This window comes from Oryza sativa, chromosome 5, assembly GCF_034140825.1.
Source record: "Oryza sativa Japonica Group chromosome 5, ASM3414082v1".
Lineage (NCBI taxonomy): Eukaryota > Viridiplantae > Streptophyta > Magnoliopsida > Poales > Poaceae > Oryza > Oryza sativa.
Window position 1 is genome coordinate 23,725,565 of NC_089039.1, and position 104,436 is coordinate 23,830,000.

The window sequence follows — 104,436 nt, forward strand, 5'->3', positions numbered from 1 at the left end:
GATCTTGCAATTAGCTGCAGAGGATGGTAGAGAGTGGAGAGGAAGAGGACCTATATGTTCGTAATAAAGGCACGGTATATCGAACTGTGCAGTCAGCTGCAGAGGATGGTGGAGAGTGGAGAGGGAAAGGAGGAGGCAAAGGCGCAAAGCAACCGTATCGCGCGAGGAAGATGACGACGCTAGGATAGGCTTGGGCTGGGTTGCTGACGCTGACGTGCGGGCCCGGGAATAGGTAGGAGGAGGAACACGCCTACCTGGACTGGAACTGAAAGGAAAAGTCTGATGAATCTTCCCCCGGTGTCATACGCATCTTGTGTGTGTGTGTGTGATGCTCGTGGTGGTTGTACTTGAGCCTGGAGATCATTGATTTTCTTAATGAGTACTCCCTCCGTTAAAAAAAAAAAGACAAACCCGGTTTCCATGTCCAACGTTTGACCGTCCGTCTTATATTTGAAAAAATTATGAAAAAAATTAAAAATACAAGTCATGCATAAAATATTAATAATGTTTTATCATCTAACAACAATAAAAATACGAATTATAAAAAAATTTCATATAAGACGAAAAGCTAAAGTTAGACACGGAAACCCAGGGTTTGCTTTTTTTTTTGACTGAGGGAGTACGTAACAGTAGTACAGTACACATAAGAAATGCAAGGAGTGCTGGAGTGGTATTATTTTGAGGGCTTAATGACGTTGTTACTGTTTAGGCTATGTTTGGTACAATGAGGCTATGTACAATGAGGCTATGTTTAGTTCCACAAAAGTTGGAAGTTTATGTGTGTAGAAAAGTTTTGATGTGATGGAAAAGTTAAAAATTTGAAGAAAAAATTGGGAACTAAACTCGGCCAAGTTGGGAGCTAATATCTAGCGCACGCAAAAAAAATTAACACATACTCCCTCCATTTCAAAATATAAGGCACAACCACCCTTAGCTTAAAGACCAATAAATAATTAATATCACATCATTGTCATGAATTATCCCAACTAGTACAGTACATGCAACCAATAGAATTAAAGATCCTGTGAGTGTATGATTTAAAATAATACTCCCTCCATCCCATAATATAAGAGATTTTGAGTTTTTGCTTGCACTGTTTGACCACTCGTCTTATTTAAAAAATTTGTGCAAATATAAAAAACGAAAAGTTGTGCTTAAAGTATTTTGGATAATAAAGTAAGTCACGAAAAAAATAAATAATAATTTCAAAATGTTTTGAATAAGACGAGTGGTCAAACAGTGCAAGAAAAAACTCAAAATCTCTTATATCATGGGACGGAGGGAGTAATAATTTAGGAGAGAGAATGTATTAATTAATTGCATGCATGCATGCACATCTTATATTATGAAACAACTTTTTAAAAGTAGTTGTGCCTTGTATTTTGGAATGGAATGAGTACTCCCTCTGGTTCTATATTAATTGACGTTTTGGACAAGGTTGAGGTTAAACTTTTATAACTTTGACCATCAATAACTTTAAAAATATTTAGTTTCAAGAAACTAGAAAAACATATATAGATTTGTCTTTCAAAACACTATAATAAAAGTAAACATGCATTAATTTATTGTATATATTATAATAGAAAAATAAGGTTAAAGGTATATCTTGTAGAGTATGTCATTGTCCAAAGCGTCAATTAAAATAAAACCGGAGGGAGTAACTAATTAAATATAAGCTTTTTTAAAAAATATAGATTAATATTATTTTCAAAAATAATGTTTCTTAGACTTTTTTTTAAAAAAAATACTATTTAATAGTTTGGGAAGCGTGTACCTAAAAAACGAATAAAAACGAAAGTGTAGGGCCGGGGTTAAAAAAGCTGAGAGAAGAACACAGCTATGATCGTTTTGAAGTTCTTGTTATGATCGGCGGTGAGGGTTGTCGCAACCGTTGAGGCTGCAGTAATTCAAGATAGACATTTTTGTTGCAGCTCCAGCCGTTGTTGCAGCAATAGCTTGCGAACACGTTCGCTGAATGTGAATGACGATGGAAGACGGATGAAAGTGAGTTTATTATTAAACTTTTTTCTAAGAAAGAGTTTATGATAAGTATTACTCCCTCCATTTTAAATTGATCTATATATTTCATAGGTATACCAAGACCAAAAAAAAGCTAATAACTTTCTCATACTATATTTACTCTAACAACAAACTCAATGCATGCATCATTCCCACTATTTCCTAGCCAATAGCAAATTAAGATATTGCATGTAGATTATAAATATTTGTATGCATGGATGCATCAATGTCCATTTACTCCAATACACAAAATAACAAATAGAATTAATAAATAAACACAAATATGTAGATTATTTAGAAATAACCTAAAAAAATTATATATATATATATATATATATATATATATATATATATATATATAAATTTGGAATGGAGGGAGTATTAGATGGATAAGTTGATTTGAAAAAAGTTCTCTAAGGAGTACTCTACTAGTGATGAAGAAAGTTCTTGAATAACCACATTATAAAGCGGGTGCGTGATAATTAGGTAGCCATAATGAAAAAGTACGGGCCCTTTAAATGGGCGCATTTAGTACTCATCACTCTATCAACCTACTCCCTCCGTCTCAAAATAAGTGCAGCTATGGTTTTCAGCGCTCAACTTTAATCATTCGTCTTATTTGAAAAATTTTTTAAAAAAATTAAAAACATAAGTCACGAGTAAAGTACTATTCATGTTTTATCATCTTATAACAACAAAATTGCTAATTATAAAAAAAATTCAAATAAGACGGACGATCAAAGTTGGACGTGGAAACTCATGGCTGCACTTATTTTGGCGCGGAGGTAGTACTAATCTCTGGAAGGTACAGCAGAATCTACTTAAGCTGTACAACATGTGTAGTTTCATTCGATGTCTGTTCTTTTGTTTTGCTAGTTTGCTCTTCGCTAGTCAGATTAGAACTTGAATTTTAAGAAAAAAAAATAAAACTTAATGTAGAATTGATTTTGAAGTTTTTTTATTGTAGTTTATTTTTTTCATTTGCTTTTAAATCACTAAAAAGTATAAAAGTCTTATCCATAAATAAGGGTAGCTATATTTATGATGTCATATTTTCTTAAAATAATAGTTAAATCGTTTATACATGGTATATACTTACACTATAATTACACGGTAAATTATAAATCTTACTCTATAATTATATTGTAAGATCCAATATTTATACTGTAGTTTTTCAACATAATATGTAAGAAAATTAGCGCGGTGTTTAGTTTCGAAATATTTCTTCAAACTTCCAATTTTTCCATCACATCAAAACTTTCATATACACATAAACTTCCAACTTTTCCGTCACATCGTTCCAATTTCAACCAAACTTCCAATTTTGGCGTGAACTAAACATAGCCAGGATTAAAAGTAGTTTATTATTTACTTGGAAGAGGAGATATGAGAAATAAAAGCATATTTACATAGAGAAGAGAAAGAAATCACATAGAAAATAATAACTAAAATAAAGTGGAAAACGTAACACTGAATCTGTTCTTAAATTGTTAATAAGCTCTTTCACTTATAATAAGATTGTGTTCGGAAGGAGGGGTTGGGAAGCCCTCTACTCTGACGCACATAATGAATGCATGATTAATTAAGTACTCTAGTATAATATTAGCTAAAAATATTTAAAAATAGATTAATGTGAATTTTTAAAGCAATTTTCGTATAGAATTTTTAGTAAGAAGAAACGTATCGTTTAGCAGTTTGTAAATCGTGCGTATAAAAAACGACAAATGTAGAGTTGAGAAAGTAGACAAATGTAGAGTTCAGTTCAGTGAAACATCCCTTGGTCTGAACTCTGCAGACTGCACTCTTGCAGTGGCTGTGGCTCTGAACTTTTCGACAGATAAGCAGTTAGTACGAGTACATTGTTTAAATGGAGTGCCTGTCGACTTAGACTTTATTAAACCACATCTTGAGTTCGAGAGATCAATCATCAATGTGTGCACTGGGCACTGCTCCTGCTAATCGCTGCTACATTAGTTGCTCAATTACTATACATCGTCCTCGTTAGGACAGGCGAATTGGTATGCTGCTGTGCGCGTAGTACGTATCCAGCTCCGATCCACAGAGAAAAGGTCCACGAAACATGCACTAATTATGAGGTTAGTAGGCACCCAGTACGACGAGGGAGAGAGAGATCGCGTGCAATCGCATCCAGCTCTGTGCAAGCAACGGGATCTACACCCAGACCTCGTGGTCACTGGTCGATCAGCACATGGACAACCTCACACCAGATTCTCTTTTTTTTTTCTCCTTCCAAGTGCCCAATTAAGCTGGGCTTTGTTACGCCCTGTTTAGATTCTCCAAAACAGTAAAAGTTTTACTATTTTGGACCTAAACACTAGTAGTAAAAGTTAGCAATTTGCCATTTGCTATTTGCTAGTTCATAATAGTAAATTGTGCTAAAAAGTGTTTTGGGATCTCTCTCTCTATACTAAAAAGTGCTAGAATGGTAAAAGTTTAGGATGCATCTAAACACCAACTAGTACTTTTGCAATGACAAAACTTTTGCCATTTACCATTTACCATTCCGAATGGATCTAAACATGCTCTTACTCTCCGTCTTTTGTGTGGGTACCCAATAATGTAATACTCAAACACTCACTCTACTTTTATACGACGTTATTGATTTCTAGACATGTATTTGATCATTCGTCGAAGACACTCACGAATACGTCCCTTCAATCGACAAACAGATAATATCATCAAGAATGACGAAGATCATTGGATACGGCGAAGAAAACGTTGAAGATGACGAAGACCATAAGAGATGGCGAAGACCGTAGGATGTGATAAAAGCCCATCATCAGATCGTCCGAGTGGGCGACCGGAGGTGATAGAAATCCTCAAAAACCATGCTTCCAGCATTGCCTTTTATGGTTTACAGAGGTTGGTATATTAGGGCCTGTTTAATTAGTTGGATATATACCACGATTCATTATTGCTTTACCAAACATTTTGCAGCGTGTTGTCATGAATTATGTGGCACAAAATTTAGTTGTTGTAAAGAGTGTGGTACTTTTATAGATACACTTGATATGTAGTTTTAATCATATGATTCCATATTCAATCTTTAACATGCTTGTAATTTTTTTAAGAAAAATACTTTTTTGGGGGGTATGTTGTACGTTTAGCTAGTGTTGTGATATGGTATCAAATCAAACTAAGGTCCCGTTCTTTTATCCAACAAGAGTGGATGAAGATTAAGATTTTCGTAGCACATTTTTCAAATTGCTAAACAATACGTTTTGTGCGAAAACTTTCTATATGAAAGTTGCTCTAAAATATCATATTAAGCTATTTTTTAAATTTATAATAATTAAAACTCAATCAATAATATGTTAATACCAACTCGTTTTACATAAAAAAAATTAATCTTCATCACCATCTTCGTCTTCGGGTGTGTTTAGTTCACGCTAAAATTGGAAGTTTGGTTGAAATTGGAATGATGTGACGGAAAAGTTAAAAGTTTGTGTGTAGGAAAGTTTTGATGTGATAGAAAAGTTGGAATTTCGAAGAAATAGTTTGGAATTAAACTCGGCCGAATCATGTTAAGAAGAAAAGAACGTCACCTAAACTTAGCCCTTGTTTAGTTCCCAATTTTTTCTTTAAAATTTTAACTTTTTCATCACATCAAAATTTTCCTACACACGTAAACTTCCGTCACATCGTTCCAATTTCAACCAAATTAGCAATTCTTATGATGGATCCGACGAGTGGCTGCGGGAAAAGGTTGAAGGCTCTGATCGTTGTCTGAATGCTGCGTCGCTGATCAAAAGGCTCTGTCAGTGACAACAGTGAAATGGACGAGACGCATGTAGTTGTACTGATGCCGCTGACGCCTGCTTTGTCAAGGACTCAAGGTCAAAGCGGTAGTTTGAGGAATCCCAAGCACAGCACAATCATATCACATCACATCTCACTTTTTTTTTGGGGCTTCCTGGATTTAGGCCCGATTTTATAGACTATTAGTGTATCAATAATTAAGTTTTAATTATTTTAAACTTAAAAAATATATTTATCTGATATTTTAAAATATTTTTTATAGAAAAATTTCGTGTAATATAAATCTTTCAGCAGTTTTTTAATCAATTTTTAGCAGTTCAAAAAACGTGTTAACGAAATTAGATAAAATCTGTACTGTCATCACCGAAATGCTAATGATGCAATCGCCGGTTTGGAGTAGGTCGCGTGTACTGATCGCGTCAGCCTGACGTGTGATACTGATGTACTAGCCATTAGTATTAGGGACAATTGCACATTTGATCTTATTTTGAAGTCTAACTACCAATTTAACTCTGTTTTTGTCACTTTGCTTATTTGACTCTCTTTTTTAAAACCGAAGCTACACTTTGACCCTCTTCTGTTAAGAACAGAATATTTCACGGTGTTAACAAAAAGCCCAAAATACCACTTCTACCCTTGCTTATTTGACATTATTCTCCCAAAATTCGTTTGTCACGGGGCAAGCTTCACGCGTGCTGGCGCCGGCAGTCGTCGTAGCCGAGCCACCGCCACCGCCGGCCGTCGTCCTCGTCGACGAGCGAACGTCGCCCCTCCGCAGCTACCGCCAAGCCGCCACCGGTGGTCCTCCTCGTCACCGAGCCAACGCCGCCCGTCGTCGCCAGCGGCAGCCCTCCTCGTCGTCGAGCAGCTGCCCCTCCACCGCCGCTCCTCCGCATCCACCGCCAGCGGCGACCCTCCGCGTCGCGCCGCCAAGCCGCCGCTCCTCCGCAGCCGCAGCTACCGCCGGCCCTCCTCGTCGCCGAGTCGCCGCCTCTCCTCCGCATCCGCCGCCAGCGGCGGCCTTCCTCGTCGCCGAGCGCCGCTCCTCCTCATTCGCCGCCAGCGGCGGCCCTCCGCGTCGCGCCGCCGAGCCGCCCCTCTGCCGCTACAGCTGCCGCCGAGCCGCCGCTGATAGAGGATAAGAATGATAGATGATAGAGAGAGAGAGGATAGGAATGAGTGATAGAGGATAGATTGACGTATTAAGGGGCATTTTCGTCATTTAGGATTGTAAATTCTTGTTTTCTATTTTTTCTAAGTGAAATACTCACAGTGTAGTGAAAGTAGGGTCAGACGGCAACTTCAAATTGAAAAAACATGGTCAAATAAACTTAGAAAAGTTTAGTCAAATTGGTAGTTAGACCTGAAAATAGGGTCAAATGAGCAATTGTCCCTTAGTATTATGTTGTTAAGTTGTTGTAGCTTAATTTAGAACCGTTCATATGTAGTAGCTCACTCATGGAAAATGTGTTGGTAGAACCGTGATAAACCATAAGGGGCCTTTGTGGTTCGTGGCCAAGACGTCTGGTTGGTGATCAGTTGCTCTTGGTTCATAAATACCTTGGGTGTCAACATGCAGCAAGAGGACAAGGAAGAAAACAAGGCTAGCGACCTAGCATTGCATGGGAAGGTTTGTCTTCACCCCTAATTAGGAAGCTAGCAGCTTCTTTTAATCTTAAGCTTTTCAAATAATTTAGAGTTTTATTTTGTACTCCTTTAAAACGCAAGATTGCGACACATGAAAAAAATGTCATGCTCATTGAAGTCCTGTGGAATTTCGAAACACATGAAAGTTTTAGAACCGTGGTTTGATTCGGACACATGAATTTAAGACATGGGAAAATATGGAGTGAGAACTCATGCTTATTTTCCTTTAAAATTGCTTTAGAGAATGGCTTATTTCATAGGAATTTTAAAGGAATTGGTAAAAAAACAATCCAATTTCTCATAGGATATATATAAGTCCTTTATAATTCATATATTTTTCTTTTGTTTCAAAGGGGATCTCAAATCATGACAAGATTAAATTTCATAAAACTACATATATTTTGATCAACCTATCACAAAACACGAGTCTAAGGTGATGTATCGCAAAACAGTAGATTTAGCACTAAATTTATCATAAAACTACATATTTAAGGTCAACTATCACAAAACTACAGATTTAATATTGAAGTTACCACAAAACTACATATTCTAAGTTTAGATCCCTTAGCACTATCATTATGTTAGAGCTATAAACATTGTAGTTTTATGATTAAACAGGTACTAAATCCATAGTTTTATGATAAATTTACTACTTAATCTTTATTTCTTTGGCACTCTATCTTGAATTTGTAGTTTATAATAAATTTCACGTTAAATCTATTTTGTGATACAACACCTTAAATATGTAGTTATACAATAGTTTGATTGAAGAACCTGTAGTTTTGTGAAATTTACTTTTTGGAAAACATATAGTTGTAGAATTTAAAGAACAAACCCTTTTTTTTTCTAGATTCCCACATTATCTGAAGCTTCTCTAAGGTCATTTCCAGTGGAGAGTTTCAACTCACCGTTACCAAGAGTGCCATGTCATCTAAAAAGGTCTATACAAATGAAATAAGATCTCCAATGTACAGTTTCATTTTGCGGTTTCACGGGTTTGTCATAGCATTTAATAGTGATACATGTGAATATGTGATTACATTTGGATGAGATGAAACACTCTAGCCTCCAATGCTAGTTTCAACCAGTTTCATAGTCTTTGAAACATGATACACTCAGATGAAACTCTTTCCCTCTCTCTTCATAATTATTTCTCCATGTCATCAAATTATTTATGTGATATCTCATTTATTAAGAATAAAACTCCAATGAAACTATTGATGAGATTAGCCTAACCAGGAGTCCAAGACGTGTATGTTAATGCGTCAGCCCAGGGGCGGACGCATTAAAAAAATTGACTGGGGACATACATAACTCATATTACAAGTTAAGTAGAAAGCTAAGTGAAACTCACGGGCATACATAACTCATATAACAAGTTAGAAAGCTAAGTGGAGCTCACCTCATACAAACTTATAAAAACTTTGAGATATTACATTATAAAAATTGTCCATTAACTCCCTTATCAGATCATGACAAGGATGATTAGATAGAGCATTGAAGGGAAACCTACTGCCCTAGAGAGTCATCCTCATCAATTATTGACTGCATGAGAGGGAGATATCAGTACGCACCGAGTGATACAGAGATCAGCAGGCCCAACGTGCCACAACTTCTTCATGGATGGAGTGCGCCGTGCAGAACAACGTCGACGGTGAGTGATCAAGGAAGCGGCGAAGGTGAAGTGCGGTCTACGGAAGCAAAATAGATGGGGCGAGATGATGATGGGCTCGCTTGTCTCTTCCCATTTCCTAATCCCTAGTTTATGGATTTGCCAGTTGGGGGATTGAGAGAAGGGGAACGGACATTCGAAGCCTAAACATGCACGCATTTGCGTGATGGAAGGAGCAGAAAAAAGGAGTGGGGTTCTTCTTCCCAATTAGAGTGGGGGCCCATAGGTCATACAATTAGGGACATATCTAATGAGTGTAATTTTTGACTACGGTCCAAGGCCCCCATTGATTATACGTTAAATCTGCCCCGGTCAGCCAATGAAGAAAAGAGAGCCCAAGGAGAAGGCAGCAGCAGTTTCAGCCGTTGATGGTTCAACCGTGGATGAGATTAGCCTAACCGGCGGGACGGCGGCTGGGTGCGGCAGTGGTGGTGTCGGTGCCAGCTTGGTGGTCGGGCAGAAGTGCCGCACGGCGACTGGGGCCTTCCCCAGCCAGCAGACGGCGGTGGCGGCATGAGAACTCCTCCCCGGCCCGTGAGGCGGAGGTGAGCAACTTCCAGAGTTGCGGATAGTGGAGGCTACGGGGCCCCTTCCGGCGGCGACGATGGGGCTCCTCCCGGTGGCAAGCAGCCTTTGCGTCAGTCCCTAACAGCGAAGCTCTTTGCCAGCCTACAGGCGGCGTTGGCAACGGGTACATGTGGGCCTCTGCCACAGGTCTTCCGCCCGGTTGGTCGGCGAGAGGTATCCAGGCGCTCGCTGGCTCGGTTGTTGATGGCAACTCCTTTTTCGTGGAGGGACTTGGCGGCTGTGGTGCTGGAAAGTAGGCCACCTCGGCGTGCGGCAATGGGCTAGGACGATTGCTTCCACACCAGCAGACGTGCATGTAATTGTCGACGCTGGGACTGCTCTAGCACTGATAGCTTGGTGGTGACCAAGGCGAAAGCCCGGACGATGACGCCTACGGTGTCGTTCCCTCCTTGGAGGTGTCTTGGGTATCTCCCCATCCTATCGTGTTTCGATTATCCGGGTGTAAACCTAGTTCATTCTTGAGTCGGCGATGGCAGTTGAGTTTGGCGTCGTGTCCTTCTTGAAGGCATCGTCGAGTAAATCCTTGGTAGTCCTTAGCTTTACCTTGCATTGATACCTAAGAATGGTTTTTGGGAAGTCGGAGCTGCAGCGTCGAGACGTTTGATGAGCTTGGCAACGACAACTCGAAGCTATGCTTGGTTTCAGTTGCGGTTTGGCTGTTGTCCTTTGGGAAGTCGGAGCTGCTGCAGGATTGCAAGCTCGACAACGATGACTTAAGTTGGACCGCGTGAATTGCTTTTTGTTTCAGTGTAGGGTAGCGAGTTTTTGGGTTTGCAAGGCTTGTCAGTCTGTCCTGGGTGTGCACAATTGACTGGTGGTCATGAAGTCAGAGTTGCGGCATCAGCGGGGCGTAACGTGTGACAACAATGACATGAGCTCTTTTGAGTTGTGCTTTGGCTTGGGTCGGGTTGGGTCGGTGCCCTGACCTGGTGTTTCTTGGCGAAGTCGGAGTCGCCCGATCACATGGATAATGATGTGATGACAATAACACGTCGTGCCTTACTAGGGTGGGGAGTTCTGTTTCCTTCTTGCTTGCTGCTTGGCTTTACCGTTCTTGTGTTGAGCAGCGTTGTTGAGTGTTGTGCTTGGCTAATGTTTTGTCGCCGTGGTAGTTTAGGTTTCTTGGAGTGTTTATTGTAGTTGTGGTTTTTACCCAGTTTTCTTTAATTAACTGTGCACCGTAAAGTTTGGTCTTATTTTCTCCTTAAAATAAGACACCTTATTATATATAAAACGCCGGCAACAATCGGCCGTTCCAAAAAGAAAAAAAAAAGCCGTGGATCGGCATGGGAAGGGAAGATAGCCCAAGACGCGGCCTCTCGCCGGTGGGCTCTTCAGTTCCCACCTACGCTGAGCGCGACGCGTGCCGTGCCGTGCACGGGCCGGGGCCGGGGAGATGGCCGGGCCAGCCTCGACTTCAATGCGTTCTCAACTTCTCATGCTGTCCCGTCCCAGCACGACGCACCGTCTCGTGTTTTATCACACGGGTCACTAGCATGGGTGATGGAAGCAGCTGCGAGCTTGACACAGGGTTCCAAAATGTGACTGGTCACCGGATACTGCTTAATACACGATGACCGCTCGTTCACTGACGACAACGACAAACGATGAAATTCAGATAAATTTTAACAAATTAAATTGACTTTTTTTAAAACATAGCTGGCCTACCGAGTGGATAAGAGTATATAAGACCAATAAACCGGACCACAAATTATATTACTACAGACTATTTTGGGAGCCTGAAACCGTAGTTGCTAAAGGCTTCCCTAGACAGGGTCTCCATCGCATTTGGCAACCCTGGTTGGTTTGACAAGATATAACATCCATGAGAAACCAATGGCATTACAATAACTTACAAATCTTTACTGTTTTTATCAATTCCTATACTCTTGTGGATTCTCAGTACAACAGTACGTGGAAACCAATCCCTACTCCAGGGATAAATTAAATGAGCCACACCCCACAATCTCTCCGTCTTATATCGGTAAAGTAAAATATTACCAGCAGAGTATTGTACCCAAGGGAAGAGCGTGTAGAACCTGAAACAGAACCAAACAGAAAACATATGGAATGGCATACACATCTTGCAAAGCAGACCATGGAACAGCAGATTTACAGGCAGCGGCAACCGTGCATTCGTCATAGCGGGCTGAAGGGCTCTGGGAGCGGCTCGAACCGGTGGTCGAACAGTGGGCTCTGGTCGGGCTTGCTGTCGTCGAAGCCGTGCAGCCAGCTCGTGTTCCTCACGTCCTCCCTCAGCAGCATCGCCTCGTAGCGCGAGCTGCCGTACATGTCCAGCTCGCTCAGCGTCTCCTTGCCTCCGATGCTTCCCCGGTCGGGTGAGTCGGTCGAGCTGCCACCGTTGCGCGAGAGAGCCCCATTGGAGTCCCCGGAGAAGTGCCCGTTGGTGCTGCCATTGTCGGCGTAGTGCCGGTGGTCTCCGTTTGAGATGGTGTGCCCAGGATCTGACATTCGAGCTGGCCTGCCCTTGCCGGCGGTTGAGCGGATGCTATGCGGGAAGAGGGATGCGCCACGGATTCCACCCAAGTTCTGCCGAATGTCCTGTCACAAGTTCAAGGAGTAATGTTAGCTTCTTTGAACTTGTGATTTGCGTATGGCAAGAAAAGGCACTGCAACACAGTCATGGTTCATGCAATGTCGAATCAAATGTACATGACAAATTCTGGCTAAATGCAAACAGAATCCTAACTGGTTCAAAGCAGGGTTTTACTAATCTGATGGAAACACAGGAAGAAACGTACCATGTGCCTGATTGCCATGTCAAGTGACTTCTTTGACATCGTCATCCCAAATCCATTATCTGTCCCTGTGGCAGGCCTGGAGACTTTACTAGGTTGACTATCCACAGTAGACCTCTCACTCTGTCTGTTTTGGCGTCCATTTGTGAGAGTAGGTGTCCTGGATGGTGCATCAGAAAATTTACTTCGACTCATAGCAGGCACAGACACCTTCTTTACAGGAGCTGAGGCAGCTGATGGTTCAGTATTTGAGGTTGATCTTACTCCTAAAGCCATGCCTGGCCGTGATCTACCAGCAGATAGTGGCCGTTCAGGCAGTTTTGTCCTAAGATTTGGTGGTGTTTCATTTGGAAAATCAGGGATATCAAGTGGACGAACTGGAGCTCGAGGTCGTGGACCAGGGGAACTTGGACGAGATGACGGAGCCGATGAAGGTGCTGAGTTCCGGCCACCATTTGCTGCAGGTCGATTGATAGATGATGTCAAGCTACTGATGCTAGAACTCCGCCCAACAGAAGGCGAGCGACCAACAGCAGGGGCCGATGAGCGCATTGCAGGCTGGCGTGTAGGTGTGGATGAACGTGAGCTGGAGCGGCTCATTGAAGGAACTGTACTTGAAGACAATGAGGTGGCACGGCTTATCCCAGGTACATTACTTGAGGATGAGCCAGGACGGCTTGTTGCAGATATTGTAGATGCATTTGAGCGACTTGTTGCAGAAATTGTAGATGCACCTGGGCGGCTCATTGCAGGAATTGCACCAGAAGATGAATTGGGCATAGCACGTGATCTAGAGGTTGGCGTTGATGGCCTTGAATTTTGAGCGGATGTGGTCCTGGCAGCAGCTGAGTCGCTTGTAGAATTGGCTGTTTGACGAGTTCTCACAGGAGTAGATGGGCGAGTTTTGGTTGGTGTAGATGGACGAGTTTTAACAGGAGTGGAGGACCTTGCTGGAACAGGGCGTGAAGCTGCAATTGATTGCTTTGGTGCAACAACAGTGCTGCTTCGCCTACTTGGGGTTGTAGGTCTTGAGCTGACGGAGGAAATGCTTGTATTGAGAACTGCTGTCCTGTTGGAGCTAGACATGAGAGTGGACTGAATAGAAGGGCGAGTGACAGAGTTACTTCTAGCTGGTCTAGTGGGAGCTGTAGAATGACCATTCTCTGTTTGAGATACTGAAAGCTGCAAAACAACGTAGTTTGACATAAAAATGCTAATTATAACCAAGATTAATCAAGGAGGAGAAAAAAAAGCCCCGAGAGTAATTATGCAACTACTGCCTAGGTAGTTCGAGTAGGTAGAGAAGCAAGAAACGTGTTATCACCAGACTCCCTGGTTTGGGTGGTCTTCAATTCCAATATGCAATTCATTAAATAAAGTTGTTTTTGTATCTAGTTGTGGCATATATTGGGAAATACTTCAATGCATTGTTCATTATTGAAATCTAATGTGAAACCTTCAATTGCTAACAATGAGTAAATTTTTCCCTCGAAGAAATAAAATGACAATAACATTGAAAGCTTTTCAGATCAAAACACTTATTTGAATATCAGCTGCATCCCATTTTTCTACACTGGTTAAGACTTAAGACTATGTGTCATTAATGAAAACTTAACAGGAAAACAGGTTGTAGGAGCTCAAAATGTTTCATACTACCAAAGATCATGCAGCCAAAGAAAAAGGATGCATAGCCCAGACAGCAACTATTCATCAGAGATATATATCTGGAGGTATTGATCCCTAAACTGAGTGTTGTTACAATGCAACATGGATAAAATTGTTCCTTATTTCTTTAGAAAATTGGGTACAGGTTGTCACTGAAACTACGAAATTAGAAGTATATCTGCAGAAAAAGAGCCTTAAACTAGATTGCAAAAGCAAATCTCCAAAATTTAGCACGTCCATTCTAATACAAATAATACATAGTACATACCCTCGACGCTCTGGTGGTTGACGATGATCTAGTGGCAGTGCGCTTAGGTAATATATTTGGGGATGGTGTTTTCTCAGCAACCTCCAGTACAGGACAACGGGGTGTCCCAGGGGGAGTAAGAAGCCTGAGAAGAGCATCACAATTTATGTTTCATTATAGTAGAAACAAATGCTAAACATGTATGGACTAGAGGAACAGACAACCAATCAAGCAAGAAACCATATAGTTACTACAAGCTTTTAAAATACTATAGAAAACAACCAAAACAGATTGATTATGTTTTCACAGCAAAAAGTCATAAGCGATTACAATTATATATTGTGGGAACAACATATTAATGGCACATTTGGCCCAAAAATAAATCTTTCTTTTCGTGGCATGCTCCTGCTAATATCCCCAAATTAGTATCAGCATATCTCCCCTAGTTTAACATCAAATTGGCCTTCCAAGGGAAGAGGAGCCCGTCCCCACAGGTTGCCTAACTGCCTATCCATCCAATTGCATATTTCATATATTTCACGTTTGCTCAGCACAGCGATTCAATTCCAACCAACTGCAATCACCAAGGCCATCCTTAACGAGAAACGATCACAACCATCACAACTACAACCGGAAGAGTGACGTTTCTGGGGGCAATGCAGCATATCCTCTTTTACGAAACAAACAAAAACATGTCACTCCAAGATCAAGCCTACTCAAACCACCCAAAACAAGCGTTCAGTACAAATCCAGCCCAAAACACGTCAATTCAAGTCAACCCAGCAGATTTAAAAAAAAATACAGCTACAACTTCACATAAACTTGTGCTGTACCAAATACACTACGAAGATCACCACACCGACAACAAAAGGAGATTAATCAAAATCAGCGAAGGTGAAACAAACAAAAAAAAAAGAAAGAAACTGAAGAAAACGAAATCGATGATCACCAGTCATAGTCGTTCTTGCCGACCTCCGCGCCCAGCAGGTCCTCCATCTCAGGAAAACCAAACCTCAGAGTTGCTCCCCCCGCTCAAACTGCAGCAACAAATCCACCCAACCAAAAGCATCAATAAAACCCCCACCTCCAAACTCCAAACCGAAGCAAAGCATTAGACCAAAAGCCGATACCACCAGCGCGCCGCTACCTCCAGCCACGAGCGAGCAACCCACCGAGCCGGATCCGCGCCCGGAACCTTCCAGAAGCTTCGATCCGATCCCTCACCCTCACCCCCAGACACACACACCCAACTTCCTCCAAGCTCCAACCAATGCCGCTCTCCCCTCCCCTCCCCTCCCCAGCCGCTGCCCCCTCGGCCTTTGCTTCCTCGCCGCCGACGAGATCCCCTACGGCGAGATCGCGGGGAGGGAGGAGGGCGGTGCGCGTGCGCGTCGTCGTCGCCTCTGCGTGAGCTGAGCTCCCCTCCTCCTCCTCCTCACGCTGCCTTGTGAAAGCTTTTGTTTTTGTTTCTCGCCGTAAAGGCTTTCGCGAATCGTGATCGCCCCCCGCGCGTGGGACCCGCTACGGTGACAATGGCGGGCGGGACCCACGAGGAGTTGGGCCCCACCTGTCGGTGAGGGTTGGGGGTGGCTTTGAAGGGTGGGCGCGGTGGCAAAGGGGGAGGGGTGGTGGTGGTGGAGTAAAGTATGCGGTAAGTCAGAGAGGCGAGAAGTCGGCGCGGGCGAGGTGTGGGAGTAGTGGGACCAGGGTGTGGTGGGGCCCACGTGTCAGTCGGTTTATGGTCTTGTGCAGTGAAAACTGAAAAGAAAAGAACAAATGTTTTCTTTTATCTCTGGAAAAGAAGGTACAGAGATGTTTGGTTGGGTTAGAGTAATCAGGTGGGTGGTCACTGCTCAGTGGATGATTTTGCTGCGATGATGATTATTACACCTTCCGTATCAAAATATAGTAACTTTTAACATTTAAAATTTATCTCAGAATATTACAACTTCTTCACATATCTTCTCTTTTCAACCAATCACAATCTTTCACCATTCAAATTCTCCACTAACTTTTTTTTCTCAATCAATCATAATTTTCTTCCATTTAATTCTACCTATTTTCTTCACACCCGTATTTAAGCCTAAAACTCTTTATACTACCTCCGTTTTGGAACGGAGATAGTACTACTAGATGTAACGTGATGTAATATAAACTTCTAAGTTCTAATATTGTATTCGCAAGGTTGGCACACTGGGCAATGGCTAATGGTGGTCAAATGAGGCCAACGTGCAGCAGCTTAACCCCGGAGCTAGATCCTAGAAGGTGCACGTGCACTCGGATCTCCTCCCCACGCCGTCCGATCGGAAACGAGCGTCTCAGATGATGCTTCCACTTCACATCATTACGGAGTACATCGCTAGCACTTACTCTCTTTCATGTTGGGGTTGGATCTAGCCTGGATCAAAGAACAAGGAGATCTCATCTCATCTGATCCGATCCGAGCCGTGGGCTAATTTCTGCCACATTTTTTCTAGGTTGTCAATTGTACTTCACTAATTGTATTCGTAGTGTTCCACCCCACCTGATACATCTTTTTTTGCCGTACGATTGGACGGTTTTAAAGTTTAAGAACCCGTGCAAAAGTGGTAAAGCAGCTTTGTGTTAGGGAGTAATCAGGGAAATTAAGGAGGCACAGTGTACAAAAACACGAACAGTGTACCGAACATGAGGTCCAGAACTCCAGATCTTCAGATCTTGGCAAATTGCAGAGTACTTGCGAGGATGGTCATGTACACTGAACAGTACAGCACTACCAACAATAATGTACATGTGGCCCCAACCCGAGTTGAAACCATCTGCATATGGTGGACAGTGCTGGTGTATTATGCACTGGATTACACTGACAAAAGGAATTTCCTTCCCAAGCTCATGCTCTGACAAAATTACAATGCCAAAAAATTACAAATGGAGGAGTCCCATAGATGTTCCTCCATTACAAAACCATGACTCAATTTACACCCATATTTTATTGATGTTCCATTTTGACGTTAATATATTTTATCGACCAGTTCACCCAAAAGTTTAAGCTCGCATATTCTTAACATGTCAAATGAAAACGAACTATCACTCATTTATAAAACCATGACTCAATTTACATCCATATTTTATTGATGTTCCATTTCGACGTTAATCTATATCATCGACCGGTTCACCCAAAAAGCTTAAGCTAAGCATCTTCTTAACATGTCAAACGAAAACGAACTACCACTCATTTCTGGGTGTGCAAATGTGAAAATTATGGAAGGGGAGGGCCATCCAGACCCATCATGGCAAGATGTGGTCACTTTCGGGCGCACACCGTAGGTTGGTGGCTGCATATCTCGGCCGGGGGCGGGAGGGCACCGGCGAGACGTTCGGTTGGGCGATGGCGACCCCGGTAGTTGCTGCATCATCGCCCAGGAGCCGGGCATATGGTGTGGGGGGGGCACTGCCTGCCCAGCACTGTGCCGGGATCTGGCTCCTCCTGCACGGCTGCAGTTCACGCGCAGAGCAGTGCCTGCCGCCGCTGCATCGCCAAGCTTCATCTGCTCATCACCTCGCCAGGAAATCCGGGAGGGGTGTGTGGTGCTCTCCAGTCCACAGTTCATCATCTCGGTCGTTAGGTGCTGTGGTCCTCTTCAGATGAGGGCAGAGCGAATGGAAGGGAGAAACGTTCATAATTGTTGATTGACCCAGATGCAGTGCTCTCCATGGCTCCATCTGTGCAGCTCACAGTTCGGTTCATCTGCTGCAACATTGAAAAGGATCTTGATTAATTTATCGCGATTTTCTAACGCATTAAGCAGTAATTTTGGAACAGTAATAGGAACAGAGGAAATAACTGGAGCAGATTTGTATCACATGAGTCTGTTCTTCTTTTTCTTTTTTTGTGAATGATGCATTAGCTGTCAAAGTTTCGAACCGGGTATTATAAAATGGAGAGGATGTTATAGTCAGTCAATTGTATAGCGCATCTAATCTATCCAGTTTCACAACTAATTATGCAGTAATCTACGTATTAAACAAAACAAATACCTGCTGATGCAGATGACTGGGAATCTTCGTTCATCAGTTATCAGTGGAAGAACTGCTGGCTCCTCATGTCAAACTTCTGGGGAGGATACATGTAACATGCAGTCAAGCCCGTCTGCACATGCCATGCGTTCCCTGATCACCGTCCTCCCATCGATAATGCATGGTCCTGCACTTGCAAAACTGTCTGTATTGGACGACAATGCAATCAGCCGTATCATTTTTGTCCTCTCAACTACAGGGGTAGAAAATAATACAAGTGCAGGCAGCAGTGCTAGCGCTGTGGATGTCATGGACCTGCATTGTTTCCATCTGATTACTGGAACCGAAAAACTGTCAGCTACAGGAGGAGAGGATAAGGTCCTAATTTGTCAGGGGGCCTTCATATTTTGTGCTCAATAGCCAACCAAAAGACAGTGAACTTATGTATTCTTCTAACACATAACATGGTGAAAACTATCATAAAACCCTAAAATAATGACATCATATGGTTAGTGCTGTACTTGTAAACGTGTCTTATTATAACAGCATTCCTGTAGTGCTTGCTTCTATCTGTTTCCAGATGTTAAATTGATTAACAAATGATGGATCCTGGATTGTACTTGGGAAGCCTTAGAAATTTGCAGTACTGCAAAACTACAGCCTCAATCATTGAGAACAAAGGAAGTACTTCACCAAACTTAAATATGTCAAAGGCAGGAAGACTTAGACCATATTTTTTCACCGGAAAGGAAAAAGCAAAAGCGACATCTTAGCTGTTGTTTGATGGATGATCTAGCTGAAAAATGATGGCACCTTCAAGTACCAGTTTCCTTGAAATGAGACATTAATCATTTGTGCTTGTGTGCCATTTCACTTTCCCAACTTTAGAATTTTTAGCAAGGCACCAACCCACCTAAATTATATATTTCACTCAGCGATCCAAAAGGTTGGCATTCAATAACAGAATGAAAAGAAGGAAAGGGGATATGTTACACCAACGTAACACTGGTTCAAGAAGAAGCTTATGTGAGGCATGAGAAATCCAGAGTTTCAGATGGTCATGCATGGCAATGTTGTCCAAAGCCATGTAATTGTGACAGTTTTCCAACCATCAACCACTATATCTACGTTGCTCTTGCCTCTCAAGCTGCAATAAACCACACAACCAGCTCACTACTGGCAGTTCGCCAACCCTGTGGACTGTGGAGTTTTTATTGACTATGAGGGATTCAAGAAAAAAAGTTACCCAATCCAGTTCCAGTCCAAAAAAGTAAACAGGACCAACTTAATCAATTTTTACCTTACATTCAAATGCAAACTCAGAAGATCAACAATGCTGAAGTACATGTTGACAGCCACTAGGAAAAAAAAGACTTCAATGACAAACCATAGAAGCAGAGTCTCAACGTCAATGGGGACTGGTTGTAAGCAAAAATACCCGAGACATCCACTACAGTCTACACAACACCACCAAACACAGCCCTGCAGTCTGCAGATGGACCGAGAAGCACACCATACTGACTTTGAGAATATAAATAAGTTTCAATTGGCAAAAGCATCGAGAATATTGCAAACTTTACCAGTCTAAAAGAAATATTGCAAACTTTACAACAAAGGCAGCAAGTAGCAACAATAAACTTGACCAAACACAGCATATCAAGGATTTTCTCTTCCTTTTCTAAACCGCAGGACCAAACAATGATGCAACTTTCCTTGGAGGGACACTGAACCATTACTTGCTGCATTATCATGGGTTTCCACAGTGCCGTGTGACTGCATGAGTGAGCACTGAGCAAAAGCCCACAAAAAAGAGCGGTCGAGTGATCTCCCTGTCTCCCAGTCCGAGATGACCACCAGATCAGTTTCAATGTCATGCCAGGTCAGTCGGCATCCATGAAGACTGCACTGCACTGTGAGGCCAGAAGATCACCGTGCAATCACTGAGAAATCAGCTTACCACTGAGTAATCACCGCCGCAGAGATGCATTGTAAAACGTAGGCCTGATCGGAATTTCCCCGAACACCTAGCATGCACGCGTGGGGTTGCCGGCACCAATGCTCAGATAGCGCAAATCCTACACCGAGTTCCAGACTACAAAAACCCTAGAAGAATCCCCTACCACAGCAAACTCCCTATCGCGACGAGCCGACGACCGGCATCACCCACCACGGGATATGGGAAGATCAAGCGGACGATGCGTTCGGTGAGCTCAGAGAGGACAAATTAAGACGATGGCGCAGGGGAGGAAAGCGCGTACGTACCAGCGCCTCCGGGGACCCCTCGTGCTTGCCCGAGCTCTGCCTTCACGCCGGAAAATATAAAAAAGGATCCGCCGCCGCCGCCGACGACGACGACGACGACGACGACGCAACCCCGCGGCGCGCGCCGGCAACCGTCGTCGTGGCCGTCGTTGCGCGCGTAATGGGCTATTTGGGTTGGGCCCATCTCTTGATACAAATAGTGGGCCGGCCGGCTTGATGAAACTGGGCCGTCCATCACCGAACGAACAGCCCACAGAAACCCCAAAAACCGAAAATCCAGAGTCGATCGAGAGCCCAAATCGAAGTCCAGATTTGGCGGGAAGGGCAACGACCGGTTCCCGCGCTCCTCTCCTCCTCACCTCTCCTTTGATCCTTTCCGAACTCTACGTAGGCCTTTCCTCCTCTGCCTCTCGTCCATCCAAGAGGGGGAAGAACAGTTTCATCGTCTCCCGAAGCTAGCAGAGGCACATATTTTCAGAAACCAAGAACACACACTTCGCGGAGAGTAGTTTGGATCGGATCGGGATCGGGATCGGTGTGTCGAAGATGAACGATGCCGACGTCGGGAAGCAGATCCAGCAGATGGTCAGGTTCATCCTGCAGGAGGCCGAGGAGAAAGCCAGCGAGATCTCGGTGGCCGCGGAGGAGGTAAAATAAATAATTTGATCTCCTTCGTCTTCTGTTCTTCAGAAATGGTGTCAACTGAAAAACGATCTTGATGGGGGTGATGCAGGAGTTCAACATAGAGAAGCTGCAGCTGGTGGAGTCGGAGAAGCGGAGGATCAGGCAGGACTACGAGCGCAAGGCGAAGCAGGTGGACGTTGGAAGGAAGATGTGAGCATCACACAGAAAAGATCTCGATCGATAGCAACTGCATATTTGCGAAAAAATGTTCAACTGTGGTGATCGAATCAGTGTCGTTCCTGATTATTAACTCTGTGTTTGGATTTGATCTTTCGCATGGTTGCAGCGAGTACTCGACGCAGCTGAACGCGGCGCGGATCAAGGTGCTGCGGGCGCAGGACGGCGTGGTGGGCGAGATGAAGGAGGATGCCGGCAAGAGCCTCCTCCGCGTCACCAAGGACGCCACCGCCTACAGGAAGGTCCTCAAGGGCCTCATCGTGCAGGTGATCACCACCAAATCCCCTCACACCCTCTACATAGGACTTTCTAGCATTATCCACATTTATATAGATGCTAATGAATCTATATATATAATAATGTCTAGATTTATTAGCATATATATGAATGTGGACAATGCTAGAAAGTCCTACATTGTGAAACGGAGGGAGTATCTAGCTATCCATGCACATTTTGGTTCAGAGAAAAGATTCAGAGATCATTGATCAAATTCAGAGCCTGCTCCGGCTGAGGGAGCCGTCGGTGGTGCTGCGGTGCCGGGAGGCGGATCGCGGGCACGTCGAGTCGGTGCTGGAGGCGGCGAAGAAGGAGTACGCCGAGAAGGCTAAGGTGAACCTCCCCAAGATCCTCATCGACGGCAAGGTCTACCTCCCGCCGCCCAAGACCGCCCGTGACGCCCATGGCCCCTTCTGGTACACACAATCTTGTTGCTTCCTAGTACCTGATACACCAGTAATATGCTCGTGCTAACGCTTACTTCATCGGAAGCTGATTTGTGTCCCTAATTTTGCAGCTCTGGAGGTGTGGTGATTGCATCGCAGGACGGCAAGATCGTCTGCGACAACACGCTGGATGCGAGGGTGGAAATCTCTTTCAAGCAAAAGCTTCCTGAGGTATATATGTCTTACCTCATCCATCAATGCATGGTAATTCAGTGGATTTGATACGAGTGTTTCATTTTCTTCTCTCCTGCAGATCAGGAAGAAGCTCTTCAGCCAGAAAGTGTCACAATAAGCAATTTTTTCGGGTTCTTGATATCCAGGAATAAAACAAAGACGTGGTTCACAATATGTATATTTTTGTTGTATTTTGGAGTACTATTCCCTTCTGTCAGTTAAAGTGCACAGGCCGTGTATGCAACTAGTAAGGCCAAAAGTTCATTTCAGTGAAAGCAAATGTCTCGTTGTGTAAAACACTATATATATCTCTTTGTGTAAAACACCATGAGAAGTTGAGAACCCTTTGAGTTCATCACAAAACATTGATTGCAATTGCACCAAGAGATCGACACTGTTAGTTATATTTGACAGACACATACAGTTTTGATGCCTCTGCATTGCAAATCTTAGCATAATTGACAGAAATAAGAAGTTAAGAAACTTTTACAAGAAAAGGAGAAAACTACAGCCCACCAGAAAAAAGGGCTCCTAGGCGACGCAACGCAACAGGGGTGGATGGATTCAAGCAAAGCTCACCATGAGGCCCTTTCCTCGTTCATAGTTATCCCCCTCTGGCTTCTCTTCAATCAATCTCTGCCAGAAAATCCAACACAAAGGATCACAGCATCAACAAAGGCACAATGCTGCTCCAGTATAAGTTGATAATTGATTCCTTTTGCAAAACCAAAATCAAATAGTGCTAATAATCACCTCCGATAAAATAGTGCTGGTAGAGACAGAAACAAGCTCAAATAAAATCTGTAATGGACCAGGTAGATGTCAAACATGATCAATTGCAAAAGCAAACTACACCGAATTAAAAGCCACTGACCAAGGAAAAAAAAAGGCTCTGATCTGCAAACATGATACTACATTCCAAAATTCAGAAGATTTCAACAAATAGACTAGTAAAAAAATGAGAGGGACTCCTTAACAAGAGTCTTGAGCAATTTCATTTTTGACCAAGTTGGAATTGATACATGATACTATGAGAACTTCTATAACTGGACGACGACAACAACAATAACAACAACAAACAATCATGCTAATAATCGAATCCTCAGATCAGAGTGTAGTTACTCAGAGTGCAACAAGTAACTACACGAAACAGCCAGATGAACGATTTAATTCTGCTATTCTGTGGCCGAAGGCTGAAGCTTGGAAGATGCGAGTGCCACTACGGCTCTGCATTCTATGCTTACCAAAGTTCTGAACAAAGAGCAATTCAGTGTTGTTTGTTTCGGGAGGCTGTGCCCTAAGTTAAGTTGGTACCTTGTAGATAGTTGGTAGACCATAGTTTCAGTTTGGTGTTGATGAATGTGTCTGAATTTCGCTTCCTCTGATATCTTGGAGAGGAGTTGTTTACACCCAAATCAGAAGAGAAACTTGCATTTCGTTCCATCAGAAAGGGACCAGCTGCTGAAACCGCTTTCCCCCACGAATCTGCTGTCCAGAGCAAAATTGAAGTGATAACAGATAAATCCCACTGTTGATAGCTGAAAGCTACTCCAACCAAAAAATATTAAAGAAACTGACGATGTGAAGCCGTGACCCAAACCCTAGAAATGAAATCCAGCTCCTCCCATCCGCCCCCCCAAAACCCTAGAAATGAAATCGGTGCTCATCACCATCCACCTCCAGCGGCCTCCGCACATCACAGGCCGAGTCGCCGAATAGCCTCTACCAACCATCCCCAATCATACACCAAAAATCAAACATTCAATCGCGCAAAAGAGCCACAAACACAGGGGGAAACAGAATCAAACGACAAAACTGCGAGACCTTGAAGCGATTCCGCCTCCAGCGGAGGCATCTCCCGAGCGATTCATCTTCCCCCTGCCCAGATCGACTCGCTCTCCGCCTCATCTCCCTCTCGTCAATCTCTCTCTCTCTCTCTCTCTCTCTCTCGCCGCCTCAAACTTTGATTGGAAATCGAAACGGGAAGAAGTGGAAGAAGAAATCAAGAAATAGACCAAAACAAAAAAAAGAACATATTAATGGGCCGGGTAAAAGCTCCAAGAAAAGGCCCATTAATCGAATCAGCATCCGCTCGCCTCTTCTCCTATTTAAACCCTCGCCTTCCCGCTCGCGATGGCTCTCCCCCATCCAAGAACTCCACGAACAACAAAGACCCAAGAAAGAAAGAGACATCAGAGAGGAGAGCAACATCGCGAGGGAATCAAGAACATCCGAGAGAATCAATCAGCGGGTGTAGAGAAGCGATCGCAAGAAACCTCAGCAACCAAGAGAGCAGGGAGAAGAAGAGAGAGAGAGGGGGGGGGGGGAATCGATCGGTATCGGAGCAGCAAGCAAATCAAGAACGCAAGAACAGGGGTAGCGGACGCCAAGAAGCAGAGGAGATAGCAAGCTGCGGGGCTCCGACGATGGAGCAACCCCTCTACCTCCACAGGTTGGTCCAGGCGAACTGGACGAGGATGTGCCGTCGAGGCAGATTCTGCTTCCACTGCCGGTCCCCCTTCTGCCACCATTGCTGCCCCGAGCATTGGGATCGTCACCATCCGGCAGGAGGTCGCGGCCGAGTCGCTACGGTCGGTTCGAAAGATTTCTTCCTTCTTCTTTGTTCTTGACTTCTTGCGCTCCGATCGAGTTGAGAGCTGAGCTGAGCCTCTCGTGCGTGTTGCCCCCCATGCCTCCTTTTCTTCTTGTTGCAGATTGGGTTGCTCGGAAGTGGAGACCCCGCGGCGTTCGCCAAGTACCCCGTGGGTCGCTGGGGGTACAATTGGAACTATATACAGAGAGTGAAAGACTGGAATCGGGATTGGATCCTGTTGAACCCCAGGATGACACCATTACAAGGGCGTGGTCGAACCTGCGTTAACTGCAATCAGAAAATCGGGGAGTCTTCGGCGAGGTACTGCTGTTTAATGTGCAAGGTAAGTCCTTGTTCATACTTCAAAATTTGTGCTTGGGACCGTGCGTGGCTACAACTAATTCTTGTTTAGAGTCTTGGCCATCTTGATTTGTGGATGCGCATCATGCGTTCTTGTCTTTCTTGATCGTGCGCAAGTTCTACTTCTTGGACGGAAGCTTGTGCAAAACCAATATAGAAATCTTGGTTACTCCAATGGAATAGGTTCCTAGTTTAGCCATCTAGTAAAAGAAGAGAATCCATTATCGTTTTCAGATGACTGAAAATAAAATATATCTTGAGATGCTTAGTCAATGTGGTAGTGTGGTACTAATGTGCTCTCAAAAAGATCATGTTGACCTTCAAAAAAGAAAATTAATGATGTTCATTTTATCTGTGCAAGAAAATGCTGTTCATTTCATATCTTCTTCGATCGATGGACAGATAGAGGAAACCTCTTTGCTTCGTTGTTAACTGCTCATATGAAAGTGACCTCACTAATTGTAATCCAAAATTTCCATTGGACAGCATAACCATGTCCACCAGGGCAAAGGGAGGGACATGATTCAGGCACTTGCAGCAGGAAATTACTTCCAGATTCATCGCCCTGATCGTTTCTGCACCATATGCATGTCGTCCTTCTGTTCAGCTTGCTGCGCTGAGCACATTGAGCGACACCATCCAGAAAAGGCTAACGCTCATGGCGACCAGATCATTGAGGTTGTTCACGTAGATGCTTGGGCAGCGGTTGCGCCGTCTGTGCTAGTCCCCGAGGATGTCCTTCATGGTGTTCAGGTATATATATCTCAGTCTCCATTTCTTCAGAGACACTACAGAATTGAGCTTGATTTAATCCATTACAGAATTGAGCTGCCTCATGTGTCCTAACTTGAGTGGTTGCTGCTTGGTTTCTGAACTTAGGTCGTGCATGCTGGTGGTGGAGCTCTGGTTTACCCTGTCATGAGGTTAGAAGCTCCTCCTGCAGTTCAGCATGTGGGCGACGTCCCTTGGCAGCATAACTGCGGCGCACCCGGTTGCCATGAGATGATTCTGGTGCAAGCACAGTTCTGTTGTTTGCGTTGCAAGGCTGCAGTTCATTGGGCAGCTTAGATCTTAGTTCTCTCCGTGCTTGGCAGTTACAGATCAGGCTTAGCTGTTGGCCCTTTGTTACTGTAGCAAATGTGGGATAGTGCACTTGACTGTCTCAGTGTGTCTGATCTTTTTCCCTGCTGCCTCTTGTCTGCACAAGATGCAGTCATTCATCTGAAGCTCCTGTGAATTCTGTGGTGCATAAATAGATGCAAAGAACCATCAGAGATCCCTAGATTTTGCTGTTGAGATGTTGGATGCTTTTCACTGTTATATTTGGAGTACTATTCCCTTTTGTCAGTTAAGCGCATAGGCCGTGCATGCAACTAGTAAGGCCAAAATTTCATTTCAGTGAAAGCAAATACTCCCTTTTGGAGTATCTCTTTGTTTGTGTAAAACGCTAAACATCATACTGGGCTCAGGTTAATACCAAACCATACGAGTTCATCACTAAACATTGATTACAATTGCACCAAGAGATCCACACTATTAGCTATACTTGACTGACACATACATGATGCCTCTGCATTACAAACCATAGCATAATTGACAGAAATAAGAAGTTAAAAACTTTTACAAGAAAAAGAGAAAACTACAGCCCGTGAGGCCCTTTCCTCATTCATAGATATCCCCAATGGTTCTCTTCAATCAATCTCTGCCAGAAAATCCAACACAAAGGCCTGGGATACGCAGAAGTAGCATCATTCACAGCATCAACAAAGACACAATGCTGCTCCAGTATAAGTTGACAATGATTCCTTTTGCATCATCTCCGATAGAACAGCACTGGTAGAGCCTGAAACAAAGCTCAAGTAAAACCTGGCAGAAGTCTTAACAGATGAGGTAAAACATGATCATCCGCAAAACCAAACTACACTGAATTAAAAGCCACTGAATTCAGGAAAAAAAAAGGCACTGAGTTGCAAACAATACACAACATTCCAAAATTCACAAGATTTCAATAAAATAGAATAATAACAAAAATGAGAGAGGGGGGGAGGGGTCCTTAACAAAAGACTTGAACACTTCTTTTTCGGAAGGCCAACCAAGCTGGCTGGCATTACATTGGTAGGAGATGATTTTAACACAGGCAGATCAAGGCTGAAAGAAAAGGAATAACTGAAAACTGTACAGAGTGCTGGCAACACTGTTGTTCGTCAACAATCCTGAACAACTAAGAGAATAATCTCACAATATTCTTTCCTGCCTCCCATGCTCCAACAACTCATTTGAACGGTTATTCGATTGATTAGTTTGATGGACTGTTGATTCCCCGCTACGAAAAAAATCGTGTGTTTCTTTCCAAGCAAAGCTCGCAATGAGAACATCTATATCTAGACAACATCAACATAATCATGTGTTAATCATCAGTCCCGATTAGAATGCAACAAGTAGCTATACGAAACGGTCAGACGAGTGGTTTGGTTCTGCTATTCTGTGTTTCTGTGGCTGAAGCCTGAAAGATGTTTGTCCCTACACTACGGCTCTGTATTCTGTGCTTACTCCAGTTCTCAAAAAAAAAAGACCCTATAAAAAAGTGTCTGAATTTTGCCTAACCTACTCTCTGGAGAGGAAATGAGCAGGATTTACACCTTAATCAAGCAAGGAGACTACCATTTCATTACATCAAAACTGGCATATATTATCGGGATAAGCAGAAAGGGGACAATTGCTGAAACCGCTCCCACATGAATCTGCCATTCAGAGCAAAACAGAAAAATTAACCCACGACAGCAAAAGCCCACACCTGATAGCTGAAACTTAACCAAAAACATATAAGAAACTGACAATAGAAATGAAATTGGGGGTTCATCACCATCTACCTCCGGTGGGCGGGCTCCGCACATCACAATTCACAAGACGAATCTCTATTTTTCCTCGATTAACTATCCCAATCACACCAAAATTCAAACATTCAATCGCGCAAAAGAGCCACAAACACAGGGAGGAAACAGAAGTACAGAACCAAACGACAAAACTGCGAGGCCTTGAAGCGATTCCACCTCCAGCGGAGGCATCCCCCGAGCGATTCCTCTTCCCCCCGCCCAGATCGACTCGCTCTCCACCTCCTCTCCCTCTCGTCAGCCTCTCTCCCCTCTCGCGCGCGCGCAGCCTCAAACAAAATCGAAACGGGAAGAAGTGGAAGAAGAAATAGACAAAAAAGAGAAATATATTAATGGGCCGGGTAAAAGCTCCAAGAAGAGGCCCATTAATCGAATCAGCATCCGCTCGCCTCCGCTCCTATTTAAACACTCGCCTTCCCGCTCGCTATGCCTATGGCTCTTCTCCATCAAGAACTCCACGAACAAGAAGACCCAAGAAAGAAAGAGACATCAGAGAGCAGAGCAACATTGCGACGGCATCAAGAACATCCGAGAGAATCAATCAACAGGTGTAGATAAGCGATCGCAAGAAGCCTTCGCGATCAGAGAGCAGGGCGAAGAAGAATCGATCGCAAGCAGGAGAAGAAGAGAAAGGGGGAAGAATCGATCGGTAGCGGAGCAGCGAGCAGCCGCAAGAACGCAAGAACAGGGGTAGCGGACGCCAAGAAGCAGAGGAGCTAGCAAGCGGGAGGGGATAAGCTGCAGGCTCCAAGGCAGCCTCCAATGGAGCAGCCCCTCTACCTCCAGAGGTTGGTCCAGGAGGATTGGAGAATGACATGCAGGCGAAACAGGTTCTGCTTCTACTGCTGGCTCTCCTTCTGCGACCACTGCTGCAAAGAACATTGGGATCATCACCACCCGGAAGAGGGCCTTCCCCGTGTCGCTACGGTCGGTTCGAAAGAAGACTTCTTCTTCTTCTTCTTCTTCTTCTTCTTCTTCTTCTTCTTCTTCTTCTTCTTCTTCTTCTTCTTCTTCTTCTTCGATCGAGCCTCTTGTGTCTCATCTTATTCTCGCTCGCAGGTTGAGTTGCTCGCTGAAAACCCCGCTGTGCTCGCCAGGTACCCAGTGGGCACCGAGTACGATTGGGAAGGTATACAAAGATTGAGAGGCGACGAACAGACGAACTGGATCCTGTTGAGACCATGGGTGCCACCAATGTACGGGCGGAAGAAGGATTTCTCGAGCTGCGTGGACTGCCACCAACGAATCAAGAAGCCAACAAACGCGCTCTACTGCTGTACAATGTGCAAGGTAAGTTCTTGTCCATACTTCGAGTTGTGCTTGGAACCACGCGTGCCTACAATTTCCTCTGGTGTAGGGTTTCTTGGCCATCTTGATTTGTGGATGTGTTCTTGTTGCCTTGATCGTGCACAGGTTTCTTGGACAAAAGCATGTGCAAAACCAGGATAAAAAAAGAAGTTTGTATTTTGGTCATCTAGCAATAAAAGAGGCTCCATTTTCGTTTCAGATAACTGAAAATAGAATATATCCTGCTACATATGCTATGTAAATTTGTTGCTACTTACTAATGCTGTTAATTTATCTTGTATATTAGTATTTGGGTATTTGCTCGTGCACAAATTAATAGTGGAAACCTCTGTGCTTCGTTGTTAACTGCTCATGCCAAACTGAATTCATTAACAATGGTGATCCGAAATTTCCAGCTTAACCAAGTCCAAGAAGAGGACCAAGGGAGGGACATGGTCGAGGCACTTGCAACAGGAGATTACAGTACCCAGGCTCTACTCCATGATAATTTCTGCGTCCTATGCACGTCGTCATTCTCTTCAGACTGCTGCACTTATCACATGGAGCTACACCATCCAGATGTTGAGGATATTGGTGTATGGCTGGTACTGATAGAGGTGGTTTACGTCGACGGCTGGGCAGCGGTTGCGCCGTCTGAGCTAGTCTCTGAAAATGTCCTTGCCGGTGTTCAGGTATCTCGGATTCATTCCCGGTCTCCAATTCTTCAGAAACATTACAGAATAAATTTGAGTTGCCTTCCTACTATTGTCCTAGTTCACTTGGCCGATTGATTGTTGCTGCTTGGTTTCTTAACTAGGTCCTGCAAGTGCAAGCTGATGATGAAACTGTACTTTACCCGCTCAGGAGGACAGTAGCTGCTGCGGTTGATCGTTTGGGCCATGTCCCTGGGTGGCATGGCTGCGGCGCTCCTGGTTGCCATGAGATGATTCCGGCGCAAGCACTGTTCTGTTGTTTGCGCTGCAAGGCTGCAGTTCATTGGGCAGCTTAGATCTTAGTTCTTTCTGTGCTGTGCAGTTACAGATCCAGGCTAGCTGTTTGTCCTTTGTTTATAGTGCACTTGACTGTCTCTGATCTTTTTTCTTCTGCCTCTTGTCTGCACAAGATGCAGTCGTCTGAAGCTCTTTGTGAATCCTGTGGTGCATAAGTGGATGCAAAGAGCCATCAGCAGACAGCAATATAATCCCCAGATTTTGCTGTTGAGAGGTTGGATGCTTTTCCTTTCTGTATCTCTCTGTTGATCCGGATCCTATTTGCAATCTGGATTCTGGCATGGCACCATAGCTACAGGGATTGCTAAGTAGATATGTCAGTGTATGTAGCCTGTAGATAAAGGCATAAAGCTTTGCTCTAATCTCCCTCTCACCCTCTCTCTTCTTCTTCCTAAAAAACTATGGTTTTGCTAAAAAACTTGGCACCACATTTTTGGCTTGATTAGTTGATTTCAATAACCTTTTTCCACCATGTGATTGCTAACTATCCTTTTCCTTTGTATATAGTGAGTAGTAAGGAAAAAAACTACAGTGTAATATTTAAAAATTACACTGTAAATATATGAAGTTTATAGTACTATAAAGTATGAAATTTGCAATGTAAAAGTGTATTGAAAAATGAGTATCTGTTTTCTTAACGAAAAAATGTAGCTCGATATAGCTAGTCCCAACAATTGAACTAGGCCGCGTTCGGTAGCAACGGATAGATAGGAAAACTTACTCCTGCTGCGCATGCACACTTCCTAAACTATTAAGCGATACGTTATTTTAAAAAAAGTTCTATAAAAAAGTTGTTTTAAAAAATCATATTAATTATTTCCTTTAAATTCGAGATAATTAATACTCATAACTTAATAATACATTTATAGCTCATCTTGTTTTGTTTATCTTCTCAATTTTTACAGGGAAATAAGAGTTTAGATTAAATTAGAGGCCCATAACCGAGCGGCCCAATCATGCCAAACTCCTGTGGTGATGGGCCGACCGCCTGGGCCTCGGCTTCTTCTCGGTCTCGGCGAGGAGGAATCGGCTACCACTGACCACTCCATCAGTCCACCACCCACCTTCCCCGACCTTATCTGCGACGAGACGACGGCAGCGAGCTCCACCACCACCACCACCACCACCTCCTCCTCCTCCCGGCGGCGACCGCCTCGGCTGCGCCCACTCCGGCGGCGCGCGGCGACGAATCACCGGGCCGCACTATCCGGCAAGGATGGCGCCCGCCGCCTCCGCCTCCGCCTCCGCCGTCGTCACACCGTCCTCTTTCAGATGCGTCCCCACGGCGTCGTGCGGTTTGGGGGCCCGGGGTAAAGCCCCCGCGCCGCGCCGGCTTCTCCACGACCACGCGCAAGGTACGGTGCGGTGCGGTGCGGTGCTCCCTTCCGCGTTGCAGCGGATAATCACAGTATAGTAGTCGTTTGGTGCGAATAGGAATTACAGACATCCAAATGTTTAGGCTAACAATGGCCGGCCAGGGTAGGTAGATGCCAATCTAGTGTCTTGTTGGATGGGATTAGGAATTAGTGTTCCAGAGTCTGCAAATAACTTGCAACGAACTGATGTACTGCTTAATCGAGGAATTACAGCGTCAGTAAACAAGTAAAGCTTTGCTCTGGCTCCTTTGTCCCATCTTTCCAAACATTTGGTAAGCAGCACCATTCTGCAGATCCTGCATTTCGTGCTACTGCAACTCGCTAAATTACTCTGGCATTTATCCGTATGGGTCTTGGTGAGAATGGTGGTTCAGATTATTTCTTAGGTTTGCATATAGAAATACGCCATGTTTGATGGTTTACCGGCTACTAGCTACCAGCTAGATAATCATAGACTGCACAGTTGTCCAAGCTCCACGGCAAAATAAACTTGTGGACCTTCTCTTTGTTGTTTTGTCATCTGCCTAACTTCTCTTTGGTTGATTTTTTTTTTGTTCATGACATGTTCATGAAGTTTAGCTGTTATTTGCTGAACTAGTACGTACACTCTTATCGTGTTTACGCTGCAGGTAAAAAACGGGCTGCGGCAACTTGGTCCTTGAAGGCTGGTCTGTGGGACTCCCTTAGATCCGGGTAAAATACATTGTGTCCCTTGCTTAAACCCTATGTTTATATTTTCACATAAATCTACATACTATAGCATGTAGTATGTGTTAATATGAAAATGGTCTCGTTAGAAATTCCTACCTCTATGAGAAGTGAAAGCTACTAATTTCTCACATTACCTGCGACAAAGGGGGAACTGAAAAACTAAAAAATATAAAGATGTAGTAGGACCGGAACATCCTGGGTGTTTACAGACTAGGCCCTTACGTTTTTTTGTTTGGAAGTTGCAACTTCCCCATTTTCCGGTAGCACGCTTCCCGACCCAAACTGCTAAACGGTGCTTTTTTTTGCAAAAGCTTTTTATATAGAAGTTCCTAAAAAAAATCAAATCAACCCATTTTCAAGTCTGTAATAATTAATACTCAATTATTCATGCGCTAATGGCTTGCCTCCACAGCCAACAGCCGAAAAGAACTCAGCCTTACAGTTCAGGTCTTGTAGAGAAACTAGATTGATAAAATTTCTATATCTTTTTCTTCAATTAACAAGGGAGTATGTAGACTAACTATGTGCTGTGTACATTTGAAGCAACATGCTTATATCATGCTCCTTAGATCTGTCATGTATGGTAAAGAGAATCTAATGCTTTTGCTTTGCAGATTTTTGAAGAGTAATAACAGTACAGAGACAGTAGAGCCACCATCAGCACCAATTGAAGAGGAAGAACCTTTGCCCGAGGAACTAGTACTCCTAGAAAGGACACTTGCTGATGGCAGCACAGAGCAGATCATATTTTCTTCAGCTGGAGATGTTAATGTGTATGATCTCCAAGCTTTATGCGACAAGGTGATCTTTCTCCAAAATCATTTGATAGTTCTTGCAGTCAAGGTTCTAAATAAGTAACCATTATTCGTTCACTAACACACCTAGTAACTATTGTATGGCCTAACTGGGACCACTTATGCAGTGTAAACTGGCTATTATAGCTGAGTACACTCGAAAATACCAAATAGAGCTAAATGAAATATTATTAAAATATTTGTCACCTTGTAGTAACACATCCTGTTTTCATAAAGGAATATATATCACAATTTTCTCCAAGTTCATGTTGTTCCTCGGTAGTTTCTTCTTTAACAGATGTTTGTGTTTATGATGTTCATCTCATAGGTGGGATGGCCACGCAGACCCCTAACCAAAATAGCAGCATCCTTAAGAAACAGTTACCTGGTTGCTACACTACATTCAGTTACTATGCCTTCAAAAGCAGGTGCTTACCTCGTTGTTTCATTATTAGCGGCTCGTTTATGATCCTAAGCGTTAGTCAAACCACATCTTCTAATCTGAAGATTATTTGCAGAAATTCATTTTTCTAGATGATGAACATCTTAGTGTACTTGTAGAAGTTATTTGACAGAGGGAGAAGAGAGGAAGCAACTAATTGGTATGGCGCGAGCAACTTCAGACCATGCCTTTAATGCTACCATTTGGGATGTTCTCGTTGACCCTTCATATCAGGTGAATTGATGAACTTGAATTCACTGTTTTGGCATGTAAGGTTACTTATAATGGTTTATACCTGTTTTAACATTTTCAGGGTCAAGGTCTTGGTAAAGCGTTAATGGAGAAAGTAATCCGAACTTTGCTCCAGAGAGACATCAGCAATATTACGCTGTTTGCAGATAACAAAGGTAGAAAACCACAACCACCACCACAGTACCACACACACCTCCCTTTTTTCACAAAAGCCATGTCTAAGTAGCACTGCTAGCTCGAATTTACCTTTGGTTTGCTGTTAAGTCATCTTTGTAGTGAGTAGAAAACAAGCAAATATTTTGATCCTTTGAGTACTGCAACAACTAGACTGGCTACCAAAGGTACCACATGATTTACTCTTGTGGATGAAAACGTAATTGAAAACCATAAAAGATGAATTTGTAGAAATTTTATGCTATTGAAAAGGCTGTTGTCTTCGTTTCAACCTATTCCTATAAGGCCATTACATCATTATCCAAATCTGAGTGATTGAATGGATATATGCCTTTGGTAAGTGCACCTGCCTGGCTGCCTCAAATTTTACTGGTGGGTGAACTGGTGGCTTACTTTCCTTGAAGTCATTAACTCAACTGTGCCATTTATCTCGATAGCACCTTTCTAAACCAAAATGTTGAATATTCATTACTACCTCCGTCCAGAATATAAGCATATTTAGAGGTGGACACGGTTATTAAGAAAATAGGTAGAAGTGAATGATGGAGAGTTGTGATTGGTTGAGTAGTGGAGGTAGGTGGGAAAAGTGAATGGTGGAGGATTGTGATTGGTTGGGAAGAGAATGTTGGTGGAGAAGTTGTTATATTTTGGGACAAATCTTGAGAGATAAAAGTTGTTATATTTTGGGACGGAGGGAGTAACATAATTTTCTTGCTGTGGCGAGTTATTGCTGCGACTTGCAGCAGGGAAATGGAAATGGTCGTTCTGTTCATGATATCCAGAATGTGCAGCTTATCAATGTTGCTTCAATGCACTAAAAAGGTCGTCTTTCTGATAATTCGTTCTTATTAACTGCAGTTGTAGATTTCTACAAGAACTTGGGATTCGAAGCTGACCCTCAAGGCATCAAGGGCATGTTCTGGTACCCCAGATTTTAGTGCCAGCGGCCTGACACCTTCCTGTTCATCAGTAATGCCTGGTTCTCACCGCCCAGGGACCATAGTTTTGTCCAGTTGAGTCGAGCTCAGCTGTGTAACAGCAACTCTAACTGAATGGTGGTGATATCTGCAATATCTTGTTGTCTGCACCACGAGCCATACAAATTCAGCTGAATTTTCGAGTCAACCTTGTACTGAACCAAACAAAACACTTCTTATTGTCACTAGCAAAACTGCAAAGATCCCTGAAAAATTCACCTACAGCAACGGTCGCGCCATGGTGCACATTGAACACATACACAGCGGAGAGATAATGTCCACAACTTTTATAAGGTTTTTCTACTGTAACGCACACTGCTGCGTTCTTCTGTAGAATTTCCACTGCAAAAGATGTGTGCTGCGCGCGTCTTCTGTTTCAGTAAACGCGACATCGTCCGTGGCAGCGTGCATGACCGTGGGACAAAGCACGTCGCCGTTGCAGTTTTGTTTTTGTTTGTTTGTTTTTGTTTTTGTTTATTTTTTTTTGTCTTTGAAGATGAATTCGTGCGTGGCGAAATGGTCGCGGCAACGGTGGCATCGGCATCAGCCGACACACACGGCTAGCGACTGCGACGACGACGACGACGACGATGAGCATCGATGTATATCCAACACGGGATAGAAGCTTCGCGTCAACGATTCAGTAAAACGTGCACGTCGATCGGGTTGTAATTTGGGTCTATTTTTCTTCGTTTGAGGCTGCCGTGGCTCATGGCGTGGAGATATTTCTGCCACGCCATTGAATGCTGCTGTTGTATACTCCATCGATCCATCGCTCGCTCCAATATATAGTATTAGCGTCAACGGCAAGCTCAGCAACTGCAGCTGCTGATGAGTGATAGCTACGACCAACGCGTGCGTCCTCCATAAATTTCTCAAGCAGTGGACGAGCAAGTCCTCTCTGTATTAAAATATAACTACTTTTAAGATATTTTTTAAATGAAACTAGCTACTCCATCCGTTCTAAAATATAACAACTTCTAGCCCTTAAGATTTGTCCCAAAATATAATAATTTCTTCACCAATATTTTCTTCTCAATTAATCACAGCCCTTCACCATTCAATTTTCTCACTTAGCTCCGCTTCTCAACCAATAACAACTTTCACCTATTTAATTCTACCGACTTTCTTAATACTTGTGTTCAACCCTAAAACTACTTATATTTTGGGACGAAGGGAGTACCTCTTTGTCGACCTCAATCTGAACCAATTATAATTTTGCCCATTTAATTTCTTCATCTATTTTCCCACATCAAACATTCACAAGCATCTATGTCATAACTTTAATTTATTTTTTAGAAAATATAAATAATTTTAATTTTAAGATGAAGGTCGAAGGAAGTAGCTAGCAACTTGTGCGCCGCACCTATGGAAGCCCTGATTCATTTGGGGTTGACGACGATTTCGTCCTTGCTTGTACATACAATGCAATAGTTAGAAAAGCTTTTCACCGCGTGTCACCATGCACATCTTTCGGAACTTACTTTGGAATTAAGGGAGTTGTACGAGACATGGTACATACTCGCAAGAGTTTTGACAAAGAAGGTATATACTATGTACCAATACCAAGTGGCATTCTAGCATGTCTCAACGTTTACTTTGAAATAAACTAGCAAAGTGGTCCGCGCAGATTCTATGAAATAAACTAGCATCTCTATAAAATATTCACATTCTATAATACATATACTTCACATTCTATTGTGAAAAAAATATTTAAAATGACAAATGATTTTGAGCTTTGACCTAACTTGACCAAACTATTGTGAAAAAGTATTTAAAATGACAAATGATTAATATAGTAATTCCCATGTCCATAAAACAAACACGATGGAATTTTTAGTATTCTCATAAAAATACAATAAATCAAAGATACATAAATCCTATGGCATATTTATTTGTCTTATTCCCCTACATCTGTATCTATAGTTGCATCTTTCCACTACCTCGAATGACATTCTTCCACCTACTGAAGATGGCATATTGTATTGTATATTCATAATAGTTCATAACCTTAAATTAAAAACGTTCTATTGTTATCAATATTACTATGTTACTGGGTATTTTTATATTTTATTTTGTTAATGTTGCTGACAGTTTGGACTAACTCCTGTCACATTGGTATAGGGTTAAGATCCAATCTCATAAGCTAGTTTTCTAGCTAATTTACATGAGATTCTTTAGCTGATTTTTAGCTGATAGTATTAATATAAAGCTAATAGAAGACTAGCCTTCAATTGTAAAAGTGGACTCTTCTATCAATATTATTTATTTTAATTCACATTTAAAATAGTTCTAAATCAACTTCTACATAAAATGTTTTCTCACTAATATTTATTTTCAAACCGAATTTAAGATATTTGTAAATTTTATTTCTAGCTACCTGGATTCTTCCCCTCAATATTATTTATTTTTAATCCGATTTTAAAATATTTCTAAACTGCAATCCTCCCAAAACTCTTTTCGCTATAATATTTATCTTCAATCCAATTTTTCTATGTGGACTCTTTATGTTAGTTTTATTATATTCAATCTGAACTTTTGGATGTTTTTAAATTGTATTTCTACATGGACTCCTAACAAAAATATTATTTTTTTGTAATTGTTAATCCTAAATTCTGAATTTTGTTAATCGTATTTCTTGCATGGAATCACATTTTTAATTTTCTTTATTTGTCCCTAATTATAGATATTTTAAAATTTATTTTTAAATAGACCATATTTTTTTCCTAATTGTACTCGAACTCTTTTCTCAATAATATTTGTTTTTAACCTGAATTTAAGATATTCAAAATTGTATTTCTACTTGAACTTTTCTATTCATACTATTTGTTTGTAATCTGAATTTAAAATATTTCTAAATTGTTCTCCTACTTGAACTCTTTCTCCATAATATTTATCTTTAATCCAAATCTTATATGTTTCTAAATTTTATTTTTACATGGGCTCTTCTCTCAATTTTAACTATTTTTAATTTCACTTCGAGATTCATTTTTTTCTCCTAAATTGTATTTCTAAATGAACTCTTTTTAAGTAAATTCCATATAACTCTTGTCTCAATATTAGTATTTTTTTATTTTTTCCAATCAAAAATTCAGAATAATCTAAATTGTATTTCTACCTTGACTCCTCTTCTAATTTTTAGTTTTTATTTTGAGTTTCATGTATTTAAAATTGTATTATATTGACTTGCAGTCTAAACTCTTGTACGTTTCCACGGTAATACACTATGACCAGAGAGTCCGTTTCTTATTCATATTTGACAGTTTCATGCATCCTTGTCCGTTTGCCTTGTCCGTTTGACTGATCCTAATCTCATTTCAATATATTGCCCGTTTCGAGTGTATTAATATGCCTTTTTTTCTTTCCCTTTTTTAGTTTTTAACTAATCCTAATCTAGTTCTATTTTTCTTTTTTCTTATTTTTTGATTAATGTGAGAATTTCTAGACTGTAAAAGCGAACGTGGAGTCTCCTTTTTCTATTATTTTTTCCTTTTTTTCTTACTTTTTGGATTAATGCGAGAATTTCTAGGCCGTGAAAGCGAACGTGGAAACTCATTTTTCTATTACTTTATTAATATAATAGATAGATTAATTTTACATGGTACATTAAAGTATGTTCTCCCAAGATTATCATAAAAATTCATATTACTTGTGTAAATCTTATAAATTTTTCGTTAAATTCTCTCTCCCGGTTGTATTGCCTTGCTATCGACCTCTCATGTACTTTATTTAAATATTTAGGTTCGTAGCTAATTTTTTTTTTGACACCCGTAGCTAAAAATTGATGGTGAAGGGGAGTAAACTTTTTCTTCACCTCGCTCTTTCAGTGCGTTGGTCATCGCAAGGTACATGTCTAGATTCACTCACCGTCATGCACGCGCCACTATCAAAATGGAGATCATTGATAGCTGCATCAGCTGCCTATCAATTAATCTCTCATTTTTAAATCTGACCAAATTAAAGCTCACGGGCAAAAGTATATATTACACACATACTGACATGTGGGGACACCACACCAGTGGCAATAATCAGCTTGTAAGAATACGTACTTCGTTATATTACTAATTAATTACTCTCTTATCCTCCACTAATAAAGTTGTCATCTTGACTTCCTTGCACACAGCATGCATCACCGTCACATCTCAGTTAAAAAAAAGTCCAGCAAATTGAGTGCCAGGTCGCCATCAGACGATGCAAAAGTTCCCGGACAGAGCATGAATTTTTCTTCATGGAAAAGATCTTCTCCCCACTCCATGGCCGCCGGCCGGGCAAGTGCTCATCGATCGATCAAGTGGGGCCATATGAGCCCATGACGCAATTACGAGGCAGCGGCGGCGACAGTACGCTGAAGCAGGGTTTACGAAACCTTTTCATTTTTTAAACCACGGTCGGTATCGTGGAATAGCGGTAACCCGATTCTAAACGATTTAGTAAACACTACATTAGAGTGCGGGACGAAGGCCCAGAGGACGAACAGGTTGCAGACCCGTGGATCCGAGGAAAGTTTTTCGAGGTCTTAGACTCTTAGGTTATCAGGTCAAGTATAGCTGTCCATTCTAAAATAAACTAATTTCTACCTTCCTATCTATCATGAGTCTATAAATCGATAAATTTTGTTCTTCCAATATCTCTCATATAGCCTTTCACTAATATAATTTTGCTATTAGACTGAACTATTTTGGTCATTTCTTTTCCTACTTAACTCTAATTGAAAAGTTAGGATTTAAGGATTTATGTTCCTTAGAGGGAGTATATAGCTGAAATTAACTGATTGATAGATAATTTGATTTCTAATAGCTATTTGACGATATAAGTAAATAAAATAACTACTCTGAAGTGAAAATGTTGTTTTAGAAAGGTATTTTAAGATTTTATTTTTTTTTACAAAACACGTTGTCTAGAAGCTTAATGAGAAAACATGCAAATGAAAATTTGAAGAACAGAATAGAGAAAATAAAAAGGCCATCTTAGTCCTTGCAATTAGAAGAGCATCTGATGCTAGCCACAATTCCACATGGATTAGTGTGATGTGATATGTCTGTGATGTTGAGATCAAAGGGACAGTTACTGTTAAATTCTTGGGGACGGACCTGTCCGCCGTGGACGTGGTTGGTCAATCAGAAGGAAGCGCGTCTCGAACATGAATTATGCTATTTTTTTCAGAAAAAAATAATTTACATACGCCGAATCTTCTTATTAAAAAGTGAATATGTACAAGGGCAAATATGAACAACAAACCAATCGAATCGAGGATGACATTGCATCTGTCTGATATCGAGTGTGACCATTGTTCAATTTCGAATATACGAAGAATTTGGGAAAAGGATGGCATGCAATATATATTTAAAAATTTCAATACCTTTTTATAAATATGTTCTCTATTTTAGGTGTTAACCTGGCAATACCAATAATGTTTTGTTGCCTACACGATAGATATTTGTAAAAAAAAAAGAAATTTGGAGGGCTTTGTTTTTAAAACTTTGTTAAAAGTTTTATAAGGAAAAAACAGTGTAGTATTTTGGAGGGATTTATTTTACTGAAAAGGTTTAAAGACAAAATTATATGTATGATACATGAATTTGCATAGTGTCTATAAATAAGTACAATAAAATACTGTGCTTATTTCAGTGGAAGAACTTGCTTAGTCCAAATGAACCAGGGAAAATATTTCAGACGGACAAACTAGTTCATGCTACTAAATGCCACGCTGATTTCGAAGTGAGCATAATGCATGCAGACATCACTTTGTGCACATTCTAGTAAAAAGAAAATCGACTTATGCATATGAGTTTTAAGTATATTAGGACGATATACATGTATTATCGTGCTACAGTTGTAAGAGTGAACCAAACACTCAACTAAGAAACCATGTCATGGCTACCATATAGCATTGGAAAGGGAGGTATCCAACCAAACAACACATTAAGAAGGTGGTATTTGAAACCAATGAAGATAAAGATTAAGTTGACGCACATAAAACGAAAAAACTATTAGCATATGATTAATTAAATTTAAATTATTACAAACTTCACAAATGGATATATTTGATATTTTAAAGCAACTATAAAAAGTTTCCGTACGAAACATTTCGTACCGTCTAGTAGTTTGAAAAACGTGCTAACGAAAATCAAGATAAAATATGTAGAGAAAAGAACGTGACGTAAGCCTGCATTTGACATCGTCGTTTGGCATTAAACCTGCAGCCAAAATGAAAAAAACTATTAACACATGATTAATTGAGTTTTAATTATTAAAAGTTTGAAAATAAATTTATTTAATATTTCAAAGAAACTTCTACTCCCTCCATTTCAATATAAATATATAAGTACTTTTTAGATTTCGACACAGTCTTCGAGATATTACTTTGACTAACAATATCTATGTCTTATATAAAAAAGAGTTGTATATTACGATAGTATGTTTAATGGTAAATATATACAAAATCATTTTATACAAAATATACTATTTTAGTATTTGGACAAACATGCTTCTTATAATTCTAGTACATTTCTACTCGGCCATATTACTCTGTCCATTATAGGAAAAAACAATCTAAGATGAGACATTATTTTAACATTATGGTCTCGTTCTTTTCTCCAACCAGAGTTGAATGAAAATTAATTTTCATGGCACGCTTTTCAAACTGCTAAAAGGTGTATTTCGTGTGAAAACTTTCTATATGAAAGTTTCTCTAAAATATTATATTAATCTATTTTTTAAGTTTGTAATAATTAAAAGTCAATCAATTATACGTTAATACGTAAAAAAAATTAATCTTTATCTTTAGAAGAAAAGAAGAACCCCAATTATTCTGGTTTGTCCCATTATTTCCAGTTGATTTTTTCTGCACAGAGGTAGTCCTGTCGGAGTCGAACGCAGCCGGCTTCCCTTTCACACCGCCGCGCCGATATAAAAGCGCGCGTCCCGACGGCTGGGGACTCCCACTTCCACGGCGCCAACCGCCAACCCACTCCCTCACTCCTCCGCACTAATTCCTCGCCTCTACAATCTCCTTCTCCTCTTCCGCTCGCGCTCGCGCTCGCGGCGGCTACTATGACGCAGCTCAGGCGATCCACCTCGCGGAGCGCGGAGTGGATATAGGATAGGATCGAGGCGGATCGGAGGAAGGAGGAGGAATCCTGGGTTGGCTTGATTCCCCGCCCCAGTTCGAGTGAGCTTCCGGAGTTTAATTTGGGGTAGTGTTCTTCTTCGCAACAAGGTATATTCTCCCCGCTTGAATCATGGGGGCGCGTTTGCCTGTGTGTGAGTTTTTTTTTTTTGTGAATTTTTCGGTGGTTCGGTTGGATTATTCTCAGCCACATTTTACCACAGGAATTTGCTGGGGTTTTGGCGTTCCTTCCTCTTTTATATAGGAGTAGTAGTCGACAGGTCCCATCTCGAGTTTTCATCCTGATTTGATGGGATTTTCGGCATTTCTCGCGATTTTTTTGCACTTGTTGAGTTGGTACTAGTACAAAAGTAGGAGTACTACTACTAGCTAGTAGCTGCCGCTGCATGCATCTGCGGAGTTTAGTTGGGACGTCGTGGTTGCGAATTAGGATGGTGTTACTGTCAGGTTTCGTTGGCCTGATGTTGCTGAGTGGCAGATGTGTTATTTGTCTCTAGTTTGATTGATTTTGATCGCACAGAGCCATTGCTTGAGCACAAAAGCGACTAGCTAGGCAGGTTGTTAGAGGCAGAAGAAGTAGGTACAAGTAAACGATACAAATGGGGTGATCTTCTTTTCTGAAGAACTTTCATGTCACTTGCATACTGTTACCGTCAAATTTGGCCATCTGTTTCAGTTTTCATTGATCCAACTTTCATTAAGCAACGGAGTATAGAGAACCGGAGTGATTTGTTTTCTTGATATTGGGGAATTTTCTGAACCCCATGTACCAAACTGGGCATGCATATGCAAACACCCAAAACCTCGTGCTTCAAAAAGAGGAATAAATGATATCTAACATCATAAACAATGGTGGTATTCATAAACTCTTCTTTTTTCCTAGTTAGGATCCTGAAATTTTGGAATTTTGCTGTCGTGGATATGACTAGTTGCTGCTGATTATCTTGAAGACATGATCAATTTCGGAGGAGTACTCTGTGCAGTTACCCTTGTGGTGTTGCTCCCCTTCTTAGAGGCTGCAGATGGAAAATCTACTGATCCTTCAGAAGGTAATCTTTGCAAGCGTATTCTTCACTATGAGCCAAATCATTCTTTGCAAGCATATTCTTCATGCTGAGCCAAACCTGGGCTGGGTCATATTAAGCTGGTTTTGAACTAACACGTTCTCCTGATCACAAATTCCTCATTATATGTTGACACATGGGGTAGGCTTAGGTTTGGACTAGGCCTTGGGGCAAGACATGCTTGATTAGTTGATTGGACCATTTTAAACTGGCTTTTGAACCAATATTCTCTTATGATATCTCTGTAATTACATCAACTTTTAGTTTCTTATTTGCACAATACTCCGTTCATTTCTAGATGGGTGCTTCAGTGTTCTCCCACTATTGATTCTGTAAGACAGTGGGAGTAATTTGTTTATGCCCTTGAAAAACAACAAACCAGAAATTGTACTTCATGGATTACAAACATACCGGAACTCTGGTCTAATGAAAACATGCAAGAATTCTATTTTATGCCTGCTGTGATGCCAGAGTCCATTTCTAGTAACTGAAGTAGGTATTTTTTGACGACAATGAGCCGAACATAGTATTTGTGGCTATACAGTTTTCCTACTAGGTAGGTATTTGTAAATCATACCCTACCAGTTAGTATGTTTGTCTAACAGAGAATGATATTATACACAGCTCTTATTTGAAAAATGAAATAAAGAGTTGCAAAAATGTATGCTAACGTTGTAAATGAAATAATTCTCTCATAGGATTTGTAAAAAATAGTTTGTTATCTCTTGTGCTCGATAACCACTTTCTATCAACAGACTATGAGATGTTTAATGCCAACAGTATTTTACATTGAGTTTCTTTAGTTAAAAGTTCTAAAATATTTGCTGCAAAATATATGTTGTTTTTCTCCCTATATGCAGTCAGTGCACTTATGGCTATCAAGGGAAGCTTAGTTGATCCTATGAACAACCTCAAGAATTGGAATAGGGGAGATCCATGCACAAAAAATTGGACAGGGGTCTTCTGCCATGATTTGGGTGATACATATCTTCATGTAACAGAACTGTATGACCAATACTTCTACATAATTTATTTGCCATATCCTCACTTTCAGTTTGGTTGTCATAATAGGAACTATGAATGCTAGTGGTCATAGAAAACGGTTCTATAGTTAAATGCTGATGACTATGTTTTCCATAGCTGATTAGGAATTACAAATTTCTGATGCATGATTAATTGTATAATCTATTAAAGAAATAAATAGTTGATGTCTTACAAGTGTCTTATTGCCATACTAAACATTTGAAGCATACTGAATTGAAGTGTTATATTTAGTCTTTATTATTGAATGGTGGCAATGTGGCATGATGCTACATTTACTGGTAACTATGCATCTCGTTTGATAGTAATAATATGTCCCACCATGTTACCGCAGGGAACCTCAGTCCTGTCTGTACGAGGCCCCTTTTTTAAAAAAAAAATTCTAAGCATTGTTGGAGCAGCCTTTTGAAGCTTTTCTTTGCTTGAAATATTCGATAAGGGCATACAGTTCCAGTAAATTTCAATCTGTTGCTGATTATATTATTTTGCTCCATGTAGGCAACTGTTTAGGAGGAACCTCTCTGGAAATTTGGTACCAGAGGTCAGTCTTTTATCTCAGCTGAAAATATTGTAAGTATACTCTAATGACTGAAGATTTTATTTTTTGTAAGTTCTGCATTCATTAAATATTAATCCTTAGTACTATCTTCATATCACTATATTTTCCATAAAATAAATTAATGGTGTCTTCCTGGATAAAAGATTAGCCTTCATCTTTTACTTGCTGAAAAATTACTAAAGAAAATACTAATTGATCAGCATATAGTTGATTTTTTTGCATCAATCTCTTATACCATATATTAACTTATTGCTGTTTCTCTTGAAGGGATTTTATGTGGAACAATTTAACAGGCAACATCCCAAAAGAGATAGGCAATATCACTACGCTCAAACTTATGTATGTATTCTCTTTCAATTAATTCTACACCCCTCTTCAATATGCACAGAAAACAACGGAACTCCTTAATTAAATTATTTGCTATTTTTCTTATATCTACCAATACTTTACTCTTTTTTTCATGCTTTATGTAGATTATTAAATGGAAATCAGCTCTCTGGTCTTTTACCAGATGAGATTGGCAACCTTCAAAGCTTAACAAGGTTACAGGTTGACCAAAACCATCTATCCGGCGCAATACCTAAATCATTTGCCAACTTAAGAAGTGTGAAGCATCTGTAAGGATTGTTCATTTCCATTTTGTTCCTGCTTTGTTCTTCAATCTGAATTCAGTGCTAGACTCAATTTCCCCTTTCATTTCAGTCACATGAATAATAATTCATTAAGTGGGCAAATCCCGTCCGAATTGTCCAGACTGAATACACTTTTGCACCTGTAAGTGGAAGCCTATTGGTTGCATTTTTTTCTAATGCATGTTGTATCAGGTAACATGGAATTAATCTTATTATATACTCTAACTAAAACTTTGCAGCCTTGTTGATAACAACAATTTGTCTGGGCCTCTTCCTCCAGAACTAGCTGCGGCAAAAAGCTTGAAAATACTGTATGTATCCATTGTCAATTGTCAAACTCAATTGAAAATAGCTTGCTATGATAGCATACACCTGTTTCTTATATTCGTATTTTTTTTCTGTTTCTAGTCAGGCTGACAATAATAACTTCAGCGGGAGTTCCATCCCTACTCTGTATTACAACATGTCCGGACTATTTAAACTGTGAGCACTATATGTTCTCTCTCTACTATATATGTCTAAATACTGTGTTGTTATGCTGAGGATAATATTTCTTGTCACATCAGGAGTCTTCGAAACTGCAGTTTGCAGGGTGCTATTCCTGATCTGAGTGCCATACCTCAACTGGACTATTTGTGAGTACAGTAAAAATCATGCCGAAAGTACTACCATCTTAATTTTGCAATCAATATATCTTAACATCATTATCAATTTATCACTGATTGCTACTTCAAATATGGCACTTAATGCTCCCTATTTCTGACAGTTGCTCTGTGGTTAAATTGGTAATTTCCTTCAAAAAAGAAGTTTAGAATAATTTTCTTAAAGATAACGGGAATGGCTTACATCTCTAGCCTCTGTTGTTAGGCACAACCAATTAGTTTTGTTGAAGAAATTTAGAGTTATAGTTTTCTTCCAAAAAGAAAGATTTCTTAACAATGTGCAACCATTTCTCTAGAACATGAGCTCATGAGATAAATCTATAGATGTCTAAACTAATCCTCACATGCATTTTCAGGGATCTTAGCTGGAACCAGCTGACAGGATCTATCCCAACTAATAAGCTTGCTTCAAATATCACTACAATGTATGCAGCTTTTATAATTTTTATTTCTGTTCTTTAATCATTGAGCTGATTTCTAATTTTCTGGCAGTGATTTGTCACATAACATGCTTAATGGAACTATTCCATCGAACTTTTCAGGGCTTCCTTATCTTCAGCTATTGTAAGTTGTAACATTTAGCTTTGTTAAATCTTGCTCCAGATAGCTTTGTGTTCGATCAGAATTTTTTTTTTGCACCTACTTCTTCTTATTCCAAATAAAAATCACAGACCTGTGTGTTCTCTCTCTCAAATAGAAAAGAATGTATTTTAGTTTTTTCTTTAATGGAAAGGCAGCAGCTCTGTCAGTTTTACTTAGATGAGGGGGGGGGGGGGGGGACTGAGCAACGAGCAGGCAGATCACCAAAGAGGATAGCAAATTTAAAGAGGTGCTCGCATGTGATCAACCTGGTGGTTTGGGGGAATTTGATTTTAAAAATTTCTTCTGTTCTTCTCATGCATTTTACATTATTTCTTATTTATTACATACAAACTTGAGGTTATATCAGTTCTTGCTGGTGCATATTGTGATCCACTCATTATTGCTTACAATTTCCACTCGTTTTGACATAACACAAATTAAACCCTCTATGAACTTTTTTTTAAAAACAATGCATTTAAAAACATGTCAATGTTGCAAATTTGCAGGTCACTTAAAAATAATCTTTTAGATGGTTCTGTTCCCTCGGAAATTTGGGCTGGCGTCAACCCTAACAGAAACGGAAGCCTTGTACTGTATGATTCTTTTTGGGAATATATATATATATTTTTTCATCTTGTTCTAAGTTCTGACAATAACATATATTTGACATGGTTGTCAATTGTGCAGGGACTTCCAAAATAATTCTCTCAATATGCTTCCAGCTGAAATTAGTCCTCCTCCACCAAATGTTACTGTCGTGTACGTTCCTACATATATGCAATACACTATCAATCTACATTCCTGCATAAAAATTCTGTGTTGCGGATGGATATTTAACTGTGAGCACGCAAGTTTCGCAGTTAATTTCCATTTTGATGATTAACACCATTTCATTTATTTAAAGCAAGCTTATACTGCTTATATAACAGTTTTCAGGCTACACTATTCTTATTTGAGAATGGACATCATAACCAAAAACAGTTTATTCATCATCGTATTATGAGTGAAAATCTGGACTATAACTGAATATTGCTTACATAAAATACTCAGTTCTTATAGTTGTCACAACCAATGTTATTTGTGCAGGTTATATGGAAATCCTATATGTGAGAATTCTAGTGAAACTCTGATAATCAACCTTTGCCGCCTCCAGTCAATAAACCTGGAAAAATCTAAACAGGAAACAAGCACTGCCATGGTTTGTGGAGCTTGCCCGACAGAAAAAAATTATGAGTACAATCCTTCATTCTCGGACCAATGTTTTTGTGCGGTGCCACTTGGAGTTGGACTTCGGTTGAAGAGTCCAGGAGTCACAGACTTTCATCCATACGAAAATGCTTTCAAGATTGACCTAACTTCTTTGTTGCAGTTGTTTCCTTACCAGCTATATATTGAGAACTACATATGGGAAGTTGGTCCAAGGCTAAATATGCACCTAAAGTTATTTCCAAGCAATACAAGTTTGTTCAACATGTCTGAGGTTGTCCGACTCAGACACGTACTTGCTGGATGGGAAATTACACTTTTAGATGTATTTGGTCCATATGAGCTTCTCAATTTCACACTTGGTTCCTATGAAGATGGTATATACACTTGAAGCTAAAGTGTATAAAACTAGTTTTGCGATGAAACTCCTCGTTTTAACTTATTAAGGATAAATTGGAATTTGTTTTGCACATTTTTTTCTGAAATTTTTTTTGATGGATCATTTAAACAAAGATTGATCGTATCTCAGCTGTACACAGTGACTAATTACTAATGGAATACAAGTCTGTACTATTTAATGTTCATTACCAAAATGTTAGTGTATGAATGTTCATTAAGATTATTGTACAAGGTAAATAAGTAATCATCGTATTTATATTTTTAACACATATATTGAATAACAACCAAAGTTTTTATTTTTTTTAACCTGTGGTTCAACTGCGGTTCTCTGCCTTTTCCGGTTGCTCTCTTCTGATTACTAATATAGTATATCTGTTTTTCGTTTTTTTTTCTGTAGAATATCCAAATCTAGCTTCATCAGGTTTAAGCAAAGCTGCACTGGGTGGTATCTTGGCAAGCACAATAGCTAGTGCTATTGCACTTTCTGCAGTAGTTACTGCTCTTATAATGAGAAGGAATTCAAGAACTAATAGAATTTCAAGACGTTCATGTAAGTCATTGTAAGAAGTAAGCTATCATTACATTGCATTCCAAGCGGTCATGGATGTATGTACTTTGTGGCACTCCTGTTATCTTCATAATTGTTCTTTTGCTCCATGCTAATTGAATATCTGATTGTGCAAGGCAATTTTTGTCTTGATTTTTCAAGAGAAAAAACATGAAAATATATGTCATATTACCATTTGCAGTGTCGAGATTTTCTGTCAAAATTGATGGGGTCAGATGCTTCACATATGAAGAAATGGCTTCTGCTACAAATAATTTTGATATGTCAGCTCAAGTTGGTCAAGGAGGTTATGGAATAGTCTATAAAGGAATTCTAGCTGATGGAACAATTGTTGCAATCAAAAGGGCACACGAGGATTCTCTTCAAGGTTCAACAGAGTTTTGCACAGAAATAGAGCTGTTGTCTAGATTGCATCATCGCAATCTGGTTGCGTTGGTTGGTTACTGTGATGAAGAAAATGAACAGGTGCATCTCTTTGATTTTATTTATTTGTGTGGAAATAATATTCTGGCAAAATCATCCTGATAAGATAAAAATTGTGTTTTTTTTACAGATGCTAGTTTATGAATTCATGCCGAATGGCACTTTACGTGATCATCTTTCTGGTAAGCACATGGCTAGTTCTTTTATCCCACTGATCTACTGCAATCCTGAACTGACTCCTATGGCTTTGATATCAAGATCAGCCATTCAGTTGTCAGTTTACTGAATCTTATAGTTGATGTGCCTTCTTGAACCTGCTTATAGTGAATTGTGTAATACTTTGTTCTGTTGCCAATATCCTTGTTCTACTTCAATCTCCTCGTTTTATTTTTCAATCGCAGGAAAGTCCAAACCACCTCTCGGTTTTGGTTTGAGGCTGCACATTGCATTGGGTGCTTCAAAGGGAATTCTGTATCTCCACACCGATGCAGATCCTCCTATATTTCACCGTGATGTTAAGGCCAGCAATATTTTGTTGGATTCTAAATATGTCGCCAAGGTAGCTGACTTCGGTCTTTCGAGGCTTGCTCCAGTACCAGATGTTGAAGGGGCTTTACCAGCTCATGTCTCCACCGTTGTTAAGGGCACCCCTGTAAGTACTAGTTGCACACGGTTGTTCTTTCTCTTTTACAGCTATACTATACTAACTATATCCTTGTTACTTTGGCAGGGGTATCTTGATCCAGAATACTTCCTAACTCATAAATTGACGGATAAAAGTGATGTGTACAGCCTTGGGGTTGTTTTTCTTGAATTGTTGACCGGGATGAAGCCTATTGAGCATGGTAAAAACATAGTGAGAGAGGTACACGCTCTTCAACTTTGAGTAATACGTTCAGTTAACTGTTGTAAACCAACTGAAAACATATACAAAACCGAAGTCTTTTCTTTTTTATTGAGGAAAAATGGTTTTGTAATCAGTTAAACTTTATGAGGAGAACATCAGTTGTTCTTAACCTGGTTGTTTGCTTCCTTGGAAAAAAAAAACAAATTGTTCAGCGTATACAAGTCGAAATTAAATGACAACAGTTTAGTAGTTTAATGAAAGAACTACATTTTTGCTTTTTCTGCAGGTAAAAAAAGCTTACCGATCAGGCAATATATCTGAAATCATGGATACCCGGATGGGCTTGTGTTCTCCAGAGTGTGTGGATAGCTTCCTCCAACTTGCAATGAAGTGCTCTCGGGATGAGACTGACGCTCGGCCATCCATGACAGAGATTGTTAGAGAACTTGAGCTCATCTTGAAGATAATGCCAGAGGGTGATCTTATCCAGCTGGAAACTCCACAGACATACTCAGGACGTGCTATGAGCAAGGACCCTATGAGTAAATCTACATCAAATTCAACAAATGGGAATTACTTGGCCTCATCTCAAACTTTTACTAGTGTTGATGCAAGTAGTAGCGGCGTGCTTTCTGGGATGGTGAGTCCTCGGTAATGTTATGGTAGTTCTAAACATGCAGCAATACTCTGTAATATTATGGACTTCACACTTTCATTTGTCAATGAACCAGCCAGCCTTGCTGGAAAATGCAATACATGATAGTAACAATTGATAATGCAAGAAAAATGTAAATGTTCGTCGATGTCTTCCCTTTCTGGTCTGTAGATCAGTTTTAAGAAGCCATGGACACAGGTAAAAAGCATTGCCACATAAGCCAATGCTGTTCTCATCCATCATGTAAGCTGAACACAGTGAATCAGCACAATACAGATGGACTCCAGGACACAAGTGTTCAATTGTCAACATTTCTTTACAAGTTATCTAAACCTACCTATGATGGTGAACACTCTGTCCGTAGCTGCAACAAAAAGGGTGGTTATGGTCTTGTGGAACACCCATAATCTACCAAATGGAAAGGCCAACAAAAAAGATCAATAAGGATGACCTGACAGGAGAGCAAATTGATAATACGCAGCATACTTGTACAGAGTACCAATATTTAAAGTCTGATAGAACTAATTACTACCGGCGTCCACGGAGTTTTCTCCTCTTAGTTCCTTTTAAAGGTTCAGCATTAGGTGAGTCATCCTGCTCAGCTGCATCCTCTGTACTGGTGTCCTTGTCCCCAATAGCTTCCTCATCAGCAGGCTCAGACTCATTTGCATCCTCATCAACAGCTTTTATGATGTAGATCTGTAAAAGATGATGAATTACATGTCAAGGACAAGTATGTTTCAAACAAAACAAAATGCAACTGAACATACACCAGAATAAAGAGGAGAATGCTTTCCCCCGGGCACTCGACGGGCCAGGGAAATATCGGTCGCTCCAAATGGTGGACCAGGGTTGTGTTGACCACAAGATTTTTTCTCAAGATGAGCAATTACCTTTTTCTCTCTTCTCTTGCTCTATCCCAGTTCCATGCATGCATGCATAAACGCATGCGGGCTAACAAAATGCATGTTGTTTTGCTAACAAAATGCGTGCATGCATTAAATCTATTAGCATGTTCTAAATATTTTCTCTAAAATTATTTATTCGATCAACGATCCGATCACTGCTATATTTGGTGCAATTAAATCTTTACAACAAGATGTCATATGATTATATTACAATTAAAAAAGAAGGTTTAGACCATTGTTTTTTTATGTTTCACGTGTCAGATGCCAACGTTTCAATTGGAATTTAAATTTGTTCCACATTTTAAGTTTTTTGTGTTGGAAAGAGTTGTTCTTTATGTTGCGTACGATGCTATTTGGGTGTTTCAATAAGTATTTTCTAGTATTTCACTAGTTCATTTGCAAATGTTGCACTTCAGTGTGGTGTTTTTGGGTGTTCCAGTAAGTAGTTTGGGATGTTTCAAAAATTACAAATCAATGTTTCATGCGTGATATAAAAAATGTTTCAATTAGAAATATTATAATATATTTTTTGTCATAAAAATATAATCATGTGAGATCTCATTATAAATATTTAATTATAACAAATATAACGGTGCAAATAGATTATGAATCAGATAAGTAATGTAAAAGAAAAGGTGATTTAAAGATCCACTAAATAAATCAATTTTAGATGGAGGTAAAGGGTTTGGCTACTCAGTTTTAGATGGAGGTAAAGGGTTTGGCTGCTACAACATGTATTAATGCAGCATGTATGTTCTATGATACGCTTTAATTAATTGGCATGATACATGCAACCTTTGCTGGGAGCCAACCAGCCAGAGGCATGGGGTGTCCGATTTTTTTGGGTAAAAATCGCACGCCCGACGCGTAGTGGCTCTAGAATAAAAAATTCCCTATTACTCTTAAGTTTCAGAATAAAAAATGACAGAATTATTGTCATGGACATTGGGCTAGAGGCCCGTGGGGCCAGCTTCTGGCAAGTGGATAGTTCAATGGGTACTGTAGCAGCAGGTTAGGAGTAGATAATATTAGATTGGGTTAGTTAATTAAGGGTAAGTCTCACCAGCTACATAACTGTTCCGGTAAGCAATGTTCTTCTTTCTAACCTAAGTCCTCATCCCCTCATCGCAGTGATTATCCTGTCATGGCCTCAGGTCATGACATTTATCAACATGATATCCACACTAGTTTATAAACATCAAGGCTGGCATTTACTGACAGACTACAGATAAGGGCAATGGGGCATCTTATCCTGTCATGGCCTCAGGTCATGACATTTATCAACATGATATCCACACTAGTTTATAAACATCAAGGCTGGCATTTACTGACAGACTACAGATAAGGGCAATGGGGCATCTATCTTACTTGTCATGTTTGTGTTGATGCATTAGCACTCTTGTGTTAAATGATCCCTTCTAGGATACCTTTGCAAGAAACTATCAAGGATCAAAAATCGGCTAAACAGAAAACATCAAAATACTGAACGTGGAAATTGAATTTGGCCAATTACTGCCTAGTTTGTCTGGTTTTCAGCCAGTTACCACCCAGAATCGCTGCCTTTGTCTGGTTCTCAGTATAACACTGATTTTGTTTGAATCCACTTGTCTTTCTAACACCAAATACTAACACATATCAATGGGTACTAATCAAATCAATTATCAATACAAACTAGCCAAAAAGAAATCAATAATATGGTTAGTGTTTGCATGCTTAAATTTTTCATGCTAGGAAATTTGTGAGGTCCAAATTACCATGAAACATGTCATTGAATCCAATATAAAGTATAGTACCTTAAATCTGTCTGGTTCAGCCAATTCAAAGACCAATGAATCACCATCTTCCAAGTTGTGGTGCATCGCAAAACCTCTCCATCCACCACTTAGGCCTGTACGGTTCCCAATGTAGACAGAATCAAATTCACCACCCTCTTCATCCTCCAAGACCATCTTATACTCTTTGGGAGGCAGATGCAATTTGCAGAATCTAGTTGGAAGACCCTTGTAGGATGGAAAAGAAACATAGCTATGAGTACTCATTGATCATAATATTTTTAACAAAATTAGTTAATGAATTCCATACAACGAAACCTTACAAGCCAAAAGCAGCTGGACACATGTGATCGAACCATGGTCTTAACAAACGACGGGTTCTCAGGGTCTAGACTATTTTGAAGTCTCTCAGCTTTTTTGAAAGCACGTTGTTGCTGTTCATAAGAGGCAACTCTTCCGGTGTAATCCCTCCCCTGCTCTGTGCTCCTAATCCTACTGCCCCTGTTCAACACAAGCAAGTAGCCAATTATATTGCCTGGCCACAGCCACAACTATCACAAATCTGTAAACCATATGGAAGTATTACCTTCTACGGCATAGAAAACTGTTGAGTTCATCAAACTGGCACAATAAAAAGAGCACAACTTAGTACCAACATTTGCATGAAAATAATCTTTCATCACTTCACGAACAAAACAAAGCTTCCTTGCGCTTTAACTCTAAGTAATTATTCCCTCCGTTTCATATTATAAGTCGTTTTGACTTTTTTTCCTAGTCAAACTTCTTTAAGTTTGACCAAATTTATAGGAAAAATTTAGCAATATTTTGTACATAAAATGAACATATTAACAAAATATATGGAATGTTAGTTTAAATGAAACTAGGATCATGTCATTAAGGATTCATTTGGGATTGTAACCCATATAAAAAACTGGACTCACAAACTTGTTCTAGAACATGACTACAGTATCTGAATAGACATCGCAAAATTTCTTCCTAAATCCCCAACAAAAGCAACACTACCAATCAAATAGCACTAGCTTTGAAGTGGACCAACTCACATTCTCTTTGTACGAAACCGAGTTGCGCGCCCTCGATGAACGCCTCACTTCAGTGGCCCCAACCTCAAACTTCTTCCGCGGCTTGGGGCTGGCACGAGTGCTCTGCAAGAAGACCCAGAGTAAATCAATCCACGATACCAGCAACCCAAATCCCCCGCGTGTAGCATAGGTTGCCGTAATCACCTTCTGCAATCTCGCCGCCTCCAGCAAGCTCTTGGACATCTTCTTTATGCCCAGATCCTGCGCAGAATCAAGCACCGAAATTTCAACCAAAAAGAAAAAAAGAAAGATAAATTGATGCTGCGACAGTGCATCCAATCCACACGGAATCGGCAAAGGGGAATGCGTGGAATCCCGCACGAACATCCATCCTCTAAACGAATCAGGTTCTACCGGTGGAAAAAAAGCACCTCAAATCTATCCACGATCCACAACGAGGAACGGAGAAAGAGATGAGAGCCAAAAAAAAAAAAAATCTGAAACGCTTGTGTGCACGGGCGGGCGGGCTCACCTCGAGGTGCTTGAGGTTCTCGAGGACCCGCTTCCGGCGCTCCTCCTCGTAGGCGGCGCCGGCGGCCGCGCTGCCGGCCTCCGCCGCCATGGCTCCTCCTCCCTCCGCCGAAACCCTTCTTCTCCCCTGCACGCGACTACGCGAGGAGGAAATGGGTCTCTCTCTTCTCCTCTCCGAGAGAAAAAAAAATACTAAGAGAAAGGAAAGAGACAGTGGAGTCGCTTGTTGCCTTTTGGAGACGGGCACCCTCTGGGCTGAATTTGAAATTTCGAATTCCAACTTTTGATGCCTCGGGGTTCGTGCGGGGGAATCCGACGGGCCGTACGGATGGTGGGCCCGCTGGCAGCCTTCAGCTGACACGTGGCGGTGCCATTCTGGGGTGCGCGGCACGTGGGGCCATAAAACAGCCTCGTGCTTTTGCGGGTCTCCTCGCCTCCTCCTCGTCCTAGCGAGGAGCTTAGGGTGCGCATCCATCTGCCACTCACGCGAAAAGCCCAGCTGGCACCATGTAGCACCGGTCCAGCTAAGAGCACTGTGAGAGGCCTAACAGAACCAACCGATACGCTAATATGAATCCCAGCATTTCGACCTCACATGATCAATACTCCTTCTGTCCCATAATATAAGAGATTTTGAGTTTTTCTTACAACGTTTAACCACTCGTCTTATTCAAAATTTTTTGAAATTATTATTTATTTTATTTGTAACTTACTTTATTATTTACAGTACTTTAAGCACACCTTTTCGTTTTCTATATTTAAAAAAAATTAAATAAGACGAGTGGTCAAACGTTGCAAGCAAAAACTGAAAATAACTTATATTGTAGAATGGAGGGAGCAGAAGGTAGTATAGTCTTCCAATATCTATTACTACATAAATGTCAAGTAGCACCAAAGTACAGTGGCCTTGATCTCTCTACTAAGACATAAATTAAAGTAGTTCATGTAGTATCTGCAACAATAAAAGCTACTACCTCCATCCCATAATAATTACATTTCTAGAAAATTAGAGACAAATTAACAACAAACACAATTTACCACAATAACCCTATTTAATAACTATGCTGCATACGTATATTCCATATGTATACTTGATTAATAGGAAGGTTGAGGAACACATTCCATATGTAAACTTAATTAAAAGAAAGGTTTGGGTACACATTCCATTTGTTGCGTCCCATCTTATCAGAAATACAATATTTTTAGGACAAAATTTAAATGGTAGAAATGTAATTATAATAGGATGGAGGTAGTAAATCACACGTAGCATTGATATGTGTCTCAATGGATCAAAGCGGTACTGATATGAAAGCCAAGTAACATGTATCCCTGTCATGGATCGAAGCACTACTCAATGGAGTAGTATTCCTGACATCTATCCCAATAGACAAGTAACCCTCACACTATACGCTATGTCATATCACAACTACTTCATCTATAAGTAAACACATGGCATCTACAAGTAACTCCCTCACATGGATGTGTCTGACACCTATCCATGTGACCAAAAAAACATTGTGACTCCAAAAAGGTGGCTTGCACTGCCCAAAAAATTGACTCCTTTACCGACCTGCATCAAACAAATAAATTTTCAGTGCTAGCTGAGTTTTTCTACAAGTGTCCTCAGTTAACGAGGACACTCTAGAAGTGTCTTACATTGTGGATGCCTTAAGGGGATTAGCAGTGCGCCACCTATTTTTCTCAGCCTGGGGCTGTCACATAGGACGAAGACACAAGAAGAATAATACTTGCCACAAGTCTCACAGTGCTACATAGCCTCAAAGAGTAGCCACACAAATAAAAAAAATCATTTCTTTCTCCCTTATCCTCAGTCCGCTCCCCACCTACGCGCGCTTCTCCATCTCCGCCCACGCGCCTCGCCCCTTCTCCTCTCGCCGCACTTCCCCTTCCTCCTCCGGCGCGGCGGCGGCGCCGAACCACCCAGTTGCGGCGTCGAGCGGCGCGGCGGACGGGCGGCAGCGTGGAGCAGCGCAGTGGAAGGGTGGCGGCACGAACGGCCCGAGCGGCAACGCCAGAACTGGTCAACGGGGTGGCTCAAGCGCCTCCCCTCCTCCTCCTCTTCTGGCGCCGCGGATCGAGGGGCAGCGGCGGCGGCCGGCGGGACGGCCCGAGCGGCGGCGGGGTGGTCGAGCGGCGGCTCACATGATCAATACTCCCTCCGGCCACCTCCCTCGGCTCCCTCCCCTCCCCGTCCCCTCCGGCGGCGCTGGGCACAGGCCTCACCCTCTCCTCTTCCCGGCGGACGACGGTGGCGGCGCCGCCGAGCTCGCCAGATCCGTCCTCGGATGGCGGCGGCGCCGAGCTCGCTAGATCTGCCTTCGGTCGGCAGCAATGACGACGATGGTAGTGGTCCATCTTTCCTTCCTCCCTTCTCTCCGGCGAGCTCGGGTGGTGGCCTCGCCGGCGACGCCCGTCGCCCCCTTGCATGGGGCCATGCCCTCTTCGGCGATGCTCTCCTCTCCCCGGCAGCGTCGGGCGGTGGAAGCGAGCGGGGTTTGGGGCGGTAGGACGACACGGCCCACGAGTGTGGGCCCCACCTGTGAAACAAAGGAGGAACGGGGAGCCAAAGTTGGCTCCACGGTCTTGGGCAAGCCGCGTGGATTGCCGACGTGGGGACGAATATTCCGTTTCTAGGGGTGAGGCTGAATGCCACATGGGAGCATTGTGAATGGCCTAAGAGCAAGTTTAATAGTATAATCAACTACTAACTCCAAATCATCTATATCCAATGTAATAGCCAATTTATACAATAGTTGCTTGCTACACTATTAATATCTGGTCCCACCTATCATACACATATTACGTCTTGGAGTCCGTGCTGCAGCTGGCTACAGATATGTAGCCCGCTTCTCTTCTCTCTCTTTTTTTATCTCTTTAAAATATGTTTATAGCTGGCTTATAGTCTGCTATTGTACCTGGCTTATAACTACTGGCGATCAAACACTAAAGCAATCACTATAAACAAATAGACTATAGTGAATAATGATCATGTATGCTAATTAGAAACTAACCAAGAAGTAATTCTCACTAAGCAAATCTTAATTACTCATAATGATATTTCTATTAAAGCAGAGTAATTAACAAGATACAAAAGTAGGAGGAGATTACCGACAACTCCGGGATTTCTCCGATTTCTTCTACCTTACTCTCTCCCTATTCTAATATACAATAAAGTACACTAGAGCCTCTTGTAATTCAGCTCATGCTTTGGTGGTTCGTCACCCGCATCCAAATATACACCAACACTTGTGTAAATGGTTAGAAATAAATCCTACCACTACGTTGGATGCTTTACTTTTATGGTTTTATGCAGGTATTGACGGCGTTAATTTGGTATTTAACAGCCGTCAACAACGGGATCTCTCCTAGATATTCGTTCGACAGCATCTACCTCTCCTACGACGGCGTAATTTGGCGTAAGTAAGTATATGTGGTATTTTCACTCAAAGCAGTTTGGAATATAGGGTTTCCCCAAAAAAGGGAGCTTTTTTACTATCAGTTTTTATAAATTTGTACAGTTTAATATCACAATATTTATGGTTTTTATATTCTCCACGCGAAGTATTTTAATAGTATATAATCCACATGTTATTAAACTATATAAATTTCTAAAATTGCTAGTCAAAAGATAGAAATTTCGACTTATAACAAAGAATGACGATCGATTTAAAACGCAAGTACTAATTGTTGAGAAAAAAATACTGCGGTAAACACACAGACACGCTATTTCTACTAGCACATTTGACAATATGGGCCAACATATCCCATGATCAACCACGTGTCAACGAGTACTCTACTTATAACTAAAGAATTAGTTAGCCGTAAATATAAACACCCACGTAAATCTGAGGAGAACTGAGGAACTTATCATCCCTTATTGATAGAGATACTAAGGAGTAAGGACTTCCGTTATTGATAAAGAAAAAAATGGTGAGAAAATATACGCTCAAAGGGATTCGAACTAAATAGGCGTGCTGCTCCTAGCAGCTCCCTGCTAGTCAAGCTAGGCCCCGCTCTCAAATCTATGAGTTAAAACTTAAATAGACTGACTTCACCATAAAAAAACTAACAGAGTTATGCTCTGTTCGCTGCATTGTTAACTCATCTTGGTTGGAAGACATTTTTAGCTAATGACAAATAACATACAAGTTAACGTCCGTGTAACTTTCAAAAGATAATTTGAGGATAATCTTTTATACTTCTAAGTAACAAACTTAGTATTTCATATTGGCACATCCTAATACTACGAATTTGGACTATCGTACTAGGTTAATTATATTATGGGACGGAGGGAGTAAGCCGCAGCTGAGTTGCTTCAGTGCAGGCGACCAGAATGATCCACAAGTCTACAGTATCATATCAAATCTGAATTGTTGAGGACTCATTTGGATCACATAAATTTTACAGCATTCTTTTATAGGATTTAGCCCAATACCTCCAAAATTACTTTGAAATTCCTCCCTTTTTGCAGGCGTTTCGTCTTCTCGCTTTGAAAGCCTTGTTCAGCTTAGCTAAAAGAAAGTTTAGAAGAGCATTGTGAATCTAAACGGGGGAATAAGCCTCATATCATCTACTCCCTCCGTCCCATAATATAAAGAATTTTGAGTTTTTGCTTGTATTGTTTGACCACTCGTCTTATTCAAAAATTTTTGAAATTATTATTTATTTTTTTATGACTTACTTTATTATCCAAAATACTTTAAGCATAATTTTTCTTTTTTTTTGTATTTGTACAAATTTTTTAATAAGACAAGTGATCAAACAGTGCAAGCAAAAACTCAAAATCCATTATAGTAGGGGACGGAGGGAGTATTTGGTAGCTTATCAGCCACGACTGAAATTTAAATTTTAAAATTGATTTTAGGTTTTCTTAATCATATTCCATTTTTTACATTAGCTTTTAAACCACTAACTAATAACGGAGACATACAGAAAAAAATATCCATAAATTATTTCTACTGCTTATTAGCCATAGCTCAAAGCCTCAAACGATCAACATCTTGCTTTCTAATGTGTATCACTGTATCCTAACATCAGCAGCAACTCAGCAATGAAAGACCTTTTGGCAAAATTTGCTACAGGACACCGAAAGATTGTGGCCTTTGTTGTGAGACACCCGAAGATCGTGTATTTGCTCGTGGACACTGTAAAAAGTGGTAATTAGCTACTAGACACTCCTATTATTTTATTATTTTCGGTTGAAATGGAGAGAGAAAGAGTTGTGTAAATACCAAAATAACCCTTTGACACTGTTCTTCCTCTCTCTCTCTTCTTTTCTTTTCCCCTTCTTCCTCGCAGTGGAGCAGAGGCGCGACGGCGGCCACAGCGGGGCGGCGGCGGCGGCGCATCGCCGGGGTTCACCGCCGACAGTGACGACGCACGGCGGCATCCCGGTGCATGGCTTCCTCTCTCTCTCTCTCTTCTTTTCTTTTCCCCTTCTTCTTCCTCGCAGCGGAGCAGAGGCGCGACGACGGTGGGACGGCGGCGGCGGCGCATCGCCAGAGCGCGTCGAGTACAGCACCGTCAAGCCCTAGCTCTTCGAGTGGAAGGCCGGCGCCGGTGCCACTGCCGCTGGCCATGGCGAGTGCGCGCGGGTGGACGGCAATATACTGACCTAGATTGGCAAGGATCTGGCGCCGCCTGGACCCTTTTGGCCGGCCACGACGCCGCCCGGAGCTCAACCCAGCATGCTCGCCATGGCCACTCACCTGCATGCCGTTGTCCCCTGCAGCCAAACTCCGTGCGGCTGGCGTTGCAGTGGCGGCGATGGTGGTGGCCTCCTCCGCTCTTCCTCCGCCTCCATGGACAGCTGCCACCAGTGGAGGTGACAGAGTGGGGGACATCGATGACGGCGAGAAGGGAGAAGATCGGTACCCTTTCGCTGCTGCTGCGACTTCTTGTTGTGCTTCAGCCATGGAACAATCTGCTGTTCTGATGAACAGGCCATAGCCTGCTGCTGCTAATGCTGCTTCATGGCCACGGCGGAGCTCGGCGGCGGTGCAATGAGAGAGATGAACAGAGAAAGAGAGGAAGAAGAGAGAGAGATATTGACAAGTGGACCTATGGGCAAACTTGTTTTTAACCAAAGTTTCTCTCCGTTTCCACCAGAAATAATAAAATAATACGGTCAGTGTCCGCCAACTAATTACCACTTTTTTACGGTGTCCACAAGCAAATACACGATCTTCGGGTGTTTCACAACAAAGGGCACAATCTTTCGGTATCCTATAGCAAATTTTGCACATAGAGGACATAGTTATCAATCTAAGTATAACTGTAAGGCTCAAGAATATTCCATCTTGACAAATGCTTCGATAGCAGCTTGCAAACATGTTGCTCAGACAAGTCACCCAAGGCAGACAAATCCCTGGTACTCTAGCTCACAGTAACTAAGAATTCTTCACACTATCAGTATCTCAGCACTACCAGTAATAAATAAATCAAATGTTCTAATTATACAACCATAGGGGAGGATTTCGCCTCGCTACTCATCCATCATCTGTCAGTTATGAGTTAAAATGTCACATGGAGATCAAAATTCTAGCAGTAACAGATTGCCGCGCGAATGCCAACACCATCATGAAAGCTTTGCTCATGAAAAATTTAAGTTGTGAAGGCATGGATTGATTGATTTCTCTTGGAGGGTCAAGGAGGAGGAGGAACAAGCATCCAGTCATTGTTTCATCCGTTTCATGCCACCATTACTGAATGGAGAAGCACTACCAGGATGTGGGCTTTCCTCTCTAAGTGGTGAGTTCAACAAAGCAAGTTCTCGGAGTTGCTGTCTCTTGTAGTAATCTTGCGATTCATCCTATATAGCACAGCGTGAAAGAATTAGCATTCGAAAAGAGGCACGAAAAGTACGTACGAATTATGATTTCGAAAGACAAGTATATGAAGTAGAAATGTGTTAGTACTAAGTAGTGCACTACAAAACACATTAAGATAAAACAGCTGCCGTAGGAAGATGGAAGTTGTGAAAATGATAGTGGGAGAAAAGAGCAAGCTATGTTCAGTTTATTACTTATTAATTGCAAATGTACTAACACAAAGCTCTTTTTTTTGTTGCGATGTTTGGATGTTAATGAATGGAAAGAAAGATAACTGACTCAAGACACATATGCATACCACTGGTTTCAACAACTCTTCTAGGATTTCTTGTGCTTTTGCGAGTCTAGCGTCAATGACATTGGCAGGTAACTCGGCTTCAATCAAGATATGCAGGGGATCATCCAAGTGTTCATACCCAGCCCTTCCCTTAAGTTGCTCCTCCTTTTAAGAAATGAAAGGAACCACATGTGAGCATCGTTAGCTTGCCAAACAATAGAAACAGACAATGAAATAGCCATTTAAACACACAAACCGTATCCACTGCATAGTTCCACATTGATATTCCACAAAAGGTGGGTTTTGTTTACCTTGTTAGGGTCTTTAATTGAGCCCTTTCCTCTTATGAAAACACGACAACCTGTAGAGGCCTCAATCCTCTTCAACGAATTTCCCCTTGGTCCAAGAAGGCGACCAATAAAATTGAACTAAGGGAAGCACAACACAGTGAGTAAATATTAACTCCAAATACACAAATATGAAAATGAAGAGCATACATTAGGGTAAGCATCTGTCGGTATTTCCAACCGCAAGATCTTCTTGACAATGTAAGAAGAGGGACTTTGTGGTGCTCCTTGCCAACCTGGTCCTTGAGAGAAACTTACTCTCTGCTCAATGTGAGAATAACAAGGTTAGGTGCCACAGGAGTTAGGGTATGGAGAATACAATAAATGTAGCACTGAACAAGAAGGCCAAACATAGCTGAAGATCCACAGGAAATGGAACCATAGAAGTAAGGAAATCAGCCTGATGTTCTTATAACTAGCTATGCTATTCATCCCTAGTTCATAAAATCTACTCAAGAATATGCTATGAAATTTCTTGTTAAGAGGCATATCTATTTATTCCCGTGCGACTACGTAATACAGAATTGAGTTGCAAAAAAAAATTAAGATCTTGATAATAAGTATGGCAATACATCCTTCGGTAAAAGAATAGTTACACTTCCTAATAATTACTCCTTAAGGTCAATATTACTTGTCATTTCCGACAAGCAAATTGTCCTAAAAGCGGGTCAGTTCAATTGTCTGAAACGACATATATTTCCCTCCAGAGAGAGAATTCGTTAAGCATTTTAAGAGTTAATCATATGATTTGCTAAATGTTATTGAAGTTCACCAATCCAGTTGCATAATATAATTTGAAAGGCACATGGAAAAACAAGGAACGAAAAACAACATTCTCTGTTGGAATGTATTGGTAGTAGTGCCACATAGAATGGAAAGTCAAGGTTTCTCAACCAACTTAACTTAGAGCTCTGAACACTCTCTTCATTGCATTTGCACAATGCAGAGACTATATGATTTGGACAAGAGAAGTAACAGTTTAGGGCAGGTTATTCGTTTGGTTGCCTATGTAAGGAAGATATCTAAGTATTTTGACCACACTGGCACACTGTCCAAGAAATGGCCAGCCAAAATTGGTAAACTTTAATTTTTTTTGCCAGGATGAGAAAAATAATACGACATCCATTGCTCTGTTGCTGTAAAGCAGTGGAAGTGTTGTAAGATAGAGGGACTTACATCAGAGTCTCTGGACTGATGATTGTCTGCTATTAGGAGCATGATAGGTCTAACAACTAACACCAGAAGTGACAGTGCTGAACAAAAAAAATGTGCGCCCTATGGTAAAGCACAATGTTGAGGTGACTGAGATTATGTGTTCAAGTCACAATAAAGTCTTCTCTTCCTTTTCTTCTGAAGGAAACTAATCCTCTGAATCAAATATGGGTAGTTCCACATACATAGCATCATTTGTTTTTTCAGAGCGGGCAGTGCTAATGATACAAAATAGTTGTATATAACAAAATTTCTTCATTCTAAAAGGATTTTAACGACTCAAGCACCAGAGCTTCTGGACTTTGAAGTTTCAATGTTGCACTCGTTTCTCTTATATCCTGAATGAAATAGACATGGAAAGTTGCAGTTCTTGATAGCTCTTTATATAAAGAAAATGTATGCATACTTTAGAATTCGTGTATGGGATGAAATATTAAAGAGAAAGGAGAGTATAAACTCTAAACAACAATCCGCGTCTTACATTGATATAACGTTTACAGGTATTGTGGCGATAACTTATTCAGAAGTCCAAAGGTTAAGAGGCGGCAGGGGAGAAGTGGATCTTGCATGACAAAAGTCAAGATGAGCTGATCAAAATGTTACCCATTCCAAATAAAAATCACTGACCTCTTCTATAAACCACACGAGGTTCGATGTAGAAAAGCTATATGATGGCCATAGGCTACCTGTTGTGACATGTATAGTAATCATTCTTTTAAGGGTATACATAATACTCTTTAAAAGCCAGTTTTACTTCAAGAGGACCTTGATGGATTAAATTGATGGCACCCTATAAATTGAGGACCTTGCGCATTCATTTGTTTCCATCCTTGCATATCGCAATTCTAATAAGTATAACGCAACTTATCAGTGATATTTTACATAGCAGTCCTTTTGTAGAAATGTTTAACAGCTCCTGCAGATTAGTGATCAAATACGATACATGACTGCATATAGCGTGTTCGTGTACTTGGATAACTAATGCTCACCTCTGGACGCATCCCATTCCATGGACCAAAAGCATTACCACAGAAATTGGGCACGATGTGCGACGGATGCATCTGATTTGGGCTTGCAGGTTGCGACCTCTCGAAGTCCCCTACGCCGGGTTGCCGAAACATCCCAGACACTCGCATTATCTCTGTCAGCAGCAAAACATTAGCACATGGCATCAGCATGGACACACATGAAAACACTTGATTGCCACTGAAGAAAAGATACACTGATACAGTCTCTTGTCAAGAATCAAGCTACAACCTTTCAAGCCCTACGAAACACACTAGGATTGCGCATAGACCCCGATCGAGCTAAGTTTCGCATCATCGAGCAGGGACGAGCAAGAGCAAATTAGCCAAGGCCGTGGAATCGGAGAAGACGAACACTCCAATCCGATCCAAGAATGCTATCCACTCAGTAAGCAGGGCGAGCAGAGCTCCTCACCTTGATTCAACAGCCTGCTGCAGATTGGGAGCACCTGCATGAACGGCCCCAGCTTCTGATGCTCCTGCAACAACTCCGCCAAGTACTGCCTGCTTCACCACCACCACCACCACCACCACCGCAATCCAATCCAATCCATCCATCCATCCCGAGCAGAGCCAACACCACAAGAAACACAAGGAACAAGCCGCAATTCAGAGAAAGAAATAATTCCTTCTGTTGTGTTCTCCGCGCAAGAAGAAGAACAAAGAAAGAAAAAAAAAACACAAAATCAAAACCCAATCGTGGCGTCCGGTCCTTACCCGCCGCTGGCAGCGTCGGGCGGGACGGGGGGCCTGACCTGCGGCGACATGGCCCGCCCGGGAGAGAAGCAGCCGTCCGTACCGTGCAGCCCGTCCATGGCGATGGCGGCGGCGGCGGCGGCGGCCCCAGCCACCCCTCGGATTGGGGAGGAGGAAACCAAAGAAGGGACGGGACGAGGGGGAGGACGGGGGTGGAGTCGAGTCGAGTCGAGTCGGGGAGGGGGAGAGACGAGAGAGAGGTGTTGGTTTTCGCCTCGTATTCTTTTTCTTTTCTCGGTACGGTGGCGAGGTCCCCTTTTTAGGAAAATCTCGGCAAAACCCCCCCTCTGCGCTGCGCAGTGCGCACGACGTCGTCGTCGTCTCGCGCGCGCGCGCCCGCGCCGCCGCCGTCACCTGCTTCGCCGGTAGGGTTTACTATAAAACGAGAGCCCCGTCGTGAGTCGGCGAGACCGCGCGAGAGCGATGAGATATGCTCGTACGACGCGGCGGCGGCGTATCTGGCCTGCGAGTACTTTGCCAGTTGCCATTTTCAGGTTACCTATCTTCGGTTTCGTAATTCCTAGGTCTGTTTAGATTTTAACTTTTTTCATTAAATTTTTAACTTTTATGTCACATCGAACTTTCATACACACACAACCTTTCAACTTTTCCATTATGTCGTTTCAATTTTTTCAAACTTTCAATTTTGACGTGGAACTAAACACAACCTTAGAAGTATTATTTTTAGACAACGGCATGGGTTTTATTATATTTTTTTTGATTTTATATATTATAGTATGCAAAACTAAATAAGTAAACATTTAATTTTATTAAAGTATTTTTTTGCTAATCTATATATCGTATTGTAGGATTTAAATTAAATATTTTAGAATTATTGATAATCAAAGTTAAAATAGTTTGATCTTAAAAGTTAAGAATTACGTAACTAAAAGGAAAAATATGTGGAGTGTTTTTGTAAAGATGGAGTGTGTATTCTTTTTCTTTTACAAAATAGAGGGGCTTTTATCTTTTTCCAGAAAAAATGTGTGTATTATAGATTGAGGTTAGTATGTTTTTTTCCTTGAAATGACATATTTGTGCCATGCTAGATATAGTCGATATTTATTGTATAGTACTATTCGCCATTATTTGGATATATATATATAAATAAAAGAGCGCTACGTAAATTCTCATTGCACAAAAGAAAATTGGTATACATTTGATGTTATGAATGCGGACAATAACCATATGTGTCACGCTCGATAGCTGTGATGTGACGATCTCAAGTGCATAAGAGTTGATGATAGCTAGCTAGCAATATATGACAATGCATATGTGTTGTCTTCAGTTGTACGTTTGGAGATATACGCTGATCCCTTGTCACTAGTGTTAGCATCGCGCTATAGTCGAGAAGTGGCGGTGTTGTTTTACTAACTTATACTAATTCCTTGTCACTAGAGTTAGCATTACGCTATAGTCGAGACGTGGCGGTGTTGTTTTACTAACTTATTACTTAGAAAACATATAGGGGTTGTTTAGATTATTATCAAAATAAACCTTACCAAAATTTTGGCAAGTTGACAATATTACCAAAATTTTGGCAGGATTTCTTATGTATTTACCAAAGTTTGACAACAAACTAAATGTAGTCATTTTTTTTACAACTTTATCCAAAAAAATAATATGGTTAAAAATAGCATCAATTTGAACATGCCCATAAATATTAGTGTCATGTTATGTGTCAATATATGACATATACTATTATATATGGACATGTCTATTTTGTTCTTTTAAATATTGTTTTGATAAAAATTCGTTTTTTCAAGTTAACTTTTAAGGTTTCTTTTTTTGTCCGATAAAATTAAATAATGAAGTATTTTATGTGCACAAGAGAGTTCCAACATTACCTTTTCAATAAAATAATGAGATAATAACACTGGTGGAGAAACCGTTTGTAGTCCCGGTTGATAACCCCCCTTTAGTCCCGGTTTTCCAACCGGGACTACGAATCCGGGACTAAAGATCGCTATCTTTAGTCCCGGTTCAAATAACCGGGACTAAAGATCGATCTTTAGTCCCGGTTGGTAACACCAACCGGGAGTAAAGAGGGGGAATCCGGGACTAAAGAGGGGAAGCGACAGTTCCTCGAGATTTTTTATTATTATTATTATTTTGTTGTTGATTTGCTAATGGCTAGTGTTAATCTATGTATTTTCTCCCGAATCGAATGAGATGCACATCCCAAATCAACATCACAAATCAAATACATCACAAATCCTAAAAACTACACACAAATTAAATACATCACAGATTATACAAATTATACATCTTAGATCCATGCGATGCAATGAATCACAAAATTATACATCCAGTGAAACACAACTTACAAAAAAAAAAGAAAAAAAAAGAAATCGAGCCAGCGCCCGGCCACCGCCTGCGCACAGCCGCCTGCCCGCCGGCCGCCTCCACGCGCGCGGCCACGCCGCCGCCCGCCGCCGCCTCCCCCTTCGCGGCCGCGCCGCCGCCGCCCGCCGCCGGCCGGCTGATGGAAGACGGAGTAGAGGGGAGGAGGAGGAAGGAGAGGGGAGGAGAAGAGGAAGGGGAGGAGGGGAGGAAGAGAGGGGAGGGGAGGAGGAAGAGGATTGGATATGAGAAGAGCAAGAGAGGGGATGTTCCAATCTTATCTAAATATCTGTCTGGGACTTAACCGATCGGATGTGGGAGAGAAATATTTACTCCCGGTTGATAACTTCAACTGGGACTAAAGATCGATATTACCAACCGGGAGTAAAGATCACTCGATCTGATACCAACCGGGACTAAAGTGGTAATTTTTAGTCCCGGTTGGTAGTATGAACCGGGACTAAAGATCCTCGACCCCCTGACATACATCTGATAGGGGATGAACCGGGACTACAAATCATCTTTAGTCCCGGTTGGTGTTACCAACCGGGACTAAAGATCAAAATTTTTTAAACTGGGACTAAAAATCGTTTTTAGTCCCGGTTTTTAATGGAATCGGGACTATTGTGAAATTTGGTCGACCAACCAAAGATGGTTTCTCCACCAGTGTAATTACAAGCTCGGACAAATTTGAAATTTGGCACGGCCTAAAAAATGCTTCTTCAAACCGATGGAGAGTGACCACTGTATGATGGCAATGGGCAGCATCATTTTCAAACATGGAGTAGCAATCGACCAATTCAATACAGAGTACCATTATCTTAAAAAAAACAGAGTACCATTTTGGAGTTTATCGTTCGCGTAACGAAAACCACAGGCAAAACATAAACCGGTGGAGCATGCAAGGCTGTATAACCAGCCAAAATTATTGAACTGAATTATAAGGCTGTCAGCTGGCTCGTGTCAGGAAATGATATCACATATTTATTCTGATTTTTTTCTCTCCTCTTTTTCAGTTCCAACCTTTGATTTGGTTAGCGATCCAACTGGCTTCTGCTAATTCTACCAGTAAACCAGACGTTGTCTCGAACAAGATGCATCTGAATTGTCTCGATCGAGATGACGTTGGCCGGAGCAAAAGACAGTCCGTCGATTAAGCCTGAGCTGATGTTAACTAAGCACACCATCTCATGATTTTTAATAAGGTGTCAATGGCCAATTAGGAATCTGCAACCTAACACGATATATACATGGTTGGTGATCGACAGAGAATTAGATTTAATGCCAAATTATCATGCATGTGTGTGTGTAATTGTGGTACCACTTCTTTGTCACGTGTTCCTCACAGAGACTGACCCAGCTGGTTTGAGAGCGTTGCAGCTGACCCACCGTCGATCGATCTGCGACACATCGAGGCCCTAAAAGTCAACAATCAATTCTAGAGTAGATCATTTACTGTGGAATTCGTCGCATGGATCACGATGATGTCTTGTGTAGTACTTTTATGATATGTCTATCAAACGTGTGTAGACGCCTGTTAAGTGACACATTACTTATATTTACGGCTAATTATTCTTTCAGTGATATATGGCGTATCTGTCGATATCGATGCGCTCATGGTGAGTCCGGGGACTTTATTAATTTCAAGATATGTCGGTCTAATATTAAGCGTGTGCGTGTTGTGAGCGCCTACGATTATACTACAGCGACCCCATACGTACATTGCTACAAGACATACGTAGAGTGTTGTTATAAATTGTACAACGGAGTAATATAGATCGAGTATTCGTAGAACTGACTGAGATATGATTATCCAACTCTAAGAGAAAAAGACTTATGCATGTTAAGAAAAAATATGTAATAATCTCAATCTTTGGAAGCACAACTCACGAATATGAATTATAATCAATAATAATATTCTTTTTTTTCCTATAGCGTTAACTTTCAACAACTTCTATCTCCGTATTTACTAGACAAGGAACCAAGGTTATATCCAAGATATAGCTTAAAAATAACTATTAAAATTATTTTAAGATAGAGGTAATAAGTTACAATTGTATTGAACAAGTAGATAGATTAGGGCCAAAGAAAGCATGCCCAAAAAATCACTCTCTCCTTCTACAGATTTCCCATTTCTAGATCCCAATATTTTGGTTGTTGGCCATGTAGGCAGTTAGTGGGACCGTCGCATCCGTGGTTCTACGTCACTATTTGTTGGCTGACCGCTGCCTTCTGCGTTATTGTCTATTAGTTGCCATACGTCGCTTCTATTGTTGTCGCTCAACTTACACTATCAATATGTACACTATACGTCTTAACCAATCTGATTATTATTCATTCAGTTCTGTATTTTTATTATTAACATGTGAAAATTGTCCTGAAAACTATTGTAATGTCAAGCATTACCAGGTGAGATTGCATCAAACACAAGACAATCAATTGACTTGTACTACCAAGTTTGGCCTCATACTGGCTGGCGTTATGTAGAGTTGGGGCCACACTGACAAAGGAGGTGAAGACGGTTCCTGCGGTGGAGAGATAGGTGTGCCCTGCAGTGGAGAGGGCGAAAACAGCCAACGAAAGGAGCGGCAACGTCTTGCAGCGGAGCGGTGGAAGCAGTATAGCTGGAGAAGGAAGCAGTGACGACCAACAACGGAGAGGATGACTGACGACTGCCCTTACCTTGAACGGATAGCGAGGTTGGGCAATAGCGGGCACAATGAACGAGGATAAGCCGATGACAACCTGACGAGAAATTTCACGCGACAGTTAAAAAAAATCACGTGGGAGTTGGATTGGGAGCATCGATCGAGTTGCTTCAATTCTGGCTCGCTTTGCAACTGGTTTTTGGCATGAGGTACATTTGAGAACGATTTTGGGTATCTGTTGGAGCCCAGATTTTCTAACCATCAAAATTTAGTTTTAGGGATATGTTTTTAGCTTTTCACGGAGATGCTGTAACGACGCTGTCACATACTAAGGGTCTGTATGGATCTAGGGACTAAAATAGGACTAAATTTTAGTCCCTGTCACATATGATGTTTAGATTCTAATTAGAAGTATTAAATGTAGACTACCCTGGACTAATTTGCGAGACGAATCTATTAAGCCTAATTAATTCTTGATTAATCTATGTGATGCTATAGTAAACATGTGCTAATTATGAATTAATTAGGCTTAAAAAATTATCTCGTGAATTAGTTCTTATTTATGCAATTAGTTTTATTATTAGTCTACGTTTAATATTTCTAATTAGTGTTAAACATATGATATTTAGTCCATGTATTCCAAACACCACCCAACTCCTACACACTAAACATCATCATTGCATCAACGTCTTCTCTAGTCCTAAAGCCTCACTTGCAGGAGAGTTCATAGCACAGGGGCACTGGGGATCATAATATCATCGGATCATGCGAGTCCAAGAGCGAATCGCAAATCGCACCCCGGCCAGTCGACACGCGCGCGCCGTGCATGGCGACCCACCGACCCACCGACCCACCGACCGAGCGCCACGACAAAAACCCCCCCACCATCATCCCTGATTCTAAAACCCGGCTTCCGTACATCGGAAACCGGGGACGCCCACATGCGCAAACCCACGGATCACCGGAGCTCGCAAATATTTTTTTTCCTTTTCGGACTGGGTTTCTCGCGCACGTTCGCGCGTGGACGCGTCGTCACCTGCACGTGCCGCTGCCGCTGCCGCACGAGTACTCCTACGTGCACCGGCATTGGATGCCCTGCGTTTTTTAGCGGCAGCAAGTGTTGGGGGAGCCATGAGTATGTACGTGGAATTAAATTTGGAAATATATTGTTTATTTAATTTTTTTTTCTCAAAAATATTCGAGATGCAAAACTTTTTTCAGAAATATATCGTCGGTCTCGCATAACCGTTGCACGAAAATGATATGGGAATAACGTTATGGGTAGTATCACGCGGTGAAAGCGCGAGACCGCGTGGCGCGAGACCGTTCGGTCTCGCTGAAGCAATAAGCGATACCGATGCCATGCCGATTTAATTAGTGATTAATTATCCTAATTAGTGATTAATTACTAATTATTATATTAATTGTTAATTGAGTAATTAATCACTAATCAAATGGAGATGCTGGATAGTGCCGCTGTTTGATTTGGTGAAACTGTTCGGTCTCGCTCTTCTATTCCGCGAGACCACGCGGTCTCGCACTTTCACCACGTGATACCGCCCGCGACGTCACGTCTACGTTATTTCTGTGGAATGGTTGTGTGAGATCAACGGTATATTTCCGTAAAAAAATTTACATCCCAAATATTTCTGAAAAAAGAAATTGAATGAACGGTATATTTTCAAATTTAATTCTATATACGTGTACGGGTGTACATGTGGGCGTAGCAGTTGGGAAAAGCGGGGGGTGTTGCTGATGCAATCACTCTCCCGCTAGCGGCTAGCTGCCCCAGCCTCGTACTACCAGGCTAGGAAAAAGAGAAACAGTGACGCTGTAGAGGAGTTGTGAAAAAAGCAGTGGAGATGGAGATCCTCGATAGGTTTTGTTTGGTTGCTTTTTTGCCTGCGACGCCCACGCAGCTTGTTGTAGCAGAGGCGAAGCAGACTGACTCCCAAGACAAAAGCGTCATCTCCGCCGTCCCCACCGTGTCTGCCGCTGCTTCGGCTTTTCGAGCTCGGCTCTCGCTTCGGCGGCGTCATGGTGGCCTGGCGGGTGGTGACTTTTCGGCACAAATCCAGCCGACCTTGTCATCCACCCGGCCGAATCCCCAACCTACCACCTCCGCATCAGTCCAGTCCCTGCTCCCACTTGGGCGTTGATAACCTAAATGTAAATGCTATTCCTACATTAGAGGAAGGTATTTCTCTTTGAGCAGATACAATAAACTATTTTAGCTAGTGATAGTGTATCCACGCTGACGTTATTGATGATCAGGATAGGGAACAGGGTGTGAGCCGGCGACTAATTAGTTGCCAACTACACACGAGCTCCAAGGCGAAAGAAACAATACAAAAGAGCAAGATGAAGCGATGACGGCGGGAGCAGGCTGTGACGCGAGATGCCAAATTAAAAAAAATGATATATTAATCCATTGAAGTTTGTGCATATAGCCGGCTGCTGTACTATCGATGAGTGATACTCGTGGATCAGATGAGTTGAGTATTGGGGTACGTTGGAACGAGGGTCTACGTAGTACGACATCAAGCAGATAAAAGACAATGATTATACTGGTTTAGGCCCCCTATCGGGTAATAGCCCTAGTCCAATTTATATGGGATTTATGATGATGAGAACAGATTACAAATAGAGTAGTCGAATCAGACGATACTGACGAGATTGTAGTCGAGGGTTTTGACGAGATCTCCCGGCGACTTGGTTCCACGTACTCCGGCTTCGTAAACTATGGTGGGTGTGTTGGCGATTGAATTGTATGCCTTTCATCCCCCCTGGGGGTCCCTTTTATACAGTGAATCATCTTGACCCCCAAGAAATACCTGAGGATATTTGATCTGGTACGATAAAATATAAATTCTATCCCTTCCGAATAGGACTTTGGAAATCGCTTGACTCGTAGGGATATTTTCCATAATTTGGAACATATTCTTTATGACATTCATAGGGATGATCCGTGTACGCGAAGGTATACCCTGTCGGTATATTCCATAAGTTGTAGGATATGAGGTATGCCTTATCTGTAACCCTGACATGTACGTATTAGCTTTTTCTGTCTCCGCTATTGACGTGTTCTTTTTTACTGCCGGCAGCCATCGCCCATTATTGATCTTGCTCTTATACACACAATCTTTTCATGTATATTTATTAATACCCACAAACTAACAAATATCATAGAAAATTTTATATACATACTTTAAATAGTATGCACCTATGTGTAAAATTTTATTTTCAAATTTATTATACTTTAATCATAAAAAATAAAATTCTAACATAGTTTTACCCTTTAAACTGTCAGAAATAAAAGACGATGAAGAGAGAGGAGAGGGGACGAAGAAGACCGTTCGGAGAGAGGAGAGAGAAGAGGAGGGAGTGAGAATGACATACAGGCTCCACGTGGGCCCCATCAATTTTAATTTTTTTAACTGACACGTGGGTCCATAGTTTTTTTATTATTTTTCAGATTAAATTGCCACATAAACACCACATCATTACCACGTGAGATGAAGAAATAGTCGAATAAGCCATGTAGGCACCACGCCAGCCGAAATAGGAGATAATACTACCGAGGGACCTCGTTTGGACTGGTTTTGTAAGTTGAGGGATGAGTTGTATCTGGTTTTTTCTTTAAGGACCAAAATCAAACTGGACAATAACTTGAGAAACCTAAATCGAACTTATTCCAATGAAGGCCTAAAGTGGGAATCACGGCCCATCCAAGGCCCAGAAGATACGGCCCATTACTCTACACCCACAAGTCGAGCACCACCCCGTCGGCCTCCACGACGCAGGTCCCAACCGCTTCTGGTGGATAGCAAGCTAGGCTCGGGGGAATCTCGCCGTCGCATCACCGCCGCCGCCGCCGCCCGCCGGTTCGATCTGAGAAGCCGCCACCTCGCCGCCCGGATCCCGATGGCGCGGCTTCACTGGCTGGAGGCGATGCTGCCGCTGGGAATCATCGGCGGCATGCTCTGCATCATGGGGAACGCGCAGTACTACATCCACAGGGCCGCGCATGGCAGGGTACGCGCCTCCTCCTCCTCTCCCTTCCGCCTCCGCCTCCGCCTCCGCCTCCACCTGATCCGGGAACCCCTCGCGTTCTGACGACCTTTCGCATGGTTTGGTTTCGTTTGGATGGATGCAGCCGAAGCACATCGGGAACGACAATTGGGACATGGCCATGGCCCGCCGGGACAAGGTGCTCCTCCATCAGGCCTCCTCCGAGAACAACTAGGTGCGGATCTGAACCCATGCCGCTGGAGCTTGTGCTGTGGTCTCTCTTTGGGTTTTCTCGCGGGGCACGGCTTATGTGATGGGATTGGTGTTGGGATGCGGGATTCTAGGGTTTGGGTTCGATTTGGGAATGTGGTTAGGTTACAGCGAGTGCCTTATGCGCATCGATTAGAAGATTTAGGGTGGTAATCTTAGGTCTGTGGCTGGAAAATCTCAATTATCGGGCCGCTCCTGCTGGAAATTTGCACATTTCTAGTGAGGATTCCACTGATGGATTGTTATGGTTAGTACAGACTCTGTGATCATGTTAGACTTGATACTGCGATGATGTTAAATTGATTTCATTTCAGTGGGAATAACTACTTCATACTGCTGATGACACTGCTCAGGTTCTTCCGTTGTATGTTGGTACGAAATTTCAGAAAAAAAAAGACGTTTGGTTGGGTTGTCAGAGTGGGGTGATGATGTTTTGTGGTTAGGAGAGCCTTTTAAGCTGTGTTGCTCACTATCCAGTCGTTGTGATGAAACCTGATCAAGCTTTGCTTCACCAATCTGCCTTTTCCAAACTTAATGAATATTGTTATAACTACAGTCTAGGTTGCTGCTTAGTTTTCTCCCCAGTCTCCAAAAACCCTTGCAGGATTCTACCAACTCACTCCAATAAAGGCTCAGAAGTGGCGTGTTACTGTTTATTTGGTCGCTGAAGTATATTCGAGAGCTGGTATCCCCAGTGTTAACATATTACCACTTGTCCTTTAGGTGCTTTTTTGTTTTGTGCAGTACTGGTGGTTGTCGGCCTGTGTTTCTTTTTCTGTTTGAACTCTGTATCACTGTTATGGGCTTGGTTTTCATAGCTGGGTAAGGAAATTACCTAATTTCTACAAGAAATAAAAAAGACTCAGAAGTCAGAACATGGATCACTAACACAACAACTAGAAGAATTGCAACATGGTCTTTGTTCTATATTCTTCTTGTTTTTCTTTTTTGCTATCTTGTGACTAAATATTGTTGCCCTTAATGTGCAACAAACCTTCTATGCATGAACCATGAATAACACCGGTGATCATGGCAATTCTTTGATTTAATGTTACCAGTACCACTCCAGCTTGCTGTTGTTTGGTCACAATGCTCAAACCACTGTTTTTCAAAGCTAAGACTTAATAGTATTTGCTTTATGGAACCATTTTTCTTGTGTCCCCTTGCATTCTGATCAATTGCTGATGCTGGAATCACACTACTAGCCATAATATTTATGTTGCCAAATTACCTTTAATGTGATTGAATGTATTAAGTCCCCATTGCGTTTTGTATCTGCAGCATATGGGTGGGTACTATATTTGAAATCTTCCTCAGAATATTGAATATACAGTAGAGCTAGTTACTAGTATTAAATAGGCCGTGCCAATATTTGGCTGATCATGGTGAAGGAAATCTCAACTTCTATTAGACAGATACATCTCATCTATTGGCAGAATTTTTTGGAATATGCTCTGATCTGAAAAAAGAATGTGTATTATCTTTTTCTTAAAGAAAATGCTCCACTGAATTTTGTGATATTTGTGTATTGCGTCACTTATCTAACAATGGAAAAGATAACAGTTTATGTGTGCATTGGTTACATATTTTTCTATTTGTTGCCGTGGTAATGCTGACTATATCCTTACCCTTCATGTTGTAGGATATTGATCAACAATATCTAGCCTGGATGTTGATGAAGTTATTTCAAATGCCCAGAATTACTCCTGTTAGTTTCCGTGTATAATGGGAAGCTGGGCTTATGTTTTTGTTTACAACTTTTGAATATTGGATGAATAATGTGTATCTGGAATCTGTTTAATTACACAAAGTGGGTGTCGCTTGTCAATTGTGTACCCATTTCTCCCCAGGAGCTGATCATGACGAAAATATTTGTTGTTGTTGTTGTTGTTGTGTTTTTTTTTCTCTACTGTACAAATTGAGCTAGTCACCGCGGTACTGGAGTTTGCCATCCCCAGTGACATTGTGAACTCTACCGTTGATGCCTTGGGTCGTCTCCTGATAGCTGTTTTCTGCCAAGAGTGCTGAATAAATGAACATTAGCAGGACTTGTTTCAAATGAAGGTTTTCTTTAAGAATTTTTCGAGTATTGAAGTTTGATATGAAAATTTTATTTTCCATGACCCTTGGATTGTAGAATGGCTTTCAAAATCCTATGCCTAATGTTTACATTTCCTTTGCGAAGTCTAATGCAAAGTCTCACTGCCTCTCCTCTTCTTTCCACGCTAATATATATTTCCCTTGACATTCCTGAGATTTTCTGTAATTCCTCGGCCATGACATCCAATCCCTTACATCTTCTCAATCATACATTTTTCCATGTTGCAGAACACCTAAATAACTTGAACATTTCATTCTTTATTTAAACTGAACTCCTATATTCAAATCCTAGGAAAAAGTATAATTACTGATGATCTCAAGGGACAGCAAGATTGGTTATATGGAGTGAGATAATGGCCCAAAGCAGGAGGTGCTTTATTTTCACAATTAACATATGGGGTGAGATAATTACGTGTGCTAGGAATTACATGCAACAAAATGACCCAAAAAATTAATAGGCACAATAAACTCTCTACATGCACACAACAGTTTCAGAGCGATCACAAGATGCCTTTCGTCAATGCTCGTTCTTCATCTCTGTCACGCCATTATCGTCCTTGAAGCTCCGGCGAGTTGGGGTCGTCGTCTCTGCTGCACCAAGATCGTCATTGGAGCTCCGGCGTGCAGGCGTCGTCGCCGTCTCCGGCGAACCAATGTCTTGCTTGGTCGTCGGCGTCTCTGGCGCATCATCGGCATCTTCTTTTATGCTCCGTCGAGTGGGCGGCGTATCTGGCTCGTCGACGTCGGCTTCCTTCAAGCTCCGGCGAGTGGGTGGCGTCTCTGGCGGCGCATCAACGTCGGCTTTTTCCTTCAGGCTCCGGCGAGTGGGCGGCGTCTCCGGCTCATCGACGTTTTCTTCCTTCAAGCTCCGGCGCATGGTGGGCGACTCGGCGGCGCGGCTGTTCGACCTCGACATCCCCATCCTGCCGGCGTGGCCCAACGGCGACTGCGGCGGCGTGCCCAGGCCGCCGCCGGCCCACAAGCCGTGCGCCGCCTCGTGCGCCCGGAGATGACACCCGTACTGCTGATGGTCGTCGTCTCCCTCCTCGCCGTCGCCGTCGCCGGCCATGTCCTCGTCGTCGAGGTCGACCACGTCCTGCATGTTGAGCTGGTGGAACTCGACGATCTCCCGGAGGAACCGGTTCTCCCTGGCGTACACCGTGTTCTCGTTCGCCAGCCGCGCCTTCTCCGCCAGCAGCGTCTCCAGCTGCTGCCGTATCTGCATGGGATCATGGGGAGACGGATTGGACGTATATCCGTTTACTGTATTTCAATTAAATAGTTATAATTTTTTTTAAAAAATAATAAGATAGATCAATATGTAATATATCTCTACAAACATGTAAATTTAAATTCAACTTCTATAAATTATATAAAAAAAATAAATTTAATTGCAAATATTTTTACCAGGTCCTCGTCGGCGTCGTGCTTGCCGTCCCGGAGCATGCGGTTCTCCTCCTCCAGCTGCGCGCACCGCTCCCTGGAGAAGGCCATGTCGGCCTTCACTGTCTTCAGCTCCCGCTGCAGCAGCTTCACCTTGGCCGCCATGGCGCTCGCCACCTGATCACCGCCGCCGCCACCACCACAAGCACACCATGAAATTCAGAGAGCGCAGTCGCAAATCCACCTCCGGAACGGCAACAAAAGAGGAGGGCACCTTACGTCGCGAGAAGCCTTGATCTGCGGCGACTCCGTGTCCGACATCGTCGGCGACATGGCCTCCGGGCTGGACAATCCCATGCTGCTGTTGCGGAGGTCCATGCTGCAAGCCTTCCTCCTGATGTGCAGCTTCCGGCCATGGACGCCGTCGCCCGTCCTGCTGCTACCCTCCACCTTCGTCAGGCCCTCCTACAAAAATAAAATAAAATAAAATTACAATATTGATCATGGCATTCATAAAATCTCTGAATGCTAATCTTGAAGAGAATGCGACCTCGAGGGCGGTCTTGATCTTGCATCCAATGTCCAAGGGAGGGTTCTCGGGCTTCCGGACCCGGTCGTAGGACCAACGAGATTGCGATGTCTGAAATCCATATTCAGAAACAGGTTAGACTGATCACTGATCAGACTGAACAAGCAAACGGAAAATGTCAAAGTTGTCTGAATTAAGCCTGAATTTGCAAACAAAGAATCGATTTAATTTGCTGCTCCATCAGCTTGCTAATCGGGTGATGTTCTTGTTGTTCCAGAGCTCTTTACCACAGAGTGATTATCATCCGTGCCGCCGTTTTCGTCGAGCATCACTATGGCTTGCTGTGCCAACACTCCCCAGAATCCGTGCTTCGTCTCATTTCCCTTCGCGCCGCGCGCCGATGTGTACAGCTGAGTGACAGGATCCTGCAATTGTTGAGTAGCATACTGTTTCACAAAATTTCACATCGATTTTTTCTCAAATTGATTCACAAATTCAGAGGAATTTTCTCAAATTTAGTTTTGTATCGGAGCAGCGCACCGGGGTGGAGCCGTCGGGCTGGGGAGACGAGGAGGCGGCGGCGAGGGAGCGGTCGGGGCGGCGGCTGTCGTCGGCGAACCGGGTGGCGCGCGGCGACGCGATGGCCGGCGAGGAGGTGTCCCCCGGCTGCGGCGGCTGCTGGCGGTGGTCCTCCACGAAGGTGGCCGACCTCTGGATCCCATGCTTCCTCCGGTACGCCATGGCCGGCGGGCCGGGGGACGGGGGAACTCGAGCGATCGACGGGGCGCTTTGCCCGCTCTCGGCTTCGCCGTCCTTGGATTGGCGTCCTCCTCCTCCTCCTGCCTTAGGTCAGGTGGCGCGCGCTCCTCCCATGGCCGCCTTCCGTCTCCGCGCCACCGCGCGCAAGCAGTGGATGGCATGGCATTCCCATGGCCGTTGCTTCGCCCGCGTTTTGAGGCCGCGCGCTTCCCGTTGGATCGCAGCTCGCTCTCTCTAGGCATTTTGCACGGAAGAGGCTCCTCCGACGTACTGCCCTCTTACGTGGCTGATATGTGGGTCCACCAGCTGTGGGGCCCATATGTCATCCTCTCAAAGTTAGGGAGCAGTACGTTAGAGGATCACGTTCCTGATGGTATATATGCTGGTTTGGGTAAAAAAAAATTAAGAGTAAATTTCATAAAACTACATGTTTTATGGTTCAAGTTGCAGAAAACTACACATATTTTAACACTTGGCACTTAAGTATATATATTTTAGTAGTTTAGTTTCACAAAACCACACTATTGATGAATGGATTCACCCATGAGATGACGTGGTTGTTCCATCTAGGATGGGGACGTGGCATCCTATTAATTTCGTGTGATGGCTAGTAATAGGATGCCATGTCCTCGTCCTAGGTGAAACATCCACGTCATCTCGCGAGTGAATCAATTCATCGATAGTGTGGTTTTGTGAAACTACACAACCAAAATATATATACTTAAGTGCCAAGTGTCAAAATGTATGTGGTTTTTCTGCAACTTGGACCACAAAACGTGTAGTTTTGTGAAATTTACTCAAAAATTAAACAACTTGAGGAAATCATTAGAGCAAGTTTAATAGTATAACCTACTAATAGCTCCGATTCATCTATAGCCAATTCATAAAATAGTTGCTTACTATATTATTAATACATGATTCCACCTGTCATAAACACATTACGTCTTGGAGTCTGTACTACAGCTGGCTATATATCTGTAACCCGCTACTATTCTCTTTCATCTTTTATCTCATTAAAATATGTTTGTAGCTGGCTAATAGTCGGCTATTGTACCTGCTCTTAGGCTGTGTTCTTTACTTCTTTCCCATGAGTTCTCAACTCATATTCTTCGTTTTTCGCGTGCACGTTTTTCAATCTGCTAGTAAACGTACGCATTTCATGTGCACGCTTTAAATAAAAAAATCATATTAATCCATTTTTTAAGTTTTCTATAGCTAATTCTTCATTAATCATGTGTTAATCTATCGCTCCGTGGGAGGGATTCCCAACCCCTCCAAAAGAACATTCCCAACTCACCTCCTTCGTGTACCATGTGCACGCTTTTCAAATTACAAAACGGTACGTTTTTTTTGCAAAAAGTTTTTTACGAAAGTTGCTTAAAAAATCATATTTGATCCATTTTTGAAAAAAGAAAATCTAATACTTAATTAATCACCCGCTAATGGACCGTTCCGTTTTTCGCATGTTAGAAATATATTCCCAACACTAGTAAACGAACACAACCATAAGTTGTGGATGCATGATTATGACTCCATATATGAGGATTCACATTCTGATGCCCATAAATATTATGTACTGTAATAGGTTTAGTGACATCGGATGTATGCTGCTGGTTTCTGTCTCTTTGAGCATATGCTACGAGGTGCATTTGTAGGGGTGTTAGTGTGGTGTTACGTGCGTAGTGGTGTGTATATATATCTGTTGCGTAATCGTAAAAAAACAACTTAAAAATTAAATTTGTCTTTTTAATTTGAAGTTAGTTATAAATATTTGGCGATTATTTACGCTTCAAAATTCGTGCATATTTCAGAGGCTCACAGGTCTCCTGGTCCGGGGCAGTTCAGTTTGGCCATACGTGGCGTCATTTCGGCCTTTCTGCGACGGTCCTCGGCAGGGCTCCCCGTCCCCGCGAGCCGCGAAGCCGTAAATCCCCGGAGAGGCATTTCCTCGAACACCTGCCGCGCGCGCCGTCCGCCCCCAAAAACCCTCGCCCCAAACCCCGCGCCGGCCGAAGCGGCGGCTCCGTGCGGATGCCCTCCCGTCCCGTCCCGGCGCGCCCCGGCCGGCGGTAGTAGGAAGTGGGGGGCGCCGAGCGTAAGATGCGGCGCTTCTCCCCGGCCGCCGCGGCGCTGCTCCTCCGACGCTCGCTCGCCGCCGCCGCCGCCGCCGCCTCACCAGCGCTCCGCTCGGGTCCGGTAATCTCTTGCCTCTTTTTAAAGAAATATTTGTTCGGTGGATTGAACCTAGCTGAGCCCGACTGCCCGAGGTTTATGCATGGGTGATTCCGAGGCCTCGTTGTGAAGGGAGATTGCAATTTGGACGATTGGAATTTGTAGAGAATGGGGTTACTGTGTGATTAAGTTAGGAATTTGTCTCCCATTAGTTATCCCCGAGTTAACCTGGAGATCTTGGTGTCTTGGTGGCTCGTGAGAGCTTGCATAGTGGATTTGTGAAGTTTGAGCCATGTTTAAGCATTTGGGGATTGTCGTATGATTTACTTTGTGTTGTTTTAAGGTTCATTCGCACAGTGTAACATGCCTTGCTTTGTGGCATTCAAATTGCTCATTTGAATTCTATTCGTCTTGCCTACAGAGACAGCTGGTGCGTGCCTCGCTTCTTGACGAAAGTTTGTCTACACAGACGAGTTCAGCGGCTTCAACCATGGCTGTGCAGTACCACCAATGGTCTAGTTCAGCAGACGGGGATGATGATGAGGTTCTTGAGGCTTTCAATCGGGACTGTTGTACCGATGCAGGTGCTGGTGTTTTGGATGATTCAGCATCTACTGCCTATGTTGAGAAGCTCTGCACATCAGGCAACCTCCCTGATGCTGTTCAGATTCTCCGACATTTACATGATAGGAAGATCCATGTAGGATTGGGTACGTTTAATTTGGTGCTGGAGCAAACAGGCGAAGTGAACAACTTCGTTCTTTTTGCCAAGGTGTTCAGGTACCTGCTGCTTTCCAAAATAGCTCCTGACTTGACTTCTTATACAAATGTTGCAAAGGCCCTTCAGAAGTTGGATGACTATGAACTAATACTTAAATTTGTGAGACAAGTTATGGAAATTACACATGATAGAGATCCTACAGTGATGAATCGCATTGTTTTCACCACGGCTAAATATGGACAGATTGATAAATGTTTGATCATATTTGAAGAACTGAAGAAAGATCAAAGAGGGTTAGATGTTGTCACATTCAATACCATTTTGGACATGCTTGGAAAGGCTGGTCGGGTGGATCAAATGCTTCAGGAGGTGAAGCTAATGGATGAACTTGGCCATTCTCCTGACATTGTTACATACAATACTGTAATAAACTGCTTGCGGAGGCTTGGAAGGTTAGATCAGTGCAAAATCTTCGCAAGAGAAATGGTTGAGAGAGGCATCGATCCAGATTTAAGAACATATACTGCACTGATTGATATTTTCGGGCGGGCTGGCCATATTACTGAAGCCCTTGAAATGTTTGACCAGATGAAAAGGTCACATCAACCTTCAATTTATGTCTACCGGGCCCTAATCAGTGACTTAAAGAAGGCTGGACAGTTTGAACTTGCACAAAAGTTATCTGAAGAGATGAAAACAAGTGCTTCAGAATTACTAGGCCCTGAAGATTTTAAACATAAGTTCAAGGGTAGAAAGATCAACAAGAACAAGTAAGAAAACTGTCAATGATCTTCCAGGTGTGAATATTTCGTTTGCATGTGCCTTGTGCTCATCCACTGTTTCAGCCAAAGATTCTGGGATAAGTTGAAATTTTTCAGGGAATGTATCTCATTAACAATGAGATAATCACATGGGCTTACAAAAGAGTGATGATTACTAACAGATACAATGATATCAGGCCGAGAGAACCAGAATATAAATCATAAACCTCTTTGAAATATCATGGTTGGAGGCTTTTGCTGATGTGCATTTGAAGAGACAGGAACACACTTCTCTCATTTATATCTTCACGGATGCAAGAGATTATCTAGAGACAGGTCCTTTGCTTATGAGACCTGAACTGTTTATCTGAGATTGTTCCACCATAGCGCAAACTTGAGCCAATGAAGAGTTAATTCTCGATTGAATTATGTGTGATGTGCTTCTACTGGATTATCATGTGAATGACTTGTGATTTGTTCAGCACTCACTGGTTCAATTTCTGCTTGTTCTGCACTTCTACAAGTTCAATTTCAGCATTGCCATTCATGTTCAGTGCCGTGAAGAATAGTTGGAGCCTTGAGTAAGTTGTTTAGGTCCTTGTCGTGGATCACTAGATATAACAAATTAAATATAGATCACATTCTTTTATTGTCCTCTACTTTGCCATGCAGCCAAGTAGAATATTTTGTACTCATGTAAACTGTTAGTCCAAAGGAAGTGGCTAAATTTCTGTCGATTTTTCCTCCCATTTTATTAGTTTTTTGGATCTTTGGATTGCATATCAAGATTCGTGCAAAGAAACTGAGGTTCCACCTGTTTTGTTTTTTTATTCGAACCCCCTTTGTTACTGCGCCTCCTCCTTTTTGTTTTCTTTTCACCAGATGGAGAGAGGGGGGAAGCTACATGAGAGGAGAGGTGATGGGGGCGATTTCGTCGCCGGTAGATCCTGCAGCGGTGAGCTTCCTGATCCCTCCTGTCATTTTTGTGTTGATTTTGTCTTCCTTGTCCTCTGCAGGTTTCAGCAATCTATGACTGGAGGCCAGTGGTGTCGAGCTTGGCCAGGCTTTTGTCGGTGTAGCACTTCTTCTGTCTGTAAGGCCCCCCTAGCTTGTCGTCCCTTCTGAATCCAGTAGCTAGGTTTCACCGGTGCTCTAGTTCTTCCTTCTCATGCTTTGTTGTTTATATGCATTAGGGTGGTTATACAGGTTTTTAGTACGGTTCAATCCTCTTTTCGTTTTGTATGCTTATGGACTCTGTTAAATTTTTGTGGCTTAGAGATTACACTTTCAGTTGTGCTCCTGGCTATTTCACTCTTTCCCCTGCTTCATTTTTGTTTTGATGCATAATATTGTATGGTTAACATGCAAATGCAAAAAATCAACCAATAAATGGTCTATGTGTTTTTCTGCAATCATATATGCATTTGATTAGAGTTTTCTTTACCAGAGATGTGGGGTTGATTCATGATTCCCCCCTATACACAGATTAGGTACTTTCCCCCCCTTCATCTTTTCCAATTCCTGTTGCTCTTCCTCTTCCTTGTCTTCGTCCTCTCTTTTTTTACTGTTCCTCTTATTCCTGCTGATTTTTTCCTTTTTTTTTGTTTTCTAGCACCATGTTCTGAATTTTTATATCAGCTGATCTTTTAATATTCAAATAGATGTCCAGCATCAGTACCTTGCACAAAATTTCTCAATACATATTTTTCATTTTTTTGTGGTTTTATATCTGCTTCAGAAATAATGGTTTTACTATATTTCAACAACTCTAGTGGCAATCCCTTCGAATTCTACCTTTTATCTGAACCTGAATTTTGTTCAGTCGCAAACATGCTTCGACAATTTTCATGTTTTCTTGAGATGATGGTATATATTTATTTTACCTGCAATATTCAATCAAACATCTCACCCTTTTACTTCCTGATAACAATGTGAAGATAAATGCATTTCTCGAGTACATTAAAATGGGAGTGGCATTAGTTTTCAAGCATTATTCTATCAGACTGCAGTTCCTGAAAAAAAATGCTTGATTTGTGATTGCATCAGGTTTCCACATTAGAGATACCTAGCTTTAGATGAGCTCACCTCTGAAGTCAGCATGCTCAATCTTGAGCGTGCTAGGCAAATAAAGAGTCGACTGGTCGCTATATCTGGCATAGTTCACAAGGTCAGCTTGAGCATTATGGTATATACTACAAGTATATGTGAACATTTATACAATGATGATATGGTTTATTGTGACTTTGTGAGTAATTCTGAAGTGTCCGAGTGCTATTTCCATGAATCGTTTGACAGGTCAGGGATGAACTACAGTGCTAGCTAGATGACGACATCGACATGACAAAGCTCGCTTACCACTCAGCTGGCTGCCAGTCATCAAGATTTGACATCGAGAAAGAAGCAAGCGAGCTCGAAGATAGTAATAGGTATACTCCTACAAGACAAAAAAAAAAAAAAATCTTCCACAAGTTGATAAGTTGGTGCTTCATCCAACCATGGACATGACGTGTGCCTGAATGCAGCGCCAGGGAGGACGATGTTGATAAGTTGCAAACATGCTTCCACAATTTTCATGTTTTCTTGGGATGATAGCATACGGAGTATAAGCCTTCATTTTATATTTTTACCTACAATATTCAGTCAAGCATCTCACCCTTTTACTTACTGATAACAATGTAAAGATAGATGCATTGCTCGAGTACATTAAAATTGGAGTGGCATTAGTTTTGAAGCATTATTCCTGAAAAAAAAAATGTTGTTTTTCTCGCCTGGGCTGTGTATGTTGTGTTGTTGAGTTGTGTATTCGGCTTTGTGGGCCAAAAAGAACATGCGAATGTTTTGGCAAAGAAGAATCCAGCCATTCTTGACCGAGGTGGCCCTAAACAACATTCGAATGTTGGGTAGACAATCCCTATTCCCTAGTCCAAATTATCTTATCGTCTGTTGATTATTTGTTTTTTCCACGTGCTTTCATGCTATCCTCTGTAGAAATATGCCATGGATTTCAAATTCACAGTACGCTTCTCTAGAAAAAAAAAATCTCCTCTTACATAATGCACTTCAATCTACTGGTCCTACTAAACCAAAAGCAAGAATTTGGGGATACAAGGCTCTCTATTAGTTGGAGATATCCTGTATTTTACGATCAAATGTACAAGAGGTGCTGACACAATTCCTTTGCCTCATCTATTGTTTTCAGCAGCTAACCAAACAAAACATACAATAGCAGGCCTCTCGCAATTGTCCACGGCCCGGAAAATGCAACCCGCAGATCCAACAGGGTCGCACTTCCAATCACCTTGCACTTTGCAGCAACATGTATTTCATGAACATATCATATTATGTCATAGTGCAGTTAGTATCTACAAAAGAATCAGATGAAACATTATAAACTACAATAACTCGAGGGACAGCGGAAAAATGTACAACCAGACACAGTACTGCCGACAGCAGCTAACCCAGGAGGAGCATCATATTCAGGCACACACACCCAGAGGGGGCTCAAAATCAAATACCTAGAACAGCATGGTAAGATATAAGATAATCCATCCTGCCATGGAGAAGACAGCAAAAATGTGCACCCAGAACAAGATTGCAGCTGATTCCTTGCCACAACCTCTTAGGTTTGCAACAGCACCTGCCCATAAAAAATAGCAGATTAGTATTGCAACTGTATTATACTCAAAGGTTGATTAACATGCCAAATATGATGTCTCAGTCATCCTTATACTTTTTCGTACCTGATAGTACCGATGTGGGCATAGAGTGCTGCAGTAACAGGACGAACTTGAACATCTTGTCTCCTTTTGGAATAAATCCAAGCTTGTCAGCAAATGAGACGATGCCAATACCAGCAATTGGAACCAATATCAAGCGTGCAAATATAATCGCGACGGTGGTCCGAACCCCAAGTCTCCTACTTCCTTCACCAGGGCCTAAAACCATAATAAACCACAAGTATGGACTTCAGATAAACATATAAATTGCAGAAGTATAAATGTACTAAAAGCACACTTCATATTGCAGCACGGTTCTAATGAGATTTGAGAATACAAGATGAGCTTACCGTCAACAAGATTGCCACCAACGGCAAGCAAAATGCACGGAATCATAGCTTCCCTGAAATATATAAAACAGCATTGTTAGCAAGAGATGGTTTTTAAATGCGAATCATATTTGTTATTACAAGACACTATAGGCATATTGCAAGAAGAAACTACAAGTCATGAGACAGGTCAATACCCAAGAATGAGACAGCTATCTGTTAAAAAGAATAGAGGCGCGTCATCTGTGAGGATCAAATTCTTCAAGAATGGCACAACACCGAGAGTAATTGCAAGAACCTGTTACATGACGCAAAGGAACATTCAGATAATTGAGAAAAATGCAAGTATTGTTTTACGGCAGTGATAAGAGACAAAAACCAAATATACCGAGCACTTACAGATGCAATGATTGGTGGTTGGAGGAGCTGCTTCTTTTGTAGGAATCTAACCATGCCCTTGATAGGAATCATTATCTGCATTAAGCCATAAATGGAGTATTATTAGTTATTTTGGTAACAACTACTGAAGTGCCTCTATTTTTTTTTTCCAATATGCTGAACTAGCATTATGTTGTGCCCACTTCTTACTTTTGAACCTAAAGAATGAACGTCCTGCCCCTCCTCCTCCTCCTCCTCCTCTATAGATAGCAGGGGCTCTTCCTCATGTGTATTGCCATGAGCACTTGATGGATATTTCGCTACACTTGACATGGTATTAGGAGCCTTAATTGGAAGTTTATCTCTCTCCTCATCGCAGCTGTCAAAGGTCTGCCCGGGGGGTGGAGCAAGCATCTTGAACACATATGTGTAAACAATAATGGCACCAACCTGCACCGGTAAACAATCCAATAGATATGATAAGTATTTGGAGTAGCATTTTAAAAAGGGATGTGCAACTCCATAAACAAACGGATTTGGACATACCCATTGACCAAATGATAAGTATGCATTTCCATCTTGAGTACATTTGTTCGAGTCACCAAACGGATTTAATTGGTCGCGACATAATGCCGAGATAAGGACAAGTGGTATATTTCCAATGTTCCCTGCATTAAGTGAAATGTTAAAAATATAATGCAGAATGCGTGATGAATCAGAAGCTAGCGATATTCATAAGGGCGTGAGGAATGTACAAACCTATTCCAATGTGAGTGATGGTGAACTTGAAGTATGGATAAGGCGGCCGTACAATCAATGCCACTATAAGTCCAACCAAAGATGCAGAGACTGCACCCAGAGCAATGTTTGCTGGAATGAACCACCTGCAATGCAACATCATGAGTAATGTTGAAATGCTTTGACACAAGAAGACCCCAAATATCGCCAAGGGAAAGATACAACTTGTGGCTAATCATCTAAATGAGTACTAATATGTTCTTTCTTACCACTCCATGATCTTGTCAATTGTGATTGATCTCCCGAGCTGCGCAAATATTAGGCAAGGAAGGAGCAGAGAGAACACAAGCTGCAAAAATAACAAAAAAAAAAAAGACAAGATAAATCAACATAGCTAGCCTGAATTCTGCTGATGTTCCCATAGCTAGTCTGAATTCCATTATATTCTGAAAATTAGCGAGCCACCATGATGGTTGTGAGAACTACTGAATTAGGCGCCTTACCGCATTGAGAAGCTTGCGGCCGCTGGGCTTGAGCACGCCGACGCGCTTGGACGCCATGAGGAACCCCATGAAGCAGACGACGAACACCTTGGCGATGGGCAGCACGGCGTACCTGAACATGCCCAACACCGACTCCCCCGCCGCGCCGCCGCCGCCCTGCGCCGCCGCCACCACCATCTCCAGCACCGACCTCCCCATCATCGCCGCCCCCGCCTCCGACACGAAACCACAAGCAACCGGCGAAATCGAACAGGATTCCTCCCCACCTAAAACCGCGCGAGCTGAACTGATCGAACAGACGCGGCTGCGTCGCGACGGCCAAGCAGCTGCCCGGGGCGGCGAACTTGTAGCCAAAAATAGCAAGGAATCAGTTCCCGAAACGGCCAACTCCTCCTCCCGACTTGTACAACCACTTTCCCCTTCCGTGTCAGGATCCAACCCAATCACTCAATCAGCGTAGGAATCGGATACCAACTCGCCGAAATTTAGGGTTAATCCAGCATTATTAGAAAGAAAAAAAAAGGATATCCGAGATTTAGGCAGCTTAGTACGAGCCTACCAACCGCCGGAAATCCGAGACTTGAGCTAGAGATCGCGCAATGTGATCCCACTCATCCGTGCCCAAAAAGGGCGGAAAACCCGCAGGGGAGAGAGAGCTCAAAACGCCGCCGCGGGAGCACGGGGAAGAAGCCGACGGCGGCGGAATCTCCCCGGGAATGCGGCGAGGCGATCGTGGTAGGGCTCGTCGGCGGCGGCGGCGGCGGCGGCGGTGGCGGAGGATTCACGGCCGACGCCGCCGCGAGCCGAGGGAAGTTGAGAAGACGAGGCGGCGACGAGAGGAGAAGCGTGCCACGTCGGACGCGTGGGGCCCATGGTCCAGCTACATCCCCGGTCACTTTTTTGGGGCCCACGTGACGTGGACGAGTTCTTGGTTGGGAGACAGAGAGAGGAGGACGTGACGTGAAGTAGACGAGTGGGCCGCCGAAATCCAGCGGAGCTGGATTTGAGGCCCATACAGGAAAGGAAAGTAGGCCCAAGTTTAAGAAAAGAGATAGGCCTAGTTAATTTACTTACCTTTCGCAAGTGGTTAGTGGATCCGTTGGTCTACCAGCTTGCACTCCTACTTTAAGATGCCCTCAACCAAGAGCAGCTCCAACGGCGAACTCCGAGATCAAGTCGCCGAGGAGAGCGACGACCACGGCCACGATCGACTTTAACTTGGAAAAATGAATGATTTTTCAACTTATAGTAGATCTGTTCTTTTCATCTCCTGCTTCCTACTGCAAATGATAGCGTGATTATATTTGCAGTTTGATCATCTTCCTATCGAGATTGTGTGGTACTATTTCGCTACAAGTATATATTGGTAGCGTGATTATGTTTCATGATGATCGATGAGAACGGTTAGGTTCGATCCACTTATCTATTAATCCTATTCATAGATATACTCTAACAAATCTTCAGAATCGCTTTAAAATATAAAGATAAAAGAATCAAACCCCTAAAACCTAGGTCTAAAGGGTTCAACCCAAAAATGGTTTTACATGTATAGATGGCCAAGGTTTGTACAAAGTTACCAAATTTAATTAAATTTAACAAGTTTTTATGGTGTGAACATGAGTTTCAAAAATTTGGGTCTGAGTTTTACACACACGTAGCGAGAATTTCTCGATCTATTTGTAATATATTGTGGACATCACATGTATAAATGGCATAAAGTTATTTCTCTGTATAATAAATCATTCCAACAAAATTTAACTGAATTTGATAAATTTTTTTGGTGTGAACACGAGCTTAATTTTTTTTAAAGTTTTACATGCATATATTAGGAATTTATTGGTCTATTAATAATGCAAATGATCCATTTGGGTAACCCTAAATAACATATCGATATGATGAACTCATGGTGGATTGATCCGGTTGAAAAATGTATCTACAAACTCAGTAAAAATGATTATGTTTGACACATATCCTAACTATTCCTATCCTGAGTTATGTTTACAACATTCCTTTTTTTCATGGCCATTTGCTAACTTTAACGTCTCTTTTTTTCCTGAGTAATATTTTGTATTCAAATATAAGATTAATACTATAAAGTTCTGGTCAATTAAATGTTACGTACACAAGTGTACAAAGTGAAAAGAGTAAAAATGTGATGTCCACAATTTTACTCTTTTTCTATTCAATGAAAATGGCGGATTGCATATGTTCTTAAGTTTCCAGCCTAAAAGCATCCTTGGCATCCGTCCAATTTCTTGCTTGTTAGAAGAGAAGATAAAACAATAAAGCAGGTAGTTACTATCATACATGAGACTTGGTATATTGCAAAGATACCTTTTAAAAAGATGAGATTTGAAGGGAGAAACTTCCCTCAAAACATTTTTTTAAAAAGAAATTGTGAGTGCGTGGGTGATTGAACACAGGACATGGGATTGAAACTACACACTCTTACAACTGCACTATCTGCAAGTCTATCTCACAGAGAGACCTTTTAATCTAAAATCCTCTCTGAGAGCTGTTGACGAAAAAAATCGAACACGCCGGCCTGGGAGATCTGCTTAGCTCCTGTGCAAGTCCAAAGATTGGTCAGATGCGGGCGTGCCAGTCAGTTTGATTCTGCAACTGACAAGATATGCAAATAGTAGATCAAAACAGTCGATCGGCTGACAAGCCGATGGAGTAGTTCCAGCCGATAGCCGACAATAGCCGATGCCGATACCAGCCGATAGCGATAGGGTTTAAGCAATCGGCTATACGTCCAATGTAGATTCTAACACTTTAGTAAATAATGATATATAGGCAATCGGCTACTGATAATAAAATATAACAATAATATAGTCCAGTATAAACCAATCGGCTAGCATTGATATGATAGAATAAGCACTGATCTGAAGGTTAAAGCATACGTCGGCTGGAGGCCCGATGTCATGAAATCCACAAGATTAGATTAAACAGTGAAACCTTTGTTGTCATCGGCTAAATCCAACTTATATGTATATGCAATCCTTATGAGTCGATGCAACGTTCAGATAACTCATCGGCTGAAACCCCGATGAAACCCTTATTGGCAATCAAGAAGCAGGCTAGAGATTATGTTTCTAAGCACGACTTAGTAGATTAAACTTAACTGATACAACACTAAGTATGAAAAGAAACATAATATCTAGACAATCAAGCCGTTGACTGAGTTTTCAGGGTGGTAGATGTCTAAGCTAATCTAATCTAGCAACGCGATTTAGCCGATACCAGCAAAAACCCTAAAACGAGAAGCAGCCAATAGAGCTAAATTGATATGCTAAGACTAGATTAACAGAGACATATGATAAATAGGTAGGCAAATATATCATCCAAACCAGAGCAATCCAAGAGGTCGAATGTACTGATGCAGCCTTGAACGACGCCGACGTAGACGATACAATTGCCTGGACCGGCGGAACATTGGACTTATCCCTTCGCTGGAGATCGAAGACGATGCAGCCCTGCGTCGGGTGCCAAATTCCGTCGGGTGCCAAAGGGTGGCGATGCGCCGAATTGTATTGATCGTAGCGATAGATTACATAGACCCCGGGTATACATATTTATACCCATGGGTTGATACAAGTTCTTGTCGGACAAGAAAGAAACTTTCCTAAAGATAAAAGGAAACTAACAAACTATTCCTAATTAATAGATAACTTGCCATGCCGCATTCTCTTTGAACTCGGTCTCTTCTGGATAAGCTTCCTTTAGTAGATCAATTTCCTTAGCCGAATATAGCAAGAATCCGACAACTGACGACTTGACAACTCTCATCGGCTAATCTCATGACTTCGAAGCCGATGCTGACTCTAAGCGATGACTACTCCGGGCTTACCAAATTTCACTGTTAACAAGAGCTTGAGCTAGGACGATGGTTTTGTTTACCGGAGTATAGTGTTTTCTTCCTGTCCAACAATTGATTATCAAGCCATGCTTTACAAGTGTTACTTGCAAGAGAACTTTTATGGTACAACAAACTGATAGTATTAACCGCTGGAATAAATGATCTAATGCTATAAATTGATTTGATCTCCCACTTATAAATAGATGGTAGTATAAAATTTTACAGGGTAGATTCATCTTTCTTTGCTATTCTGCAAGGGTCATTTTTTGTTAAAAAAAGGGAAGTAATTAATTTAGATAAAAAAATGGTACCGTCGCCTGGGGTGTATGAGCAAGACTTAGAACGTGTAAGACCTTTCACACACATCTGCTATGTTACAACTTACATTATTTGATCGGTAATTGGTCACTTGTAACCAAAGTATGTAGATTTTTAATGATGATCAGAATCGACCAGGAATCGTGCCACTGCGATGCTCGTCATTGTCTCTCGCGGGCGTACAAATGAGATCCAACAACAATGCTAGTGGCCCGACACATGAACGAGTCCTAATTGGACCGAATTGACTCTCAACAACGAAATTACTAGAAAATTTTCTCCAATTTTCGATAGGACTCCAAATTTTCCTATCTATATACCGGCAGTATGTTGTACTGTAAAAGTTCTAATTTTTCAACTAATCATCGGCTGCTAATGTTCAACACCTTAAAACATTTGCTCAAACACATTAAAAAATTTGCTGCAATTTTTCTCTATTACTGCATACTCATTGTTGGTTGAACGATTTACATCACAGGTTCACCAAAACTGGTATACTTTGATGTCCTGTCTATCTGGGGACTATGGCAAGTAGTTCATCACCTCTATGAAGAACTTGGAGTATTCATGCTTGATCCTACAATCATCACTGCAAAAGACTACATAGCCTCCCCATCCCTACTCCACGCCGCAGCAGGCGGTCATGCACTGGTGGCTATCCTCCGGTAGCACCAGCATCCTACTGCGACACCCTCCAACCTTCCACATTGCTTCCTGGATCACGTCCTCAGTGATCTTCCAGCACCGTTGGCACTCCCGGTTGATCCTCTTGACTCCAACACCGGTCGCTGCCTTATCGCTGTCACCCTCGACTTGGCTGATGCACTTCTTCCTGGTAGCGTGAGCCTCATTGGACTTGTAGAGGAGGAGGATGAGCACGTATGCCGCCATCTTGTGGCCAGAGGTGGCTGCCTTATTGAGGAAGAGGAGGCCTTGCTTCATGTCCTGATGTGTGAAGACGAGCGTGACACCGATGATGAAGCCGGCGCTAACGAGGTGGTTGACGACGGTGAGGTAGCGCTCGTTCTCCATCCATTTCATGTTGTTCGGCCTCTCCAGCGGCACATGCCTCCCGACATCACCTTCCTTGGCATACACCCATAGACATATACAAGTCATTATACAAATAATTTTATATGTGTATATAAATAAGCTTATATTAGCAAGTTAACATACGTGGCATGTAGGCTGAGTAGGTCGGTAATAGACTCCGACGAGGTGGCAGCGACGAGGCAGGCGATGTGGACGATGCTATCATAGCAAAGCGCCAACTCTTTCATTGTTGCCGACGCTGCCGATGGCCTCTTCAACTTCTTCGCATTCGCTTTCACCGCCATGCTCCAGGTGGACACCATAGCACCTTATGCGCAAGACACATGGTACGTGAACTCACTTGGATGTGTTAATTAATCACTGCTAGGTTGATCCCTTCTTAAACTCTTGTAACAATAGCCTTATTTAGCTATTTATAACTCGGGCCATGAATGCCAGCCAAAATTAGATTTGAAACGAACGCGTAAAAAGATTACACACCTTATCTCATTTAATTTCTTCTCTACTATATATTATAAAAATTGAATAAAGATGTTCCCTTCTAAATCTTTGGTACATGGTCGTATGTCTGATAGCCCGCCCGCATGATTCCCACGCAACTAAGTACTATCGATTCTGATTTCGATTCCGATTCCAATTCTGATTTCTTCGTCCATCGTCTCTCGTTGTCCGTCTCCTCGGGTCGAACATTGCTTGGCCGCTGTTGTTGCTGGCGGCCTGCTGCTCAGGATCCTGATCAGGAGTTCAGGATGAGCTCAACGCACCAAAGTGTGATTCACATTAATTCATCGATTTGCTGTTTTGGCACGGTGATAGGAAACAACTAATTGATCGCTAATGTAAAATTTACGCTTGAAATCAACGCATCACAGTAGATTCATGGATTCTTCCATTCATATATTGACGCCAGGTGGAAGTATACCAAGGATTGCTAGGAAAACCAATGCTACCATTTAGCTGAATGAAATGCTGAAAATATACTGGTAGAATTTACTGTTAGTATAAATGATCTAACAGTATAGATTGATTTGATCTTCCACTTAAATATATGGTAGTATAAAATTTACAAGGGTAAATTCATCTTTCTTTGCTATTCCACGAGAGTCATAGTTGTTTAAAAAAGGAAGTAATTAATTTAGATAAAAATATTTGGAACCATCGTCTGGGGTGTATGAATGTGTTAACCTAGCTAGCAAGATTCAAAACATGTAAGACTACTTTCCACGCACATCTGCTATGTTACAACTTACATTATTTGATCAGTCATTGGTCACTTGTGACCAAAGTATGCAAAACTTTAATGATAATTAGAATTGACCAGGAATTGTGTCACCGCGACGCACGTCATCATCTCTCGCATGCTTACAAACGAGATCCAGTAGCAACTCCAGCGGACCGACACGTGAACAAGTCCCAATTGGACCGGATTAACTCTCAACCACGAAATAACTAGAATTTATTTTTCCAATTTTCTATAACTCCTAATTTGTCCATCTATATACTTGCAGTATAGTATACTCTAAAAGTTCTAATTCTTCAACTAATCATCGAGTGCTAATGTTCAACACATTAAAACATTTGCTGCAATTTTTCTCTGTTATTGCATACTCATAAAAAATTGTTGGTTCAACGATTTTCATCACAAGTTCACCAAAACTGGTATACTATGATGTCTTATCTACCTGGGGACTATGGCAAGTAGTACATCACCTCTGTGAAGAACTTGTAGTATTCATGCTTGATCCCACATTAGTCACTGCAAAAGACTCCGTAGCTTCCCCATCCTGACTCCACGCCGCAGCCGGTGGCCATGCAGTGGTGGCTATCCTCCGATAGCACCAGCATCCTACTGTGTCGCCCTTTGACCTTCCACGTCGCTTCCTGGATCATGTCCTCGGCGATCTTCCGGTACTGTTGGCACTCTTGGTTGGTCCTCTTGACACCAACGCCGGTCGCTGCCTCTTCGCCATCACCCTCGACTTGGCTGATGTATTTTTCCCGGTAGCGCGAGTCTCATCGAACATGTAGGAGGAGGCCGAGCACGTATACCGCCGCCTTGTGGCCCGTGATGGCTGCCTTATCGAGGAAGAGGAGGCCTTGCTCCATATCCTGATGCGCGAAGACGAGCGTGACACCGACGATGAAGCATGCGTCTAGGTTGTCGGCGGTAACGAGGTGGTTAACGACGATGAAGTAGCGCTCGTTCTCCATCCACTTCATGTTGTCTAGCCTCTCCAGCGGCACATAACTCCCAACATCACATTCCTTGGCCACCGCGTGCATGGCCTTACAGCTGCAGTATGCATACACCCAGAGACTTATACAAGTCAATATATAAATATTTTTACATGCGTATATAAATAAGCTTATATTAGCGAGTTAGCATACGTGGCACATAGGCTGAGTAGGTCGGTAATAGGCTCCGATGAGGTGGCAGCGACGAGGCAGGCGATGTGGACGATGTTATCATGGCGAAGCGCCAACTCTTTCATTGTCGCCGAAGCCATCGATGGCCTCTTCATCTGCTTTGCCTTCACTGCCATGCTCCGGGTGGACATGATAGCACCCTATGCGTGAGACACACGGTACGTGAACTCATTTGGATGTGTTAATTAATCACTGCTAGGTTGATCCCTTCTTAAACTCTTGTAACAATAGCCTTGTTTAGCTATTTACAACTCGGGCTATGATTATCCACCTGTTACTAGTAGCAAACATACACGGAATTGCTTAATGTCAGCCAAAATTAGATTTGAAATGAACATGTAAGTAGATTGCACACCTTTTCTCATTTAATTTCTTCTATACTGTTATAGAAATTGAATAAAGATGTTCCCGTCTAAATCTTGACACGTGTGGTATGTCCGATTGCCTGCCCGCCCGATTCCCATGCACCTACCTACTTCCAATTCCGATTCCGATTTCTTCATCTATCATCTCTTGTTGTCCGTCCTCGGGTCGAACATTGCTTGGCCGCCGTTGTTACCGCGGCTGCTGGCCAGCCTGCTGCTTAGGATCCTGATCGGTAGTTCAGGATGAGCTCCAACACGCCTAAGTGTGATTCACATTAATTGATTGATTTGCTGTTAGGCAAGGTGACAGGAAACACTAATTGATCGCTATAGTGAAATTTACGCTTGAAATCAACGCATCAAGTAGATTCATGCATTCTTCCATTTGTATAATGACGCCAGGTGGAAGTATACCAATGATTGCTAGGAAAAACCAATACTACCATTTAGCTAAATGAAATGCTGAAAATATACTGGTAGAATTTACTATTAGTATAAACGATCTAACGGCATAGATTAATTTGATCTTCCACTTAAATAGATGGTAGTATAAAATTTACAAGGGTAAATTCATCTTTCTTTGCTATTTCGCAAGATTCATTTCTATTAAAAAAAGGAAGTAGTTAATTTAGATAAAAAAATTCGGTACCATCGTCTGGGGTGTATGAATATGTTGACCTAGCTAGCAAGATTCAGAACATGTAAGACCTTCAACGCACATCTGCTATGTTACAACTTACATTATTTGATCGGTCATTGGTCACTTGTGACCAAAGTATGTAGATCTTTAATGATGATTAGAATTGACCAGGAATCGTGCCCCCACGACGCATGACATCGTCTCTCGCAGGCATACAAACGAGATCCAGTAGCAACGCCAGCGGACCGACACGTGAAAAAGTCCCAATTGGACCGGATTAACTCTCAACCACGAAATAACTAGATTTTTTTTCCAATTTTCTATAACTCCTAATTTGTCCATCTATATACTTGCAGTATAGTATACTCTAAAAGTTCTAATTCTTCAACTAATCATCGAGTGCTAATGTTCAACACATTAAAACATTTGCTGCAATTTTTCTCTGTTATTGCATACTCATAAAAAAAATGTTGGTTCAACGATTTACATCACAAGTTCACCAAAACTGGTATACTCCGATGTCTTATCTATTTGGGGACTATGGCAAGTAGTTCATCACCTCTGTGAAGAACTTGGAATATTCATGCTTGATCCTACAATCATCACTGCAAAAGACTCCATAGCCTTCCCATCCCGACTCCACGCCGCAGCCGGTGGCTGTGCAGTGGTGGCTATCCTCCGGTAGCACCAGCATCCTACCGCGTCGCCCTCCGACCTTCCATGTCGCTTCCTGGATCACGTCCCCGACGATCTTTCGGTACTGTTGGCACTCCCGGTTGGTCCTCTTGACCCCAACGCCGGTCGCTGCCTCATTGCCATCATCCTCGACTTGGCTAATGTACTTCTTCCCGGTAGCGCGAGCATCATCGAACTTGTAGAGGAGGAGGCCGAGCACGTATGCCGCCGCCTTGTGGCCCGCGGTGGCTGCCTTATTGAGGAAGAGGAGTCCTTGCTCCATGTCCTGATGCGCGAAGACGAGCGTGACACCGGTGATGAAGCAGGCGTCTGGGTTGCCGGCGCCAACAAGGTGGTTGACGATGGCGAGGTAGCGCTCATTCTCCATCCACTTCATGTTGTCCAGCCTCTCCAGCGGCACACACTTCCCGACATCACGTTCCTTGGCCGCCGCGTGCATGGCCTTACACCTGCAACATGCATACACCCAGAGACATACACAAGTCAATAAAAAAAATATTGTTATATGCATATATAAAAAAAACTTATATTAACAAGTTAACATACGTGGCACGTAGGCTGAGTAGGTCGGCAATAGGCTCCGGCGAGGTGGCAGCGACGAGGCAGGCTATGTGGACGACATTGTCGTGGCAAAGCGCCAACTCTTTCATTGTTGCCGACGTTGCTGATGGCCTATTCATCTGCTTTGCCTTCGCCCTCGCTGCCATGCTCCGGGTGGACACCATGGCACCTTACGCGCAAGACACACGGTACGTGAGCTCACTTGGATGTGTTAATTAGTCACTGCTTGGTTGATCCCTTCTTAAACTCTCGTAACAATAGCCTTGTTTAGCTATTTATAACTTGGACCATGATTATTCACCTGTTACTAGTAGCAAACGTACACGGAATTGCTTAATGTCAGCCAAAATTAGATTTGAAACGAACGCATAAAAAGATTACACTCCTTATCTCATTTAATTTCTTCTCTATTATTACAAAAGTTGAATTGAATAAAAATGTTCCCATCTAAATCTATGGCATGTGGTAGTATGTCCGATTGCTAGCCCGCCTGATTCCTGCGCACCTACGTACTGCCGATTCCGATTCTGATTTCTTCATCCATCGTCTCTCGTCGTTCATCCTCAGGTCGAACACTGCTTGGCCGCTGTTGTTGCTCCTGATTAGGAGTACTTCAAGATGAGCTCCGACGCTCCTAAGTGTGATTCAAATTAATTGATCGATTTGCTGTTTTGGCAAGGTGACATGAAACAACTTATAGATCGCTACAGTGAAATTTACGCTTGAAATCAATGCGTCATAATAGATTCATGCGTTCTTCCATTCGTATACTGACACCAAGTGGAAGTATACCAAGGATTGCTAGGAAAACCAATACTACCATTGCGCTGAATAAAATGCTGAAAATATTCATCGTTTTTATTAGATGTAGACGTGCAGTTACGTGTGCCTATAACCACCTTGCCAAGTTAGTATCAGTTGTTAAAATCAACTTCATCTTTCAACTTTGGATTTCAAGTAAGAATTGCAAGGAAGAAGTTCATTGAGTACAAAAGGGGTATTTTATTCAATTTTGTTATTTGTTATTAGTTGCTTCTTTTTCTTATTTATCAATCAGTTTAACTCAGAAATGTAAATGTTATAAATGTTTTACTTGTGTGAGAGGAGAGAGGATTGATAAGAGGAGGATCAAGTTGTAGGGACTTATAGGAAGTCTTGGATACGTGAAAATTGAGAAAATATTTCACAATATAAGTAGGATTGTTCTATCTCCCTCTAAACCTCTTAGGATAACTATTCTACACGGCAAGTGGTCCATGGAAGCGCGCTCTCCCTCCACCCCCTCCCCCCCTCCTCGTCCGATCTCCTCGACCCTATCTCTACCTCCATCTATCTCGTAAAAAAATATCATCTTTTCTTTAAAATTGTATTGAAGACATTCTTTTTCTCCATAATGTAATTTTGTTTGTGTATGTGTCTAAGACACTAATTTTACTCCTTTTATAAAAAAACATGTCGCACTTATGAAATCCTAAATTCATTGTATAAACTTCTATGGGCATTGTCCAACATGGAACATGGCAAGTGCACTCACACAAGTAGCTATAAATAATGACCTTATTTCACACAAGGTAGTAAAATAGTATTAAAAGGCTAGAAATTGTAGACTACATACATAAAAATATGTAATGATAAAAGAAAATACACACATTTAAAACATGTAGGCGTATTAATTTTAGTACAATTGTATATCAGCTATATCGGACACCATGATGGGACACTCCCATCCCCTTCTATAATAGTGGATTATCTCGTGCGTTGATAGGGAACATATGCCAATTATAATCCTAACGACAACAATCGGGGTCCCTAAATGAGTATGGAGATAAGTTTATTTCATATGTTTATCACACAATCAAGTGTAAATGTGAATCTATTTCACATAAGATGGTTGAATAATATTAAATAACAATAAATATAGAATATGTAATGTAGGAAAAACCATAAGTTTAAAACATGTTGCCATACTAATTTGCGCACAAATAAATGCATATGAGGATATAACAGGGAGCGGGATGGTGCAGGCAATCTTGTTCCCTCTGTGCAATAGAGGATTTTCTAGTGGTTTGACAAGGAATGGGTCCCTATTGCAATACCTATACAACAGTTTCCTTCTCCTTTTATAATTGCTAACCTGTTTTTTTGTCGATGGTAGGAACCAACTCTCCATTGGATTTGTGAGTAGATTTACGCTAGTAACATCTTCTTCTTTTCCAACTCTGTGGTGACAACAACAACACTGTGTTAAAGTTCAAATAAAATAGAGGGCGAGGGGACGAGGGATGGGAGAAGAGGAACTGAGGAAGAGTCTTACGTAGAGGGATGCCGACCACGGTGGTAGATCGTGATGGGCGGTGGGGTGGTCGACCGTGTGGAGAGGAGGGGAATGAGCGTGGTAAGTGATATATAGGGCCAAGGAAATCCAATTAGTTGGTGGTGAGCGGTGGTAGCATCCGGAAACGTGGAAGACACTGGTGTGAGAGATCTATACGAGAAACTATAATATGTTGGTGGTTAAATTGGAGGTGTAGGGAGTAGGATGGGAGAGGAATGGGTGGCAAGGGAAGCATGAATTGAAGGGAACCATGGGATAAAGTATAACGGCTATATCATGGCAATGTGGGGAGAGTGATAGAGCGCGAAGAGAGTGGGTTGCTAGGATTATCTTGAAAGAATGTGAGTGTTTGGACCGTTGGATGGAGGTAGGTTTTCTAGTGTAATAAAATGATACCTTGTTTAGATCCAATCCTGGAATCCGATTAGTAGGCGGTGAGTAGTGGTAGCTTTTGGAAACACGGAAGAGACTAGTGTGAGAGATCTATTCAAGGAAGTGTAAGATATTGGTAGTAAAATTGGAGATGTATGGAGCGGGATGGCTAAGGAAGGGGTGGCAAGGGAAGTATGAATTGAATGGGAGTATGAGATAAGGTATAACGGATGTGGCACGGCAACGTGAGGAGTGTGATAGAGAGCAAAGAGAGTGGGCTGCTAGGATTGTCTTGAAAGGATGTGAGTGTTTGATCCGTTGGATGGAGTGGGTTTGCTAATGATACCTTGTTTAAATCCACTCCTGGAATCCGATTAGTACGTGGTGAGTAGTGATAACTTCTAGCACTACAACAAAAACGTCATGCAAAGGCAATTTTTAAAATGACTTTAAAATCAAGAGTTCTAAAGTGTAGAGACATCTTTTAGAGGCACTTTAAATATTGTCTAAAACGCTTTTAATCTAAAGACACTTTTAGCACAATTTATTAAATTTATCTTGTAGAGGCACTTTTTTCAACACTTTAAAATTTGCCTTATGTAAAGGCATTTTTTGAGACATTTCAATCTCTATAGAGGCACTTATAGGAAATTTAATCTAAGCTAATTAACTACATAAAAGTAACACGCGGCACATATGTACAAGTAATAACATGAGGTTGAGATGGTTAGACCATTCAAGTTAAAAATAATATATGCAATAAGTCTAAAGTTAAAGGATTGGCAATTGCAAGGGAAGTGATTTTTTTTCTTTATTACATTGGTTTGCCATGGTTTTGGAAGATTTTAATGCCTTTAGAAAATGCCTATACTCTCTTATAAATATTAAAAATGTGCCTCTATGAAAGTGCCAGAAGGCATAGAGACATTTTGTAAAGTGCATCTAGAGTATTCTAGAGACATTTAAAAAGTGCCTCAATTCACTAGAAAGCATTTATGAGACATTTTTGAAAATGCCTCTAGAATATTCTAGAGACATTTAAAAAGTGCCTCTATATTATTAGAGAAATGTCTCTTCCATGCATTTTTGTTGTAGTGTGGAGACACGAAACACGCTGGTGAGACGTCTATACGAGAAAGTGTAAGATGTCAATGGTAACATTGGAGATGTAGGGAGTGGGGTGGCTAAGGAAGGGGTGACAAGGGAAGCATCAATTGAAGGGGCCCATAGGATAAGGTATAATGACTATGGCGTAGTAACATGAGGAGTGCAGTGTGGCAATGTGAGGAGTGTGATAGAGAGCAAAGAGAGCATGTTGCTAGTATTACCTTGGAAGGATGTGAGTGTTTGAACCACTGTATGGAGGTGGGTTTGCTAATGTTGTAGAACCTTGTTTAGATCCAATCCTCCAAAATTAATTTGTTATTATTTAAGAAAAGAAAAGGTAATTAAATGCCATAAGCCCCTTGTCACTTCACTTTGAATCATATAGTTCATATTTGAGTAAGGCCAAATTGATTTAGTCATTTCTTTAGCTCACCTATGTTGTGCCATAACTTTTATTTTAACCAGTGTATCCCACGTATCATACTTCACGTTTTTGTCATCATTTTCTATCACAAATGTAGATAACATTTTCTACCACAAATGTAGACAATATTTTCTATCATAAATGTAGACAACATTTTCTACATAGAAAAAAAATGAAACAAATGATTGCCACATTTTTTTTAAAATAAAATATGTTGATACATAGATTCAACCAAAACAACCCCTTGTCACTTCACTTTGAATCATATAGTTCATATTTGAGTAAGGCCAAATTGATTTAGTCATTTCTTTAGCTCACCTATGTTGTGCCATAACTTTTATTTTAACCAGTGTATCCCACGTATCATACTTCACGTTTTTGTCATCATTTTCTATCACAAATGTAGATAACATTTTCTACCACAAATGTAGACAATATTTTCTATCATAAATGTAGACAACATTTTCTACATAGAAAAAAAATGAAACAAATGATTGCCACATTTTTTTTAAAATAAAATATGTTGATACATAGATTCAACCAAAACAACCCAGGTCGTCGTGGCTTATCAAATTCTGGTAATGAACATTTCAGATTTCATATGAAGCGACAAAACACCCTCGAATTTTACTTCTACTATATTGGGTTCTACTATTTCAATTTAGGAAAGATTTGCTACGCTCAACATACCATACTCTTGAGATTATGACGACACAAATTTTCACAAACTACAAATGGAGATTTAGCAAAAGGTTTGCTTTTAATTTTTTACCTAAGCAATGTTTGGTTTTCACTATGCTTGGTTTTAGTTTTTCCACCATCTTTATATATGTGGTGCTACAGCTTGAATGGTGACCTTTGTAATAAGTTATGGCAGGATGCTTCGAGCTAAAGGTTGGATTAATTTTATTATCATAAAAATATTTGGATTGAAAGAACTTGGTTTGCTATCATATTAAAATATTGACAATACTAAAATCTAGGCAAATATTGATTGATCTGCCATTGCAACCATCCTCACCACTGCCATCATCCTCCCAGGTCCCGACAACCACCGTGAGCTCAAATGAAGCTTCTGTGCTGGCGTCTCGCTCCACGACGGCGCACAAGAGCGACCCGTACACAAGATCATTGGAATGTGCTTGCTAGCCGGCGACCTCAAGAAGCAGC

General features: G+C 41.8%; 12 protein-coding genes and 3 long non-coding RNA genes across 26 annotated transcripts; 6 read left to right on the forward strand and 9 right to left on the reverse strand.

Moving 5' to 3' along the window:
* Nucleotides 1-11,523: 11,523 nt before the first annotated feature.
* On the reverse strand, nucleotides 11,524-15,685 carry LOC4339121 (putative GPI-anchored protein pfl2). 2 transcript variants are annotated; one of them, XM_026025633.2, is made up of 5 exons: nucleotides 15,525-15,685; nucleotides 15,327-15,414; nucleotides 14,399-14,522; nucleotides 12,469-13,647; nucleotides 11,524-12,268 (listed from the first exon to the last, which is right to left on the reverse strand). In XM_026025633.2, the coding sequence occupies exons 2-5, from the start codon at nucleotides 15,371-15,373 to the stop codon at nucleotides 11,846-11,848; spliced, it is 1,773 nt and encodes a 590-aa protein (XP_025881418.1). In that variant the 5' UTR covers nucleotides 15,374-15,414; nucleotides 15,525-15,685; the 3' UTR covers nucleotides 11,524-11,845. The 2 variants fall into 2 exon arrangements, with proteins under 2 accessions (XP_025881418.1, XP_015640265.1); XM_015784779.3 differs by having other exon boundaries at nucleotides 15,508-15,685.
* Nucleotides 15,686-17,323: 1,638 nt separating this feature from the next.
* On the reverse strand, nucleotides 17,324-20,802 carry LOC107281127 (uncharacterized). Of its 2 annotated transcripts, none has more exons than XR_010741394.1 (3): nucleotides 20,636-20,802; nucleotides 18,395-18,560; nucleotides 17,324-18,107 (listed from the first exon to the last, which is right to left on the reverse strand). It is a non-coding gene; the product is annotated as an uncharacterized lncRNA (long non-coding RNA). The 2 variants fall into 2 exon arrangements; XR_010741395.1 differs by having other exon boundaries at nucleotides 17,431-18,104.
* A 224-nt stretch (nucleotides 20,803-21,026) lies between these two features.
* On the forward strand, nucleotides 21,027-22,755 carry LOC4339122 (V-type proton ATPase subunit E2). The gene is made up of 6 exons (XM_015784781.3): nucleotides 21,027-21,283; nucleotides 21,369-21,469; nucleotides 21,606-21,762; nucleotides 21,992-22,188; nucleotides 22,290-22,389; nucleotides 22,472-22,755. Exons 1-6 carry the CDS (start codon nucleotides 21,182-21,184, stop codon nucleotides 22,508-22,510), a joined length of 696 nt encoding a protein of 231 aa, XP_015640267.1. The 5' UTR covers nucleotides 21,027-21,181; the 3' UTR covers nucleotides 22,511-22,755.
* On the reverse strand, nucleotides 22,744-24,373 carry LOC136351190 (uncharacterized). 2 transcript variants are annotated; one of them, XR_010741392.1, is made up of 4 exons: nucleotides 24,217-24,373; nucleotides 23,971-24,114; nucleotides 23,707-23,877; nucleotides 22,744-23,028 (listed from the first exon to the last, which is right to left on the reverse strand). It is a non-coding gene; the product is annotated as an uncharacterized lncRNA (long non-coding RNA). The 2 variants fall into 2 exon arrangements; XR_010741393.1 differs by having other exon boundaries at nucleotides 23,707-23,880.
* A 7,191-nt stretch (nucleotides 24,374-31,564) lies between these two features.
* Nucleotides 31,565-35,736, forward strand: SNAT1 (serotonin N-acetyltransferase 1, chloroplastic-like). Its single transcript, NM_001402574.1, has 7 exons — nucleotides 31,565-31,888; nucleotides 32,539-32,602; nucleotides 33,235-33,421; nucleotides 33,743-33,842; nucleotides 33,990-34,090; nucleotides 34,170-34,263; nucleotides 35,141-35,736. Exons 1-7 carry the CDS (start codon nucleotides 31,750-31,752, stop codon nucleotides 35,218-35,220), a joined length of 765 nt encoding a protein of 254 aa, NP_001389503.1. The 5' UTR covers nucleotides 31,565-31,749; the 3' UTR covers nucleotides 35,221-35,736.
* Nucleotides 35,737-42,202: 6,466 nt separating this feature from the next.
* On the forward strand, nucleotides 42,203-51,174 carry LOC9272054 (probable LRR receptor-like serine/threonine-protein kinase At1g06840). Of its 5 annotated transcripts, none has more exons than XM_015784000.2 (21): nucleotides 42,203-42,478; nucleotides 43,272-43,437; nucleotides 44,313-44,457; nucleotides 44,992-45,063; nucleotides 45,320-45,391; nucleotides 45,526-45,669; nucleotides 45,755-45,826; nucleotides 45,924-45,995; nucleotides 46,093-46,167; nucleotides 46,251-46,319; nucleotides 46,703-46,771; nucleotides 46,839-46,910; nucleotides 47,435-47,521; nucleotides 47,616-47,687; nucleotides 48,015-48,511; nucleotides 48,931-49,083; nucleotides 49,283-49,566; nucleotides 49,655-49,706; nucleotides 49,926-50,176; nucleotides 50,255-50,389; nucleotides 50,658-51,174. In XM_015784000.2, exons 2-21 carry the CDS (start codon nucleotides 43,341-43,343, stop codon nucleotides 51,024-51,026), a joined length of 2,859 nt encoding a protein of 952 aa, XP_015639486.1. In that variant the 5' UTR covers nucleotides 42,203-42,478; nucleotides 43,272-43,340; the 3' UTR covers nucleotides 51,027-51,174. The 5 variants fall into 5 exon arrangements, with proteins under 5 accessions (XP_015639486.1, XP_066166392.1, XP_015639487.1 ...); XM_066310295.1 differs by having other exon boundaries at nucleotides 43,276-43,437; nucleotides 44,992-45,034; XM_015784001.3 differs by having other exon boundaries at nucleotides 43,318-43,437.
* Nucleotides 51,149-55,481, reverse strand: LOC4339125 (B3 domain-containing protein Os05g0481400-like). 2 transcript variants are annotated; one of them, XM_015784004.3, is made up of 8 exons: nucleotides 55,279-55,471; nucleotides 54,951-55,007; nucleotides 54,768-54,869; nucleotides 54,293-54,327; nucleotides 54,030-54,207; nucleotides 53,728-53,934; nucleotides 51,559-51,725; nucleotides 51,218-51,434 (listed from the first exon to the last, which is right to left on the reverse strand). In XM_015784004.3, the coding sequence occupies exons 1-8, from the start codon at nucleotides 55,366-55,368 to the stop codon at nucleotides 51,350-51,352; spliced, it is 921 nt and encodes a 306-aa protein (XP_015639490.1). In that variant the 5' UTR covers nucleotides 55,369-55,471; the 3' UTR covers nucleotides 51,218-51,349. The 2 variants fall into 2 exon arrangements, with proteins under 2 accessions (NP_001407553.1, XP_015639490.1); NM_001420624.1 differs by having other exon boundaries at nucleotides 51,149-51,725; nucleotides 55,279-55,481.
* A 1,073-nt stretch (nucleotides 55,482-56,554) lies between these two features.
* Nucleotides 56,555-57,837, reverse strand: LOC136356506 (uncharacterized). The gene is made up of 2 exons (XR_010741380.1): nucleotides 56,970-57,837; nucleotides 56,555-56,847 (listed from the first exon to the last, which is right to left on the reverse strand). It is a non-coding gene; the product is annotated as an uncharacterized lncRNA (long non-coding RNA).
* On the forward strand, nucleotides 57,786-61,443 carry LOC107281111 (uncharacterized). 2 transcript variants are annotated; one of them, XM_026025449.2, is made up of 5 exons: nucleotides 57,786-58,555; nucleotides 58,643-58,714; nucleotides 60,380-60,454; nucleotides 60,597-60,691; nucleotides 61,030-61,443. In XM_026025449.2, exons 1-5 carry the CDS (start codon nucleotides 58,501-58,503, stop codon nucleotides 61,231-61,233), a joined length of 501 nt encoding a protein of 166 aa, XP_025881234.1. In that variant the 5' UTR covers nucleotides 57,786-58,500; the 3' UTR covers nucleotides 61,234-61,443. The 2 variants fall into 2 exon arrangements, 1 of the variants encoding a protein (XP_025881234.1); XR_010741379.1 differs by lacking the exon at nucleotides 61,030-61,443 and having other exon boundaries at nucleotides 58,413-58,555; nucleotides 58,643-58,718; nucleotides 60,597-60,737.
* Nucleotides 61,444-61,551: 108 nt separating this feature from the next.
* On the reverse strand, nucleotides 61,552-65,881 carry LOC4339126 (KH domain-containing protein SPIN1-like). Of its 2 annotated transcripts, none has more exons than XM_015784274.3 (7): nucleotides 65,707-65,881; nucleotides 65,405-65,493; nucleotides 64,954-65,105; nucleotides 62,903-63,013; nucleotides 62,717-62,833; nucleotides 62,427-62,570; nucleotides 61,552-62,109 (listed from the first exon to the last, which is right to left on the reverse strand). In XM_015784274.3, the coding sequence occupies exons 1-7, from the start codon at nucleotides 65,802-65,804 to the stop codon at nucleotides 61,972-61,974; spliced, it is 849 nt and encodes a 282-aa protein (XP_015639760.1). In that variant the 5' UTR covers nucleotides 65,805-65,881; the 3' UTR covers nucleotides 61,552-61,971. The 2 variants fall into 2 exon arrangements, with proteins under 2 accessions (XP_015639760.1, XP_015639759.1); XM_015784273.3 differs by having other exon boundaries at nucleotides 65,405-65,496.
* An 8,651-nt stretch (nucleotides 65,882-74,532) lies between these two features.
* Nucleotides 74,533-76,866, forward strand: LOC4339127 (NADH dehydrogenase [ubiquinone] 1 alpha subcomplex subunit 1). The gene is made up of 3 exons (XM_015781871.3): nucleotides 74,533-74,771; nucleotides 74,893-74,982; nucleotides 76,660-76,866. The coding sequence occupies exons 1-2, from the start codon at nucleotides 74,661-74,663 to the stop codon at nucleotides 74,980-74,982; spliced, it is 201 nt and encodes a 66-aa protein (XP_015637357.1). The 5' UTR covers nucleotides 74,533-74,660; the 3' UTR covers nucleotides 76,660-76,866.
* A 599-nt stretch (nucleotides 76,867-77,465) lies between these two features.
* Nucleotides 77,466-79,941, reverse strand: LOC4339128 (uncharacterized). Its single transcript, XM_015783154.3, has 6 exons — nucleotides 79,570-79,941; nucleotides 79,317-79,454; nucleotides 79,051-79,140; nucleotides 78,780-78,965; nucleotides 78,525-78,677; nucleotides 77,466-78,336 (listed from the first exon to the last, which is right to left on the reverse strand). The coding sequence occupies exons 1-6, from the start codon at nucleotides 79,768-79,770 to the stop codon at nucleotides 77,635-77,637; spliced, it is 1,470 nt and encodes a 489-aa protein (XP_015638640.1). The 5' UTR covers nucleotides 79,771-79,941; the 3' UTR covers nucleotides 77,466-77,634.
* Nucleotides 79,942-81,626: 1,685 nt separating this feature from the next.
* LOC9270641 (pentatricopeptide repeat-containing protein At1g11900) lies at nucleotides 81,627-84,179 on the forward strand. 2 transcript variants are annotated; one of them, XM_015782101.3, is made up of 2 exons: nucleotides 81,627-81,984; nucleotides 82,382-84,179. In XM_015782101.3, exons 1-2 carry the CDS (start codon nucleotides 81,889-81,891, stop codon nucleotides 83,453-83,455), a joined length of 1,170 nt encoding a protein of 389 aa, XP_015637587.1. In that variant the 5' UTR covers nucleotides 81,627-81,888; the 3' UTR covers nucleotides 83,456-84,179. The 2 variants fall into 2 exon arrangements, with proteins under 2 accessions (XP_015637587.1, XP_015637589.1); XM_015782103.3 differs by having other exon boundaries at nucleotides 81,627-81,979.
* A 2,244-nt stretch (nucleotides 84,180-86,423) lies between these two features.
* LOC4339130 (protein PIN-LIKES 6) lies at nucleotides 86,424-89,959 on the reverse strand. Its single transcript, XM_015782757.3, has 11 exons — nucleotides 89,107-89,959; nucleotides 88,873-88,952; nucleotides 88,625-88,749; nucleotides 88,412-88,533; nucleotides 88,076-88,315; nucleotides 87,887-87,961; nucleotides 87,685-87,785; nucleotides 87,509-87,561; nucleotides 87,183-87,377; nucleotides 86,958-87,079; nucleotides 86,424-86,804 (listed from the first exon to the last, which is right to left on the reverse strand). Exons 1-10 carry the CDS (start codon nucleotides 89,305-89,307, stop codon nucleotides 86,958-86,960), a joined length of 1,314 nt encoding a protein of 437 aa, XP_015638243.1. The 5' UTR covers nucleotides 89,308-89,959; the 3' UTR covers nucleotides 86,424-86,804.
* A 6,393-nt stretch (nucleotides 89,960-96,352) lies between these two features.
* LOC136356686 (F-box protein At5g50450-like) lies at nucleotides 96,353-96,882 on the reverse strand. The gene is made up of 2 exons (XM_066310932.1): nucleotides 96,728-96,882; nucleotides 96,353-96,632 (listed from the first exon to the last, which is right to left on the reverse strand). Exons 1-2 carry the CDS (start codon nucleotides 96,880-96,882, stop codon nucleotides 96,353-96,355), a joined length of 435 nt encoding a protein of 144 aa, XP_066167029.1.
* Nucleotides 96,883-104,436: the final 7,554 nt, after the last annotated feature.

Excerpts from the sequence above, each read along its gene's own strand:
- LOC4339121 (XM_026025633.2), bottom strand. The coding sequence starts at position 15,373 with ATGGAGGACCTGCTGGGCGCGGAGGTCGGCAAGAACGACTATGACTG. Across the intron at positions 14,523-15,326 it reads GGCAAGAACGACTATGACTG|GCTTCTTACTCCCCCTGGGA; the intron begins GTGATCATCGAT and ends TGCTCTTCTCAG. Across the intron at positions 12,269-12,468 it reads ACATGGCAATCAGGCACATG|GACATTCGGCAGAACTTGGG; the intron begins GTACGTTTCTTC and ends AACTTGTGACAG.
- LOC4339122 (XM_015784781.3), top strand. The coding sequence starts at position 21,182 with ATGAACGATGCCGACGTCGGGAAGCAGATCCAGCAGATGGTCAGGTTC. Across the intron at positions 22,189-22,289 it reads GACGCCCATGGCCCCTTCTG|CTCTGGAGGTGTGGTGATTG; the intron begins GTACACACAATC and ends CTAATTTTGCAG. Across the intron at positions 22,390-22,471 it reads TCAAGCAAAAGCTTCCTGAG|ATCAGGAAGAAGCTCTTCAG; the intron begins GTATATATGTCT and ends TCTCTCCTGCAG.
- SNAT1 (NM_001402574.1), top strand. The coding sequence starts at position 31,750 with ATGGCGCCCGCCGCCTCCGCCTCCGCCTCCGCCGTCGTCACACCGTCC. Across the intron at positions 31,889-32,538 it reads TCTCCACGACCACGCGCAAG|GTAAAAAACGGGCTGCGGCA; the intron begins GTACGGTGCGGT and ends TTTACGCTGCAG. Across the intron at positions 32,603-33,234 it reads TGGGACTCCCTTAGATCCGG|ATTTTTGAAGAGTAATAACA; the intron begins GTAAAATACATT and ends TTTGCTTTGCAG.
- LOC9272054 (XM_015784000.2), top strand. The coding sequence starts at position 43,341 with ATGATCAATTTCGGAGGAGTACTCTGTGCAGTTACCCTTGTGGTGTTG. Across the intron at positions 46,772-46,838 it reads GCTTCAAATATCACTACAAT|TGATTTGTCACATAACATGC; the intron begins GTATGCAGCTTT and ends ATTTTCTGGCAG. Across the intron at positions 49,084-49,282 it reads TAGAATTTCAAGACGTTCAT|TGTCGAGATTTTCTGTCAAA; the intron begins GTAAGTCATTGT and ends TACCATTTGCAG.
- LOC4339125 (XM_015784004.3), bottom strand. The coding sequence starts at position 55,368 with ATGGCGGCGGAGGCCGGCAGCGCGGCCGCCGGCGCCGCCTACGAGGAG. Across the intron at positions 53,935-54,029 it reads TGTCCAGCTGCTTTTGGCTT|GGTCTTCCAACTAGATTCTG; the intron begins GTAAGGTTTCGT and ends CCATCCTACAAG. Across the intron at positions 51,435-51,558 it reads AGAAAACTCCGTGGACGCCG|ATTATGGGTGTTCCACAAGA; the intron begins GTAGTAATTAGT and ends TCCATTTGGTAG.
- LOC107281111 (XM_026025449.2), top strand. The coding sequence starts at position 58,501 with ATGCTTTGGTGGTTCGTCACCCGCATCCAAATATACACCAACACTTGT. Across the intron at positions 58,715-60,379 it reads CTACGACGGCGTAATTTGGC|GACACCGAAAGATTGTGGCC; the intron begins GTAAGTAAGTAT and ends AATTTGCTACAG. Across the intron at positions 60,692-61,029 it reads CGACGCACGGCGGCATCCCG|CCAAACTCCGTGCGGCTGGC; the intron begins GTGCATGGCTTC and ends TGTCCCCTGCAG.
- LOC4339126 (XM_015784273.3), bottom strand. The coding sequence starts at position 65,804 with ATGGACGGGCTGCACGGTACGGACGGCTGCTTCTCTCCCGGGCGGGCC. Across the intron at positions 65,497-65,706 it reads CCCGACGCTGCCAGCGGCGG|CAGGCAGTACTTGGCGGAGT; the intron begins GTAAGGACCGGA and ends GTGGTGGTGAAG. Across the intron at positions 62,110-62,426 it reads AAGAGTTGTTGAAACCAGTG|GATGAATCGCAAGATTACTA; the intron begins GTATGCATATGT and ends TGTGCTATATAG.
- LOC4339127 (XM_015781871.3), top strand. The coding sequence starts at position 74,661 with ATGGCGCGGCTTCACTGGCTGGAGGCGATGCTGCCGCTGGGAATCATC. Across the intron at positions 74,772-74,892 it reads ACAGGGCCGCGCATGGCAGG|CCGAAGCACATCGGGAACGA; the intron begins GTACGCGCCTCC and ends GGATGGATGCAG.
- LOC4339128 (XM_015783154.3), bottom strand. The coding sequence starts at position 79,770 with ATGGCGTACCGGAGGAAGCATGGGATCCAGAGGTCGGCCACCTTCGTG. Across the intron at positions 79,141-79,316 it reads CGGATGATAATCACTCTGTG|ACATCGCAATCTCGTTGGTC; the intron begins GTAAAGAGCTCT and ends TATGGATTTCAG. Across the intron at positions 78,966-79,050 it reads AGATCAAGACCGCCCTCGAG|GAGGGCCTGACGAAGGTGGA; the intron begins GTCGCATTCTCT and ends TTATTTTTGTAG.
- LOC9270641 (XM_015782101.3), top strand. The coding sequence starts at position 81,889 with ATGCGGCGCTTCTCCCCGGCCGCCGCGGCGCTGCTCCTCCGACGCTCG. Across the intron at positions 81,985-82,381 it reads CAGCGCTCCGCTCGGGTCCG|AGACAGCTGGTGCGTGCCTC; the intron begins GTAATCTCTTGC and ends TCTTGCCTACAG.
- LOC4339130 (XM_015782757.3), bottom strand. The coding sequence starts at position 89,307 with ATGATGGGGAGGTCGGTGCTGGAGATGGTGGTGGCGGCGGCGCAGGGC. Across the intron at positions 87,562-87,684 it reads GATAGCTGTCTCATTCTTGG|GGAAGCTATGATTCCGTGCA; the intron begins GTATTGACCTGT and ends TATATATTTCAG. Across the intron at positions 87,080-87,182 it reads GCCCACATCGGTACTATCAG|GTGCTGTTGCAAACCTAAGA; the intron begins GTACGAAAAAGT and ends TTTTATGGGCAG.
- LOC136356686 (XM_066310932.1), bottom strand. The coding sequence starts at position 96,882 with ATGGCAGTGAAGGCAAAGCAGATGAAGAGGCCATCGATGGCTTCGGCG. Across the intron at positions 96,633-96,727 it reads CTACTCAGCCTATGTGCCAC|CTGTAAGGCCATGCACGCGG; the intron begins GTATGCTAACTC and ends TGCATACTGCAG.